The 144,179-nt window shown below is 39.4% G+C and overlaps 2 protein-coding genes across 3 annotated transcripts; one reads left to right on the top strand and one right to left on the bottom strand.

Moving 5' to 3' along the window:
- Positions 1–11,328: 11,328 nt before the first annotated feature.
- LOC106544881 (arylacetamide deacetylase-like 4) lies at positions 11,329–20,561 on the top strand. The gene is made up of 4 exons (XM_014061284.2): positions 11,329–11,487; positions 12,217–12,433; positions 16,111–16,174; positions 19,787–20,561. Exons 1-4 carry the CDS (start codon positions 11,329–11,331, stop codon positions 20,559–20,561), a joined length of 1,215 nt encoding a protein of 404 aa, XP_013916759.2.
- A 39,512-nt stretch (positions 20,562–60,073) lies between these two features.
- NEK7 (NIMA related kinase 7) lies at positions 60,074–115,352 on the bottom strand. 2 transcript variants are annotated; one of them, XM_087719188.1, is made up of 10 exons: positions 115,226–115,352; positions 108,314–108,399; positions 102,183–102,323; positions 89,368–89,430; positions 86,726–86,836; positions 76,985–77,093; positions 74,444–74,551; positions 70,385–70,479; positions 64,498–64,611; positions 60,074–60,451 (listed from the first exon to the last, which is right to left on the bottom strand). In XM_087719188.1, the coding sequence occupies exons 2-10, from the start codon at positions 108,368–108,370 to the stop codon at positions 60,341–60,343; spliced, it is 909 nt and encodes a 302-aa protein (XP_087575314.1). In that variant the 5' UTR covers positions 108,371–108,399; positions 115,226–115,352; the 3' UTR covers positions 60,074–60,340. The 2 variants fall into 2 exon arrangements, with proteins under 2 accessions (XP_087575314.1, XP_087575315.1); XM_087719189.1 differs by lacking the exons at positions 102,183–102,323; positions 108,314–108,399; positions 115,226–115,352 and adding an exon at positions 89,660–89,743.
- Positions 115,353–144,179: the final 28,827 nt, after the last annotated feature.

Raw genomic sequence — 144,179 nt, 5'->3', positions numbered from 1 at the left:
TCCACTGGTGGAACCTCTTCTAACCGGTTCGGTAGATTTGACGAACCGGTTCTACCGAATAGGTGAGAACTGGTAGGAACCCACCTCTGCTGCCCACCCACCCAGACACTTCTGTGCATGCGCAGAAGCATCGCGCGAGCATGCGCGCATGAGCAAACTGGTAGTAAAATAAATTGCAACACACCACTAAGACGAGCTCAGGATCCAACCAGATCTTGACAAACTTGAACAATGGGCCCCATCCAACTAAATGAATTTCATTGTGGAGAAAAGCAAAGTTTTACATTTAGACAGTTCCTGTTTTTGAGGCCTCAAAAACAGGAACTGTCAGAGAGACAATAGCAATAGCAATAGCAGTTAGACTTATATACCGCTTCATAGGGCTTTCAGCCCTCTCTAAGCGGTTTACAGAGTCAGCATATCGCCCCACACAGTCTGGGTCCTCATTTCACCCACCTCGGAAGGATGGAAGGCTGAGTCAACCCTGAGCCGGTGAGATTTGAACAGCCGAACTGCAGTTAGCAGTCAGCTGAAGTGGCCTGCAGTGCTGCACCCTAACCACTGAGCCACCTCGGCTCCTTACACCTCGGCTCCTACTTTGGAGTCCTAGTGGATAATCCCTTGAACACGAGGCAGCAGTGTCACTATAACCCTTAGTTGTATAAACAGAGGCATAGAATCAAGATCATGTGAAGTATTACTACCGCTTTATAAAACCCTTCCTGTTATAAAACACCTGGAATACTGCAACCAGTTTTGGTCACCATACTACAAAAAAAGACGTTGAGACCTTGGAAAAAGAAGAGCAATGAAGGCCTGGAGATGGAAACATATAGAGAACGGCTGCAGGATCTGGGTTCGGCTAGTCTAAAGAAAAGAAGAATTAGCGATGACAAGATAGCAGTAGTCCAAGTTTTGAGGGGCTGCCACAAAGAAGAGGGGGCCAAATTGTTCTCCAAGCACCAGAGGGCAGGACAAGAAACAATGGTTGGAAACTAATCAAAGAGAGAAGCAACATGGAATTAAGGAGAAACTTCCTAACAGGGAGGACAATTAACCAGTCGAATAGCTTGCCTGCAGAAATCACGGATGCTCCATCATTTTTAAGAAGAGTCTAGACCAGTGTTTCTCAACCTTGGTGACTTTAAGTCCTGTGGGATCCTGGGGGATTCTGGGAGTTGAAGTCCACAGGACTTAAAGTCACCAACGTTGAGAAACACTGGTCTAGACTCTTCTTAAAAATGATGGAGCATCCATGATTTCTGCAGGCAGAAGATGTTTCAAGATGTTTCAAGATGTTTCCCTTGTTCACCTCCTTCAGCAGAAGCTCTTTGGCTCTTTTTATTATTTTTGTTGTTGTTGTTCTTGTTATCTTCCTTACTACTTTACTGATATGATTATGATTATTATTACTCTGTTGCCTTGCATGGACACTGAGAGCTTCTGCAGCAGAAAAAAATTCCTTGTGGATCTAGTCACACTTGGCCAAATAATATAGACTGTTCTATTCCGTTCTATCCTATCCTATTCAAGTCTATTCTTATTCTTGTACAATTATGCCTGTTTTCATTCTCTGACATCCTTTGGCCAACACTATAATAGGAGCCCATAGCTATCTTGCATTAAGAAAGCTCTGGATCTTATCTTGAGGTCAGGCCTAAAGGATGGGTTCAAATCAACCATAAAATCCTTTTGGGCAGCACACTCAGTGGGATATTTCCTCCCCGTCAGATGTTAAGGACTAGTGCAAATGGATATCTGCCTAAGGCTTTGATATTTATTCACGTTGGAGTCAGACCATTGAGTAGAAGATAAAATGTTCCACGAGCAAAGTGGACGGCACACTCCTAAGTCTTTTTTACCAAACCAGGCCATCTGGGGTTTGACGTTGGCCACCGGGAGCAATCGTCCTACAAAGAAGAGCTGTAACAATATCTACTCTTCCTAAACTGAATGAAATAGTTCCACCAGAAGAACTACGTAGTCTTCTCTCTCTCTCAAAATGTTTTCATAACATTATGTTTTCTTTCGGTGGGAGAATGGTGAGGGGGAAACTGCTGAGTATTCACAAACCCTTTGGTAAGTTTTGAGCCTTAAAGCAGACTTTCTGCACCCCTTCAGAAGTAATACTGCCAAAAAAAAAATAGTTTGAAGCTTTGTATCTTAAACTATATCTCTGGATAATACAGCTGTACTAAAAAGATGTTTAAAAAGCATAAGCTGCCTGTATTCGCTGATATGGAGAAAGAAAAATACCATTTTAAAGAAGAGGAGCTTGCTTATCAGCAAGTCCTAACCAACTATTCTTCTCATTAAGCAGATTTTTTTCCCTGAATCAATAGCAAGGTACTGTTGAAACCAACGGGAAGTTGCTTAACCACCCCATCAAACCCCACTGTCATCACTCCCTTCACTTCAATGGGTAGCTTTCTCAAATCTGAGCGTGCAAACGCTTATCTTCAATCAGGGTGACAATTTCTCTTTGTGTGTCTTTCTTCTTGGCTGCCCCTTGGCTTCCCTCCTTTCAGACAACAAAACCGAAGTAAATGCATCGTGCACGGCTGTTGGGTGCTAAGGGAAGGCACGTTTCTTGCCTGCATGCCAAGCAACATGCAAGATGAGCCCGCCCACCTTCAGACTGTGCCGTTTTAAAAGATGTAAGCCTCGCACTTCTCCAGGCACACTTCAGTTGTGCAGCTTCCTTTTTGTCCATCTGTTCTTTGGGTAATTTTCCCATTATTTACTTTGCAGATTTTTCTCGACTCCTCAGCGTTTTTGTGTCACTTATCACAACACTGAAAGTTTAAAGTTGCTTGCATACCTTTGCATTTTTAGGATATTTGTGATGTCACGTAACTATAATTATGATCAGTGGTGAGATTCAAAAATTTTTGCTACTGATTCTGTAGCCGTGGCTTGGTGGGTGTGACAGGGGAAGGATACTGCAAAATCCCCATTTCCTCCCCATCAGCTGGAACTCAGGAAGCAGAAAATAGACGGGGGCGGGCCCAGTCAGGGGTGGTATTTACTGGTCAGTGGTGGGTTTCACAAATTTTTAGAACCTCTTCTGTAGGTGTGGCCTACTTTGTGGGAGTGGCTTGCCGGCCATGTGACTGGGTGGGAGTGTCCAAGATGATTGTCACTGAATTCTTTGCCCCAATGGACGATCTACAAAAAGAAGATATAAGAAAGGAAATTTATTATTTTGTGCACTTACTACTTAAATAAGATTAAAATAAGTAAACAAAACAATAAAAGAGATACTTACAGAAGGAAGATGACTGATCTTGCCAGTCTTCAGTATCACTGACTCCAATGAATGGCCTGCAAAAAGAAGAGGCACAGAAATGAACTCTTCCATTGCATGCACTGCATTAGGATGAAACCAGCACACAAAACAATAATGACAGCTACTTACAGAAGGAAGATCACTGTCCTTGCCAGTCTTCTACATCACTGATCACGCTTGCTCCAATGAATGGCCTGCACAATGAGACACAGAGAGGAAGACTTCAATTGCATGCACTGCATTAGGATGAAACAAACACACAAAATAATAGAAAAGGAAGATGACTGTCCTTTTGTGTGTTGAAGTCACCTGTCCTTTTGTGTGTTGAAGTTGGACCCTCTTGCTCCAACGAATGGCCTGCACAAAGATATTGTTGATATAATCATTACAATAATTATAATTATAATTATTGTTGATATATTTTTAAATAGTCTAAGACAATTTTAAAAAAAGATTCTATCAACAATAAATTAAAATAAACATTTAAAAAAAATCTATACTCAATACTTTTAAATAAAACGATTTTTAAAAATTCTATAAACAATAAATAAAATATTCTTTCAAAAACATTATAAGCATAAAACAAAACAAAAAAACAAGTCACTTACCATAACCCTATATTATATATGTTTTGTCAAAGCACCTGGTATGTTATTACACACACACACACACACACACACACACACATATAGTTGCATTTGTGCTGATAAATATAGATATATTCACCTTTTTGCTGATAAAGAAATGAAGGAAGACTGGTATAGATCTATTTCAAGCTATTTAGCTCTCATCAGCTAGCCATACCCTTACTGGGAATCGAACCTGGGCTGTATTACATCTTAGGCAGTTGTATTAACCTCTAAGCCACAAGTTCTCCTCCCTTTATCAGCTAAACCAGGGGAGAGATTAAGTGATTTTTCTTCTGCCAAACCACGTGGTCTGCCCAAATATAGGAGGGAGCATACTGCTTCCCTTCCACCTTTCAGACGCACTCCGGGAGCCTTCCAGGCAGTCGCTTACACAACATATAGGCTACAGCGCAGAGCTGCAAAAAATGCAACCTACTAGATGGCAACAAAAAGCTTTCTTTATTCCTCTGCTGTCAAATAGGAGCCCTAATCAAAATAGCAATCAAAGGCCAAGTCAGATAATATAGAGATTAATTTATATTAAAATATTTTTCTAAAAAAAACCTCTAAAGAAAAAAGTCCAAATAACTTAATACGGCTTGGGAATGAATAGTATACAGTGCATTTCAAAATTAATATTATCTTTTTCACTTGTTTCTGTGTTGATGTGATACTATTGTGATACTATTATTGGAGGTTTTCTTTTTAAAAGCATAATCTTGAAGGTTAATATTCCCCGTGTCCTAAAAATATATAAGCAGAAGTGATTGAAGCTTCTGGCTTTTTAGGATCTCTGCTCTCGTGCTGCCTAGCAACTAGTTGGTGTCAAGGAAAGGACTTGCAGGTTTTCTTATTGTGCACAATGAGCACCTGGACGGTTGATCCAAATGTGGGATTTACAGCCATGCAGCCCACAGGTGGATGTCAGATGTGGTCAAGGTGGCGAATCAAACCACCAAAATTATAGGTGGGTTTTTTTAAACATAATGCAACAATAAATATAACAGATTGCTAGTTAAAATATGCACATCCTTCTTGGACATGCATATTTTTCTCCTTCTTGGAGAGAAAACATAATGATGTTGTTTTGTAATCTTAAGAAGGACCAGTGAAACTTCAAGTATGAAAGTGTGAAAGGTTTAAATTATGACTACGTAGGTAGTCTTTTCAGCCCCAATTAATTTTTGCTGCAATTCCAGAGCCCTTTCTTTCGAAAAGGTTAACCGAGGTGGCGCAGTGGTTAAATGCAGCACTGCAGGCTACTTCAGCTGACTGCAGTTCAGCAGTTCGGCTGTTCAAATCTCACCGGCTCAGAGTTGACTCAGCCTTCCATCCTTCCGAGGTGGGTAAAATGAGGACCTGGATTGTTGTTGGGGGCAATATGCTGACTCTGTAAACCGCTTAGAGAGGGCTGAAGGCCCTATGAAGCGGTATATAAGTCTAACTGCTATTGCTAACTATTTTGTAGAATCATGGGATTCTACAATTCTACAATTTCATTAAAAGATACTTAGAATTTTCTTGGGGTGGTGGGAAATGTCTTAAAGTGTGCTTAATTATTGACTTAAAGCAAAGGCTACTTCCCAAATCTTTTAGCACTCTCTACTGATCTGTTATATTCAAAACTCCATGCCACGTTTAATATATGTCTGTTCAGTGGAGAAATAATTCACTTCTGGCTCTCAGAGTTTTCCCATCACTCCATCAAAATAGAGAGTGATCTGAATATTTATGTTTTTGTCAGTTTGGCTAGCTGAGTCCACTGCTTTTGTCGTACCTATGGGTATACCTAAAATTATCACAGCTGTTCTGGTGTCCTCAGAGTCAGTTTTGGTGGAACGGTTAAGGCATCAAGCTAAAAATGGTGAATTCTACTCCTGTCTTAGGCAGACAGCTAAGCTGTATGTGGCTTTAGGATTGTCATTCTTAGTCTTACAAAGAAGGCAGCAGTTATAAATCTTGTTGAAATTTTTGCCAAGAAAACTTGTCCAGGATTTTGTCCAGGTAATCATTAAAAATATACTGGCATTTTAAAGATGCAGGAAGGCAGGAAGAATGAGAAGATGGTTTCACGGATTAAGGCAAATGTACATGTCCCAGGATAATGCTGCAGGATCCAATCTGGGTCAATCTCCAGGACCAGAGGTTTTTCTCTTCCGAGCTTTCAGACTCATGCTGGAGCCCATCTTCAGGGATCTTCTCTCTGTTAAACTTCTCCAGCAGAGAGAATCCCCAGAAAATGGGCTCCAGCATGAGATGAGGGTCAATCCAGGGACATTTGCTCAATAGCAATAGCAGTTAGACTTATATACCGCTTCATAGGGCTTTCAGCCCTCTCTAAGTGGTTTACAGAGTCAGCATATAGCCCCCACAGTCTGGGTCCTCATTTCACCCACCTCGGAAGGATGGAAGGCTGAGTCAACCTTGAGCCAGTGAGATTTGAACTGCTGAACTGCAGATAACAGTCAGCTGTAGTGGCCTTCAGTACTGCACCCTAACCACTGCACCACCTCAGCTCAACATAGACCCAAATTGTTGGAAGGTACTGTACAATTCTTGGATCCAGAGGGTCCATCTGCTGCCATTCCTGGGTTTCCTAATGTGCTAAAGAGGCAGAAGGATTGATACATTTTTCTTCCCCTATTAACTCTTAATATTTACTCAATAACACCATTTTGACATTTCATTCTGGTTTGCGATGGTTGCTTCTGAATCCTAAAGAGTTTATTGCTTCCTGACTGGTTCCAGCAGGATTCCAACACAATAGAGCTCCGTGAAACCAGCTTTGCTTCTCTATTGTTTGAACTGTAAGCCAACCCTACAGGAAGCAACATGACATACTAACTTCTCATGGTGAATCTGTAGTGAAATCAGAAGTTTGGTTACACAATACGGATGAAATGGTTCTCAGACTCCACTGGGACAGTGTTTCCCAAACTTGGCTACTGGAAGATACCTGGATTTCAACTCTCAGAATTTGCAACCGGCATGGATCATCTTTTAATAATGCCTATTGCCTATATAAGGTTACATTAACAAATGTAATTAGTCTTTATTTAGTCTTGCAATACTCTTGAAATTACTCCCCTCCTCCTTTTGCTCCAGAACTTTAGGGAGGGTCCCTTCTAAACTGCTTCCCACATTTCCTCTACCAATTTCATACAGCAGATGGGCAAAAGACATATGTTTTTACTGGGCAGTTTTGGCTAAAGCTTAGCTTTTCATGTGAAAAGAACGTAAGATTTTTTTTTTCTTCATATATGTCAGGCTCCACCGGACTCAACTACTCCATAATTCTGTGATATGCTGCCATTTGATGCCCTAAGGAAACAAGTAAAATCTTACCAGGTGTGTTAAAGAAAGTGATGTCTATAACATGTCATCAGATTCTTGCAGTGAGATGATTTGGAACAAGAATAAATATACTGTATTTGTGCTTTTATTCAGGAAGAGGTCAGAGGCCAGGCATCCCTTATTAGGACTCTATTTTCACTTTTGGTAGAGTTCACAGAACAGGCTGGACTTCTCCTATTATGATACCATTTTTATGCCAACAGAGAAAAACCTTTTGGGTAAACTGCCCTCGATCTACTTTCCCCAGGAGAAGCAAGCTCATGGCGAATGAAGCAATTCTCACAAAGAATAAACTGTGAAATGCATTTTTAAAAAGTGTTTTATTGCTATTCTGATTTTAGGAAGACCAGGGGTGTTGGTGGTCATCACCCAGAGTCCCAATTGTTACCAACTGTGAGACACAGCAGGCAGTGAGGGGTCGGGAGGAAACTGAAAATTGGTTTTCAGGATTCTCTTAAGAGGGAGTTGATTAACTAAAAGCACTGCCATATATTGGGAGCGTGCGGAGGGGGAAACACTTAGCACTCTTTTCATTTAAAAAAACTAACTGAATAATTTTATTAGTGGCCAAGTTGTGTGAGGTTAGATAGCAACAGAGGTGGGTTGCTTCAAGTTCAGTCTGGATCGGGAAATCCCAATCTGAAGGGATAGTTGGAGCCACCTTTTTTTTAAAATAGTAATTATAGCATGCTGAATAAAAGCTTTAATGCACAGAGCTTTGAGATAAAAGGAAAATCCCCATTCTGCCCGAATGTCCTGCAAATTACACTGCATATATCTAGCATTGTTTTTCTTACTTATGAAATATATACCCAACCATAATATACATGCTGAACTCCAAATCGACTGGTTAACCTAGTCTCTTCCCTGATTACTGTACATCATAGGGCTCAAACGAACAGACTACATTGTAAAATCTTGTTTAACCACACCTAGAGTCCTGCATCCAGTTTTGGTCACCACACTATAAAAAAGATGTTGAAACTAGAAAAAGTGCAGAGGAGTAGGGCCTTCTCTGTTGCTGCTCCGGCCCTATGGAATGAGCTGCCCCCAGAGATCCGGGCCCTACCCACTCTCATGGCCTTCCGCAAAGCTATTAAAACCTGGCTTTTCCGGCAGGCCCCGGGCTGTTGACCTCTTGAGTGAGGTCCAGCCCCGCTTAGACTGGGTGTGTGATGTGTTTCTTTTAATCTGCTCTCTTCTGTTTGTCTTTTTAACCTTTACAGAAAATTTTATTTCTGTAAGCCACTTGGAGTCCTTCGGGATTGGGCGGCCTATAAATTTAATAAATAGAAATAGAAATAGAGGAGCACAACCATCACTGATTGGTCGATCTCCAGCTATTCCATTATTCTACTTCCACTCACCTGCAAATAGCAATAGCAATAGCAGTTAGACTTATATACCGCTTCATAGGGCTTTCTGCCCTCTCTAAGCGGTTTACAGAGTCAGCATATCGCCCTCAACAACAATCCGGGTCCTCATTTTACCCACCTCGGAAGGATGGAAGGCTGAGTCAACCCTGAGCCGGTGAGATTTGAACAGCCGAACTGCAGAACTGCAGTCAGCTGAAGTAGCCTGCAGTGCTGCACTCTAACCACTGCGCCACCTCGGCTCAAAGGGGACAGAATGTAGCCTTATTAATGTCAGCATAGAAATAAAAATATACCAACTAATCTGCTGGGGATCCCTTTGTTTCCATGGCCTGGATAAAGAGATGTAGCAATAATTGTAAGATTGTGTATGCCAGCACCCAAGATTACATTAGAAATAAGGCAGGGAGGAATGAATGGTAGTGTAAGTTTCATCAGCTGCTTTGCTGGCAAGTTGGAGTTGTTTGTTAAGATTTACATATTTTTAAGTGCCTGCAACCATCTATTTGCTAGCAGACGTGGTTACAACGAACAGCAGAAGGTGCTCTCTGACTGAGAGGTGTGGCAAAATGAGGTCCAAATCTCCACACAAGAAGAAAGAAGTGTGCCAAGGAAAAAGACCTCACAGAAGAAAGACATACATTATGCCAGAGATATGTTTCCATAACAACCACAGAACACTGATTGAGGGATTTTAAAAAAGGAGATCCATGAACACAATGGGCACTGAGTCCAGCTGAATCCTGGAAGGGGCGAATTATACTAGCTCTGATATTTTTAAAAAACTATCTATAATATTTATGGATTTATTGTGTATAATATATACTTAGTGCTATTTATGCAGAACACATGCCATTTTCTGAGCAGGTACGTACATATTGCAAGATGACATCAAGAAAGGCCACTAAACAATAATAATAAAAGTAGATGTTGACAAAATACAAAATAAAGTTATGTACCATCACAAAAATTAGCACCACTTGCAAGTAAATGAAGGCGATGTACTTTCCTTTCATATTTAATTCAATGACAGTGACAGATTTGCATTCAGAGGCAAAGGGGATAAGGTTATATATGCGCCTTTGTTTATTATGAATTTAACATACATACATTGAAAAAGTAAACAGTAGCAGCTGGGAAGAGAAGAGGTTGATAATTACCTGAACAGTAGGAAACAGAGAATATTAAATATTTTCTTCCCCGAAAGAGCTTCTTCTGGAAATGCTACATGCATTGGGGGGGGGGATCCTCATTAGTGCACCAATAGATGAACAGATTTTATCTATATTTACATTAAAAAATATTCATTCACTTTACATTATTTATTATATTTTTAATCATTCCCTCCAAAAATTCTCTATTATTGCACCTAGCAATAAAAATGCAAAATCTAGAACAGGTACAATAAAATTTAGAATAAATTGATAAGAAAATATGTGAATACTATCCATCACAAAATATTTCTTGTTTAACAATAACAATGGTGATTTTTTTTAAAAAAAGTAACTTTGTGACTTTGCATTTATTACTTTTTTCAGGTCTCCTTTGCTTAACAATCTAGTTGCTGATCCCAATTGTAGTTGCTAAACAAGGAATATCCATATATAAAAATACTTCCTATCACATATCCTTTAATGCAGTTGCATGCCTGCATATTTTCTTGGGAATGACTATTGCTGGCTATGACTATTGTGGGTCAGACTCCCCAAAAAGTGAACCCCAAGGAAGATACTATAATTAATAAAGATCTATTAAAATGGCTCAGTGGCTAAGTGGCTAAAATCAGAAGGTCAGCAGTTCAGGGGTTCAAATCCCTAACACCACATAACGGAGTGAGCTCCCAGTACTTGTCCCAGCTTCTGCCAACCTAGCAGCTCAAAAGCACGTAAAAATGCAAGTAGAAAAATAGGGACCATCTTTGATGGGAAAGTAACAGTGTTACGTGCGCCTTCGGCATTTAGTCATGCTGGCCACATGACCACAGAGACCAGGGCAGAGGTGGATTCCTACCAGTTTGCACCTATTCGGTAGAACCGGTTCGTCAAATCTACCGAACCGGTTAGAAGAGGTTCCACCAGTGGACCCGGAAAGCAGGCCACACCTACAGAAGAGCTTTCAAAATTTTTTGAAACCCACCACTGCCACACAAACACACACACACATACACAGAGAGAGAGACAGACAGACAGACAGACAGACAGACTGACACAGAGAGAGAGAGAGAAAGAGAAAGAAAGGAAGAAATAAATAAAGAAAAAAGAAAGAAAAAGAGTGTGAGAGAGAAATGAAAGAAAAAAAGAAAAAAGGGACAGAGAGACAAAAGGAAGGAGAGAGAGGGAGGGAGGGAGAACACATGGCCGGCAAGCCAGTCCCACAAAGGAAGCCACACCCACAGAGTAGGTGCCAAAAATTTTTAAAACCCAGGGATTCTTTTAGTTTGTTCTATTGCAATTCTGTCCTAGTTGTGATGATGCTCCTACTCATTAATAAAGGATGATCATCTGATGTATATATTCCACCTCCTGTCTCTATAAATGCTTCCATTCCAAAATCTTGCTCGTTCTTCATTGGCTTTAGGTGAAAGCTGGCTTAAGCAATGGTCATTGCTACAATCCTTCTCAAGTAGCTCTTGCCACAGGAGCAGTACCTGTAATTTAGTTCAGACCTCCATAAATCACTGAACATGCTGTTGTCTGCTGGTTTTTCACTTCTTCAGAGCTGGTTCCTGAAATATTTTTTGATTCCTTATTTTACAACCAGGAAAATAGATCTTCATCTGGGTGACAAAGAGCCTCTCAAAATCTGGCTGCTTCATCTGTTGGTGATCTGGACATTTAATTTGGTAAGAAGATCCTTCCTTCCTTTTTTCCTTCTATATGATCTGGGGTCATTATACATGATCAATAAATCTCTTTCTAGAGGAATACTTTCATCCTGTCTCTCTGAATCTGTTTTGGTTAGAAACTATCCATCTGTTAAGTTCAAAAGGCAAAGTTATTGGCGCTTTAAGATCTCTCATCAAGACAAGCACCAAAAATGAAGTTCCAGAAGAATAGAAAGCTCTCATGGAGAATAATTGGTTAATGTGTTTAATGTGAGTTGGGGAATGATATGAGAGGCTGCTCCAGGAAAGAAATGGAGTGAGCCAAACTCAGATGAAACTTGCCAAACCAGTTTAATGGCATTAAAAAAAAAATGGCTCATCCCCTGTGGCACATCCATGCAGAGCAAGGAGTCTGTTTTATCTCAGATTTGTTCACCCAACACCAGTCCGCCCAGAGTTTGGAAAATTCTGAAACTTATGAAGGTTTTTTTTTTAATGTTCTCTTATGTTCTGAAGCTGTTGATAGAAAAGGTTTAATTATTGTAAATATTGCTGCTGAGAAGGGGAAAAAAAAACCTTTCGTTGAATCAGTTTGAGTATAATTACCACTAGCACTTTACGCTCATCAAAGTTGTGCAACAAATCAATCATTTTCATTAATTAAGATTATCATTTATTTTAGAATTTGTTGTAATTATTTTTAATTCACAACTTCTAATCTACCAATCTTTTCTTAATGCAAAACAGGGGAACATTTGCGAGAAACTGGGCCTCTGTGGTCAAATGAAGTTTGTAAGATTTGTATCGAGTTTAACGCCAGCAGGAAAGGATCCAAACATCTACCTTAGAGATACAACATTTGAGAATGTACCAGTAACGATTTACCAGCCCAAAAAAACAAATCCTGGCCTACGAAAAGGGCTGATCTTCCTACATGGAGGATGTTACATGTTTGGAGACAAAAGTAAGATATTTCGTATAATATTAACTTTCCTTTTTAAAATCTTCATGGGTGAAACATATCTGCGATCAGTCAGTATTGTGGAAAGGGCGAGGGAGGAAGAAAGACAAATGATGGCTTTCCCAGAGTGCCTGGCTGTGCACTCAAACCATCACGCTGCCTCCATTTCTGCTGGGTGTCCGAATAAGACGAGTAGAAAAGCTTAACTGAAATTGGAATGCACACACAAAGTCTCAGCTGAGGAACAATTATAGAAACACACAGCCATGCCAATCTAAAGTTAATGCCCAGCAAAAGATCCTTTTCCATCTGTTTCGAAAGTGGTCTTTCACAAGCCAAAATCTCTTCCAGAAGATCTTCATTGCTTGGGATTGCTCAAGATCAGAACCTGCCTATTAGATTCTTAATCAGTCAGGTACCATCTCAGACAGGTAGATCCTAACCCAGGTAGGACTAGAACTAGCTTCTTTCTTTAGAGCTTAGAAATACGTGTGTCTTGTTGACTCATTGATGCTTCAAACACTATCATAGAAAGGAAGAAAATAATTTCCCTGGCTAATGGCTTCTTCCTAATGCAAAGGTTTAATGCACAATTTTGCACAGGTTTGCATCAACCTGCTTCCAAAAGGAACCGTTTTTAGAGTATAATTAAAGTATCCATTTGTATGTGTGTTTTTGATATGGCTTGCAATCAAAAATGTATTAAGTAGTTCTTGCATTGCCTTTTTTTAATTCAACACCCAAAATACTCTTGCCCAAGTATCCTTTCAGTGAAGCGCCCTGTTCAAAACAGAAAAGGCAATGCAGAGAAGAAATTGGGACATTAGAAAATGGGACAGCAACATTGTATCAATAAAAGAGATATTATCTAGCTTGGTAATGAAACATTTGCAAGAAAACCACTAAACTCAGAGAGCACCAAGTACCCCACAGTACAATCCTGAGATACAAATGCTCTCTTCTATCTATATGATGTTGCTGTCCCAATTTCCAATGGTACCTAATCTGATTGTTGTTGTTAGTTGCGAAGTCATGTCCAACCCATCGGACAACATTCCTCCAGGCCTTCCTGCTTTCCATCATCCTCTGGAGTCCATTTAAGCTCACACCTACGGCTTCAGTGACTCCATCCAACCACCTCATTCTCTGTCGTCCCTTTCTTCTTCAGGATCTGGCCTTCTAAAGAGCAGTCAGGGTTGATCTCCTCTAGGAGTGACCAGTTTGATAGTTTTGCAGTCCAAGGGACTCAATGCAGGAGTCTTCTTCTCCAGCACCAGAGTTCAAAGGCCTCGATTCTTTGGCCCTCAGCCTTCCTTATGGTCCAACCTTCACAGCCATCCATTGTAACTGGGAAATCCACAGCCTTCACTAGACACACTTTTGTTGGCAGGGTGATGTCTCTGCTTTTTAGGATGCTGTTTAGATTTGCCATAGCTTTCCTCCCCAGGAGCAAGTGTCTTTTAATTTCATGGCTGCAGTCTCCATCTGCCGCGGTCTTGGAGCCCAGGAAAATAAAATCTGTCACTACTTCCATTTCTTCCCCATCTACTTTCCAGGAATTGAGAGGGCCGGTTGCCACGATCTCAGTTTTCTTAATATTGAGCTTCAAGCCAACTTTTGGGCTCTCCTCCTTCACCCACATCAAGAGGCTCTTTGATGAGTGGAATCATCTGCATATCTGAGGTTGTTCATATCTGCCCTGGCGATCTTAATTCCAACGTTTGATTCATTTAGCCCTGCCTAGTTTGGTAATGATGCCAAATCTGGCTCTCAGTTCTACCTTGGCTTATCTTTTTCAATAAGCAACCAAGTTGAAAAGCAATCCATGAAAAAGGGGAATCTCGAGAAATCCATTACATTTACTTCTATGGCACAAGAAAAGAACTTGATTGGGTTAGAAATAGTCATCTGTCCAGTTACATCACAAGAATTAACACAACCAATAATATGTCAGTACAGCCATAGAAAAGAGCATTGTATTCTGAGTACAAGCAAAAGAAACATTTGCAAAGAAAAAAACATCAAAATGGATACAAGTAAGATATATTCTCAGTTATTCCCAAGGTTGAGGTTGACTATTTTTAAACCCTTTCATGCAATGTGGGCTATATGAAGGCCTTTCTTCAGTATCTTCTGAACTAGATCCCAAAAATAAGAAAAGGTCATGCATAAAAAAACCCTCGTGCTACATAATCAAGGCTGCCTGAATTCATAATAGTGGGCATTATTGCTCATTAATTTCAAACTGATTGTCCACCAAACTTTACCCACCATTAGGCTTTAAAAAGAAGAAAAAGGGAGAAAAGAACAGAGTAAAATGTTTGCTTTATGAAAACAAAACAATATCTAATTTCAACATTTTATTCATACAAAGATGCAAGGAAAAATGAAAATAAAGCTAAAATAGGGGAGAAAGGTGGAAATAGAGAAAAATGTAGGATAGAGGGCAGGAAAGTAGGGGAAAGCATTGACTCATTTTAGTGCAGTAGAATAATGAAATAACATGAAATCTCAACCTTTTACTTCTATATAATAATATATACTAGCTAGCAACTTCTATAACATCAAACCTATTAATCAACAAAACCCAAAATCAAAATATCGTTTTTCCACCTCAAGCACAAAGTCCAAAAGCAGTTTCCACGTAGAAACAAAATTGTGTTCTTTTCTTTAATCAAAGCTGTCCATTTAGCCACCTCTTCTAACTCTAACTTTTGCAGCCATTTCTCCATTGTGGAAATCACAGCTTCCTTCCATTTTTGTCCATAAAGTAATCTTTCTGCCATCGACATATACAACATCAAAGTTCAAAAAAAAATTAAAGTCGTAAAAGAAAAGTCTCTGGTTTTATCTTTATATTCATTTTAAGAATCTTCTATATTATGATGTGAATCTTACTGCAACATTTATTTGCTTTATCATGACCATAAATGATAAAAAGTTCCTTCTTTACATTTACATTTCCAACACTCTTTTGAAATTCCTTTATATATTCTTGACAACTTATCTGCTGTGAGATACCAACGACACTCCATCATATAAAATTTTTCTTTTACATTATATTTCAGCGTAAATTTTAGACTTTTGTCCACATATTCTCCCGTAGTTCAAGCACTATACTATATACCAAATTCTTTGCCCACTGAATCATACAATGCTTTACATCCTCCTTCTCCAAATTCAATAACAATTTATAAACTTTAGCAATAAGATCTTCATCAATGCCACAAGTATGATATCCAATTCATTTTTCACAAAACGAAACTCTTTTTATCTAGTTTAGATAATAAGCAGTGGCGCAGTGGTTAGAGTGCAGTATTGCAGGCTATTTCTGCTGATCACGGGCTGCAGGCTCAAAGTGGACTCAGCCTTCCATCCTTCCAAAGTGGGTAAAATGAGGGCTTAAATTATTGAGGGCAATAGGCTGGCTCTGTAAACCACTTAGAGAGGGCTGTGAAGTGGTATATAAGTCTCAGAGCTATTGCTATTAAATCTTTCTTGCAATTGCAAATATGTAAACCAATGGCAAATACCTCCTTCTGATTCTAACTCCTCTTTAGACCTGAGGATAGGGTCACTGTGATTGAAAGGAATTCTTTGGCTATAAGTCAAAACAATATCAATAACATCTTTGCAATGTGGAAGTGCCTGAACATTAATACTTATTTTTTTCCCCATAGATATTTATAATGGACTATGCTGCTATCTTTCTCGAGAAAGTGATTCAGTGGTAGTATTTGTAGAGTAAGTGATTTCATTTGTATACTTTGCCCACTTTATTTTTATGTATCTTTTAATATTTTTGCATGCTATTTTGTATTTACAGTTGTTAGGCTTGGCCACTGCTTGATGGGGCAAAAGGGGTAAAAATGATAAAGATAACAATTAATAAGTTTGGCTGCAATTCTGTCTCCCTGAAAGATTTTCCCAGGCACCCAGAAAATATATTTGCAGCCTCAAAGAGACATTCAGTCTCTCTCCCCACAGCTATCACACAACCATTAGTGACATTTTGCTCCCATCAAAGGTGTTTCAAAATCAGGAAAAGCAAAGTAATAAAATTGGAGCATATCAAAGGAACATTTGGATTGGCACAGGACACAGTTTTGTTATTCTCCAAAAATTCCCAGGGAAGACTTTCTGCCCTGGAGGCAACATTCCTTTCTTTCCCACTCCTCCAATCATAAAAGTAAAGAGGAAGAGGAGAGGGAAATGGCTAATTTCTCCTCTTTCCCGAGTCAGAAAAAGGAGGATCAGTTCCCTTCTTTGGACTTTCTCCGTCAAAAGAAAAGCAAAGTAAATTATGCAAAAGTACTTTAAGGATCTGCAGAGAAAATACTGCACATTGTGCAACTTTGCCAAAAACTGCCCTGTGATTTCATCCCTTTTGTCTTGCGTAAATGAGGTTCACAAATCCAAATTTATTTTATCTCAGAACTCCCAGATCTGTTTTGAAAGAACGGCCTAAATTAGTTTAGGAAATCGGGAATTTCCTTTCTTCTGCCTCCTGGTGGCAGAGATACATTACCCTTGAGAAGAAATTAAGGACGTATAGGGAGTCTCAACTTACGACCACAATTAAGCCCAACGTTCCTGTTGCTAAGTGAAACATTTGTTAAGTGAGTTTTGCAACATTTGATGACTTTTCTTGCCTTTTGGCAAGTTAGTGACGCGGCTGTTAAGGGAATCTGGTTTACCCATTGACTTTGCTGGTTAGAAGGTTGCAAAGGGGAATCACGTGACCTTAAGACACTGCAACCGCCATAAATAGGAGTCAGTTGGATTTTGATCACGTGACCATGGGGAGACTGCAGTGGTAGTCAGTGTGAAAACGCACTCTACATGGGGCTGCCCCTGAAGAGTGTCCGAAGACTACAGCTAGTCCAGAATGCAGCCGCGCGAGCGATAATGGGTGTACCTAGATACACCCATGTTACACCCATCTTCCGCGAGCTGCACTGGCTTCCTATCAGTCTCCGGATGTGCTTCAAGGTGCTAGTCATTACTTTTAAAGCCCTACATGGTTTAGGACCTGGCTACCTGAGAGACCGCCTCCTGCCACTTACCTCCCAACGACCAACAAGATCGCACAGGTTGGGCCTCCTCCGGGTGCCGTCAGCCGGACAATGCCGGCTGGTGGCCCCCCGAGGGGGGCCCTTGTCTGTAGCTGCACTGGCTCTGTGGAATGATCTACCCGTAGAGATCCGGACCCTTACCACTCTCCAGGCCTTCCCAGAGTCCCAATGGGAGTGGGCGGCATACAAATTTTATTAAACTAAACTAAACTAAACTAAAAGCAGTCATAAGTCACTTTTTTCAGGGCCAATAAATGAACTGTTGTAAGTCAAGGACTACCTGTATTTAGCAACAGAAACTGATTTCAAACAACTGTAAACTGTCATCGTGACAGTCTTTTCTCTTTGGTTTTCCTGCTTATTTTGACCTGATAATATCCTCATGCATTCAGGGAGTCCTCACTGACAGACAGAGGTGGGTTGATGCTGGTTCGGACCATAATGGGCAAACTGGTAGTGGTGGCAGTGGGAGGCTCTGCCCACGTGCGCAGAAGCATTTCGCGTGAGCAAACTGGTAGTAAAAATAATGGAAACCCACCGTTGCTTACAGAGCATTTGTTTCGCAAGCATTCAAAGTTATGACCAGGCTCCAAATTTCTCCAAACATTCAGGCAGTTACGTGATCCCCATTTGCTACTTTCACAGCCAGATTATGAGAAACAAAAGCAGTGAAGAAGCTCGCTCGACCGTGTGTGATTTACTTAGCAGCCTTGGCCTGGGTCCAGATCTCATAGCCCTGGGATTGGCCCCCATACCACTCATGCCAGCAGAGGAGTCGTTCTGTGGGTTTCGTCGGCCCAATTGTTCTGGCTGACGGGGCCCAGGAGGAGAGCTTTCTCTGCTGTTGCTTCTGCCCTCTGGAACATCTTGGCCCCTGAGGTGAGGTGGGCCCCCATCCACCTATTTTTTTTGTAAGGGCCTAAAGACGTGGCCGTGCCAGTCGGCTTGGGGCCCCAAGTGGGAGAAGAGTGCAATGGTTGATTGGGAATAACAGTCCCCACCTTGGCCCACAGTCCCCCTCTGCCCTCCCTCTGTGTCTTTGGTTTTAATGTTCGTTTTTATTTTATTTGTTAATTTTTTTTTATCAATTTCATATATGCATTCACAATTATATGATCTCATAACTGTTATTAATAATATGTATTTATAACAATTTTTCCCTACTGTTGACAATATACTTGAAGATTGCTTTCTTAACATCCCATAGATCCATCTTATCTTACAACGGTCCTACTTCTTCTTCCCTCCCTCCCTCTTTCCTTCCCTTGTTTCTTCTCTCCTACTCCCCTTCCTTCCCTCCCTCCTTCCCCTTCCCTCCTTCTCTCCTTCCCTCCTTCCTTCCCTCCTTTCTTTTTTCCTTCTCTCCTTCCTTCCCCCCTTCCTTCTCTTCTACATTCCCTCCTTCCTTCCCTCCTTTCTTCTTTCCTTCTCTCCTTCCTTCCCTCCTTCCTTCCCTCCTTTCTTCTCTAACGTTCGTTTTTAATGTTTTAATGTTTTAGCTTTTATGTCACTATAAGCTGCCCAGAGTTACACGATGATAAGATGGGAAACCAATAAACTTTATAAACAGATGAATAAACAAACCACAGCAGATCCCACTGTGGTAGGAGTTGGCACAGCTACATGACGTTTCATTTTGAAATGAAATTGCCATAATAAGGAGTGAGGACTTATTGTAGTCAATAAGGAGACTAATACTTCCTCCTTGTTTTCTGTGTGTGGCTCTGTAGCCCTTCTGGTCCTTCTTTTGTTCTGGAACAAAGAAGTGGAAGAGCAACTATGCACTGGGAGAAGTAGCAGAGAAATACATCCAAGGAGAAGGGAATTGCTGTTCCTATCATAAAAGCATAAAAGTGCAAGATATTCAACTGCCAACTCCTTGTGAGAATAGTAAAAATATACTAAAGTTAAATAGTTGATACAGTGCATCCTTTTATTGGAACCCAGCAATGTGTTGTCTTGCATGGAGCCGAGGTGGCACAGTGGTTAAATGCAGCACTGCAGGCTACTTCAGCTGACTGCAGTTCTGCAGTTCGGCTGTTCAAATCTCACCGGCTCAAGGTTGACTCAGCCTTCCATCCTTCCGAGGTGGGTAAAATGAGGACCCGGATTGTTGTTGGGGGCAATATGCTGACTCTGTAAACCGCTTAGAGAGGGCTGAAAGCCCTATGAAGCGGTATATAAGTCTAACTGCTATTGCTATTGCTATTGCTATTCAGGGACTCTCTCAGAAAAGCTAATTCCTTCCAAGAGAATTTCAACAGTCTTATTGTTCTTGCAGTTATCGTTTAGGTCCTGAGCACCAATATCCTGCCCAGTTAACAGATGCCAAAGCTACAATCCTGCATTTTATGAAACACGCCGAAGACTATGGAGTCAATCCAAATCACATTCTTCTTGCTGGAGACAGCAGTGGTGGAGCCCTGGCTGCTGCGCTTTGTCAAGAATTTGTACAAATAGGGAACCAGCCAAAGATCCGAGCACAGATCTTGATATATCCTTTCCTGCAGAGAATAGACTACATGCTACCATCCCATTTTCAAAACCAACATGGTCCTCTTCTTACCAGAAAGCGGTATTTAAGCACTCCTTTAAAACTTCTTAACCAGAAAGGTGTAGACAAAGAAAAAATGGGAAGGAATGGCCATGTTCCTGAAGACCTGAGGCAGAAATTCAAGAAATTGATTAATGCAGATCTTCTCCCCAGCGAGTTTAAAGCCCGAGGTTATAATCCCCCAATGCCATGCCCATTTTCAAAAGAACTGTATGAAGCAACTAATATGAAAGAGCTGACAATGCGGTCACTAATTATCGGAGAGGATGACATTATAAAGCAATTTCCCGAGACGTACATTTTGACCTGTGAATATGACCTACTTCGGGACGAAGGATTTCTCTACAAAAAGCGACTGGAGGACAATGGGGTCCCTGTGACTTGGAATCATCTGCAAGAGGGATTCCACGGATTTATAACATTTATCAACAGTAGAGTTTTTGAATTTACATTTACAAAACCAGCAGTTGAAAACATGGTTTCCTTTATTAAGGGGCTCTGAAAATGGGGGCAGGAAAGTCTCGCGAAGTCACCCATTTGTACTTACGTAAGGAATAATTAAAACATATTCCTTTATTCTTTCATTTCTATGACGACTTCACAATTCGCTGTAAAATCCTTTATAAAATACATTTCCTGTGCATTGAATCCAAAGAAGTGCCATTGCCTTATTTCAGGGGTTGAAATCTAGCACATATCCCTATACTAGGGTTAGGATGGTATCTATTCATTTGCAGTCAAAGCCAGCCTTAGATCAGTGTTTTTCAACCTTGGCAACTTGAAGATGTCCGGACTTCAACTCCCAGAATTCCCCAGCCAGCGAATGCTGGCTGGGGAATTCTGGGAGTTGAAGTCCGGACATCTTCAAGTTGCCAAGGTTGAAAAACACTGCCTTAGATAGAGTTAGTGATCTTACTAGAATTAGAGAGAGAGAAATTGAATATATAAAATTACTGCCCAGGACACACATTTGTAAAACATTGGTTTGTCAATTTCCTTCCTTCCTCCTCCAATCAAATATTTTTAACAGCAAAAAAATGAAACACAACATTGCAGTCTTTGAAACCAATACAGTCATTAGGTAGTTTCAGAATACTGAGACTTCCCTTTTCATCCATTAGAAGGACTCTAACGGTTCAGACATTAAAAGAAAAATGGAAATTAAATGCAGTTGTCAGCCTAAGGGTCTAAGGCAGTGGTTCCCAAACTTGGCAACTTTAAGATTTGTGGACTTCAACTTCCAGAATTCGTTCGCTGGCTGGGGAATTCTGGGAGTTGAAGTCCAGACATCTTCAAGATGCCAAGGTTGAGAAACACTGCACTAGATGAACCACTAGAAACTCTTCTACTTCTTGTCATGTACAGTAAATGTTGGTCCTTCGAAGTAAACCAGACATGAAACACCACTAGATGAACTGATTCTGCTTTATTATAAGGGCACATTAACAAAATCTCGCAAGTCTAAAAGTAGAAACTTCCCACCGTCACTTTTAACTGCTGGACTCATTAAGGCAGGTTCTTCCTAATTTTCTTCCTTTGATCATGATGCCGCTGGGGGCTCCTGCCTCTTTGGACTGATTGTTTCATAGGAAGCATCTTTTCCCTTTATTCCCCAAGGCCATTCACACATTCCATTACACCAAGTCAGTAATGAGTATTCTTTCATTATCACTGGATGAAAGAAATTAAATCCATTAAAGGTCTTCTTGATCAGCCAATGTTGGACCGTATTATTCCTAAAAAGACAGATTCTGCCTGGAAATGCCCCTTGATAGTCAGCGATTGCTGGATTGCCAAGTAATAGAAGCGCTAACAATCCCATTTAGACCATTGCAGCTGCAACTGTTCACAAACAGGTCACATCTGTATATAAATCTCTGAAGAGGGAATCAATGCAGCCTGGCTCCAGTTTGCAGATCCAGTACGTAAATGCACAGGTATCAAGAGTGAATTAGCACAGAAGAAACAATGTCTTGTCTGGATTCAATCACAGATACTGTCCACGGTGGCCCAGAGAACAGAGCAAGATAAGGAAAAAGTCATGGAATGTGATAACTTTGTTGATGCATATGACAACTGCAGCAAAATGTTTGTTATGACCAAGGATGGAGAAATTGAATACTGCCCAAACCAAGTAATAATTGGTGAAGATGGTGGAAATTGTTGAGATGGCTAAATTGACTTATTTGAGCATTTTCAAAAAAATTTTATGAAATCCCTTATGGACTTAATGTGAAAAACGAAAGAAAAAAATGAACTTACGATCCATGGTTTTGATGTTTAGGCAAGATAGACTGTAGGAAGGAAGAGGGTTATGTTGTAACCATAGTGTAAAAGGTCATTTATATTTGTACTTATAATTGTTCTATAGAACTTTAGAAACCACTTTTTTGTATCTTTATAAAATGTTTCTCCACCCCAGGTATGGACATCCCAAATTCCAGATGTTTGAGACCCAAATCCATTCATTATGAATCAAATCACAGTTTTTACCTCAAACCAGCTTTTTATGATGACTATTTTTTTTGGGGGGGGGGGAAGAAAACTGTGAAGATTTGCTTTCAAATGTTAACTTAAGACTAACTTCTCCAAAAAGGCTATCAGGAAGTTCTCCCACCTTTAATTTCCCTAAATGCTTTCATGACCAAGGAAACATCAGAACAAAGAGAAATTATACTTTACTCCATTTTCACTATAAATTAGCAGCTACAATGGTTAAGGTATGACAGTATAACTGTTACATAGAATTTAAAAAAAATATTTATATAAAAATAAGATGTTTAACAAATTGCAGATGCTTAATTGAATAATCAGTTCAATTAAGTGTCTTGTTGAATAACACAAAAATGCAAATCAGCACAGCAAGCCATCAAGCAGTTACCAGAGACCCTGTGAAAATCAGGTTCAAAACATCCAGATCTTTCACATCCTCAGTCCAGGCTGCTTTCCAACCAGAGGTGGGTTGCTAATTTTTTTACTACCAGTTCAGGCGCGCTCCCGTGTGCATGTGATGCGCAGAAGCATCCGGGCAGGTGGGCGGAGTCTCCCACCTCCACCACTACCTGATCCGGGTCGAACTGGTGGTAACCCAACTCTATTTCCAGCCAATATCCCTGATTCCTGATTGGTCCTTCTCAGTTTAGCTGGAACATTCTGAATCATGTGTTGCCACCTTTAGATGTCCAATATGTCTATATCAGTAGTTACTATGGTTTTGCTTTATATTATATACCTTTGTCAAACTTTACAGAGATCCACTCACTCTCAAATCCATCTAGATCAGTGTTTCTCAACCTTGGCAACTTGAAGATGTCTGGACTTCAACTTCCAGAATTCCCCAGCCAGCATTCGCTGGCTGGGGAATTCTGGGAGTTGAAGTCCAGACATCTTCAACTTGCCAAGGTTGAGAAACACTGATCTAGATTCTATAAAGAAACTTCCATTCTGCCTTCTCCATCCTCTTATTTTAACTTTAATTAAAGCAGACTTGCTTGTTAAGGCCCAGGCTTCCACATAGGGCCTAAATCAAAGTACCAACTCCATAGTATGCAAGCATTAGTGTGAGTAGCCTTCTCCTGCAGACATTCACACTTGAACTATTCAACCCCTCAGGACTCTGTGCTACTTCATTCCAAAAAGCTATGCTCCTTCACAAGTTTGGTTTACTTCATGAGCTTACTTCACAAGTTCTATTTCATTTCACACATTAGCTCACAAGTTTGGTTTATATCTCAAATTCATTTTCTTTAGACATCTAGGGAGAAACTGAATGTGATATTAAACACAGGATTAAATAGCATGCTTTCTGTTGATCAGGAGGAGATTGTTAGGGATGGGAAGGAGTAAGTATATTCTAGAAGATCTCCATTTGTGGATAAACGAAAAGAAGGATTTAATTTTCGTTATATTATCTCAGGTCTAACAGGGAGGGAAAGTACTTTTAAATGCAGCTGTTTAAAAAGATCTATTAAATGGAATAAAAGGTACATACCGTATGGAACAAATCTTTCTGAAATAGTAGAACTTCTGATGCCATGATGAAAGCATAGATTAATAATGCATATTATGATATGCCTTAATAATCATACTAAGTTTCTAAACAGAGTAAGAACTACAGCTTTGATTAAGTATTTGAGATTCTCCAAAGATGTAAATTTGGAGAAAAGTAGAATTATTGGCTCTTTTTTTGAAGTGTTATAACGCTGATCTCTCTTGGAGGTGTGTTGTAAATGTTTCTGAGAAAATGTTGCTCTTCAAATATTTTCAAAATACTTTTCTTCAATTGAAATTATTTGATTGCATTGGTTTATCAATTCATACAGAGTAGATTTTAGGACTGTGTTTCTCAACCTTGGCCCCTTGAAGATGTCCGGACTTCAACTCCCAGAATTCCCCAGCCAGCTGGCTGGGGAATTCTGGGAGTTGAAGTCCGGACATCTTCAAGCGGCCAAGGTTGAGAAACACTGTTTTAGGAGGAGCCCTCCTATTCCAACTCTTGTTAGACAGCACAGTAACAGCAACAGGTCCTTCAGGTTTTTGGGTTCTATAATCTCCCAGGATTTGAAACGGACTCATAACATTAGAACAATCATTAAAAAGGCACAACAAAGAATGCTTTTCCTGCATCAACTCAGAACGTTCAGATTGCCCCAGGAACTGTCGGTACAGTTCTACAGAGAAATTATTGAGTATGGCATTTGTAGTTTGATAACTATCTGCTTTTCTACAGCAACCAAACAGGTACAGAGTTCAACAGATACCGGTAATTAGGACTGCAGAAAAAAACGACTTCAAGAGTCTGCCTTCCATAGAGGACCTGTATGGTGCATGGGTGAGAAAGGGGGCTGAGGAAATATCTACAGACTCCTCACATCCTGATCATAAACTGTTTCCATTCCTCCTCTCAGGATGCTGCTACAGGACATTGCATGCCAAAAGAACTGGACATGAAGGCAGTTTTTTTCCTTCGTGCCATCCCTCTGCTGAAAATCTAATTCCCACATGTCTTATGTTTTAAGTATATTTACCCATTTGGTACGGCTGTATTATTATTATTTCTTTCATTCATTAAGCATGAAACTCAGTGAAGTGAGTTTTATTGTTATTTATATAATAACAACAATAACAATAATATCCTCATCTTGTCTACTATCCCCTCTTATTGGTATCATTATTATGATGAGTATTACTCTGTTGTTATGCATGTCCACTGAGAGCTTCTGCACACTTGACCAAATGAAATATTCTGTTCTGTTCTGTTATACTCCACTCTTCATATAACAGGCCAATTCTTAAAATTGAGGAAATTACAATCCCAAACATCTAAAGACAACCAGGTTATGAAAAATTGTTGCAATATACTATATGTATTAAATGTCTGAAACTGAATTTATTTAAACTTGAATTGTTTACATGTTAGGCTTCAGAAAAAAATATGGGGGGAAATCTCTTTTGATTCAGGCCATTTCAGAACCTGACAATGTGATTTGGAGTGTAATCTGAAGTAAGATTAAAAATGCAAAATTTACTTCCCATGCTATATTTGGGATCCACAAATGGTTATAAGGGTTTTTTTTAATTCCTATTGGATGAATTTCCAAAGCATATAAAACTCATCTGATGCGTTAATTTTCTCTTCTACCATAAATGAAATAAAACTATTGGTAACAATAGTTGAAATCAAATTGAAACCAACCTGACTCAATACAAGCCAAAAATGATCAGTTTAGGTTACACGTTTAGGTGATCGATTTTCAGTTCTCATTCTGGAGCTTATTCTGCAAAATCCAGAAAGGGAATGGGAGGTGTATAATGTGGCTGTCTACATAAAATAGTTTTCAGAGAAGATTATTTTGCTTTGTTAATAAGAATGGTCCAGAGGTGTTTAAGGGTTGGGCAGGACCTGAAACTAAATAAATAAATGAATTTTCTTTGCAGGCATATAGGAAAAGGGTAACTCAGGAGTCTGCCAACCTTAGCATGGAACAAGATGGCTATCCATCATATTCAGAGTTTACAAAGAGTGCAGAGCTTTGGCAGAGCAGAAGATATATTAACGGAGGACAAGAGATCTGTAATTGGCAAGGAAGCTGGAAGGAGCCCTCAAATAAAACCTGTAACTAAAGTTACGATAAAGCAAAGGAAAATAGTTCTTTCTATGTCTAAGAAAATATCAGCAACAGTAAGCGTTCAACAGGTGGAGAACAGTGGCATTCATTCATTAAAGACTATCCCAGAGGAATTTTGTGGCTGCTTGAAAAGTTTTGTTCTTTAAAAAAATGTAACAAGAATGCTGATTGCTTTAAATACTGGTCAGTATTTTCCTGAGTAAAATACTATTTAGCCTAGGTAAGTTAGCATCCACATGTGGCTATTGGCCAGTGTACAATTAAGTTTCCAATTGTGAGGAAAAGTTCGACCAAGTTTTCATTTAGAAAAATCTGCCCTTTTTTTTTGTTTTCATGATTTTAGCCTAAGTTTCCTCCTAGACACTGAAAGACAGCTCCGGTTTTTAGCAGATCTCATCTGGATCACAAAACATTTCTGTACTGTGAGATACACAAAACCACGCTTTGATTCTGTCCTGTCTTGTCCCTGTCGGGGTAAGTTTTCAGAAGCTGACAGCGCCTTTACAATTTAATTGGTGTTGACACCTTTTGAAGCGATGCCTTCGGGCGCTAGAAGTCATTGTCTTCTTCTTCTTGTTTGTCACAGGCTACTTTCAGTTGGCTACTTGGCAGCCTGTGATGCCGCATTGGCCCCTGCACTCCCCATTCATCTACGCACTTGTACCAGGCCCTTTTACAAGAGCCCTTGTTAAATGCCCAGCAGGCAGCATTGAATAGAGATTTTCATTATCTTGGGTTTCCCAAGGCCTCTGGCAAGAACAGAAAATACACAGCAAAACACAAAACATCCTAGTCGAAGTCTGGAGGTTGAGGTAGGAAAGAACTAAAGATGGAGTACATCGGATTAGCTCTGCTTAAATACTTGGAGCATCTGCATGGCATCCACTCGAATTCTAATTAGGCTGAAAGTAGTGTTCTTTCTTAGCCTCTTAGCAATTTGACATGCCACACTTTGGCCTTTGACTATCTAAATGTGATTTTTTTTTTTAGCTTCCTCTTTTCATTCCTCATTCCCTATATCTTGGTGAATTTGGGCAAGGCCTAATAATGTTCCCTTAAACACAGGTGAAACTCAAAAAATTAGAATATCGTGCTAAAGTTCATTTATTTCAGTAAAGCAATTTAAAAGGTGAAACTAATATATATGAGATAAGACTCATTACATGCAAAGCAAGATAGTTCAAGCCGTGATTTGTCATAATTGTGATGATTATGGTGTACAGCTCGTGAAAACCCCAAATCCACCATCTCAGAAAATTAGAATATTACATGCAATCAATAAAAGAAGGATTGTACATAGAACCATATCGGACCTCTGAAAAGTATAAGCATGCATATGTACTCAGTACTTGGTTTGGGCCCCTTTTGCAGCAATTACTGCCTCAATGCGGCGTGGCATGGAAGCTATCAGCCTGTGGCACTGCTGAGGTGTTATGGAAGACCAGGATGCTTCAATAGCGGCCTTCAGCTCTTCTGCATTGTTCGGTCTCATGTCTCTCATCTTTCTCTTGGCAATGCCCCATAGATTCTCTATGGGGTTCAGGTCAGGCGAGTTTGCTGGCCAATCAAGCACAGTAATCCCACGGTCATTGAACCAGGTTTTGGTGCTTTTGGCAGTGTGGGAAGCTGGAAAATGAAGTCAGCATCCCGGTAAAGCTTGTCTACGGAAGGAAGCATGAAGTGCTCCAAAACCTCCTGGTAGATGGATGCATTGACCCTGGTCTTAATGAAGCACAGTAGTCCAAAGTCCTGTTGCTCAGTGGTCCAAAGTCCTCTTCTCTGATGAGAGCAACTTTTGCCAAAAGCACTAAAACCTGGTTCAATGACCATGGGATTACTGTGCTTGATTAGCTTCTCCATTCTTCTCCATATTCTGGGTCCTTGGTCTCCAAATGAGATGCAAAAGTTGCTCTCATCAGAAAAGAGAACTTTGGACCACTGAGCAACAGGACTTTGGACCACTGTGCTTCATTAAGACCAGGGTCAACGCAGCCGTCTACCAGGAGATTTTGGAGCACTTCATGCTTCCTTCCGCAGACAAGCTTTATGGGGATGCTGACTTCATTTTCCAGCTCCCCACACTGCCCAAAGCACCAAAACCTGGTTCAATGACTGTGGGATTCAAAAATATAAGCCTTCAAGATCCCTAATGTGTATCTAATTACGTAATTTTTCCCTACTTTAGGCAAGGCTTAGCTCTATAGAGTCTTCATTTTGTTCTTCCAACAACTCGGCCACACCAGCACCCAGCCATTCTGCAAAGTACTTCAAGTGATCATCATTCCAGAGCTTGTTTTTCCCCAATGCTTCTGCGGCCTCAGAGTGGAAACATTTGAAGAGCGCCTTCTATTTCCCCCCCCCTCCTTTCTCAAGGGAGCAAAACTGCTCAATCCCTCATGCAGAGTCAAGGGAGGAGAGGCAGGAGAATAATGCAGCAGTAGAAAAGCTTAAGAGCTGATTAGCACAGCTGGTTGCAGGCAGGAAAAAACGGAGAAAGAGGATGGCCAAAATCTAGCAAGCTTTGGTTGTTGTTGTTTTTTAAGTTCTCCTAGAGAGTCTTCGTGGGTTCTGGCAAAAGGACCTACTGCTGAAGGAAGATGGCTATCTTTGTATAGATGTGTATGAATGAAAACAGAGAGAATGGGGATGAGGGCTTGGCTTCCTTATTAAAACTTAAATGTGCACTAAAATGCACAGATATGACAGGCAAAATGCTCACCAAGATGGAGTCTTTGCTTTTCAGCTGCACTGCCTCTGTACTGAATGGAGCATTTCCGTCTTGCTTTGCAGACAGCATGATACTGTAGCCAGAATACGAGTCCAGCGATGGTCATCGGGCACAGTTTCCAGCTGATGAATTCCTGTCTATTCACATTGTTCCCTCAATCTCTGGACTTTACAGTCCAAACGTGGTAGCTACAGCATGAAACTCCAACAGGTTGAGTGGATGAATAGTGTGGGAAGAAGGAGAAGGAGGAACAAGGAAAAAGCTGATGTTGTTTTGTTGTTAAATAGGCCAGGATATACACTGGCAGGAGCTGATTAATAAAGCTAACTTACTTCTTTTTTAAAAATTATGTACCATCACATCATTTTCATCTCATAGTGACTACACAGATTCTCTCCATGATAATTGAGCCTTAACCTGTTCTTTCAAGCCTCCCAAAGTTGCACTCATTGCCAGAGTAACTGAGTTCATTCACCTCTTCTTCTCTTTCCCTCCATGTTTCCCAATATCACAGCATTTTCTTGAGATATGAATCTTCACATAATCCTGCCCACAGCTGGATAACTTGAGCCTGGTGATCTGTGCCTCGAGTGAAAACTCCTGGTTGATTTGTTTGATGATCCATTAGCCTTTTGGTGGACGGCCATTTTTACATCTTCAGGAGTTTTTTCGAACAAGAAAAGACCAAATTTTACTTCCAGGGTATCACAGGGAATACCATTCTGGATACCATTCCATACCATACTTATGCCATTCTGATTTTAGTAGGAATAGACACATCACAGTATTTGAATATATTTTCCAATACCTTCATGGCTGCTCCGCGCACCTTAGTGTACCCAAACCTTAGCGTGTTCCAACAGTTGCCTGGAGACGTGGTTAACAAACAACATTTGCTTTAATTGAGTGTATAAGGAAGTGTATTTCAGGTGCATGGGAGTTGACAAACAAGAACATCCCAGGATTTTAAGATCTGTTGAGTCTTATTTATATGCTTATCCATGAAGCAGTGGTCCTGTAAAATTTCAACAGTAATTTCCCTTTTCCATATATTTTTTTTCCAGTTAAGCACTACATCAGGGGTGTTAAACTCGTGGCCCATGTGCTGGCCACGCTCACCCCCCAGTTTAGCCAAGGGGGGGGGTTGTGATACGTCACCTGATGATGTGACATCACGAGTTTGACACCCCTGCACTCCCAAATTTACAAGGCCTTAGAACAGTGTTTCTCCACCTTGGCAACTTGAAGATGCCTGGACTTCAACTCCCAGAATTCCCCAGCCAGCGAATGCTGGCTGGGGAATTCTGGGAGTTGAGGTCCAGACATCTTCAAGTTGCCAAGGTGGAGAAACACTGCCTTAGAATATGAGGCAAGAATCTCCTGAAACTTACCAAGCCTAACAATTTGCTCCCAATTTCTAATTTTTCATTTTCTCTACCTTCCAAGAAGAGACAACGGCTACAGCAAAAGCTGCTGGGACGTAAAGACCAAGGTTTCAGGCTCAAATGATTAACAGAAACCACAAGTTTTGTGATCCCTGCCACATGGCCACTGGTTAGATTTGCAGATCATTTTCAGTTCACTGCAACACAACCTTCTTTGTTGTCACCAATTGTGTATTGCAAATGACTTTGGGAGCTTGTTACCACTGGCTGAATAGCTATAAAAAGGGGGACAGGATGAGTGGTCCGTCTCTCCAAATTTTGAAAAAAGAAACAAAACATTGGGGAAATGTATTGAAATGTGTGTTCCAAATACAATGTGAGAGTTTATGGGCAGTGGGGGAGCTGGAATGTTTGCAATTGAAAGCAAAACACCCAGGAGCCGATGTTTTGGCTTGGGGAGAGGTTGTGAGAATCCTTGTGTGAATGTTTTGTCACCTAATTCTCCGGCACGCAACCCTGCCTTTCACCTGGACATGGTTCACCCAAGGTTAGCACTTCTCAGGTGTCAGATATGAAATAATCAGTCAGCCAACCCTCACAGGAACAAAATAAAACCAGAGGCCTAAGAATTGAAATCCTTTGAGATGGTACCTGGGCAACTGAAATTTTTACAAGTAATTGACATCCCACATTTGGATACTCAATCTTGAATGGAACATTTTATCTTGAAATTCAAGGAGCTTCCGATCCATTGTCCTTGCTTTTAGAGTTTGGCACTCGTCCAACATGAAAAGTTGTTAACTCTCTGTGTCAATTACTAATATGCTTATATTTTATATCACACATCAGTGATGTACTAATACTGTCAGGTGCCTGTTATCGAGCACTCAATCCTGTTGTGATGACAATTCAATAACGCATTTGTATTTTTCCCAACTAACTGAAAGTTTCATAATTGGCAAGTCATAGTCAATATTTGTGTCTAATTTTTATCATTGTCTACAGCGAATGTTATGTCGGATCAGATAGAAGCATCACATATATGGAAGTTCTAGAGAATGATCAGTGCTGGAGTGACCCAGAACAAGTAACAAAGAATTCTGTGGCTTCTTAACAAGCAAATATTTTTTTAATCATGTTACTACATTCAGCATCTTAAGTTTTTGCCCCAGCCGCCCAGAATCACCTTGTAGGGGAGATGAGTCACAATGAATGAATGAATGAATGAATGAATGAATGAATGAATGAATGAATGAATGATACTGCCTGTTCGCTCAGGGATGCACTTCGGGGTGGGGGAGCTTTGCTATGCGTGTATGCGCAGAAGTAAAAAAAATGATAGAAGAAGAAAAAAAGATGGTGGCGCCATAAAACCAGCTCGGCCACATGCCTGGCTGAGTTACTACCTACCTGTCTGAACCGGTAGAAACCCACCTCTGATACATACATACAGACATACAGACATACAGACATATCGTATTTTTCGGAGTATAAGATGCACCTTTTTTCCTCAGAAAAGAGGCTGAAAATCTGGGTGCGTCTTATACACCGAATCCAACATTTTTTGCCTCCCGAATCCTTGCCCCTCCACCCAAATTGCCGTGCATACTGTTATGAAGGCTTTCAGAGAGCTCCTGGTGGCTGGGAAGGGCAGAAATGAGCATAAAACGGGCTGCTTTTTGCCCCCCCCCAAGCCCCCAGCAGCCCTCTACAAGCCTCCATAAGGCTATGCATGCATATTTTTTTTGACAAAAAACGGGCCCGTTTTCACAGAAAACCGGCCGTTTTTTGCTCATTTTGCCCCACCCGCTAGGAGCATTCTGCAAGCTCCCCCAAGGCTATTCATACCTTTTTTGGAAAAAAAAGAGACAGGCCCGTTTTTGTGAAAAACAGGCCATTTTGGGGAGGTTTGCAGAATGCAAAAACTTTTTCCCCCTTTTGGAAAGCTCTTTAACTGACTGATGATTATATTGATCAAGTGCTGTGCCAGCAGAAACACCTACCTATCTACTGTATTTCTCTCTATCTCTATTTCTCTCTCCCTATCCCTCTAACTACCTACCTACACACTCACTCACTCTCCCTCCCTACCTACTGCATTTCTCTATCTCTCTATTTCTCCCTCCCTCTCTCTCTTTATCTACCTACCTACCTACCTACCTACCTCACTAACTAACTAACTAACTAACTAACTAACTACTCCCTCTACCTATTTACTGTATTTCTCTCTCTCTATCCCTTTATCTACCTACCTACCTAACTTCTCTCTCTCTATCTACTGTATTTCTCTCTCTCTCTCTCTCTCTCTCTCTCTCTCTCTCTCTCTCTATCCCTCTACCTACCAACCTACTTACTCTTTCTCTCTCCCTACCTATCTACTGTATTTCTCTCTCGAATGCTGGCTGGGGAATTCTGGGAGTTGAAGTCCAGACATCTTCAAGTTGCCAAGGGTTGAGAAACACTGCAAACAGCTTTGACCATTCAACAATATCTAAAATGGGAAAAGCTGAGCATTCTGTAAAGACATTCTCCTGTGTCCATCCCTTTTCATATACCTGGATATCAGGACACATCCTCCATCTCAAGGTGGCTGACCATTTTTTTAAGAGTTTGGCTCTGATGATTTATCACGACTGTTCCAAATGTTTAGTTTAGTTCAGTTTAGTTTACATTTATTTGTATGCCGCCCTTTTCCCTAAAGGGACTCAGGGCGACTCACAACTCAAAGGGAGGGGAAAAACAAACAGAATTACAAAAAACATAAAAAGCCACACATAGTTAAAAACACAACAATCATACCATTCGAAGTGGGGCAGCAGCCCCAGGCCTGTCGGAACAGCCAAGATTTAAGGGCTATGCGGAAGGCCTGGAGGGTGGTGAGGGTTCGAATCTCCACGGGGAGCTCGTTCCAGAGGGTCGGAGCAGCCACAGAGAAGGCTCTCCTCCGGGTAGTCACCAGTCGAAACTGGCCGGCTGATGGAATTCGGAGGAGGCCTAATCTGTGGGATCTAATTGGTCTAGTGGAGGTAATTGGCAGTAGGCGGTCTCTCAAGTACCCAGGTCCAATACCATGAAGGGCTTTGTAGGTGACAACTAGCACCTTGAAGCGCACCCGGAGATCAACAGGCAGCCAGTGCAGCTCGCGGAGGATAGGTGTTACGTGGGTGAACCGAGGCGCACCCACGATCGCTCGCGCGGCTGCATTCTGGACAAGCTGAAGTCGCCGAATACTCTTCAAGGGCAGCCCCATGTAGAGCACGTTGCAGTAATCCAGTCTAGAGGTCACAAGGGCACGAGTGACTGTTGTGAGAGCCTCCCGGTTCAGGCAGGGATGCAACTGGTGCACCAGGCGAACCTGGGCAAATGCCCCCCTGTGGCTGTTTGTTTGTTTTTCCCAGGAGGCAACTGGACTTTCTTGTTTCATTTCTTTTGAAGACATTTCACTTCTCATCCAAGAAGCTTCTTCAGCTCTGACAGGATAGTAGGGAATGGAAGGATTTATATTCCTTGCAGACAGCTGGGATGGACTTGGGATGAACACCCTCCGAATGGTATGGGAGTAGGTGCATTTCCAGGGGGGAAATAATTGCAGACTACAGGAACCAGGAACACTACTCAGGTGACCCTGAAGACACAGATAAACCTCCAAGTGCTTCAACGACCCTCTAAAAGGATGCAGATTAACAGCTGTCTGCAAGGAATATAAATCCTTCCCTTCCCCACTATCCTGTCCTTGCTGCTATTGGTGGTATGGAGCCGGCAAAATGACTGTAGTGAAGGGGATATTGCTACTACAACAACTGTGTCAGAAGTGCCGAAGTGCTTCTGGGTTGAACGGATTAGCCAGTGACACCACCATTGCTCTGGGAATGACCACTCTGGGAATGACCACTCTTTTCATGTCCTCATTAAGCTGCCCACCAAAGTGGTACTCATCTATGTACTCATGGTTGCCCATTTTCAAACTCCTGAATCAGCAGGAGCTGAAGCAAGTGATGGGTGCTCACCCCATCCTGGGGTAGCAAGCTGATCTTGAGCCTGCTGATTGACAGGCCAGCATCCTAGCCACATGAACCACTGTTCTCCTGATAAAATGGATTGTGATTCTCCCACACATTCTAGGATTTTAATGGTTTTAATAGTTTTTATTGTGTTAATGTTTTAACATCTTTTGTTAACATTTTGGCTGTGTGTGTGTGTGTGTGTGTGTTCTCTGAGCCACCCAGCATCACATATGTGAGATGAGTGACTATATAAATTGAGTAAATAAATTAAGTAAGTAGACTCCAACATCCCTCCAACAATTTAAAAACACCAACTTTCTTCTTTCAATGTTTTTTGTCTTTTTGTTTTCTCTAGGTTTCGGCTTATATATCTGTTGGAAACAAAATATATGGGACACACACACACACACAGACACACACTTTCTTTGTGGGAAACAAAGATCAAGGCGATTATGCAGAAAAACATGTCCTTTTGTTTATTTACCGTAGCATTTAAAAAGACATTCTAAATATGGTTCAGTTTCTGTAGACTTATTTTTATCAAGCCGTCAACGGGGCTTCTGGGGTCATAATTATGCACCGCTCTGGGTGATTAAAAAAAAGAAAGTTGATTTTTAGAGGTGAGCATCACATGTTTGTTTGCCATCAGGGTGGCCAGGATTTACAGATCCCTCTCCGCGCAGCCTTCTCTCCTCCCTTCCCTTCCCTGGGATTTTAATTATCCAGCCTGGAATTAACTCATTCGCTCCCTCTTGCAGAGAGAAGGTGCGTCGCCCATCAAACTCCCTCCCGGTTCCTTGCTGAGACCAGGCTGGGTGCTCGGCTGAGCGGAGTCGGTGTCAAGAAATCAGCAGCTGCTCATACATCACGTTGGTCATTAGTGGAGGATCATTCTGGACCTTTGCCCACAGCCCCTTGCTGTGGCAGGGAAAGGGCTATAAAACCCTCGGCCCTGTCAGCCGTTGTCATCTAGGTGAGAATTTATCTGGTCTCGGGGTGCCCTCTGACTGGATTATTATGAATAATGAATGAAGCTCAATGCCACATTGAAGCATTAATAAGACCGGGGGAAATTCTGCACGGGGAGGAAACGGCTCCTGGGCCGGTCAAGCCAAAGGCAGCCGCAATGTTTCCCAGGGTTCCAATTTGGGGAAGAAAGGGACCTCCTCTTTATCCCAAAATTTGGTGGTATTCGTGTACTTTGATTGGTAGTCACTATCAAATCATTTATATTGCATGGATTTTATCTTGTAAACAGGAATTCTACTTCACTCTGTTGGTTTCGAGACATTATTACTGTAGTTCATAGGGAGACATGATAGCAATGTTCCAATGTTTGAGGGGCTGCCACAGAGAGGAGGAAGGGGGTCAAGCTATTTTCCAAAGCACCTGAAGGCCAGACAAGGAAGAATGGATGGAAACTGAACAAGGAGAAATTTTCTGACAGTCAGAACAGTCATGCGGGCCCTGCGCTTGCCTGGCATTTAAAACGGGCCGCGTGGAGGCTCCTGGGAGCGGCGGGGCAGGGTGGGAGGGGTGCAATAGCAATAGCAATAGTTAGACTTATATACCGCTTCATAGGGCTTTCAGCCCTCTCTAAGCGGTTTACAGAGTCAGCATATCGCCCCCACAGTCTGGGTCCTCATTTTACCTACCTCGGAAGGATGGAAGGCTGAGTCAACCTTGAGCCTGGTGAGATTTGAACAGCCAAACTGCTGAACTGCAGTCAGCTGAAGTAGCCTGCAGTGCTGCATTTAACCACTGCACCACCTCGGCTCCTAGGGTGGGAGGGGCCAGCGAGGGGTGGGATTTGCGGGTTCACCAAACTGGATAGATCCCTAGCTAGAGGGTCACCCAAACCATGCGAACCTGCAGCAGCCCAGCCTCTGTCTTGGCTTCAAATCTCCAGGTTTTTAGACAGAAGTTTCTCTAGCGGGATAAACACCTACTAAATACCTTAAAACACCCACAGCTCAGTTCACCCTGCCCCAACTCAGTCTCAGTAACCCAATTTCAACACTGGTATGCCAGGAGGAGCATGGAATGCGGGGCCTGTTTTGCTTTTAAATTATTACCACTTGCAGATTTCTCCACTACTTACAACAGTACATTTAGGGAGCGTTCAAAGTTACAAGGGCAGCAGAAAAAGTGACTGATGACCATTTTTCACAATTTAAACCTTTGCAGCATCCCTGGTCATGTGACAAAAATCCAGATGTTTGGCAACTGGTTCGTATCTTGCCTTTGCTTTTGGTCCCAGGATCCCCTGATCCCTTTTTGCGATCCTCTGGCAAGCAAAATCAATGGGGAAGCCACTTTCACTTCACAAGCGGGATACTAATTTAACAACTGCAGTGACTCACGTAACGTCTGTCGCTTGAAAGGTTGTAAAATGGGGCAAAATTCACTGAACAAATGTTTCACTTAGCAACAGAAATTTTGGGGGCCAATTGTGGTGGTCATACGTGGAGAACTGCCTGTGTTATATTTGTGTTTCAAGAGTAGTAGTTTGTAGTTTGTAGTTTATTATGATTTATAGGCCGCCCTTTTCCCTGAGGGGACTCAGGGCGGCTTACAATACATGGGAAGGGGGGTGCAAAACAAAAACACAAGACAGTGCATAAATAAAATAAAACAATAAAAACACAACTTTCATTCAACATTCGGGTGGGGCAAATTAGAATCTTATCCCCAGGCCTGACGGGAAAGCCAGATCCTAAGGGCTGTGCGGAAGGTCTGGAGGGTGGTGAGGGTGCGAATCTCCACGGGAAGATCGTTCCAAAGGGTCGGAGCTGCCACCGAGAAGGCTCTCCTCCGCGTAGTCGCCAGTCGGCAGCAGACAAACAGCTCCTCTCCCATTTTTTTTGTCACAATCTTCACAATAATCCTGTCCTGAACAAAAATGTCACTCATGAATATTGGTGAATTGAGATTTGAAGCCAAAATCTCCTTGATTTGGCTTACGGTATAATCTAACCGTTGCCTTCCAGTCATTTTACATTGCAGTCCAATCAGCTTAAATACGAGTTAGTATTTCAAGCATTCCTGTTTCAACCATAGCATAAGACAACCTGTTTTAATCGGCTTTATCCTTAATATTCATTTTGGGATTATTATTTTTAAAGAAAAGGCATAATACTTCTTACCCAGTGAGGCAAAAAAAAATGTTTTCTGTGCAGAAACAATGGAGAACTTCGGATCTCCTGCGCATCATCTGTGAATCACATACTGTATATCGTTCCAACCAAGTTTGGTGGCAGTAAGGATGTCTACAGGTAAAATCCCACACCAAAATAGCTATTTGTCATGGCATAATCATTGCCCTCTTTCTGGCAAATTAAGCTGATAATGGATAAATCACCCCAAACCTCAACAAAGAAAAAAGAGACGAACATTTCCTCCTCCTCACCACTTCCACACCTCCCAAAGCTAAACCAGAAACCATTAAAATGAAGTGTCCTCTTCCATGAGGGAAAAATATGTTCTCTCTTCCCTCAGGTCCAGCCGCCTAAGGAGGATGAATAAGAATCCTAATGAAAGGGATTCTTTATTCTCTCATTACGGCTCAAACCCAACATTCCTCAGAATTTAGAATCATTAACAACATTAAAGCTTCTTTAATATTTGGATTTATGACTTCTAAGAAGGAGGGGGAAATGAGTATTTTGCATGTTTTAATTCACAGGTCTTTTTTAAACAATCCAACCCCTTTCCCCCCCCCCCAAAAAAAAATGGATTTATTTCCAGCTACTTTCCTTGAGGGACCTTTGAAATGCTATATTGCTACTTTTCATGTTTTTTATTTGCCCTTTGGAACAATAAAGGCTCAAAGGTTCATAAATATGCATTCTGTAAATGTATTATGCTGACAAAGTGTTGCTCAGATAGCTGTTCTCGCCTTCGGGGAATGAATAAGTTTACAGCATGCTTAAACAACAGAGGGAAGGAGGGAAGGAGGGAATGGGAGGAGAGCTGCGTCAGCGCAGGGGTAGAAAAATGGAACAAAAAGGCTTCTAGGATGCTCACAGAAGAACCAGAAATAACGCAGGGACGTTGGTGTCAGGGTGCAATAATGAGAAAGGGGAGCAAAAGGCATTAACTACTAATGGGTCGGGTGCTGTCATCGTTATTTTTACTTTGCTATCAATTATTCTTCTCCAAAAAATCCCTGCATAACTTAACATTAAAAAAAAACCTCTAATTTTTATTCAGCAAGCTTCCAAGGGAACTTTCGTTCTCTCACTTCAGCTTTTATTAGCACCAACCCCCTATGAACCCAAATAGAGTTTACTGCTCTCTTTTTTTTTTCTGATTTGGCCCTCAGGAATTCGGTCGACTGATTATCAATATAGGAGACATTTGAAGAGAAGGAAATATTTCCTCCCCACCCGCTTCTTCTCCCATTGTTTTATATCCACTCTTAAAAGACCCCACCGAGAAAATAATATAGAGCAAAGCCTCCAATATTCTTTGGTTGCAAATGTCTGAATAATAGAACGTTTTAATTGCCTAATTGCAAACAGCCAGAGTATTAAATATATCAACACACTCAAATTCATTGCAATCAGATAATTTGGATATGTTATGCCATGGACTAAATACTCTTTCCATCCTAACCAGAGCTTGTCGGAGCAGAGAACAAGCAGTACTAATGATTAGCATTATGATGGGAACTATGAGGACTGGCTATGCTGTTGTTGTCTGTCTTTTATATTAAAATAAGGCAATTAAATTGGTTGGGAAAAGAAAAGAGAATACGTATCTATTATTTGCACTTCTTCGTGATTGGTACTTTTTGATCTGCTGTCCCCTAATACTTTATTTATTTATCACTTATTTTATTTTTACGTTAGCCTTTTATAAGGGTAAATCCTGGACATGCTCCTGAACCTGTGGCACTGAATGCACCAAGGGCCCCATTTTCTGGCCATATTGCTAATGGATCAAATATCTTATGTATCTTGAATTGGATGCTTTAATATTTCCTACTGGTTCTATTGTTTTTATTGTTTTAAAATGTTTTTTAATTTATAAGTGTAATATGTACTCTGAATTGTAAACTGCCCAGTCATTTACTGAGATGGGCGGCTATAGAAATTGAAGGAAGGAAGGAAGGAAGGAAGGAAGGAAGGAAGGAAGGAAGGAAGGAAGGAAGGAAGGAAGGAAGGAAGGAAGGAAGGAAGGAAGGAAGCTTTTTTTACTTTCTTACAAATCTTCCTTCCTATTCAATTGAACAAACATTTGGCATATCATTACAGCACTATAATACCATTGGCAAAATCATGTAACTCACAACATCTGCTAGAATTCCAGAGTAGAGGGGGGGGAAAGAAAAGTTGTCCCCCAAAAGTTGCTCATCAAGAAAAAGAAAGTAAGTGAATGCATCTTTGCTAGCATGTCACTCAAAAAGATGCACATTTTAAAAGTCCTTCACACCACCCCGCAGTTCTGCAAGTTGCATGTGTCAAAGAACAATGTGCTTGGGGCAAACCCCAATCAGACCACACTTATGGAAACATTAGCCAGTCTTCCTCCTACTCACTCCCCAGAGCTTTATTCCACCTTAAAAGGAAATGCTGGGACATCCCCTACTTCCAATGAGAGTAGAAGAGTAGAAACAACTATTAAATCAAAATTAAATCATGGGCAATCTATTTAAGGCACCCAGGAAAAACAAGACGAGGGCCGAGTCTTGCCTTTGTGCAGTTGGTGTAAGATTGGAATATCTGGCATAAACGGGTGTAACAACCGCCAGAGAAAAACCTCTGGTGGCTTTCTGCAACCCTTCTATTCCTCTTCCTTCTTCCTGGAGAATAAGATGAAGAAGCCCTCTCTAGGCGTCATGAGCTCAGACTATGAGGGCTTTCAAATGGTTTTTCCATGTATGTACACATACATGCACATACTTGTGTATCACCACAGGAAAAGGTGAAAAGTATTATCCTGAGCTTTCACATGATATTATAGAAGGGACCTTGGAGGTCTTCTAATCCAACCCCCTGCCTAGGCAGGAAACCCTATACCATTTCAGACAAATGGCTATCCAACATCTCTTAAAAACTTCCAGTGTTGGAGCATTCACAACCTCTGGAGGCAAGTTGTTCCACTGATTAATTGTTCTAACTGTCAGGAAATTTCTCCTCGGATCTAAGTCGCTTCTCTCCTTGATTAGTTTCCACCCATTGCTTCTTGTTCTACCCTCAGGTGCCTTGGAGAATAGTTTGACTCCCTCTTCTTTGTGGCAACCCCTGAGAAATTGGAACATTGCTATCATGTCTCCCCTAGTCCTTCTTTTCATTAGACATACCCAGTTTCTGCAATCGTTCTTCATATGTTTTAGTCTCCAGTCCCCCAATCATCTTTGTTGCTCTTCTCTGCACTTTTTCTAGAGTCTCCACATCTTTTCTACATGGCAACCAAAACTGAATGCAGTATTCCAAGTGTGGCCTTATAAAGTGGTATTAAGACTTCAGGTGATCTTGATTCTATCCCTCTGTTGATGCAGCCTAGAACTGTGTTGGCTTTTTTTGGCAGCTGCGGCACACTTCTATTTAAACGGTTGTCCACTAGGACTCCAAAATCCCCCTCACAGTTACTCCTGTTGAGCAAGGTACCACCTATACTGTACCTGTGCAGTTTGTTTTTCTTGCCTAAATGTAGAACCTTACTTTTTTCAGCATTGAATTTCATTTTGTTAGATAGTGCCCAATGTTCAAGTTTGTCAAGGTCCTTCTGTATCTTAAGCCTTAAGTCTTCGGGAGAGTTGGCTGTTCCTGCCAGCTTGGTGTCATCTGCAAATTTGATGAGTTCCCCATTTATTCCCTCATCCAAATCATTGATGAAGATGTTGAAGAGTACTGGGCCTAAAACAGAGCCTTGGGGAACTCCACACCATACTTCCCTCCATGTAGATGCAGTTCCATTGAGGATTACACATTGAGTGTGGTTGGTCAGCCAGTTACGAATCCATCTGGTGGTGGTGCTGTCTAACCCACATTTTTCTACATTAACTAGTAATAGGTTATGGTCTACTATATCAAATGCCTTACTGAAGTCCAAGTAAATTATATTGACAATATTCCTCTGGACCACTAATTTTGTCACTTTGCCAAAGAATGCAATAAGATTAGTCTGGCATGATCTGTTTTTGACAAACCCATGTTGGCTTTTGGCTATTACTTTGTTTGCTTCTAGGTGTTGTATAATATTATATTACTATAGGAGTTATGGGAACAAATGAAAGGAGTATGGTCCACACACTTTTACTTCCTCAATCCCTCTTTGCTTTGAGTAATGTTCTTTTTTGTTCATTTTCCCCCTCCCCCCACAAAATTAATCTGGCAGTGGAAAAAAGGTTGGGATCTTGGTCCACATGGAAATCACCCTCTCCCCACCAAAGCCCTTGTTAGCTTCAACAGGAAAGAACTGCTAATAGATGTAGTTCAGATTGTAAAATTTTTGGCAATATTGCTTCCATTGGGAAGAATTATATAGCAGTAGACTTATATACCGCTTCATAGGCCTTTCAGCCCTCTCTAAGCGGTTTACAGAGAGTCAGCATATTGCCCCCAACAATCTGGGTCCTCATTTTACCCACCTCGGAAGGATGGAAGGCTGAGTCAACCCTGAGCCGGTGAGATTTGAACCGCTGACCTGCTGATCTAGCAGTAGCCTGCAGTGCTGCATTTAACCACTGCGCCACCTTGGCTTAAATACATCTTCTTCATCATCAACATCACTATCCTCATCAATATAATAGAAACAGGTCCAGAACATTGCCATGCAGAAGCCGATGGAGGCAACATAGACACAAGCATCTCTGGTCTCTCTTCTGCCAATCTTGTCAAGCAAAGCTCTGCTGACAATCATTTTCCTCTCTTGTTATCCATTGATAGGAGTTTTTTCATCTGTGTAAGTGTTTCTTAATCAAAAGAAAGATTTCCACACAGCTCCAGACATCAAAAGAGTACTTTTTCCCCTTTTACTATACTTTCCCCTTTTTTGAAAGCTATTACGGTATCAAAGACTTATTCTGTGTGGAATCTAAGGTGAATCTCTAAAATAATCCTTCTGGGATACAGATGAAAAATGGAGCATACGTGTTGGCCAGAAATATCTAATGCAATCAATTTCAAGAGGGGGAAGGGAGGGGAAAAGAGGAGTGGGGGAGCTCTAATACTTCCCTGATGCAGAAACTGGCCGCTATCACAGGCAGTTTTCTAAGCTGGTTGGCTTTCTGGATTGACAAATTTGCTTCTGCAGAAAAGTTTCTGATGAATGCAGCATAATAATATCTTCTAAAAATCTTGTCGCAGCTGATTAGCAAGACTTAGATGGAAGCGATCTCTCATTGCTCAAAAGATTTTAGAGCCAAACCATGGTAAGAGATAGAAAGAATGTCAGAAGAAAACAGCAGAACTATAATAACAATGATCAGGGCCAGTTTGTCTGATAATGTTTCTGTTGGACACAAATGTGTCCAAACTAATCACTTGAGCCTTCATTCCAAATTCTTGAAATCCATCACTAAATGTTGGACAAGAGAGTGGTTCTCCCCCCAGTGATATTTGGGATGTTTCCTTCATTAGCACATTTTGGATAATTGACGGATTCCCCGCCTAGCTGCCCAGAGTCATTGGGAATCAGGCAGCACACAAATTAAATAATAAATAAATAAATATAAAACAGAGTCCCCTTTGTACAAATTGAGAAAGAACAGAGGGGTGTATGTATGCTTCTATCAATATGGGACTGATAGCATTGATTTGGGAATAGAATGGGTTTGGGGAGAGATGTGCAGAAGAAGGAAAAGCAGCTATTCAAACAGGAAGGCTGCATCTATTCCAGATGTTGGAATAGTTACTTGAACCTGTTAACCTGTTCTATAGCTTTACCTTCTGCAAAATAAAGGTGGGAAATATTGATCAGGAATGCAGGAATTATTTCAGAATTCTCTACAGTATGGAGAAGAGCTGTGAGTCATACACAATGTTCTAATTTGCACATGGCACCTGAATTTATATTAGTACAAGGGCCAGGAGGGACATTTGGAATTTTAAGAATACATCTTGAAACTTTCACAAAGTGACTGCGATGGAGAATGTCGTAACCCATGAAATATCCTCTACAACAGTGGTTCTCAACCTTCCCAATGCCGCGACCCTTTAATACAGTTCCTCATGTTGTGGTGACCCCCCAACCATCAAATTGGTGTTTCGGTTCCTAAGACCATCGACAATATGTGTTTTCTGATGGTCTTAGGCGACCCCTGTGAAAGGGTCGTTTGACCCCCAAAGGGGTCCTGACCCACAGGTTGAGAAATACTGTTCTACAGAGTCTGAAGGTGGTGAGGAAGGATCCAATGGGCTCATGACAAAAAGAATTGTCATGTAAACATTGAGCAAGTCTTCACTATCCCCTATTCTTTATTGGTTATTGATGTTTTCTGCACATCCTGAGCAATTAAAGACCAGAGTCGTATTAGCTGTAAATGGGAAATCACAAAACAAAACCACCTTGCAGAATTAAAGGCATCTCTTACATCTCCTGTGATTTTTGGTCCAAGCTACAAGTGACATTTGTTTCTTTGGCCTCTTAGGCCAGTGTTTCTCAACCTTGGCCACTTGAAGATGCCTGGATTTCAACTCCCAGAATTCCCCAGCCAGCGAATGCTGGCTGGGGAATTCTGGGAGTTGAAGTCCAGACATCTTCAAGTGGCCAAGGTTGAGAAACACTGTCTTAGGCCACAGGTATCAAACTCACCGTGTCATGTTGCCGTCACATGACATTTCACAATGTCGCTGAACTGGGGTGGATTTGGCCTGCCCTTGATGCACCTGGCCCGCGAGCTGCCAGTTTGACACACCTGCCTTAGACTAAATTCAAAATGATGGATGTTGAAAAATAGGATAATCTTTTCAAGGTTTTCCATCATTTTCTTTGTTTTTCTTGGGGTTTTTTCCAGTCTTATGTTATTCTGTGATGGAAGCCTTAGACCATGGATGTCAAACTTGATTTCATTGAGGGCCGCATCATGGTTGTGTTCATCCTTGGGGGGGCAGGGATGGGCATGGCCAGCTTGATGTCATTCATTTTGGGGGTGCCTATGGCAGCCTGAGCACTCTACACGTGTCCTCAGGGCCACAAACCCAGAAGAGAAGCTGCCCAGGGGGCATGCACACGCTGGAAAATGAACTTCCGGTTTCCAGTGCATGCATGCACACCACCCAGTTAATCTTCCGGTTACTGGCACTCATGCGCACACAACGATTAGCTGACCGGCACGGATGCACGTGCTGGAAAACGGAAGACAAGTTCTTCCAGTTTCCAGCGCTGCCACATGCACGAAGCCCAGAAGAGGACTGGGCAATGCTGCATGTGCTGGGCAACATGGCTCCGTGTGCCACTTCGGGCATGCATGCCGTAGATTCTCCATCACGGATCTAGGCATTGCAGAGATTTTTGCAAACCAGAGATGATAGCTGTTACATTTCATGGTTTAAGGAAGCAGAGTCATTATATCAAAGTTGGGTTTTTGGTCACTCATAATGTACTTACGCAAATAATGTTCACGTCTTAAAACTGGATGTGGAACTCAGGACTACTAATGTCTAAATTAGCTCTGTAAACCATTTAGTTTTACTGCTACTGACAGTAAAGACAAACAAACCTGTAAAATAAAACTTCACTCCAATCTGGTCCAGCCACTTAAACAAACCCTTAGCTGACTGCTGCAAGAACTAAATGTTTACTAGGGGAATCTTTACTAGGATTGCCTGTACAAGGGATTTCTTAATCCTTTGCTTAAAGTTATAATTAGGAAAAGAACAATCTGAACAGATGGTGTTGCTCAATATACTCATTAATGATGTGGAAACAGAGGGCGAACAATTTGCAACTGACATAATTATTTAGGATAGATATAATTAGAGGCAAATGGGCCTTTAAGGCCAAATAAATGGTTGAATTTGTAACAGCCAATCGTAGGGGATGGAAGAATCTGTATGGATCGGTTCAAGGTGGTAAACATAATAATATGGAGTTGAATCAACTTTCATACAGGGAGTGATAGGCCCAAAGTGACTGTACTAATATCAAAGTAGAAATGTTAGCATGTGGCTCCTGATTCTGGAGAGAGTGTTTTGCTTTGAGTCATTTATTTTGTTTTTTGAAAGCAAGGTTTATGTCTTGGCATAATAACATTGTGTAACAACAACCAGTTTAAACATGAGATGAGCGTTTAAAAGATACAATGTCAAATTTTAACAGAGCAACTTCAGACCTCTAGGTACAATGTAGTGGAAATCAAAGAATAAATACATCTTGGAGATAGAGTACCGTATTTTCCGCTCAATAAGATGCACCTGATCATAAGACGCACCTAGGTTTCGAGGAGGAAAAGAAGGGAAAATAATATGTAAATAGAGGGCCATCTCACTGTGAATATGGGGCGCCAAATACGGAGCAGCACTATAGTGACGGCTGAGGCGGAGCCTGAGAGGATCACGGATAGGTGCCAGCTCTGCCTATTGGCTCCTGCACTGCGGGAAAGAGAAAGAGGAGGCGGGGTTCAGCACTGTAAAAGGACCCCATCACTGCAGGCCAACTGCTTTCACCATATTCGTCCCATAAGACGCACCGTCATTTCCACCCACTTTGGGAGGGGGGAAAGTGTGTCTTATGGAGTGAAAAAATATGATATTTAGAGATGAAAATCAAGGCAGGGAATTTTTTGTAGCTGTAGATTGTAAATGTGAATAAGGATCTGTCAGAAAGATTTACGATGAGATTAGCATTCTTGGAGTTCGTTAAGGAGATCTACACACTTATAATTGGAATAAAATCAATGTAAGTCAGTTGCAAGCAAATATATTCCTCAGAAGGACCTGTATGGCAGCTGATACTTGTGGCTGGACAAATACTATTTCATCAACTTGAGAACATGGATTGTTTGAATGATTTCAGAAGTTTACACCAGGAAAGGATAGCCTATTTACTGTTGAAGGCCTGGCCCCATCACAACTAATCAGAAGATGGTTAAGCCTTAAACAAGGAGTAGGTTGGGCAGAATCAGAAAAAGATGAAAACTGAGCCTCTTTTTAGAGGGGTAGCTGTCACCGTCCTCACATGTGGAGAGTCCAATGCAGAGGTGGGTTCCTACCAGTTCGCACCTATTCGGTAGAACCGGTTCGTCAAATCTACTGAACCGGTTAGAAGAGGTTCCACCAGTGGACCCGGAAAGCAGGCCACACCTACAGAAGAGGTTCCAAAATTTTTTGAAACCCACCACTGGTCCAGTGCCAAAATATGGTTCCACTTTTTATTACTGTAAATTTATTGACATCCTGAATTCAAAACACTAAACTGGGGGATTAAAATATAATCCTAAGAATTATTGTGATATTTTAAATTTCCATACATGCATCCATTTATTGGATGATTTTTTTAAATAATTAAGAAAGTATTATATTGACAAAGTAGATTCATTTCTCTAATACTAGCTTTACTTCCCTCCCTCCCTCCTTCTTTCTTTTCTTTTTTCTTTCTCCTGCCTTTCCTTCCGTCCTCTTTCTTATTGACATTTTCTTAGGACTACAAAAAAAAAAATCTGAATTGTCTGCATTGCTTTGCTGCCATTTGGTGGATGTACTGATTTTACAACCTAAGTACTATACGACGTATGCCTTCTCCCCCCACCCCCCCCGCACCCCTCTCTCCTTCAGACACACCCAAGTAAAGCTCCATGCTACAAGATGTCATGTTAACCAGTGATCTGAACTGATCTCTTGCGAAAGGCTTTTGAAATTAAAGGAAATTAAAAGGGAGAGTCACATAAGTCCCTAAAGCAGAATAGGCTATTTCCATCTGTAATAATAAGGCCAGTTGATCAGCTGACTGGAGAATTCTCAAGAAAACCATGGAGGCAGCTGTTACCGAAATAGCAAAAATCCACTTGGCAAGACTCTTGTGTCTGTAAGAATGATCTGAAAAAAATTCATTGGGTACAGACATTTGAAACTTTTTTTTTCCCTTCTGACATCCTATTTTTATGGGGAATAAAGAAGAAAATTATTGAAGATGGTTCTGCATTCACACATATGGTAGCTTTCATTCAGACATTCCTATATCTCAAGGGTGAAGAAGGAGGGCACCATTCCCAAAGAACACATCCAATAACGAGGGGGTGATATTGTCTTGCCCGTCAGTCATCTAGTCCAGTCCTTTAAAATATACATCAATAGCTAAGTCATTCCTATTAAATTGTTGTTTAGCTTGATTAATAAGTATATGAAGTAGGTAGAATAAATCATGATAAGAATTGAAGAACAATATTAGGCTCTACTTGAAGACCGTGAGCCCTGGGACTGAAGACAGAACTGGACGCTACCAAGTAGCTGCTTTCAGAATCAAAGAACCACATGAGATGTATGCCAAAAGTTATGATGTTGGATTGAAACTCACCACTATTGGGCATAACTTCAAACAATATGAAATATTTGAGCTGGCATATAAACTGGACACAATGTCCCAGGCACTTGGCAATTTAAATCCTACCTGTAGGATATATTTGTAGATGTATTGTGCCTCTCTATTTAACAGTTACTTGGGAATGTTTTAGAATAGGACACAATGAAGAGTTTTTTTTGTTTTTTTTAAATGTCCTGTTACGGAGTAAAAATAATGCCAAGATGTTTTCCAAAGGGGAAAATGTTAGGAATATAATCTAACAGTTGGGTTGGCAATATATAAATCATGTAACAATGTTGTATCTGTTTCTTTAAATCATACTGTAAAATGTGATTGGTTGCTGTTTTCCCTCAATCGGCCATAAGAGGGAGCCAGAATGACCGTTAGCTCTCTCTCTGTTTCATTAGATGCTGGGCTGATCTGATCTGAGTGCCGTGAGCTATTGTAAGTTTTGCAACTGCTAGCAAACTTTGAGTTCTGAACTGATTATATGATACTGGACTATGTTATTTGGATTATCCCTTAACTGAAAGACATTGATGACTGACTGCATTGTCCGTGTATGACTTGGACTGTTTGATGGACTCTGATACCTCTATTTCCACGAAAGTAAAAGCCTATTGAAACTGCAGTGTCTCTGTATGCTGGTTTGTGTGTTCTCCAACACAACTCTCACAATGCTTCGCTGAACGCACTCGCTCTCCCAACGGGGAGCTTACCTAACAATAGTCATCCTATCATAGACATAATTTTAAATGCGTCTCCAAGGACTCTTTAATAGATTAAATGTCGAGAACCAAAGACTGTATTTTGATTTTGCCAATGTATGAATTTATACTGAATATAAAAAGGGAATAATTGTGATCTCTGAAAAGTGCAATTGTACTGCCCCCTCAAAAAGTCTAATGTTCTACTGAAAGACAGTATTAAAAGTAAACATATGAGTATACACATTGCATACTCAGAAATATGCAGAAGTTCTGGAAATGAATTGTCTAATTTGATTTTAGGATGTGAGTTTGAAATAAATCTGTATGTAGAATTCTTGGATAATTGTAAGGAATCTTGCTGTCTTTCAGATCACCGAGACCAATCCCTCTTCACGCGTGCCACACAGTAACTGAATTTGAAAACTACACAATATGCATTAAACAGATGGCATTGGGGAATGCAATTCCATAAGCCAGATTCATTACATTGAGGAACCTTTCCCCATTAGTCTCCTGCCACAAGTCAAAGGTTATGGGCACGTATTATGATCATTATAGATACCGAAGCTGTTCTTGCTTCAAACATAATGTGGAAAAAGTGCTTCAGCACTTCTACTAATTAAAGCAGTTTCTCTCTTTATTTCTGCCTGAAAACATACTAAGCTGCTCATACAGAAATCTGATGCAGATATGTTTTAGTGAATAACACAGAGATGCTTATGATCTAAAACTCCTTTTCCAATCATTTTGAAGCTAGAAAACCTTATAAGCATGTCCAGTTCGTTTCCCACATTTTCAGTTCACCCACTGTTTTTTAATGTGTACCTAAAAGGGAGTTACGCTCATAAGAGATATTCCACATGCAACATTTTGCCTCCACCTATGTTAGAAGGGCTTCGGGGCATTTATAACGAAGAGGCCACGTAAGAAAATAGCTGAGTCCCTCTCAAAGCCATTAGCAGACCACTATATAGATCTCGAATGTGAAAAGCAGGTGGATATACAGTATATGGGGCTTTATTAGCCTCATCTCCACATGTCTTTTTGTCTGAATAGGCTTCAAGGAACTGAAAAGCAAAGCCTTGATGATGCAGCTTAAGTGTACTTTCCCATTCTTGGTGTCATGTTTTACTAGAATTACTAGAACAGACTTCTGTATAGAAATATATTTCATTTAGGTCCTTCCTGCTCTACGGAATCAGACATGCATCACAATAAATGCTTGTTTTGGAATATGTTATCTTTTTTTTTAATGATTTAATTTTGAGAAAAATTTAATTGAAAAACCATGTATTTTCCAAGGCACCTGAAGGCCAGACAAGGAATAATGTATGGGAACTGATCAAGGAGAGATTCAACCTAGAAATAAGGAGGGATTTCCTGACAGTGAGAACCATCAACCCATGGAACAGAAGTTGCCTTTGGAAGTTGATGGAGCTTCATCACTGGAGGCTTTCAAGAAGAGATTGAACTGCCATTTGTCAGAAATGATGTAGGGTCTCCTGCCTGGGCAGGGGGTAGGACTAGATGACCTATAAGGTCCCTCCCAACTCTGTTAATCTGTAATCTGTATTTTCCACGGTCATTCTAAATCACAATGTTTTGGAAATCACATGGAGCATTTCTTATCCCTACAGTAGACGGGGCAGAGACAGGATATTTGCAGATGAATGTTTGACATATTTAGGGTTAGCAATACTGCAGTTGCTAATTAGACCGCCTTTCCTATTAGTTACATGTAACAAAGAACTGCAGAAGTGGCAATCCTTGTAGAATTGAGATTTGATTTACAAGGCTAGCAATCAGACTGACAATTGAAATCAAACTGCACATTAGTTTCTCCGCATTCTGGGCAAGCAGGTCAATTCCTCCGATTGGTTACCCCGAGAGGAAAATAAAGCATAGCGGAAGAAGCACATATTATAGCATAGTACACCTGTGCTAGCTATGGGATCAATAGCCTCTATCAGCAGGACTCTACTTAATGAAGCTTAGACTGGGTCATAAGTCTGTTAACAGCTGTACGTTAACACCAATTCCGATAGAAGCAACCGTTGAATCCAAATAATTGCTTCATTTTTTCCCCCCCTAGCAAGGAGATTTATGAAAACATCGCATGATGTGCATAAGACAATCGGGCATCAAACCTGCAGCAGGGAGAAACTCTCAGGTCATCTGAAGGACAGCAAACTAAAATGCAAGACAAGAGTTGATATGGCTGCTTATTTTGCTTTCCATAGGCAGTAATTTTATAATCTGTTGATTTTATGACTCATATAATACAGCTCATTTGCACTCAGTTGAAGTCTTACATATGAAGTTGGAAGGTGGCAGACTGTGTGTGTGTGTGTGTGTGTTTATGAGTGACAGTTGTTTTCTAGAACTTTTGTTTATTCTGTAGAAATAGTGATAATTAAAAGACCCCAAGTTAATTAGCACTGCAAGGTATTTCAGGGGATGCTCTTGAGTTTTTCAGTGACATTCATTGAATGGTCACTCAGTGAACTGTTGTAAGTTGTCGACTACTTGTATTTTAATACTGATAGCAATAGCACTTAGACATATATACCACTTCATCATGCTTTACAGCCCACTCTAAGTGGTTTACAGAGTCAGCATATTGCCCCCAACAACAATCTGGGTCCTCATTTTACCAACCTCGGAAGGATAGAAGGCTGAGTCAACCTCAAGCCTGTCAAGATCGAACTCCACACTGTGGGCAGTTTGCCTGCAATACTGTGCTTTAACCACTGCTCATATTACATGTTAAAAATATAAAATATATATATTTTTATATCTCTATTGCTGCTTACTTTTTAAAAACTATTTGATGGAATTCTCACTGATTAAAGTAATATTATAGCCCTCCCAGAGTGCCTCTTTGAATACACACACACAAACACACATACACACACACACACACACACACAAGAAAGCCAAATGGTATGTTTATTTGCAAATGGTGAAGAGTTGGGAAATGAATGTAAATGAGCTATATATATTAGAAACTAGTATGATGTTTCTGTTTCTTAATAGATGTGATGAAACCTCTCCATAAGGCCTGACTGGGCTTTGGAAGGCCCATTAAAGAAGGTTTCCAAACTAAAACAAAGGAATTAATTATAAAATGTAAATCCAAAACATAATCTGGTAATAATATGTTCTGTGTAAAAATGTCCCTACTTAAAACTTTTAATTACTACCAGCCTTATATTTTTGCTCTGGACTTACTGGTTCGTGTTACATAACTCTAAACTTAACTTGACCTCATTTGAATGTCTTTTTTATAATTTACCTAATTAGCTTCCCAGCCGCTCATAAACTAGAAGATTCTAAATTATTTTGCCCTACATGCCTTTTCCAGTAAAAAAAAGTTGTAAGTGAATAATAAGCGGGATCAGGATAACCCAAAAGAGAGAAGCAAAGGACTCAACTCTTCCCTTTGACCCAACAGTAAATTAAAATTATTTGGGTTTAAAAAACATACCCTTAGCTAGCAAATATTTTATACAAAGTTATTGGGGAGAAATAATTAAACACCATCACATGCAAAGTTAAATAGGATTCTAGAAAAAAGTGCATGTAGAACTATACCCATTTTTAAAAAAATACTAGTGTGATACAGCAACCTTCACTTGAAAATAAAGATGAGAGTTCTTGTATTGGAGCAATATGTGGAGTTTGGCAAATTGTTAGGAAAGTCCTTTCTGGAGCCGCGCCCTTCTTCTGAAGTTTTGCTGATAAGGGCATGGGGAGTTAATTTTTTTAAATCAATACCTACATTTTTCTTAGCCAAATCCACTGAAATTTGCAACCAAGGACATATTCACTGAACGCCTTCTAGATCCTAGAATGTTGGAAGGAAGGGGCAGTTCTCTATTTCATCCTTTGAAACTAATTTTCCTGGAATCCTACACAACCACCAACTTAAAAATTGTATAGAGCTGTAAAGTTGCATAACAGAAGTATCTGAAAATCTACTTAAACAGGGAAACGATTGGAAGACTGTGTACAGGTTAACTCAGCAAATGAAACAAACACTATTTTCATTTATTACTTCCTTTGACACAGCTCCTCTAATAAGGGTTGAAGCTCCGCCAAGAGAGTTGAGCCTTACATTATAAGTTCTCCCTCACCTCGCCTCCAGTTTTTTAATAATAGCAATTAGACCTATATACCGCTTCTTAGGGCTTTCAGCCCTCTCTAAGCGGTTTACAGAGTCAGCATATCGCCCCCAACAACAATCCGGGTCCTCATTTTACCCACCTCGGAAGGATGGAAGGCCGAGTCAACCTTGAGCTGGTGAGATTTGAACAGCCGAACTGCAGAACTGCAGTCAGCTGAAGTAGCCTGCAGTGCTGCATTTAACCACTGCGCCACCTTGGCTCCAGTTCAGATGGAAGCCAATGAGTTCATTGTATCCTGTTGAAATCACTAGCATGGAATGCATAAAAGTAGTACTAGTAGTAATAGTAGTAGTAGTAGCAGCAGCGGCAGCAATGTTGACAAGAAAGTGTGTACTATGGAACTTTTTTAATGTAGCAAGAAACCAATAATCATTTATAAATAACATTATTGTATAAAGGTAAAGGTTTTCCATCTCCAGTCATGAGGTGGTGCTCATCTCCATTTCAGTGGTCATGTGGCCAGCATGACTCTACTCTGAGGAGCATGGAAAGCTGTTCCCACCAAAGTAGTACCTATTTATCTACTTACATTTGCATGTTTTCTAACTGCTAGGAGCTGGGCAGCCTGGAGAGGATTGTCAGGAAAAGGCCGTTCAAAAGTGTTGAGGTCTTTCACAAGGAGTGGCCTGAGGATGGAGTCAGTGCATCAAGAGCCGCCACACACAGACGGATCCTGGACATGGGCTTCAAATGTCGTATTCCTCTTGTCAAGCCACTCCTGAACAAGAAACGTCAGAAGCGTCTTACCTGGGCTAAAGAAAAACAGACTTGGTCTGTTGCTCAGTGGTCCAAAGTCCTCTTTTCTGATGAGAGCAACTTTTGCATCTCATTTGGAAACCAAGGACCCAGAGTATGGAGGAAGAATGAAGAGGCACACACTTCAAGATGCAAGTCCAGTGTGAAGTTTCCATAGTCTGTATTGATTTGGGAAGCCATGTCATCTGCTGGTGTTGGTCCACTGTGTTTCATTAAGTCCAGGGTCAATGCAGCTGTCTACCAGGAGATTTTGGAGCACTTCATGCTTCCTTCCGCAGACAAGCTTTATGGGGATGCTGACTTCATTTTCCAGCTGCCCACACTGCCAAAAGCACCAAAATCTGGTTTAATGACCGTGGAATTACTGTGCTTCATTGGCCAGCAAACTCGTCCGACCTGAACCCCAGAGAGAATCTATGGGGCATTGCCAAGAGAAAGATGAGACATGAGACCGAACAATGCAGAAGAGCTGAAGGCCGCTATTGAAGCATCCTGGTCTTCCATAACACCTCAGCAGTGCCACAGGCTGATAGCTTCCATGCCACACCGCATTGAGGCAGTAATTGCTGCAAAGGGGGCCCAAACCAAGTACTGAGTACATATGCATGCTTATACTTTTCAGAGGTCTGATATTGTTCTATGTACAATCCTTCTTTTATTGATTGCATGTAATATTCTAATTTTCTGAGATGGTGGATTTGGGGTTTTCCTGAGCTGTACACCATAATCATCACAATTATGACAAATCACGGCTTGAACTATCTTGCTTTGCATGTAATGAGTCTTATCTCATATGTTAGTTTCACCTTTTAAGTTGCATTACTGAAATAAATGAACTTTTGCATGATATTCTAATTTTTTGAGTTTCACCTGTATGATGAATGAGGCAGCCTTTGCTTTCCTGTTCTACTATATGTATTTTTCAGTGTACAGAACCACATGCAAAAAATATTTTCTTGTGCTAGAGAGATGTAGCATTAACGTTTAGTGACTCTTAAGATTATAGAAGTAGAAATTTAAACATGTAAGGGGTTGGTGTATTACATTCTGGTTAAGGGTGAACCTTTGGAGAACACAACCTATTATCTAAAAACTGCAAATAAAAATGCTTAATTTTCACATCTTCATCATATCAACATCAGCATTCTAATAAATAGGCAGATTCAACAGAAAATAAATTTAGGTGAGTTTATTTTACCATCTATTTTATGTATGTATTCTTTATATAAGATATTGTACAACATAAAACTCTGAACACTGAGTACGATCATTGTGCAAGAGTATATTTAGAAATCAAACACAACACAAATATTCATAAAGCCAGAAATATTACAATATTACTGAATGTAAAACTATGCATATTACGTTCAGTTTTGTTTAGTATATAGAACAGTTTTATTTCAAAGAAGCAAACAGCTTGGTTAAAATAAATACAGCAAACGTATTAACAGTACCCATACATGGAATCTAAAAATATATGTATTTTCTTATAGTGCAGAAGAAAAATTAAGGCATTTGTTACCTAGCAATTGCTAAGTATGTAAAACAGTTTAGTGTGGACAGAGTTGGATTACCTGATTTCCGCTGTAAAAATCCACAGACAATAGCTGAACAATGCAGAAACACACTCTTCGCTGCCACCTGGTAATTTCCAGATATATGCAATCCAGATGCAGTAACGCCATGATGAACAGAACTTGAGTCAGTTGTTTTCCTGGGTCTTGATAGAGAGCCCTGTTAGCCTTGAACTAGGACTCGATCTGCCTAAAATGAATGTTCAGAGGCAGAAATGGCTCAGCTGCCATCCTCCTACCTTATACTGTCAGGAACCTGAGGGGTTTTTTTTGGACTCTTATGCACATTACCCCTTTCCATTATCTGGGTGAGATCAAACAGGTGGTTGGCATACATACACACCCAACACACACCCAACACACACCCTGCTAGTCAAATCAAGATATTAAGAAATGTATTTTATATTCCATGTGCTGGAGAAGGAAATCGCTGACAACCTGCAGCTCCTAAGACTTTGTTTCTGCTGGCACTCGATCAATGTCATTCTCATCAATCACTCTAACTAAAGAGCTTTCCGAAAGCGGGGGGGGAGTTTTTTCACTCTGCAAACCTCCCCAAATAAAAGGCATGAATAGCCTTTGGGGGGGGTTGTAGATGCTCCGGGGGGGGGGGGCAAAAAAGTGCAAAAACGGCCCATTTTTCACAAATACGGGCCTGTTTTTTGTCAAACAAATTGCATGCATAGCCTTATGGAGACTTATAGAGTGCTCCTTGCGGGCTGGGGGGCAAAAAACGCCCCATTTTTGTTCATTTCTGTCCTTCCCAGCCCCCGGGAGCTCTCTGAAAGCCTCCAGAAGGCTATGATGAAGGGGCGGGACTTCAGGAGGCAAAAAATGCTGTATTTGATGTATAAGATGCAACCAGATTTTCAGCCTTTTTTGAGGGAAAAAGGTGCATCTTATACTCTGAAAAATACGGTAAGTATGCTAACTATGGACAATGGGAGTTGTAGTCCCACCTTTGGGGAACTCAGTTCTCAGTATCAATGTTCTGGAAGGAACTTCACTATTTATTGCAATGCGTGAATGAGATTTCTGTGTCAACACACAGTGACCTGATTCTTGAGAAAGGGATAGTACTAGGGAGGGGAAAGAATTATCCTGATCATGATGTAAGGATAATGTAAGGATTATCCTGATCTTGGTTTTGCTGGTATGTAGTGGGATTTGAGCAAGCTTGTTCTTTTTAACAAAGCTTAAAATCCACTATGTCTGATGCTAACAGCAGATACAGTATATGAGTATATGTAACTTTTTCATACTTATGTGTTCTGTCCCCCCTTCTCCGCTCAATAACAGACGACTGGCAAGCAACTTAAAAGGAACTCTCTTTATCAGTTCTCGGCTCCGACTGGCTGCGAGCCCAAAAAATAACATAAATAAAGTCTCTGACTAGGTAACAAAATACCAAACAAAAACTCTTACAAGCAATGCACTTCTCCAAGTGTAGCCTTGAATCAGGGTAACAGGAAATAAAGCACTTCTCCAAGTGTATCTTACATAAACCACAACCGATGATCAATCAATGTTGAAAGAACCAAGGAACGTTGACTCCTGCCACCAGGGCGTGGCACCATCCGTCCTTTTATCCCCAGAATATACCCCTAACGAGCCCCAGCTGCATAGTTAATCTTGCATCCTGAAAAGACTCACAGAAGACTGCTGCTGAGTCACAACACTTATGAAATTAATTTACATACTTATTCCACATATTTTTATCAATATCAGATAGTTTTACAAATATGTCTTTGGTTTACATTGGAATTAATGTCATCATTATTCCCAACATTTATTGATAGAAACAACTGTCCAAAGTATTTTGTGTAAGATAGTCATGCACACATACATATGCACATAGTGATACATACTTGGAGTGAATTCAGTAAATCTCTTTTTCAAATATGCATGCCAGAAGGCCACATGAAGATTATGGTATTTTAAATGCTACAGTTTCTTCTCTTCAGTGGAGAAAAAAAAAATACAGAACTCGGAAGTATTATTGCATAGGAAAGCATGAATGTTGTGGTGGGAACAAGGGACTGGGATATTATTTTATTCAATGTCTTAACAAATATTATCTTAGTTTTATCCCTAGCAAAAAAAAGAGGAAAGAATTTTACAGGCATTAGCATTTTTCATTTTCTATGAATTTTCCTACGAAGTCAAACATGTGCTAAGGGAAAAGGCAAAAATTTCAAGTTTCTCCCTCATGGGTTCTATGAATAGATGTTGTACTAGAGTTTTAAATATACGCCAAATATTACTGGCCATAGAATTTAAAATCACATTAACATAAGCTGATGCAACAAAAAGCATGTGTTTCATACCTGTCCAATTAGTGGCCATTGGACCTCATTATTCCCACTAATCTTGTACAAAAAATCCTGTTTCTTAAAAATCCGTTATCTAGCTGGAACAGAACAACAGGAAATGGACAGTGCTGCTACACATTTAAGAGGCAGCTGGGCATGTGTTTTATGTTATGAGCCGAGGTGGCGCAGTGGTTAGGGTGCAGTACTGCAGCCACTTCAGCTGACTGTTATCTGCAGTTCAGCGGTTCTAATCTCACTGGCTCAAGGTTGACTCAGCCTTCCATCCTTCCGAGGTGGGTGAAATGAGGACCCGGATTGTTGTTGGGGGCAATATGCTGACTCTGTAAACCTCTTAGAGAGGGCTGAAAGCCCTATGAAGCGGTATATAAGTCTAACTGCTATTGCTATTGCTATTGCTATGTTTTACCTAGTTCATTGCAAAGAGGGACAGACCAGGGCTGGCTGTAATCATGAAATGACACATAATTTTATAGTCATGTATGCGACTGAAATAAATGATAAATTGGTACTAATATGTTAAGATTAATATTCACAAAGAAAGATTGAAAAGTTTCCTTTTTTTTCATTAACTTTCTTAGGATATTATGGATTTCAACTTTATATATTCCTTTAATTTCAAAATGTCTGCAATGTGTTAGCTGCAGATTTTGAGATCTGCAGTATAACAACTGGGGGAGACTGTCTTAGGGAAGCCTTGTTTACGAACTTCAACATGTTAAACAATCAGACCTTTATCTACATAATTTCTTGCAGTTATAAATTAATATTCTTTCATGATAGCATAATATTTATTGCTTTATTGATCTATTTCATTTCAGGTCATTCTAAAGGCTAACAAAAACTTCACCAATTTAAAACATTTTTTTTTAAATTCCAGCCATTATTGTCTTTGAAATAAAGGATTTTCAAAGCAGATACCTTCACTGTAATAGATAATTCATATCAAACCCTGCCCAGCAGTGGTTACCTCTTGCCATGAGTCTTAACTACAGTCATAATTTAACCATAATTTATCATTAGTAGGCTCTACTGTTAATTACATAAACAAACATACGCAATGGCCTCCATTCAGCATTACGCTGTTTCCCCAAACTAAGACCTCTCTGGATAATAAGCCCAATTGGACTTTTGAGCACATGCACTAAAATACCCTCCCCTGAAAATAAGCCCTTCCCGAAAATATTGCAACACAGCAGCCGCCATGAGGTGATCATGCTCACCACCTCCTGCACTTCAAAAATAATAAGACCTCCCCAAGTGCTTATTTCGGGGCTCAAAAGAAAATAAGACCCCGTCTTATTTTCGGGGGAAACATATTATGAATCGCAGCATATGGAGACATTACTCTATGTAAACAATTCGAAGGAATTTCCAAATGACAGTCATTTATTTTAAGTGTCCCTCATATTTCAAATATCTTGGGACTATTTTCCTACACGTAGCTACTTCTGCAACTTCTGCAATATTTTCTATTGTCACCCAAGCATCAGAGTGCCAAAGTCATAGTAATGAGGGCAGCTTTATATTATTTCAGCGGTGGCTGGATGTTGCTATGAAGAAACTACATTGCACAGCTCCGGACATGTCCTTGGTTCATCCAAGATCCAATGGGAACATGTTGTAGAAAATACTGTTCTTCAAAGCAATTTTCTTTTAAACCCCAATCTCTTAGGTTCTTGGAGTCATCTCTGCCAATGCAATAGTAATAGCAATAGCAGTTAGACTTATATACCGCTTCATAGGGCTTTTAGCCCACTCTAAGCGGTTTACAGAGTCAGCATATCGCCCCCAACAAGAATCCGGGTCCTCAATGCAATTAAACACACATAACCATCCAGCCCAAAGTTAATTACTCTACTAGTCCACTAATTTTTATGTGTTTAGCAATATAATACTGACATGAAAACTAATTTATAACTGGAGCTTACCCTTAGTAGCCACAGAGTTGGAGAATGATTACACTATAGCTACAAGCTTGAACCTTAACGCAATGGAACAAGCTGATTTTGGAGTGGTTAAATGTTCCTTTCTATTTAAGCTACGGGTGTCAAACTCAATCGTGTTATGTGACACGATTTTTTGCCTTTGAGGAGCCAGGGTGGGTGTGGCCTGTGCATGACACATCCAGCCTCTGGGCTGCCAGTTTGACACCCCTGATTTAAGCCCTTAAGTGAGATAGCAGAGACAACCTGTGGTACAAATGAAGCAGGGAACTGGAGCAGATAACCCTCAACATCCCTTCTAACCTGATAATCCCTTCTAACTACTTCTAACTCCTAGACATTGTACAAATTCTCTCAGTTCTTGAAATCAAAATTAGGGATTGGGGTTATAATATAGTATAAGGCTTGATAACAAACAATTTGACCAGATTTCTTCTTCTTTGTTTCCCAGTATGGAAAAATATGACACCCCCCCCCCAAAAAAAAAAACCCAACCCAGTTGAAAAAGCCACATTTTCACATTCAAAAACTGCCTTAAAGCTCAATGTCAAATAAATAGACATTTTTTGACAGGCAAAACTATACATTATTTTTTAAAAAAATATTTTTTTAAAAATCCTGGGAGAGGGGTAGAAAAAAAACCAGCAATAAATTTACTAATGGATAATAAATTCAGTAGTTATGCTTTCATCATATTCATATCCACTTTGCTTATAGGAATTAAACGGTTATCTTCCTAAGAAAACTTGCAACTCAGACATGATAGACAAAAGTTAAAACTATATAAAAATGTTTCCCCTTTATTCAATAATTGTATATTATATGATTGAAGTGCAATTACTCTAAGTTGTAACAACAATTTACCTATGTTTAAAATCTTATACTTAAAAATTTAAAAAATACAAGGTAGCCTTTACTTATAAATTATGTAACAAAGGTGTTAATATAACTTTGACACGTGAGTAAATTTAAAGCAATAGACAATTTTAAAAAAAATTGGGCAGAAAGCATATCAGTGCTAAAATGTTCACAACTTGTTTCTGTTCCTCCTGTGGGGGCAAATCTCTTAGCTGGTAGCTGTGCGGGCGTGCATGCGCTTTGCTACGTCATAAACATAGGTTACATCTGGTCGTTTCTCTGGATCTGGGTTGATGCAGATGTTAACTAATTGCCGGAGCTAGAAAAAAAGAAAAGAAAAAAAGAGCATATAAAGAACAAAGAATTAAAAAGAAAAGAAAAAAATACTCCTGCAGGCAAAATTATGAGAATCCCTTTCTACTACAAGTTCAATGCAAGTTATAAATTCTGGAAAAGAAAAAGAAAAAAGAAAAAAAAGCAAGGGAGCAATTTTTAAAAATATGCTTCCTTATAAAAACAGTATTGTTTTAATCACTGCATTTTCTTTTATAGAATTCTCTACATAGTCACAGTAGCATCAACAATAGTTCTGCAGGACTCCAGCCTGTATTTAACAGTATTAAATATCTGAGTACAAGATTCGTACAAGGGCCGTAATGAATAGCAGGTGCTTAGGTGCTTAGAGCCGAGGTGGCGCAGTGGTTAGAGTGCAGTACTGCAGCCACTTCAGCTGACTGCTAGCTGCAGTTCGGCGGTTCAAATCTCACCGGCTCAGGGTTGACTCAGCCTTCCATCCTTCCGAGGTGGGTAAAATGAGGACCCGGATTGTAGTTGGGGGCGATATGCTGACTCTGTAAACCGCTTAGAGAGGGCTGAAAGCCCTATGAAGCGCTATATAAGTCTAACTGTCTTAAAGTCCACAAGTCTTAAAGTTGCCATGTTTGGGAACCACTGGTCTAAGGAAGCGATGGAACTATTCACAGAATGGATTTCGGATAAGGAAAGAAGTAACATTATCACATCATATTGTGTTGGCATGTGAAATGAGGAGTGTTACATGAGACTAAGAAACAAAAATGGAGTTTTATCCAGTAGATCCTCAATTAGGAAGTTTAAATTGATTTAAATGCTGGGAACGAACTTATACAGTGGTTCAAATGCTGAAAACTGTCAAACGGAATAAATCTGCACTGTAACTACCCATCAAAAATGGAGGTACACTAAAATAAATTTTGATTTAAAAATTATTGTCTTTATCTAAAAGCCTTGTGTCAAAAAATAGGCAGAGGTTAATGCAAAAACACATCTTTGTATATAGTTCTTTGTTCCGTGATCCCTTAATTCTTCTGTTCAACTGGGTTCAACCTTTCAATCTAAAGTTTAGCCTACATTTTTTAGAAGTCTTTTGGAGGCTGTGCTTCATACATTACAGCTTTTGTCTTCTTCTGTAGCACAGAGTCTGTGCAAAACACAGGACATTAAAATGTACAGTTAACTGGGATCATAACCATACTCTTAAAAAAAAACCACCCAGTTTTGTTCTAAGTACAATTTTGGAAGAATGAACTTATTCACAGTAACAGTACATCTTCTATTACTGAATCTTCCACTTTGTCAGGAAATTATTTCCATATCTGTAATAGATCGGGCTTTCCTTCTTTCAAATGTTATTGTATAGGAAAAGGTTTTTAAAACAAAGGCTGCGAAAATAAAGTCCTTGTTTTTGAATGAGGGGGGAAGTATAGCATGTTATTTTTAACCCCCCCCCTCTCCTATCTACATAATAATAATTATTGTTGTTATTATTATTTCCATCTCTGAATACCAAGGCTCCCATCAGGCCTGGGCTTTGATATCTGCCCCTTGGCTGGGAATCTATATATCCAACTTCACACTTAGCCGCGGTGAAGTAGCCCTCCAGGCAGGCCGACTTCAACGAACCGCTAGTGGTATCATCATTAAAATCCTGCCGAAGGTCACCATGGCAACCGCCTGCTGAGGCTTCACTGCTGCACGCGGCATCTCCTAATCAGCTACCATGTGAAATGCAAATTCAGACAGTCTGAAAATTAGTCAAGAAGAATAGAGGATGAGGGTGCAGCTACGTGAAATATTCATGCGCTTCATGGAAAAGGGAAGACAGCATGAATGACACAACAAAGGACGGGCCCTGACATTCTCGCTATCATTCTGCATTATTGTTCACACCCTACTGTATTTCTAGGCCTCCGGTTCTGAAATTGCCTAGGTGAAATTGCCATATTTATAGTCTGCACAATTGTCATAATTAAAAATGGCCACTGGGAGAAAAAAAAACAGTTAATTGGAAAAGCTACATTGAGTCAATGCCGCAGACGCCAGCAAAGACCATCCGATCCACTTCACCATCTTCCTAGTCATCTTTAAAAGGAGACGCAGAAAATTTCATAGTCAAATTCTCCATGTCATGAAAGTGCAAAATATTATACAATGGTTTTTTTAACGAGACCCATACTACATGAACCACAGTTTTAATTAGTAAATAAAATCTTTAAAAGTATTAAGATTTGGGAGTTTGGGGGTTTCCATAAAGACAGTGAATTTTTACTGTTTACAAAATATGAGGATCTTATATGCTTTTCTACACAGTGTAATTTATTTTTCCTGCTACTTTAGGTTTCAAAAAAATATGTCCATACATGGTAAAGGAGTCACACAAAGACAAGTCATCTTGGTATTAGTTACAAGAGACATTAACTCAGTGTTTTTCAACCTTTTTTGTGCAAAGACACACTTTTTTCATGAAAAAAATCACGAGGCACACCACCATTAGAAAATGTTTAAAAAAAATAACTCTGTGCCTATATTGACTATATAGCGGGTGTTTTTCCCACGGCACACCTTACACTATGTCACGGCACAGTGGTTGAAAAACACTGCATTAACATATCCATCCTTAGCAGAAATATTAAGTTTTCTTTGCTGTGTGTAAAGTATCTTAAGTTTTTATCCTATGCCTTTGGGGGCATAACTGTTCCTAGCCAGGGCACTGCATGCTGATGGATAAGCATATTACAGTATCTGTAAATAATGTAAGCATATTTTCCTCTCCTCTGCAGTTACGTATGGATATACAAATATGTATTGCATTAATTATCACAGAAACTGAAAGCATTTCCATTCAGTGCCACCTTTGTCCAAACAACCAAAATTGCTTGAGAAAGAATGGAAAGTATACATTGGTGCCCATTTTATTGCAGCATGTTGTGATACTTCTATGTACATCTCTGAATGCACACTCAACCCCCCCCCAAAAAAAAACAGAATAGTAAACGGGTTTATGGTGGTTCCTCTATACATAAGTCCATGAAGAAGTATATCATATTGGAAATACACCTTGCATTTGGAATACATTTTGTGATATAAAAATGTTTCCAAGATTTTTTTTCGTCTGTGTGCTTTTCGTGGGTTACAAAAACCGCACACACAGTATAGAACACACATATTGCAAAATTGTTATTAGGGTTACACAAGGCATTTCAAAAGGTTGGTTTGCAGAGCCTTTAAACAGCCAGGGTATTTCAAAACAGTATCTTCAATTGTCTTCCCATGCCTCTGCGTGCACAGCCATATTGCTTTGTTCATTGTCCCACTGAGGCAGCCAAGGTAAGTTTCTGAAACAGCCATGCTGAGCTTTTCAGGTGACACAGTTGCTTTAATGCTTCAAGGCATTTTTGCTTGCAACAATGCGCTTAATGGTGCTCATAAAGCACCCCTCTCAAACACTATGCACAGTTCTAGTCATTACTCCTGAGCATAACTACTTTTTCATCACCTCCATGTAGGCACTTAGATCACAGTAAACGGAGGGAAGAGTTTCATTCTTTCACAATGTTTTCAAAAGGGTAAATAAGAACACCGCGGGATATAGCATTCAGATGATATTCTATATCGCTGAAAATCAGAAATTCATGTTGTTCACTGTGGTATAACCAATCTAAGCAAAGAGGATTTCAGGGTTAACTGCGCTCAGTTTAAGCGATTTTCCCCTTATAGCTTGAATTTTAATGCCTTGCAAAGAGTTGCAACTATAAAGAAAGCACAAGTAGAAGATGTAAAAAGGACTATGTAGAACATTACAAGGGTCTTTCAAAGCATGGCCCGTTTAAGGTTCACATTTGCAGCCATATTTAAGCAGCAGACAATGTTTTTTTAAAAGAAAGTTCGGCTTCCAGGAAGAAACCAAGTCCTCTCACACTAAAATTAATGAGAGCCGTGCAAGAACAACTGAGCTGTGGAAAACCACATACCAGATCCCAGGAGAAATAGGATGCTTTTAAAAAGTAAAGCAAGTTCTAACAGCCCACCAAAAAGGAAGTTACTTACTTCTTCTGAGTAGTGGTCTGATGGAAGGGGTGGATAATCACATTGTTCTATCTTTTTACATAAAGAGTACAGGTTCATTTTATCACCATAGAAGGGGCTTTGCAATGCAGCCATCTGTGTGGAGTAATAAAAAAAAGATATACTTTTAACTCAGCGGTTCTCAGCCTTCCTAATGCCGCGAGCCTTTAATACGGTTCCTCAAGTTGTGATGACCCCCCCCAACCACAAAATTATTTTCGCTGCTACTCGATAATGTAATTTTGCTACTGTTATGAATCGTAATGTAAATATCTGATATGCAGGATGTGTTTTTATTGTTATAAATTGAACATAATTAAAGCATAGTGATTAAATCACAAAAACAGTATGTAATTATAACCCACTAAAAAGTGAAAATGCCCACGTCGCCAAGCAAAACCGGTAATAATAATTAAAAATATATCTTCGTCCAAAGAACTCGTAATTAGAGGGATCAAGAGTTTTTTCTATGATTGTTCAGCAGCTGCCAGGGAGTTAGCTGGGAGTAAAAAGCGCCACTTGTGCAACTGAGTAGCATTAATAACGTGGTGTCTTCCCAATAGGAGAAACAGTGGCTGGTGCAGTAAATGTATAGTGTCCCATCTTGCTTGCCTGTGGATGCACAGCCCCCCAAAAAGGAAAGAGACATGTACACACCGGGACTTCAGACTTGGCCTCTTCCCCCACCCCACTACACAGACTTTCTCTTGCTGTAGCTTAGAGCAGCGCTCAATTCCACCTCGCGCGGCTTTATCCTTCCTCAGCTCTTTTCTACGCCAATCATAGGCTGTATCCAATGCTGTGTCATGCCAAAACCACGCCCCTCGGCTCTGATTGGCTTGGAACCCAATAACCGTGTGCAATGAGAAGCTCCAAATCTGACCTCATACCAATTTACACAAATTTTTTAAAAGGGCCAGAAGTGCAACTGAGATTTCTCCCCCCCCACCACCACCACATATAGACTCCCTATTTTTTTTACATTTGCGTTTCTCCTCCTACTTCCCTCCGTGTGTATTTGTGGGTGTGTGCATGCACGTGTGTGCGCGCGCACGGGAGAGTGTGTGACACAGCATGCTTTAGTGTCTAAAGATTTAAGAGTTCCGATGGTCTTAGGCGACCCCTGTGAAAAGGTTGTTCGACCCCCAAACGGGTCGCGACCCACAGGTTGAGAACCAGTGTTTTAACTGATGTGGCAGAGAAGACTCAAAAACAGAGACTTGGGGGTTATTTTTAAAAAAATCCTAGTTTTAATTGGAGGCAAATACTTATTTTCTCTCTACACTATTGGTTTGAGTCCCTTACTTCTCACATCTGACCTTCAGCATATTGGATTAGATCGTTTCTATATCATTATAGAACATTCCTCAGCTAACATTCCTGTTGCATAAATTAAATAAAATGTATTATGTATCCAGAACACTATTCATAAATTTTGATTTAATATAATATTTTCTCTATATAAAAACTAAAATCCATTTACAAACACCTATACCATGAAGTTTTAATTGGGAATCAGAGGAGCTTTGGTAGAATTCGCCCAGCTCCCAAAGGCTCCGATTTTGTTTTTCTCTGATAAATTTTATGCTCCCTGTGACACTCCTTGTAGCCAGAAAACTATGATTATTCTACATTACAAATTTTCAATCGGGAAATAGAATTATGTTCAAAACCAAAAGATGTTTTCTGCATTGTGTTTGTATTTGTTCTAAATTTCATTTAAACGTCCCTCTTTAAAAGTTATGGGAACTATGAATAAATATAATCCAAGATATAACCAATAATAAGCAATAAAATGAATGAAAAATGATATTATTTAAAATGAGAGTGGGGATCAATATAAATATTTCTACATGCTCAACTTGCTTCTGTTTGACTATTTTTTACCTATAGTCTTGGTCACCTTTTAACTGGTAAGGCAGTAAAAGCCATAAACTAATATGTACTCAGATATATTAAAAATGTATGTAGTCATTCATTAATTTAAGACTTAATTTTCTGCAAGTAGCAAGAAGAAGCTGAAAGTACCTTGAATCTGATAAATAAATTATCTATTAAGTCCTCTTTTTGGACGCCTTACCATGTTTTTTTTTTTATGTTATTGGGAAAAGATAACATCTAACTTTAAGGCAGAAGGAAATTTTCTATTTATAAAGCACTTTGCTGCCCACAGAATACAAGGAATGCTCCTGCAAAGAGTTTGTTTTACATCCCTCCGAAATTAAACATATGCACTGTAAGGTCTGTTTAAATTATATTTCTAGTATTTTTCTTACAAACTATTTAATCCATTGGAGCAGCTCATTTTACCCCCAAACTCCTTGTATTTTGGTATAATTATTTTTAAAACGTTGGAACTATCATCATTAGTGTCTCCACTGCTTATTTTAAATGTTATTGCTTGTCTTTTCAAAAGCAAACAAAAAGTGCAGCATATTGTTAAGCTTCAAGAGGCTTGTACAGAAATGTTCACATTGCCTCTGAAAGCCTCTAAATCTCTGAACCAGAGCAGCATGAGCATTGCTCGGAGTGCAGGGCTGCCCCAAAGTCAGTCACCCTTTTCTATATGTGCTAATAAGTTTGATTTTGGAAGGACAATGTGTACATTCCCCAGACAGGCAGAGCGTGTGTGAAACACGCCAGTCCATGCTGAGCTACTCAGTGAGCTTCAGCAGGGACAGGAGAAGCTGAAAATGGCTCTCATCTGTCTTGTGGTCTTTGAGACGGAGCGTTAACTCCTTCACGGCCAAAAAAGGGGGTTCTCATTTTGATAGTGGCGCATGCAGGAATAAAGAAAAAAAAACAAAGAAAAAAGAACTAATTGAATTATTAACAAGAAGATCAAAATTGCATGCATTAACTGGACATCATTAACTGCTGAAAACTAAAGGTTTGAGGCTACCAAGGAAAACATTTTTTTTCCAATTGTATTACTACCACAATATTAAATCTTGAAACCACCTAATTCCTGCAGTGTATTTTCATTTCAGTGCAATTTAAATACAAAACCACAAAGATTCACCACCCAATCAGCATGCATGCACAATTGCAAAATAAACACAGAGATACTCAGCATGGTACAAAACACATTCATTAAAAAGTAGCTCTGTTTCAATGCGTTAAAAGAGAGAGAGAGAGAGAGAGAGAATGAAGGGAGGGGGGGGGGAGAGAGGGAAAGCTGAATGTCCCCTAAGGAGTTAAAACAGGACTACTATATTTTCATGCATCTCCTGCTTTGACAGATGAAAAATGTCAACTGTCCTGTTTTTATTTTCAAGCTTTTGCACTATTCATCTGGTTCATTAGTGCATCTTGCTTCTGCCCCTGACAGCTGCTCGCCCTCTCCTCCCAGCAGCTGAATTTTTCAGGCTAATTTGATCCTCCACACTGAGACGATCGCCAGAATGATTGACTTGCTCCCTGACCTCCAGGGTCTGACTTCCCTGATTAGTATTCTGGGGGTGTCTGTGGGACGAAAGCCCCCCTGTCTGTCTTCAGGGCTGGTGGCAATGCTCTCCCCCACCACCTCGCTCGCTCATTCTCTTCTTCTGAGGGGGGGGGATCTGTAAGCCACCACCCTACGACCCTGTAAGGATGCAATTACTGTGCTGAACAATAAAGGAAATGTGTAATATCTACTTTTTCATGTAAAGGTCCATGTAGTGGAAGCATGGCATGTTGATTTTAATTAGTAAAGTCTACCTTGTTGCATATCAATTAACACAGGGTGATTAGAGTATTTTAAATTGTTTTTATTTAAGCATTCCCAGAATATTTAAAAGTCTAATTTTCTGACTGTAAAATTAACCTTCAACAACAACAACAACAAAGGTAAACAGTTAAGGAAAGAGGGCAATTTTTAACAAACTGTAAAACCAGCCTTCTCCAGCCTGGCGACTTCCAGATATGTTGTAGCTTCAACTTCTAGAATTCCCAAGCAGCAACTCTGGACATTGCATACTGAGCACATCTGGAAGGCAGCAGGTTGAGGAAATGATATCCCACAGAACAGCAGTGAATAGAAAGCACACTTAATTTCAGATTCAGCTAAAGCCCAACCAAACTGTCAGCTATTAATATTAGCATTCACATAAAATATTAGCTGAAGAATCATTTACTGGGAAGCTATATAATCTAGGAAAATCTCATGCACATTCAAACATTTTTCTTATTGCTGATTTGAAAAATAATATAAACCAATGGAACTAATATAAGAAATCCTTAAATGCATTTTATGTTGAATATATTGAGCAAGTCAAGAATAAATTTAAATATTAAATTTGTACCATAATTAAGTTACAAAATTCATGCATTTCAATCCTATTATTGGAACTATATTGAATAAAATCCTCTGTTCTGTAAACTGCCCTACAATAATTTTTATTACAAAACTAATGGTCCACAAATTCCTGTTTTTTACAGAAACAATTGCTGAATGGATTTTGAGTGAGTGAAAACTGAGGGAGTGAAATAAAATTATGGCCACTTATAGTGTAACATAACATTTCTTTATTATTTTGCTGTACAATATGCCATTAATGTGTCCCAATCCTTAATTTGTTTGCTAAATTTTAAGGAAGATAGAAAAATTTAATTCTTTAAAACATAATCTTACTATATAATGACAATTATCTGTCAAAAAATTAGGTAACATGGCAATTGTGAAAAAGAAAGGAATAATGTAAATACAAATCCTAGTTATTAATTTCACAAATAGCACAATTATACAAATAGCAGCATCAGAAAAAAGTTTTTTAAAAAAATCCCAGTTTAAGATATAATTACTAATAAATCTCCAAAAGAATGCTCTCATTAAATGTTTATTTCTTTTATAATTTAGTCATCAAGTGGTAGTTGAAGTAAGCAATTATATATAGCACTAATCTAGATTAAATAGTGCTGTCTGTATACATGAGTCTGGGAGAAAATAATTATTTTAGCACTGAATTGTTTTGTTTAAAGAAAACCTTGTTATAGTACTCAGAAAATCCTAATATTGTAGGGTTTTTTCCCCCTTGATAGAGAGCCTTGGTGAATTCTGCTGAACTTCAATGAAAGTGGTTTGCCATTTCCACCTTGCATCAGTATGACAGAAAGTTTTGTAGAGAGCATTCTAGAGAGTGAAAGACTGCAAGCCCAATGGGTAAATTTTTTAGAGCTTGTTAATAAACATCCAGAAGGTTTTGGTCGAATTTGGTTATCTTGCTGATCTCATTATAATTAACATTTTACAAGCTAGAATTACGACTAGTATAAACAAACCAAATGAAGGAATATATTTTCCTGATATTATTTTTCCATAGATCCTTTACCTCCGTATTAAAGTATTAATGGTCTTGTGTTTAATCAGTTATATTCAAATAGACAGCCTCTGATATACCATATAAAAAGGACAGAATATTAGTTTCCTAAGTGATAATCTGATTTAGCAAAGTTTAAAGATAATGTTTAAGATTCAGAAAACAAAAGTTTAATAATTAAAGAAATAATAGCTGATACTACAAGCGTTGACTGGCATATGCCCTTAATAGGTCCATTTCATGTGAAGATAATGTTTTCAATTTCAAATTGCCACCTTGATACTGTTGTTAATCTTGATACTGAAAGATGAAGACCTTGAAAGAGATTATTTTGAGAAGTATATGCCCCAAATTTTACAAACATTTGTATTACATTCTCTTTATATTTTGAGCTAAAGCAAATGTGCAAATTTCACCACATATTATCTGTAAAATGCCAGAATTCTTTGCTTTCAGCTAGTACTAATTTATGGAATTAATATACAACAGAATCATAACACAAGTAGAAAAACACTTTGATCAACAAAACATATCAACAAACTATGCTCATTAAAATTTGTCAGTATTACCTCATATAACAGACATCCTAGAGACCAGATATCTGATTTGAAGTTATATCCATTTTCATGGATTCTTTCTGGAGACATATAATAAGGTGTTCCCACTACAAAAAATATAAATACATAATAAACAAAAATAAATAAATCAACTTCAAGCAATGTATATTCCAACGTTTGTCTTGAAGAATTACTATTCAATATTTAAATACAAAAAAGTAAACTTCAGTAAGTGAAAAATTATTTCAAATAATTTAAGCTTTGCTTTATGAAATTAATTTCATGATAACCTATTTAAAAAGTAGCAGTCCCCCATAATTATCAATAAACCAAAATTTTAGCAATTCAATAATTTAATATTATATTAACATTACTAAAGTTGTCAATCATAAATTGATAGAATTCTATATGAATTTAGGCAGCATTTATGAAATATATGTATGTATGTATGTATGTATGTATGTATGTATGTATGTATATATGTTTTATAACTAAAAGATTTCCCATTTATTTTTATTTCCTTCACTGAATGAAACCCGTTAGATATGATTTTGGTATGTCTATATCCTGTCTTAAAAGTATAGCCAACATCCAATCCAACAATGTTGTTTAAAGATAGTCAATACATCTTTTAAAAGGAAATAGCATCCTCATGTTATTAAGGCAAAAAAATTGTAAAGACTTTTTCCTAATAGTGAGGGTTTGTGTATACGTGTATATCATAAAATTTAACTAGAACAATAATTAACTGTAGTTAATAGAAACAGAAATGGGAAAAACATAAAAAAGATCAGAAAAATTTAGTAAGGCATATGTTATCCTGTTCTAAGAGATATTTCATATGGGATAGCAACCTGAATAAGGTCTCTTATTTTATAATACATCTTGGCATATTCATTCATTATCCCAGTTTCAAAAATAATGTTGTATATATCTGTATAGTAATAGCACTTATATACCACTTCACAGTCTTTACAGCACTCTCCAAGCGGTTTACAGAGTCAACATACTGCCCTCAATAATCTGGGTCCTCATTTTACTGACCTAAGAATGATGGAAGGCTAAGTCAGCCTTGAGCCTGTTGAGATCAGGAGTGGGTTCGAGCTGGCATTACTACCAGTTCGCTTGTGGGTGCGCTTCGGATGCACACTGCATGCAAATGAACAATTCAATGGAAATTGTTCTGCGTATGCGCAGAACTCCAAAAGAAGATGTTGATGGTGGTGACCGGGGAACCAGTTCAAGGGCATGGCCAGCCTGGGTCGCTGCCGGTTCTGCGATCCAGGCCAGGACACCACTACCGATTCGACCAAACTGGGCTGAACCAGTAAGAACCCACTTCTGCTTGGAATGTACAGTAACTTGAAATATGTTGAATATTGTAGTTGTAAAAAACAATGGTGACTTTAGAATAAACCTTTTTACCTTGCTTTTCATGTCACAACCTTATAGCAAATCCTCATAGCAAACAATACAAATTGCAGTTTTAGGACCTTTTTGAAAAGCAACAACCTCACACAAAGTAGAAACACAAATTAAGAAAAAAAAACTTGCCGCACCAAAACCAAACAAATGAAGTCAACAGTTTTGCCTCTGCATTCTTAAATACCCTCTTAATTATACAATACCTCATCATATACAGTTGAAGGATCAATAAGCCAACCACACCAACATAGAATGTGGATTTCAGGTAGGCAAGAAGTTGCAACTAAAATAATTCCCTTACGTCTGGACAGGAAGCTGCTATCCAGAAAAAATTCCAAGTTAATATTATCTGTGTAGTAAGACTAGTTTCAGAGCAGTCTCAGGTCCAATACGCTCTGCTTGATCCAGGTGAATCAATGGCTGCTGGTAGTTAATGAAGGGACATGCATTTGTAGAAGAAGGGACCACAGAGAGATGGATAAGGCACATAGAGAGCAGCTCCTGAAATGTTTTGTGACTGAAAACCTAGCCTGATTCCTTGACTGAGACTCCTAGTGTCCCGGTGGATATCACTCAAATGTTGTGAAGTAGAAATTATGCCTGAATCACTCAGGAAGGGGAAGGATTGTTTATGATTTATCCACGTTTGCTAGTATTTGCAACTCTAGATGGAGGGGAGGTGGCTGCCAAAGATTTGGAGGACAAGGTAAGAGTGTGGCCCTCAACTGGTTTTCAATGGTCAGGCTCAGGTAGTGCAGGCAGAACAGATTCATCTAAGGAAGATGAATTAACCATCAAGCCAACTTCAAGCTGTGGGCAGAGTGACAACATATCAGGTGCTCAGAAAGGAGAACCCTCTCTTCGCGGGAATACTGATTGGTGGGCAAGATACGTATACTTATCCCTAACACTGTTTGTGTAAATCAGGTCTGTCTGCATGTCTTTTCTGGTTCACCAACATAGTACAAAATTCTTCTCTGAGCTACCTAACTAAGCAGACAATATCCTTTTTCTCCTGAGCAAGGCCTGATACATAGAGGTACTCAAACAGGGGTCATCATGCTTATGTTCATCAATGCTAAAATCAGGGCTCTGACTTAAAACTGATTCACTAAAGAACCTGCCACATTCAGCAGATCAAAGAGGTATTGGCCTCCTGGCTATTTCAAATCCTTTCATATTTTTGATGCTGCGGCAAAAATTCTCCAAGAAAGGAGCTCCGAAATTTAAACAATCTGCTGGAATTTAGGATTCAGCATTTTGAAACCTAACACATCTCTACTGATGAATTGTCCAACTACGCTGTTGTGTTCTGATTATACTCTAAATCATGCATATTTCATAAGGAAAAATAAGTAATTCTGATTTCAGTTTAAGAGCAGGGCTGAGAAAAAAACTCAGCCTAATAATGAGGTTTAAAGGGTCGTATTTTATCAAATACCTTTTAGCCAATCATTCTCCATTAAAGGTGTGAAGATATTGATAATACACAAAGAAGATTTTACAGAATTTAACTCAAAGTGCTCCATCTGCGCTCACTTTTTGCCCGAAGACTGGAAGCTTCATTTGCATGCCGATGGGGCGCTTTGAGGAGGCGAAATGGAGCCGCCTCAAAAGTATCGTACCAGCGCTCAAACACTTTTCGCTTGGAAGCTTCTAGGACGCCATGATCTTATGCGACTTCAGGCACCCATCCGCTTTTGCCGAGAATGGGTGCCTGAAGTCCTGTGAGATCAGGACATCCAGAAGCTTCCAGTCTCTGTGTGAAAAGTGTTTGCATGCCAACGGGAGGCTTGAAGCAACCCAATTTCACTGCCCCAAAGCCTTCCATCAGCACCCAAAGACTTTTTTGCTCTGAGACTCGAAGCCTTTGGAGGAGACTCACCGAAGCTGCCTAGTGCTCCAGCGAGTCAGAGAAGCTTCTCCTGCTCTCCCTCTGCTCTCAATGCTCCACTTTTGGAGCACCAGAAACAGGCAGAGAAACCCCGGCAGAGAGCCTGGAGGGGAGACAGCTCGCAGGTTAAGTGAGTCGGTTCCCCACCTGGTGGGGGAGAATAGGCAGGGTGAATTTTGCCTCTGGCTGCTTGTAAGGATGACTGCTGTGGTGTTGTAACATTTGTAACTCGGGACTGTGTTGTAAGTACTTGGGGGGGATTATGTCGCAACTTCAAACAGTTGTTAAGTGAACTGTCATAACTCAGGGATTGCCTGTATATAGGGTAATTGCAGGAAATCTTGACAAAAGAAGGGATTCTCTTGCTCTGAAACTCACTGCACCAATAAATACATTTCTTGTAGAAATAATAAGTTTCTACCATAGGCTGCATTAATCAAGCATTCAAACCAAAAACAAAGACTGACACACTTCAAAAACTATATTTTTTCGTAAAGTAATCTATTAAAATCCCATTCAACGAGTGTCATCAAAATCAGACATAACAAAAGCAGCTTAATTTTGAATGAGCATTTTTCAATCCATAGAAATGAAATTTATTTAACAATTAAACATATTTTAATCTATATCAACAGACAGCTGAAATTCTTTTAATTTAAAATACATCAAATTAAAAGTTTGCTGCCTATACAGTACTCTAGATGTATAATATTAACTTCCACTTTTAATTACACAAATATTTTTTTTCTCACCTAGAGAATGTGCAGCTGTGGTTTTAGAGCTGAAAAATCTTCCCAATCCAAGATCTCCAAGTTTTACTACTCCTGTAGCAGTAATGAATACGTTTGCTGGCTTGATGTCTATAAGAAAAAAGCAAAGTACTGTATCATACTATACCTTTAATAGAAAAGAAGCCCATTATTAAATATTATATGAAGTATTATTGTTTGATCAATGCTTGTTTCCTTTAAAAAAAATACAACAAAAATATTTTAAATTATTTGTTTCATCTGGTGGTTAAGACACCAAGCTAGAAACCAGGAGTGTAAATTCTAGTCCCACCTTAGGCATAAAAAGTCAGGTGGGTAAATTGGAGCCAGTCACTCTCTCTCAACCCAGACCATTACACAGGACTGTTGTTGTGGAGAAAATAGGAGGAGGAAGGACTATTAGACGATATGTTATTTATAAAAACCATAAAGATGAGATAAAAGCATCTAAAAAATATGAGCATTTATATATCTAAATTATATCTGTGACAAGTAATATTTAAACTTTAAGTACAGTTGAATTTAACGTGCAAGTTACTAATTAAAATAAATGTGTTTATCCCTGCACTAATTTTAGGCTGAAATTCTTTATCCGCTTTTTAGGGAATAAATGCTATGAATTCAAGACGACTTGCTTCTGTAAAGAAATAGTTGAATTCCATAGTTCTGTTTAGTTTTATAGTGAAAAAAATGATGCTCTATGGGTGGCAACAATGACTTTACTAACCACGTATCTAATTATTATAAGAATAGTCATGATAATACACCTAGTAACATAATTCATTTCCTGAATGTTTTGGGACATTTCCAAATTTATTTGGAAATAGAGAGCCGAGGTGGCGCAGTGGTTAGGGTGCAGTACTGCAGTCCACTTCAGCTGAGTGTTATCTGCAGTTCAGCGGTTCTAATCTCACCGGCTCAAGGTTGACTCAGCCTTCCATCCTTCCAAGGTGGGTGAAATGAGGACCCAGATTGTTGGGGGCAATATGCTGACTCTCTGTAAACCGCTTAGAGAGGGCTGAAAGCCCTATGAAGCGGTATATAAGTCTAACTGCTATTGCTACTGCTATTTGGACAAATATTTAATTATTAATGAAAGCTATGCTTCTAAATGTTCAAATAAAAAGTTTATGCAAGGGCTGATATAACATCTTAACTCATTTTGAGACCGGATTATGCAACTGCATGGTCTTCTCTATTATTTAACTGTCCACTCAAATTACCTTTGACCTTTCTGTCATGTTCTGAACAGTAGTTTATGTCCAAATATGGAATTCTTCTCGAGTCACCTGTCTGAAAGCTACCTTAGTTATAAAACAGGATTTAGACTAAGTTGGTTTAATTTAGTTTCTATACAATCTTAAATCATAATGAGGTCGTCTTATGAATGTCAGAGGCAAATGCATTTAACTAACCTACTCTGGATCCACCTCACAGTGCTGTCAGAAATTATTTTCTGTTATGTGTATACAATTTTAAAAATAAACCTTAATGGCAAAGGGTGAAATATGCGTATTTAATACATATTCATTACAAGACACTCTTATTTCATTGCTGGACTTCATATCCTTCTAGTTATCCAAGAAACAGAAAGAACTTAAAATTTAAAAATGGTGAGAAATTTCAAACAAATTCTACAAAATAAACTAGAGTCCATTTGAAGCCCTATTCTAGGATGAAGAGGAAATCTTACTTATTCAATCATCTGATTATATCACACTTTCCAGATATGTTAATAAGTTATTATGGCTTGACTCTCTTGACTACCAACGGATAAAACTGCTCACAGCCATGCTGATTTAGATGAATTTTTATACAATAGCAATCCATATGAAATAATAAGATAAATAATAATAATAATGAATTTTCTGCCGCCATCCAGGCCACCAATGAGAAGGAAAAGGCAATCTTTGCTGCACCTATGACCAGTGATGGAGCAATTACAGGAAGTATGCTTCCCTTCTTCCTGCAAAAAAGAAACGTTTGATCTAAATGCCGGCTGTTGGTTTAAGAGATATAATCTGGCCTCCATCCACTAGCCACAGATACCATCAAAAGGGCTTTTGGAATTTGTAGGCATTTGCACAGAAATGACCGAAATGTTTCAGTTTTGGAAGTATTACCTGTTTTGTATAGGCCGCCCCATGTAATCAAGAGGCAGGGTACAAATCTTCAAGATACATAAAAATAAGAATCTACCATTCATAAAACAGCATGCATATGAATGTAGATTACTTATTTTAAATTAAATGATACTATATACACATAGACATACATGTTTGTAACTGATTGGGGCAGCCGATAAATCTCATTAAAAAATAAAGAAAATATAAGTAGAGAATAGAAAATATGTTAATGGTTTTTTAAACAATTGCATACATAAAAATGACTTTTAGTTGTCTATTTTAACAAATAAGGACAACTGGAAGGGGCCCTCACTTGTCTTTGTAGCTCATGTAATATATACTGCAGCCTCTACATTTGCGCAACATACCGTAGTTGGGATGAAATGCAATTTATTACCTCGATGCATGACACGCCGGGAATGCATATGTTCCAAGGCACTGCACAGCTGAACAAAGTATTTCCAAACTGTCCTTTCCGGGATGAGTCTCTTCTGCTTCTTGAAATGCTTTGAAATAATAAAATAATACTGCAATCTAGATTTGATATTCAGTAATGATGCAGAGGATTATTAAAATGAACAAGCCTTCAGCTTTTCAATCGAGAAAGCATTAAACACAACTGGGGAAGGAGGACCATGTTTATACAAAGATAGAGATGGTTCCTCAGGGATGAAAAGAACAAATATTCAAGAAAACAGCTTGGACAAAAGGAAGACTCTGATAGGTCAAGATGAGACTGGGAACTTATGTGTAACTTAAACTGAACCCTGACTTTCACAGGTGATAAGCCCTAATTCGGTTATGGCTATCTTATCCCCAATTCTAATGAATATAATTAGATATCAGATCATGGCTTAGAATAATATGAATCACGGAGGCTCACATAGTCTTCTCCTGCAGAACAACATCATGTAAAAAAATAAGTTGCAGTGTCAATTGTTTAACTAGTCATAATTTAACATTGTTTTCTGAAACTTAAATTGCAGTTCATCTTAATAATCATTGGTTGAAAATACATAGCATCATAAATCATGATTTAATCTACACTGTGATTTAAGTCTAGACGGTATTGTCCCAATTCTTTTTTGTTTTATATATATTTAAAATATATATTGCCCTTCCTCCAAGAAATATACATGGGTTTGCTCCGGTATTTTCCTGTCAACATCCCTGGAGAAACCGCTTAGACTGAAAGAAGAATGCAGTTGAGTCTGTCCATATACAAATACCAAAATGATTCTTATTAGATAATATTGAAAGTGTCACCTACTTTGGCCACATGTATGTCCATTTACATATGTACAGGATATGTATACATATGTACAAATATATTAAGGAAGTGAATGAGAGACACTAAATGGTGAAACATCAACTTAACTCAAAAAAGTTAAACTGGAGTTGGACTATTTGGGAAGACCATCTGAAACTGAAACTGAAACTAAAGAGGTTTTGCAATTCAGAATTCAGAAGGACACAGAACAGTATCTGAAAAGTATTTTCCTCAAATTTTACATTACGAAAGTGCCAACAAGAGAAAAATCTGAAAGTGGAAGGATGGGAGTTGAGACTGTCTGATCATAACTTAGCTTTACTAAGGATCTTCAGTAACAGCATTTTAGCAAAGATTATTCCAGTATTGAGTGATTTATTCCAAAAACCTTTGTAGGAATCTATAACAGTGGTTCCCAAACTTGGCAACTTTAAGACTTGTGGACTTCAACTCCCAGAATTCTCCAGCCAGCAGCGCTGGAGAATTCTGGGAGTTGAAGTCCACAAGTCTTAAAGTTGCCAAGTTTGGGAACCACTAATCTATAAGAATCATTAGGATACTGGATGGCTTGGAACTACTGGATGAAAAGGCATGGGCCTTTCCATTGCTCTCAATCCATCATTTAAACCAGGGGTGTCAATCTTGCGCCATCATAGCATCATCACGTGACATATTGGAATTTTCCCCCCTTCACTAAACTGGGCGGGGCGGAGCCAGCATGTGAGTTGCCATGGGCCGAAAGTTCGACACCCCCGATTTAAGTCATTTTACTCTGCTTTCTATGACGTCAATATTTACTATGAGAGCAATAAACAACCTTGAATTGTTTTGATTCATTGTAGTTTCCTTTTCCCTGCACTTGGTACAGACCAGAGCATGATAAATAAGCCATCTAAGGGTTGCATTTTGCCCTCGCTTGCTTCAATTCTCAGTTTGGTTTAGCGGTTGAGGCACCAGGCTAGAAACCAGGACCCTGTGACTTCAGATCCCGCCTTAGGTAGGAAAGCCAGCTGGGTGAGTTTGAGCCAGTCATTCTCTCTCAGCTCAAATCACCTCATAGGGTTGTTGATGTAAGGAAAGTAGGAGAAAGGAGTATTGTGTATGTTTGCCACTTTATTTATAAAAATAACAAAGCAAAAAATAAAATAAAATCTTAAAAAATACACCCCCAAGGAATTTTCATTCAGGCCCATCAATTTTTTTTCTTAACCAATTAAATACACCAGGCTTTGATCATAATCCAGATCTAAATACAGGTATCACTGATGGTTTGATTAAAATTAGCTATTGAAGGGAATCTCGTTAGCCTGGCTTGTGGCAGATGCAGCATTAGTGGGAGAAAGAGAGAATAGTAGGGAGAAAGTTTCGTGCAATAGAAAACAGGAAGGCGGAAGGTTTAATCCTGTAACTTGTTTTTTACCCTCAATTGCCATTTGAGAAAGCGATATTATGGCTGCACTTTCCTTAAGACAAGCAGCAGCATAAATATTTAAAAGCATTTTATATTTATTTTAATATCATTTCCTTTCACAATTTTAAAAGCTCAAATGAGGCAATTAAATGCCAGTTCCCTGAATGGAGCCATTGCCGAGACCTGGATTGAATCCAAACAAATCCTGTGAACTGTTGTCCCTGTAGCTGAAATTTGCATATCAGAGAATTGTTTGATGTTGACAAGAAGACAGAGACCAGAATTCTTTTTATATACAAGTGAATACACAGCTTCCAGAATACGAATATAAAGCATACTTCTTTGTTTTCAAAATTATCCCTGAAGATTTTAGCATGTACATCTAAACAAACATCCCTAAAAATAACAACCCTTTACAAAATGCTTACCTATCTGGATACCCCATCCCTTGCTTACACCTTGAATAGTATAATATGCACTTCTGCATTTGTGTATGTATTCTGCTTCGTGTTTGTGTTGAGATACATGGAACACAATCACTATCACAACCACTCAAAATTGCCTATGGGAAATCCCCATTGTGGTAAGTTTAGTCACCTAGAAACACAACATCAAATATAAATTTGTTAACCAAACTTCTAAATCTTTATACAGGACTACCTGTATAGGAATTGAAAGGAATGTAGTTTCCTTCTGTAACCCTAGTAGACAACATTGAGGCAGGGATTGAGAGTTGGAAGAGCAGGAATCAGGGTAGGCAGAGGAAGATATGGTGGCACATGGTGCCACAAATGGGGAAGGAGTTACTTATTTGAGACAAATTCCCACTTTCAGCCCCTCTGTCTTCCTCCTATTTTGCCAGATTCCCAGAAGATCTAGTGGTGCGTTTTGCGCTATTGTGATATCTGTCATAACTTACCACCAAACTGAAACATTTTTCTCTACATTGTCTTTAAGGCATTAAAACCAGATGATGATGCAATTTCTTCTTAGTGCATCAGAAATTGGTATGAAAGGTATGAAAGGTACAAAATACAACAGGTACAACCTGTCCAGAAACTCCCTTTCCCTACCTGTCAACCTTCACCTGTCCAGAAACTCCCTTTATAAATTTCCCGTGTACTGGAAGAATCTCCAATGAAATATCAAGCAGGTCAGGTGTGGAGGCTGCCTTTAGAAATTCTCCTCCAGGTGTTTCCAAACTCTAAGATTTATGGCAATCACTTCAAAGTGAAACATGCCTTACTTTAGTTTGGTGCCAGATAAAGCTGCTTTCCAAGTTGAATTGTTTAAATAGTTTGAAGAGGGAGTCTAGCTATTCTCCAAGGCACCTGAGGGCAGGACAAGAAGCAAAGGGTGGAAGCTAATCAAGGAGAGAAGCAACGTAGAACTGAGGAGGAAATTTCCTGACAGTGAGAACAATTAATCCGTGGAACAATTTGCCTCCAGAAGTTGTGAATGCCCCAACACTGGAAGTCTTTAAGAAGACGTTGGATAGCCATTTGTCTGATATAGTATAGGGTTTCCTACCTAGGCAAGGGGTTGGATTAGAAGAACTCCAAGGTCCCTTCCAACTCTGCTATTGTATTGTATTAAATAATTTATTTTATTTGTCCAGTAAGGTTACAGATTCTAATAAGGTTTTTTTTTCTTCTTCTTCTTTTTGTATACAATTATCTGGAAATGCTGTCAAAGAGCAATATGTATTAGAGGAGGAAGGAAAGGGAGCTGGGTTTAGTTTGACAGTGGAGCCACAATATAGCTATAGAAGCAGCACTTTTCAAACTCCAACATCAGTAAGATCGTTCAGGTATCAAGATGGATTTACGCAAAACGGTAATTCAAATATATGCCTACTCTTTCTGGTTTCTCTTACAGCAGTGTTCCTCAACCTTGGCAACTTGAAGATGTCCGGACTTCAACTCCCAGAATTCCGCTGGCTGGGGAATTCTGGGAGTTGAAGTCCGGACATCTTCAAGTTGCCAAGGTTGAGAAACACTGTCTTACAGCCTCAAATCTACTCAGGCTTTTCAAGGATTAAAGTTTACCTAGACTTCACTGTAAAGAAAGAAAAGAATTACCCTTTTTTATCCTATTCTTGTGATGGGTATGAGTAATTCTACTCTTGAATGTGCTTTGCAAATATTCACCGTGGGCATTTGAGGTTCTCTAAAATAACCCGTGGGATCAAATTAAAGGAACCCCTTAAGCACTCAAGACAGTTTACTGGACTGCGATGTGCCAATGCAATAGGACTGGAAAAATATTTCTTCTTTGTATTGGCACAGAAATGAGCTAAGCTCTTAAGCTATGTTTCCCCACACTTGGCTGGAGTTTTCACACATCTGTATTCTGAGTATTATCTTACTAAAGGTATTCCTCGGCTTATGACCACAACTGGGGACAGAATTTCTGTTGTTCGATAGGTCAAGTCCGATGTTACCACCTTTTTGCCATGGTAGTTAAGCAAATCACTATAATTGTTAAGTAAAACATGTGGTCATTAAGCAAATTCAGTTTCCCCCATTAACTTTGCTTATCAAAAACTGGATGGAAGACTGCAAATAGTGATCACATGGCCCCAGGATACTGCGACAGTTGTAAATGCATGGCAGTTGCCAAGCACCCAAATTTTGATCACGTAACTGGGAGGAATGTTGCAATGGTCATAAGGCAAGGACTGGTCATAAGTCACTTTTTCCAGTGTCATTGTAAAGGCAAATGTTGCTGAACAAATGGTAGTACTTTATATTACATCACCACACACCCAAACCTCTTGCTACATAAAAAAGCCAAATGAATTCCATTTAGTGACAGTAATTGCATCAAACTGATCCTATATATTACTCTGTCATTTCTGAATTCCATAATGAAATCAAAACTCTGTTGGGAAAGTCAAGTTTTCTCATACTCAGGATCCATCAGGGATTCATCGAGTGGTGGGATTCAAATAATTTAACAACCGTTTCTCTGTCCTAATGACCAGCTGGGTAGGCATGGCTAGGTGGTCATGTGACTGGGTGGGCGTGGCCAATCCAACATCACTCATGTCGATAGGCGCTTTGACTTAGCTATTACAATGCAATGAGGGTTGAGTGGTAGAGGGGGAGGGGAAGTAGGGTAGAGGGGAATGATGGAGGGAAGATGGAAAGTTGGAGGGGGGCGGAAGAAAGGGTGTATGGAGGGTCGAAGAGGTACATTGGGTTTCTATTTTGGGGGGTTTTGTTGACAAGAGGAATGGCTGTGTTTATTGTTTAATGTTATATGACCCCGGTTATGCACAGTATATATGTGACTGTATGAAAATGAAAATGGAAAATAAAAAACACATTTACAATAACAATGCAATGAGGGTTAACCGGAGAGGCAGTTTCTGTAAGCAGGGCAATATAGATTAGGCTAGAAACAACACCAGAATGTTTCCTTCCTGCCTTCCTTACAGGATTAGCCCTGTAAAGTGGGAAAAAACAAAATGAGATTTCTTCCAACAACCTGTTCTCTGAACTGCTTAGAAAGCTAACAACCTTTTCTCCCAAATAGGTGCGAATTGGCTGAATCCCCCCACTGGATCCATCTTTTTAGGCCATTATGCTCTTAAGAAGGAGAGCAGCCATAGTAAGTCCACATTTCATTAATATTTTATAACTAGAACATGAGACTAGATACAAATCCTTTGCACCATTGATACCCTGTGGTACTATATTGTACTGGTTAACTAAGTGACAAACATAAAAGTCCAGAGATGCACCAGAAAAAAAAATATATCTTAAGTTATTACTCTATCCCTTTCACAAAAGCTTTTGTCTGAATGCTGTATTTGTATACTGGTGTGTACCACCAACATTTTTCCTGGTATTATGCATGCGCGCGCACATACAAAGAAAGCCAGGGTACAACAGCCAAAGCAGCCATATGCTTTGTTTTAATACTTCAAAAAAAATGTTTCATTCATATAATGCACCTTGCAAGGCATCTCTTTTGTACATTTTTCATATCCCTATTCAACAGCATAATAATAGCACACAGTCACAAGCATATTCTGTTTTGCTCATTAAGATAAGATGCTTGGTGTATGAGGGCTGTGAATATTTAAAAACCAATAGGAAGACATACCTGAATATCCTGATTTCTACACTTTTTCTCCTTTTCCTCTAATATAGACTGTTTCTTAGTTTTGTTTGCTTAATGGATTCCTCCCCCCCCCCAAAAAAAAATATATTTTGTTTCCTTATTCTGCCCTAGGTAGCCAAGTGCAAAGTTTCATTTTTTTAAAGCCATACAGTTATAAATTAGAAGACTTTCTTGGAAACTATAGTGCAAATTATATAAGCTTATTGATGCTAGTAAAATAGACATAATGCATTACATAATAAATATTTATTACCATGTTTTTAAAGCACTTTGTTCCTATGTCTATTTTTAAAGGGACTTTCTGATCCTAAGGAAGCAGAGCACTTTCCAGCTGATCATTTTTAAAAAAATGAAAAAAGGATGCCACTGATTTAAGAAATCCACTCATTACGGTTCAGGCAAGTCTTAAAACAGTACCTTTTTTTTTTTTTAGATCTTCCCAGCAGCCTAACAGAGATTGGACTCTTTAATGAATAGCCAAGAGGTGTGATGCCTGCAGTCAGCAGGGCCTCCAACTGTTTTCAAAGAATGCGCAGTGCTATGGATAGCAACAATTCCATGCTAAATATACACCAAAAGAATCTAATGAAAGTAGGGACAGAAGCCCATTAATACCTTGAGTTTAATTACTGCATCTTGAGTTTAATTATTGATTCTCTCTATTCACATAATAAGCAGCGTACATTTAGAGGCATTCTTGTTTTCCCATTGTGTTATATATCCTTTCTCCTCAAATTGTCAACTAAAAATAGCTGGAAATGCATTTACTGCACTTCCCTCCCTCCCTCCCTCCCTCCTATATTTCTAACATAAATTCATAGCACAAGAACTAGGAAAATGTTACTATACCATGACACCTTATGCATATTTAAACATAGCCAGATAAGCTGTCATTAACTTCAAATGGAAATCTGAATTCACTACATAAAACATGATGTGTATGTTACGAGGCAACTGAAAATACCATGGAACAGAATTGGGGGGAGGTGATGGAGTCAAATCTGACCATGAATAAAACCTGAATTAAAATAGCACGGGGGGGAGGGGGATTAATAGAATTGAGTACTGTAACATTAACTAGTAAATTTACTAACCATAGATTCAAACTTGTGATTTACCCAAGGACATGATTACATTCAAAACTGTCTTCACTGAAGAACTATCTAAGAGGTAACCGTACTAAAAGTAAATCAGCATTCCAATTCTGATTCTGTCTAAAAATTGGAAAGGAAGTCTAACATCTCTATTATGGAAAATTCCTGTAATATGTAATTCTGTAAATCTGTAAAACTATATAAAATTATTTTTAGTTTATCATTTTACAAAGGAAACTATTAACTATATGACCGGAATCCAAATAAAAGAACATATATTAAAGCAAAGTAATTAAAAGCAAGGCAACTATTTAATATCTTGTTTCTGCCAAATAAAAAGGCCAAAATTAAAAACAAGTAGACAGATTATATTAATATGCATAACACATTTAAAGGAGGAAAACATACAGTATAACTTAAGCAAATGCATTCAGTTTGGTTAATTTACCAAAGCATTATCCATCTATGCATCCTATTATTAATTAGCTTAACTTAAAACTATCATTTTGGCAAGAAACATTATTCAGAGTAAAAATAAATAAATGTATTGTATTCTCTTCCAAGAACATACAAAATAAATTTCTATTTCCAAAGTATAGTAGCGAAATAAAATTGGACTTCAAGAAACATGAGACACTGTATTTAATTGTTAACTAACGTACTCTGAAGATCAATACTATTGTGGGAGAAGAAACATTAGGATGAAATGAAATAAATTGTATAGCTGTGAAATATATAATATATACACTCTTAAATATACAAATTGGAAAAATGAATTTTAGACTTTATTTTTTTTAAAAGCAAGAGGCAATCTTGGCTTTCTGGTTTTTCTTTGATGCCGTTTCACTTCTCATCCAAAAGCTTCTTCAGTTCTGATTTCTTTGAAGACTCGTCCATTCTTCTTGGATGAGAAGCGAAACGTCCAGTTGCCTCTTTGGTCCAAACATGGCCTGGATGACTAAGAGTCTCCACGGACATTGAGGGGATAAGAAAGGTGGAGAAAGAAGAGGTCATGATGGGCTGCTTGCCTAAGCGTTGATTCCAGTTCTGCTTTAGAGAATCCAAAAATAGCTTTAAAAACCTTTTATCAATTCATTTCATTTATACTTTATTTGTATGCTGCCCTTTTCCCTGAGGGGACTCAGGGCGGCTCACAATTGAAGCGGGGGGGGGGGAGACAGACAAGTTACAAAACATAGAGTCATACACCGTTAAAAACACAACAGTCACACCATTCGAGTGGGGTTACAAGTCGTTAGCCCCAGGCCTGTTGGAACAGCCAGCTTTTAAGGGCATTGCGGAAGGTCTGGAGGGTGGTGAGGGTACGAATCTCCACGGGGAGTTCGTTCCACAGGGTCAGAGCAGCCACCGAGAAGGCCCTCCTCCGGGTAGTTGCCAGTCGACATTGGTTGGCTGATGGAATTCGGAGGAGGCCTAATCTATGCGATCTTATTGGTCTAGTGGAGGTAATTGGCAGTAGGTGGTCTCTCAAGTACCCAGATCCAATACCATGAAGGGCTTTGTAGGTGACAACTAGCACCTTGAAGCGTACCCGGAGATCAACAGGCAGCCAGTGCAGCTCGCGGAGGATAGGTGTTACGTGGGTGAATCGAGGGGCACCCACGATCGCTCACGCGGCCGCATTCTGGACCAGTTGAAGTCGCCGAATACTCTTCAAGGGCAGCCCCATGTAGAGCATACAGTTGCCATACTGATTCCCAATTCATCTTTTCCCCACTTCCAAACAATAGAAAGAGAATCTTATAGAATTTTTGTAAGCAACACCTTTCAAATAATAAACTGGAGATTGACTGCTGGAAAGTATCTACATGTCTTTTGGGAGGCAACATGTGTTATTCCTAGGACACAACTGTTCCCAAATACAAATATGTCTGGTGGACACATTCTTATTTATCACATGTTCATGTTCTTTTATAATTGAATTCTGGGTAAAAACTGAAAGGAACAGGAATCCAATTATACTATTCATGTGTCCGATTTGGGGAATAATTTATGTTTTTCTTTTATTTATATTTTCTTGCGTAATTTATTTGACATTAAGATATAATGTTTGGCAACTGGTTATATTCTAAAAGTCTAAATTGACTAGATAAGATGTACATATACCTGTTATATGGAATACAACATTAGCTATTATTTTTATTTTTTAGACTGAATGAAATTTACTCCTTATCACTAGGTATAACTCCTCCTAACAAGAAAAACTCATACCTTGATCATCCTCGAAAGGTCTCCAGCGTCGGCTAATTCCAGCACAATGTTTAGTTCATTATCTTCAATAAATGATGCATAATATTTGATTACATTGGGGTGATTCAGTTGCTAAGAAGACAAATAGATTTCAGTCTACAGACTACTATTCACAAATACAATAAGCCAGTAGTAAAAATGATAACATATATGCTCTGCCATTTAAATCTCCCCAAGTCGGAAAAGAACTTTTCCTATTTTATAATTAAAACATTACTCTCATATTCATTCTTTCCATACTCACCAGATTTAAAAAGAACAAAACACTTGAAGAACCCCAACTTACAAGTCAGTGCAATCCTTGTTAAGGGAGCCAAAGTAAACCAAACTCAAGTTTTCAGGATCTTCTCCTCTTTTATTATAAAATTAAACATATTTTCTGTTTAAATTTTAATTAAGAGAGCCGAGGTGGCGCAGTGGTTAAATGCAGCACTGCAGGCTACTTCAGCTGACTGCAGTTCTGCAGTTCGGCTGTTCAAATCTCACCGGCTCAAAGGTTGACTCAGCCTTCCATCCTTCTGAGGTGGGTGAAATGAGGACCTGGATTGTTGTTGGGGGCAATAAGCTGACTCTGTAAACCGCTTAGAGAGGGCTGAAAGCCCTATGAAGCGGTATATAAGTCTAACTGCTATTGCTAACTGCTAATTATATGTATAGTGTTTATTATAATATATAAACTGCATTTTGTTTTTAAAAAAATAATACAATTATAATTAAATGTTGGGTTTTATTTATAGAGCCAGCTTAGCATAGTGGTTAAAGGTACTGGGCTGGAAACCAGGAATTTTAGTCTTGCTTTAGGCACGAAGCCCCTTCATGAGTTTGGCCCATTCATTTTCTCTCAGATCTAGGAAGAAGGCAAATGGCAAAGCACTTTTGAAAGCCTTTAAGAAACCCACAGGGACTGTATTCATGTAGTCACAATAGAATACAAATAACTTTTTAGCGACAATTAGGAAATAGGTTTCTCTATGCTGAAACCTGTTCTGTGCAAGGATCTACCCTTTGCCAATGCCGAATGTTAGCATTTTTTTAAAACAAATGGCCAATTCCAATACGAATTCTAGCAAATGCTGTTGTTTTCAATGTTAGCATTGTAAGTAAAACAATACATAAAATAATTTAAAACCTAAAGATGTTAGCTTTTCCAATGCAAAGGTTTGATGTATCATCTCAAGCACGCTGCAGAATAAACTTTTGAAAAGGTAAAATTATGAACAGGTTAATATACGCTTGTACAGACTTATGTCTATAATTGATCCCAGAATTATGGATATAAGTCATGCTGATTGTTAAGTGAGTTACCACAGGACTATACCCAATTTTACAACCTTTTTTGTGGTGGGTTGTTAAACACATCCATTGTCTGAAAATTGGTATTTTTTTGTTAAAAATTAAAGTAAATGCCAGTTTTTGGCCAAAAAAAGGGGGGGATTGTGAATTATGAACACGTGACCCTCAAACGCTGCAAATAGTCATGAATGTGGTCAATTGCTGAGCATCCAAAATGTGGTCATGTGACCATGGGGAAGTGACCAAAATTTCAATGAGCCATGTGTAGCCCGGGAGAAGTGGGCCCTAACTTGCATGGTCTGTAAATAAATATCTGCGTGAATAAAAGTTGCAAATATAATAACTAAAACATAGGTTACATACCTAATATTTAAAATCGTATGTTATAATAAAGATTTTTAAAACAAGCGAAATATATTTGCCTCTGGCAAACACTATCTGCTATTAGGCAGATTTTAGAAACATTTTAAAAATAAAGCAAAATTGGAACCTATCACTTTGCAAGGTTTGACAACAAAAAATAGAGTAATTGATTCAAGAGTAATACAATATATACAAATATTCTCTGCTATGTATTTTCCTTTTTGTGAATATGTTTATATTCCTTGGAAAATGACTTTGTGCCTGTATCACTATCCATATAACAAATACATTTCAAAGTAAAGGAAGGCGGTAGAGAAAGGTAGCATGTTAAAAAAAAAGAACTCTATAACCCATGGGTGAACAACTGCTCCTATTTAAAATTATAGGTAACTTAAAATAAAACTTAAGTGATATTTTAACTTAAAATATAGCTTATAATCTATGTGGAGTTGAGACCCCCTTAATTTATCAAATGTACATATTTAAATTAATTTCTAGATGGAAAGCCAAATTAGTCTATAGAGGAAAAACAACAAAAATTCATATAAGATCTTTGAATTAAAGGTTGGATCAATTATTATTGAAGTCTTTAAACTATGACTCACTTCATCAAGTACATCAGGTGTACTGTAAGATGGGTAGGAAAGACATGTTTAGTCACAGTTTTAAGTAGCTGGAAGCCCTTTGGTGCTTTTCCATGATTCATTCTCCTTTCCCCAGAAAAGGAGAATGAAAAGGCCAGATTTAGTCTGCGCCAAATTCCACAGATGAATGTGAATCTGACATTAAATTGTAATTCAAACTGACCTATTGACTATTCAGTGAAGCTCTAAGCTAAGATAGCTTGCTACTCATATGTGATAACATGCACAAAATTATCTACATCCTTATTATCAAAATTGTAATGCCGGAATATATTCATTCCAGAAAAGAAAAGAAAAAATTACCTTAAGAAGGTCAATTTCCTTAATACAGTCCGCACGTGCCTTTGCATCCATTAAATCAAATATCTTTTAAAGAAAAGAAAGGGAAAAAATTACTAAGTGATAATACATTTACAAGAAATAATGTGCTCAGTGCTTTCTCTTAAACTGAAAACATGCAAGATAAGAGCAACCCCTTCCAATAAGAACAAATTCTCCAGTAGTGAGCCATGAGATATACATTACATAAATTAAATGAAAGCCCCATGAAAGCCCAAGATACAAATTCGTGAGACAGCAGAAATCTCTGCAGCACCTCAGCATGAATTGCTCTTCCAGCTCTGCCTCCTTCCCAGCAGGAGGGGTGAATTATTCTGCCCAGCATTTCTGAATGAATGGATCATTCAACCACAGTGATGCAGCAAAAAACACACGTTCTTAGAAGGAAAATCCTGGAGTCAGGGCTCTATCATCTCTTCCCATTCATGAGAGATGTTCAGAAGCTCACATTGAGTTCTGTCACAAGAAGTTCTATATACCGTCAGTGTAAACTTTCCAAAATCATTAAGGGAAGTGCCTTGAATTTTAATTGGGAAAATGAGCGTATCTCAGTTGCCTGACATTTCAGAAACACTGTCAGGCAACAAAGTATGAAATGTGACATTCGTGTTGTAAAAGCATTTGGGGTTATAAAATAGTGACATCATTCTGCAGCTGGTTTTCAATGATTTTATTTCATGTAAGGAATTCTTTTAAGATTGACTCCAAGGTTCCTGTAAATAAGGGTCAAAGGCAGCGGTGGCATCTACCGACTTTGGGCAAAACAAGAGAGCCAAGGTGGCGCAGTGGTTAAATGCAGCACTGCAGGCTACTGCTAGATCAGCAGGTCAGCGGTTCAAATCTCACCGGCTCAGGGTTGACTCAGCCTTCCATCCTTCCGAGGTGGGTAAAATGAGGACCCAGATTGTTGGGGGCAATATGCTGACTCTCTGTAAACCGCTTAGAGAGGCCTGAAAGGCCTATGAAGCGGTATATAAGTCTACTGCTATAAACACTTGGAAAAATTCAATCCTCGTACATCTGTATGGAGTCATAATTTTTCTACTTCTTGGGTTCGTTTTTAAACTACATTAAGAGCACCCAGTGCTTATACTGCTTTTTTATGTGTTTTTATCCAAAATCACAGAAATTATGCTGCCAATTATGATATTATGCAGCTCTGAGGGTAATTTATCCATTCCTGGTCTAAAACTAACTTTCATGGTAATGATTAGAAATGTATTTTTTTAATATAAATGTAAAAAACCTAGAAATGTGGGAGGAAATGCAAAATTTGCAACTCGTTTTCAGCATTATTGTAACTTCATTTATTAACTACATTGGTTTGTTCATAAAAGCATGTTCACTTTAAACATTAAAAATCACTCTTTCCTAAGATAATAATTATAAACCTGTCTGAGTTTACTTTGAGTATTTTTAATTTTTTGTTATAAATGAATTTATTTAAAAATGATATTGTTTCATTTTTCCTACTTTAGGAAAAGCAAGCAGACAAAAATTGTAACGTTAAACCATCAGTAAACAACACCACATTAAAACAAACATGTTTTTAAGAAATATAGGGAGCACTAATTGACAGAGGTGGGTTAAACCAAAGCTTAAAATACTCATTTTACCACATGAAGCACTTCGTAATCAATTTTCATTTCTGATTCTACTATTTTTTACTTCTTTCGTGAAATATAACTGTACAATATTAAGAAGAACCTTTCTAACCTTTCACTTGTTAATTTGATTTAGTGTGAAAATTCCAAATATAGACCAACTTCCTTCTCATCTTAATCACCTGATATAGTACTTTTAAAAATGAGGAAATATTCATATATTTTTTTAATTTGATAGAACAAACAAAAAAGACCCTGTAGCTTTTCTTTAAAAAATCCAAATATTTCCTTTCCTCTCCCTATTGCTTTAATGAAGAGCCTAGAAATCCAAGCGTCTTCATAATTAGTTCCTGCACAGGACCATCTAATTCATTTTACTATTTTAGTGTATGAATAAATTATAAAAATGCGCAGAACATTTAAGGATCCTTAAGTTCTTTTTAAAAATAGCACATTTAGTGTTCTCCTTAACATCGTAATTTTTCATTGCCAAAGATTCTTGTCAGGTTCCATCAACAATCAAGAAAGGCCCATAGAAACACTTCCAAGAAGATTTGTTTATTGTTCCACACCTACAAATAGATTCTTGCCAAAGGAAAGCAGACTATTATCTCCAGGAAGCAAATTCTTGGAACTGGTTATCTTCACCCTCTTTCTGTCACACAAACCTATCTAAAGAATTCCCTCTTCTTCCTCTGGAGTAGACCCTCCTCTCCCTTCTAGGGATCCAGATAATATTCAATCACACATTCCTCCCTAGTGGTGACTTCCAGTTTGCCCATAGGCCCATTTTTTTGCGCTCCAGAGGGCCTCCAGGGGGACGTTGGAGTCTGTTTTCGCCCTCCTTGGGCTCCTAGAAAGCCTTTGGAGTCTGGGGAGGGCGAAAATTGGGTCCATCGTGTGCCAAAAACCGGGGTGGGGGTCATGTGCACATGCGCTCAGGGGCTGCGCTCATAGCATTATGGGTGTGGGACACTCGCATAACTCCTCTGCGCTCCCCCCACTTTTGGGACACAATGGGAAAAAGGTTAGCCATCACTTCAATATTCAACTGTCCTACTTATTTTTCCCTTGAATAACCTGGTGCATCTAACAGAAAGTATTATAAATATATATAAGCCATTCTAATTGTTAAAAAAATATTTAAAAAATGAATTTTATTTATCACCTTCATACATTACGAAGTCTATTATGGTAGAAACCTCTAATTTGGAAGTTATGACTCAGAAAGGAGACTGAGTAATATTGCAGTACAATAGTAGGATATGTCAGCCAAATGGAATGTGAAGATGAAAACTTGACAAATGGAAAGGGGGTGTATATTCAGGGTGTGTGGTTTTTTTAATGCATAATGTAAAGGAGGTTAATGTAGATGAAAAGCATAGAAGTATAGGTGTAAATTCCAGGTTTACAAGGGAGCACATACAGGACCTGTAAGTTACTGTAGGCTTTAGACTACCAAAGAATGCAAAATATTTTGCCTTACAACACTTTGGCACCAAAATTCCAAGATTTGGCACATATGGCCAGATTTCAAAGTTCTGACTGCTTCTGAGAAGACCTAATGGGCACACATCGCTATCGTTTGCCAAGAAGAAACCTCTACTGAGCATTTCGCATCTGATCCTCGCTTTTTCAAATTTTCTCTCTGGCTTCTTGATCCAACTCTTTAAAAAACATGGGAAGTTAGATTTGTTCAAATAAAGTCAATGAATACTGAATGGGTGGAAGCATCTAAGAGAAGCTTCCTACAGCTTTCTGAAGTTGAAATTTTATTTTCTCTGTTAGGCAACTTCTGAACAACCCCAACTAAGTAATAAAAGGTCTGAAGTTCCTGAGAATTCTCAGTAGTTTCTGGTAGGAAAATGCCACTGATGAGATATAAAATTACTCTCTTCTACCCCATATTCTTGAACAGTCACTCTCATTCTTGGTTAGGAAAACAGAAGTGGCAAATCCTAATTCATTTTGAACTAATATCCGTAACATAATGGATCACATAATCGCTTTACCTAAAATTAAAAAATCAATTAGGCACAGGACATCCTTTTAAAGAAAGGACACCCAAGTACTCAATTCATAATCATAATGTCCAAAGAGTGAAAAAAAGTTAGAAAGAAACAGTAATCTGCTTTGCAATATTAAATAATGTTTAACGGGTTAGTGCTTAATTATATCAAGCATTAAAGTAAAACAGGAGATCAATGAATATTTGATTATCATCTATTAATACATATATGATTTCCAAGAGGTCTTGCATTTACTCCAGTAGAAGCTTTCTCCCTTTCAAAACCGTGATGCAATATAAACTGAACAAATTATTTTATTTGGTTTAACATCTAAATCTTATGTTGTATAAATTATACAACATGGATTTTACAAATAGAGTATTGGGGGGGGGACCCTGAAAAAGGAACTTTTCTTTTGCAAAGTACAACAATCTTAATTTCGTCTTCCCAACTTGAAAGCGATAGTTATAGCACCATCAGTTCATAAAAGGTAAATTACTAAAAAGGCAAAAAGCATCTTGCAGAATGCCCACAATAAATCCCCATATGATGCTACGAAAACTGCAGGCATCTGTGCTACCCATCCCTCTTATCTGAACCTTCTCCTCGGCATGTCAGAATTGCTTATAAAAGCTACAGCCTTGAAGCAGATGTTGGAGGAGATGTTGCACCGACACTCAGAGAAAGCAGGTAAAAGGAGTTTATTTTATTTATTTCTTAAATCTATATGGCCGCCCAACTCACATACAGGCGACTGAAAGGTTTAGATCAGTGTTTCTCAACCTTGGCAACTTGAAGATGTCTGGACTTCAACTCCCAGAATTCCCCAGCCAGCATTCGCTGGATGGGGAATTCTGGGAGTTAAAGTCCGGACATCTTCAAGTTGCCAAGGTTGAGAAACACTGAGCTACTGATTATTATATACCTTCTGCGGAGTGTAGAGAGGCAAAAGACAGGTGGATGCAGAAAGGACGAGGCTCTTACAGGAAACGCAGCTTCCCAGGTCACCATAGATCAGTGTTTCTCAACCTTGGCAACTTGAAGATGTCTGGACTTCCACTCCCAGAATTCCCCAGCCAGCATTCGCTGGCTGGGGAATTCTGGGAGTTGAAGTCCAGACATCTTCAAGTTGCCAAGGTTGAGAAACACTGGTTTAGAGAGGTGCAGCCAAGCCAAACCCAACATTGGGAAGGAGCCACTGCTTCACCTACTGCCCATTAGTAAAAAAGAAAAACAGAAGACATTAGGGAAATTAAGACAAACCAGGGTTTGCAAAAGTTAAAACACTGTTATATACTGGTTAATAGTAACAGTATAATAGAAATTGTATATATAGCACAGAATTATAGAGTATAATAATAAAATAAAGAATGGAGAACAATGTATATTTGAAATAAGAGTATAGAAAACAATGGACATAGAAAGATTTTGAAAAGTATGTTTGTGTGTTTCGATTCGGTACCTTGGATATTTTTCCAAAATAAGACATCATCCCATTCCTTCTAGGGAGACATAAAAACAAAGCTGTCCAGGGTTTAGTACTTTTGATAGATCTTTTGAGCTTGAATTAATCAAATTTGGGTTTAGTTTAAAAAGAGTGAATTTTTTTCAGTGATTTCCCCCCATTTAGATAGCCTGAATATTAGATCCTATCGGTATCTGAATTATCATTACTAAATGATGCTTCCATCCAGACTGAAAGGAAATTGGGTTCTTATTAGCCCATTACAATTCTTTTGTTCTAATGATTGTACATAAATGTTAGACAGAAAAAATGGGCCCCTTTTAATGTTTATCTTACGATAATTCTTTGATTATCCGAGTTTTCCATAGTGGTGGGAAAGGGAGGTGCTAAGGACCCTCTAACAGGAAAAGCCTGTGAATTGCTTCCATGCATGCAACTCTCTTTCCACAGCAAGACATGTGCTCTGCTGCATACAAATTTGCTATTTATGTACTAGGCGTACTAAGGTCCCTATCAACTGGAATAGTTCCTGCATAAACACATTGGCTTTTAGTGCCTATAATCTATTGGGATAAGCAACAGAGGCAGTGATACTAAATGAAGAGGGAAGCCAAAAAGAGCAGAGACAGCCTTGCTTCCTCTTGGGATGAGAGTCAGCAAATTGGAGGGTAAGAATAGACAGGGGGGCCCTCACACCCCACCCACCTAAATGGCTGAGAGTCAGCTCAATGAGGGAAGAGGTAAAGGATGGATTTGGGAAGATTATTGTATTGGTAGCAGGTGAGGTAGTCAGATTTGGGTTTTTAGTTGCAGCTGAACCTTAGTTGGGTGTTGTATCTGGCACTGTTGGATTATGAAGGAGGCTAGGGAGACTGGGAGTCAGGATAATGGAAACAATGGGAAAGGAAGAGTATAGTAGAAGATAGGGATGAGCCAGTCCAAGGTAGGAGAGGTTAGAAAGTTGGCATCGTTCTATACCTCAGGTCACCTACACTGTCTTGTTTTTTTTTTAATCAGATATCCAAAATACTGAGTGCGTTAGGCTTATATCGATGCTTTTGATCGCCCAGCCTCTTTGTAGTAAGTCTAGTTTCATCTGCAATGAAGTTGAACACAAGAGGGCAGCCTCGGTGTGTTCACCAAAATCTGGCAAGCTAATGAGGAAGCAGTATTCACTGAGCTCTGCTGGGCAAGGTTTTAAGTGGTACTTTCAAAAGTCATGACCTTGGGGGTTGGTTGCTTAAAAATCACGACCCTAAGACAGGAGTAGAAATTGCAAGCTGTGAGTCCAAGAGTTGGGAGAGGGGACTACTATTCTGCAAGTTGTTGAACGTTGAGGCCATACTTCCGAGATTGAATCGGGGACTGATTAGGGTTAGGGTTGATGCTATTGTGTATCCCCCATATGTACAACACCTTCTCCTTCCAACTGCTTGATCTCATTAGAGGGGTGGTTATAGAATCACATAAGCCATCTATCCATCCTGGCTGAGTTTAATCTCTTCTTTGTGAAATTATTCATCAATCCATTCTTGTTAAACCCTTAAGGAAATGTTGGGTGGAAAGACCTGATTTGTGTAACTTGACTACTTCATGGGGAAAAATAGTAAAAAGCCAGGTAGATAGAACTTGATAAGGTGACAGAGGCATCTTCCAGTGTTTGTGGGGGAGGGGGAGACTTTGAATTTGAGGAGACGGACAGGCCTCTTTGTGAGTGGGCTTTGTCACAGGTAGATTAAACTCCTGTTAAGATGATAAATATAGACACAGGTAGCTGAAGCCAGGTGATAGGCAACATGACTTTGAGGGAGGAGACAGTTTCAGCAGCTTTGAAGGAGGGATTTGCTAGTCCAACTGCTGTTCAAGAGACCTGCCTAAATCCATTTTGACTTGTGAGCTACCATCCTATCTTCAACCCTCCCTTTGTGGGAAGGTTTTTGAGGATAAAAGTTATACAATTGCAAGGGGACACTAGGATTCAGGCATGGGTTTAGGGTGATAGCAATGGCACTGGTTGCATAGCTGGCTGGGGAATTCTGGGAGTTGAAGTCCACAGGACTTAAAGTCGCCAAGGTTGAGAAACAATGCTTTAAATCTTGTCTACTCAGCACTTTCATCTGCCTTGTAACAGCAGAATTGTCAGAAAATAATGGGGTTGACCTGACTTTGCTACACGCAGGGGAGTTTTATTCCTCAGCTGAGCAGCCTGGGGTGCAGGAGAGGTTTGAAACTTCTCCTGGGGATCTGTTTCCCAGAGCCTCCTCTGGAGGTTGCAGAATGACTCTATTCAGCCTGTCACTTCAATTATGACTTTAGGCTCTCTCTCTGGCCTCTGGACTTGCCCTCTCCATCGCTTCCAGGTCACTTCCGACTTTTCCAGCAGCTTCAACATCTTCCCAGATTCCAGCTTTGTGAACCTGAGAGATCTTACTTCTGCGGCTGAGCTTGTTCACACAAAGTTGGAGAAACTTCCCTATCCGTTAGGATCCCTAATACGAATCAGCCGCAAACCGAGCATGGGTAGAAGCTATTTAAAAGCAATTAAAAGCACAAATGAATGCTTATACTGTTATACTACAAGCAGCTGGGGGAGAGAGAGGTATTGTTTTTGGCAAAACCACAAATCATTTTTAATTATAATTAATCTCCAAGCCACCGTGGCTTTATTTGTGATGGTGAAAAACAGATAAATTACCTTCATGCTCTTAAATGCAATTTGTTTAGCCTCACAGAGAGTACACTCCTATTTCTGACGAAGAACTTATGATTTGTTCAGTTGCTGGGATATTAGGATTTTGATCAACGTGAACAGACTGTTTGAAGAATGTAAGCCAGTGATGACTAATGCCAATAAACTGTGTCTTATGCATTAAGAGATGCTCATAAAAACTGAGAAGCAGAAGAATATCACTTTTCAAAAACCAAGCATAATTTTTTTTAAATGTTATTTTTCAAAAACTGAAGCCATATTCAATTGTTGCCTCTCTCATTCTATTTTCAGTATTTTTGACTGATCAGGTTTAAAGGAGGGAGCTATTTGATAGAAGTAAGAAATAGGTACGTGTTAGCAGTAATAAATACTGAATAATAAAACTAAAATGATCATAGCAATAGCAATAGCAATAGCAGTAGACTTATATACCGCTTCATAGGGCTTTCAGGCCTCTCTAAGCGGTTTACAGAGTCAGCATATTGCCCCCAACAATCTGGGTCCTCATTTTACCCACCTCAGAAGGATGGAAGGCTGAGTCAACCCTGAGCCGGTGAGATTTGAACCGCTGAACTGCTGATCTAGCAGTTCTGATCTATCATATTGGACATGTGAAAATTAAAAGAATTTTAAGCAGAATTTTTTTTTCAGGTTTGTCCAAGCAACACACAGCATCTTGGACCGATTAAATTGATTGCCTTGGGATAATTGCAAAGGTCAGATTACTATTTTACGTGAAGTTGATTGATTTACTGTAGAAGATCCCGTTAAACATTATTAGTAAGACTACAGTCCTAGTTTCACCAGAGATTCTAATTATCCCAACCTATTGACCAGCCAAATGCATCCACTTTTCTTGCCTCTTCATCAGCTAAAAAGGAGCTTCAAATACCTTGAAGTTAATCTTGACAACTTTAAAATAAGTATCATCCTTTGCTATAATTTTCTGCATCGGTTTAAAAGCCAAACTTAAAACTATCTAAAAATCATAAAGGGGCAAAAGACGGAGAGCTTGTAAAAACCAACACAATTTCATGGAAGAATATAATCTGATGATTGAATATTTGTTTCATTATCTCTCCAGTGTGGAATAACATTTCCTAGGCCCATAAAACATTAATGATAAGAATCTTGAGTAATGTGACTATGGGAATTTGTGGAAAAACAGAAAGTTAATTCTTATTACATTCCTGAAGTGATTCAGAGAGGGAAACTATTTTAGTATAGGTTTGTATGGAAAAAAAATAGCTAATGAACCAGAGGAAACAAAGAAAAAAAGGGGAAATTTATCATGAGGAATGGCTTAGTCATGTACTCTAAGTGTCTCTAAGGAGTTTACAGTGCCAGAATATTTCCCCCAACAACCTGGTTCCTCATTTTACCGACCTCAGAAGGATAGAAGGCTGAGTCAATTGCATTGGTGAGAATCACTGTTGGCAGTCAACAGAATTAGCCTGCAATACTGCATTCTATGCAGGGGTGGGTTTCTCGCCCTGTTCCAACCGGTTTGGTTGGAACGGGGCCGGCGGCGTCCTCGTGCACACGCGCAGTGCACGCATGTGTACTAGCACCTGTGCGATGTTCCAGCTGCTCCTGGAGGATCGCGCAGGCGCTGTATGCGTTCTGCGCATGCGTGGAAGCGCAGAACTCGTCAAAACCGGGTAAGAAACGCGGGCGGGTGGGTGGATCCTTCGGCGTTCCCGGAAGTTACTTACTTCCGGGTTCGCCGACCAACCGGTTCGCGGGGACCGCCGCGAACCGCCTGAAACCCACCCCTGATTCTATGTAATAATAAAACTATACAGATATTTTCCTGTTTGAGGTAATTTTTGTGTATATTTTACCATGCAAAGCTCTTAAAAGCCAAACTCCAGAGAAAATGCTGCTAGACGCAGTGTTTCTCAACCTTGGCAACTTGAAGATGTCTGGACTTCAACTCCCAGAATTCCCCAGCCAGGGAATTCTGGGAGTTGAAGTCCGGACATCTTCAAGTTGCCAAGGTTGAGGAACACTGAGCTACTGATTATTCTATACCTTCATATTTTTTAAAATGAAAACAATTAAATCAACCAAGTTAGAAGCAAATGAGCCATTTCACCAACACATGTTCATAACAGCATTAGGTAGATATTTCCAGATTTTAGCATCTGCATAAACCTCTGTATAGACCTCCAAACAGTCTTAATGCACTGAGGGAAGAGCATAAGAGAAGTTAAATGGCAACCTCTCTATGAAAAGAAAAGTGAGAGTGAGCATATGAGGACAAGAGCCAAAGAAGATATCTAGAAGCTTCATATTGCAAAGTAACATGGCAGTATTTCAGGGAATGAAAAGGTAACTCCTTGCTATTTTCATAGTAGGTATACAGTAAATTAGTTAGACAAAGAAGCAACACGTTGTGCTGTAGTTAGACGTAGTTCTAAAGAGGCTAAAATGCACAGTCAACTTGACTTTCAAATCCAGAATTTATTTCTCTTAATCCAATGAGCTCATTTAAATCTCAAACTATTGAAGACATAGAATGTACACCAATTAATCTATAGATACATGGTTTGGAAACACCTTACATAGAAGCAATTATAACTTTACACTCCTGTAAAGTTACAGGTATTTAATTTCAAAGAGCAATGGCCTTTTTGTTAGAATGTACAGGTTACAATCCAATCTTTAACAATGTAAGTATTAGAATCTTAAAATTAAACAATATTAATTAGGTTTTTTTTAAGGAAGGTGGCACAAGCTAATAGGAATGTAAAATGGAACTGCTAGAAATGCATAAACCATAACATAGTTGCCATACATTAAAATGAAACGGTGGGGCATTAACTTTATGAAATTGTGATTACCTTTCTTAAGATCAATGCAATCCTCAAAAGGCAATTCTCTGACAACATAAAATAAATAATTAATCTTGCTCCAGGATAAAAGCAGCCCTTAGTTTGCACCTTCTGAGAAAAACGTGGAATTAAATGGAAGAAAACACTAAATTCCCTAGGATATAAACTACGAGGCAGTTTCTGGCAAAAGTTCCTGGGTAGAACCAAGCATACTAAAAATTGCCGCAGTAGACAGAGAGCAACACATCTTTTTTTTAAAAAAAATTCTTTTGCTGCTGCTGTTATTACTGGGCAATTTACAATCCTGCTAAGCTCCTAAATTTAAAAATAGTTTAGTAAACATACAACACTGAGTTGATTTGGCAGTTCTGTTTTTGACTCATTTATGGGATGATTTAACACTATTGTACCCCTGCTTTCTCCTCTTCGCCATTTTCTGTTACAACTCAGTAAAAGGGTTTATTTAACTTGGTCAGAGAACTTTAAAAAAGGAAGGGAGGGCAGAAAGAGACTTTGAAATATGACCTACCCCAAAATGATTAAGAATTAAGCTTTAAGAACACTACTGATCTTCAGACTTCCTGATGAGCATTGGGCTAACAATTCCATTTAAGAAGTGAATAGCTTTCGTGAAATAAACTGGCCTAGAAAAACAGTATTAAGCTATATAACCATCCTGTCCACATTCTATCTTGATCTGTCATAGCAATAGCAGTTAGACTTATATACCGCTTCATAGGGCTTTCAGCCCTCTCTAAGCGGTTTACAGAGTCAGCATATTGCCCCCAACAACAATCCGGGTCCTCATTTTACCCACCTCGGAAGGATGGAAGGCTGAGTCAACCCTGAGCCGGTGAGATTTGAACAGCCGAACTGCTGAACTGCAGTCAGCTGAAGTAGCCTGCAGTGCTGCACTCTAACCACTGAGCCACCTCATGTGATATACCACATGACAGCACAGGGGGCTTAGAAAAAAATTAGTACAAAGAGAGGAAACACTGACAATACTTTGTAAATATTAAGTAGAAAGGGTGGAAAAAGCAACCTAAAAGTTGGGAAAGGGACTGGGAATCATTGTGCTTTTGTTCTCCCTCTTAACCTACATTCCCAAGTATTCTTATCTAGGAGAAAAAGTTTAATTCCGGACACCTTTATCTACCTATTTGGTAGTGCAAGAACCTGTTCTAACAATCTTAGACTTGATTCTCTACAAATCTTGCCTCATTCACTTTAACCTGCAACTGCAAATATGTTGGAAAAAGTTTTATTGACGCCAATGCCTTAGCACCACAAAACACCATGGTTATCAACAGAAACAACAGTGTGGAAGAGTCAATTTCTTGTATCTTCTCTTAAATTTTTTAAATGCTTTTTATCTTGCTTGTGAGCCGCCCAGAGTCCCAATGGGAGTGGGCGGCATACAAATTTTTATTAAACTGAAACTGAAACTTATTTGAGTCCATAGCCTGGCTTTATGGTAAGAAGATTCTAGATCTTATGCCTTTTCTCTATTCATTTCACAGCAATAGCTAGTAATACTATTCATTGCCAGTCATTATCAGCTACCAGCATTAATTAGATCTCATTTTCTAAGCAATGTTAGTGAGAATTAAAGCAAGTTTACTAGACAGCTCGAGCCCCACAATGAACAGAGGAGTAATAAAATGTTCTCATTGTAGGTAGAACTTCTCACAACGGTTGTACATAATGTTGAGTTGAGATATAATTTCTAGGCATCTCTAACGCTTCAGATTCTTGCTTTGAACAAGCAGGAGCCCAGACATGGCTTTTAAAGCAGCTGTATCTATTTATTTTGTGGCAGGATGAGCCTGGAAAAGTTCCATAGTACAGTGCGATTTTAGTTACTTCCATTATGAAATGTGATGAGTGTTAGATGGGGACATATTTAATGCTGAGAACCTAAGTGCTTCTTAAAAATGGAAGGCCTTTGCTGGTATCATTTTATGATTCTATCACAACACGGTTTCAGCAACCTAAAATGTATTTATTTATTTTACTGTTATGAAGCATTTGAAGCTCCTCAGTCAGAACGGGGTCTAAGTGATAACGTTTGGAAAGAATAATTAAATTTATACATGAAAGCAACTATATCAGAATTGACACAGGTGTTTTTCACTTCCTAAAGATGCTTACCTGCACTTTTTTTAAAGCTACTGGCACACCATCCAACAAGCATGTAGCCCTGTAGACTTCACTGAACTGCCCACGGCCAATCTTCTTTTCTATCCGAAAATTGGCTAAAGTATTGTAGCCCATGTCAGGTCGTAAGGCTTTCTGCAGTCCAAGAAACAAAAACAAACGATTAAGTAAACTTTCTTTTCTCTCCAGTGGAGCCAGGTGTTCTGAATATTAACTCCAGAAAAATAAATGTGAAAGGAGATATTCATGAAAAAAATAAAGTTGCACGCAGTGGCAGGAACAAGGAAATACTCTTTATTGGCAGCTATACTGAAGTGGGTGCTTGAAAAACACCAAGCAGTGTTTGTTTGAAATGCTCTCTTGAGAAATGGGAATATTATACAAACTTGAGATAATATATCTGATTTTAAAAATGAATTCTAAGTGTCAGTAATTTTCCACTTAAAGATCTACAATTCCTGCTATATTTTTAAAACTGACAAAGACGTTCTGTGTTAACAAGGGGAGGTTTGATAGTTACAACAGATTTCCCGGTTCAATTTAAGAAACTAGCTTTTGTCTTCGAAGTCCAGGATTATGGTTCTGAACAGGGAATCGGGGAAAGGGAGCCCAAGTTCCAAATCAATCATGGAGTTCACTGGATAACCTCAAGTCAGTCTTTTTCAATAGCAGTAGACTTATATACCGCTTCATAGGCCTTTCAGGCCTCTCTAAGCGGTTTACAGAGAGTCAGCATATTGCCCCCAACAATCTGGGTCCTCATTTTACCCACCTCGGAAGGATGGAAGGCTGAGTCAACCCTGAGCCGGTGAGATTTGAACCGCTGAACTGCTGATCTAGCAGTAGCCTGCAGTGCTGCATTTAACCACTGCGCCACCTTGGCTCTTTGGGTAAAAATGTTAGCCAATACAATAAGGTGCCATATGAAGTAGTAAGTTCTCATTAATTGGGGGGTCTTTAAATGAAAGCTACGCCATTATGTTTTGAAAACTATTCTAGTGGTTCCTGCAGTAAGCAAGGGGTTTCATTAGATGCCTCTGAAGTCCTTTCCAACTATATGATTTGATGAAAATATATCTTGCTACACATTAAGGACAACATGGAAGGTAAAGGGGCTTCTTTTATCTTTTCAATTACCATTCTTTGCTATTTACCATGTTAGTGAAAACTGAACTCCTAAATATCTGAGGATATTTACACATACATACATATACGAACACACATGTGCAAATTGAGAGCAACACATATATGTCTTTTATGGTCGACTATTGGTCAGTTTAATATTCATATAGGTGTTGCATTCAGAGGACAAGTTTCCTTTGGGCTACAGCCGATGAATAAGAAAATACGAAGAAGACATAAAACTCAGCATAGTGTTTCATTACTCGAGAGAAAAAGTAAAAATGTAACTCATTACTGATATAAATATATGGAAGAATTATATACTGAACCAAAATCAAAACCTGTGTGAAAACATTACAAAAGAGATCAATTTAGTAGTCCTTACTGCTTCAAACAAAATCAAGAACATAAGCACAATATTAGAATCTACAGTTTTCCTCCATTTCCATTCTTGATGTTATTTTGCAATTTACTAATTAAACAGATACACACTTGATTAATACACAGCTGACCTTTTATATCTACAAGGCAGGACAATCAGTAAGGTAATAGTCCAGACTGTACTCTGTCCTGTTATACTGTATAATGTTTGCACATTTAAGTTTTACAGATTTCTCCATTAAATACAGTAGGCCAAATTGAAACAACAACAACAAAGATCTGGAGGAGGAGAACAACAACTTTCTCATTTCTAGAGTTCATTTTTTTTTATAGCAATAGCAGTAGACTTATATACCGCTTCATGGGGCTTTCAGCCCTCTCTAAGCGGTTTACAGAGTCAGCATATGGCCCCCAACCACAATCCGGGTCCTCATTTCACCCACCTCGGAAGGATGGAAGGCTGAGTCAACCCTGAGCCGGTGAGATTTGAACCGCTGAACTGCTGATCTAGCAGTAGCTTGCAGTGCTGCATTTAACCACTGCGCCACCTTGGCTCTTATTGATATTGATTCCTTCCCCCCACACACACACAAAAAATGTACCAATTCAAAATGATTTGGGAACAAAAATACTCACTTTAAAATTTCAATGGCTACTAAAAATCAACTTAGACTTTTTTTTTTCGTTTGAAAATACGTTTATTTCCATTTCCATTTCATTCCATACAATCACATGTATACTGTGCATAACCGGGGCATATAACATTGAATAATAAACACAGCCCTCGCTTTTATAGACCATACCCCCCAAAATACAAATCCATTTGTATACCACCTTGACCCACCATACACCCTCTTTCAACTTAGACTTTTGACTCATCGGTTACTCAGCCCCACAAGCAAAAACATTCAGATGAGGCAGAGGCCAAACATGGAGCTGCTTTGATAGGGATAGCAGTGTCCTAATTCAGGAATATATATATATGTTTCAAGTGCTTCTGCAGGTTTAATGAGTTGAGCCTCAGCAGTTAAGAGAAAGCCATTCAAAGTTGGGAAGCTCTCTCTCTTATTACTCAGATGCTCAGGCGACAGAGAAACAGGACGTAGCTTCATTAAGAGGTTGGAGCGTTTCTGTGGCTGTTTAACCAGCGTATATTTCAAAATTGGAATAGCGAATTGCGTCCTCCGCCTGCACAGCAACTTGACAAACATTAGCATGAACTGCTAAGGCAGTGTGACAGCCGCATGCTGAGAGCAAAGTCTCCCTAATGTGTTTTGGCATGCAGGTTTGTAATCACACATTTACATATGCAATGACCTACATTTGCATGTCAGATCACACACTGTCTGGCTTTATTAAGAGCGGGCACCTCTCTGTGTTTGGCGGCCAGAGTGGCGCGAGAGGGCCAGAGGGTGGTAGGTTTTTTTGGCAGTTGAGAGATGAACTGCCACTGAGCATTAGGCTGAGATAGCCTGAGCATTAGACACTTCATTAGAGGTAATCTGTTTAACAGTGGGCACTGTATGTAAACTTCACAGCCCATTTGCAGCATCTTCTCTGCCCACCCAACCCCAGTGGTCTTCCTTCAAAGGGCAGCGGGGCTGACTGACAGCTTGTCTCATCTGCTCCCTTGTCCTGTCATACAATTCAGACACAGAGACCTGACATGAGAGGCAACATAGCTGCACATCTCCCAACTATACAGCGGGACTCCCTCCCAGACATAAAGGAATTTGGAAAAGGAAAAAACTCATGGATAATAATAGGGCCATCAGATGGTCAGAGAACATATTATCTAGCAATCATTAGACTGCATTGCAACCAGGAGTATTTCTTTCCTAAATGGCAGTATATAATATCTAATAAGGGGATTTTGATATATTTGTTTTCCAAATAAAACATACATTTATATACTGAACTAAAATGACCTATTTTAACTCATTCCTGTGTTCAGAATAAATCCATAGTTTGTGAGATGAGAGTTACAAGAACAGACTCTCATTCTCCGTGCCTCTTTTGACGTCAATTCTTCCCTCCTTTCCTTTGTCAGAATCAAGTATGATTTGCCTGGCACTGCATACCAAGTCAGAAAAGAGACGAACATTTGCAAAATGCCATCCGAAGTGTAATCAAACAAGCACCCACCGCATAACAAGCAGCACATATTTTCACACTATGCTTATAGGGAGGGAAACATAACCACTGTGTAAAATGTATTTTCAGTCCAAATTCTACTACTTTGTTGAATTTGGTGCCTGTCAACAGCCTCCTTACTAAAACACTGCAGCTACAGACCAGGTTTCAACATTTTAATTAAATGGTTGCACTCCACTACAATGGAGGTCCATTCTTCCAATAATAGCAGGGCCAAACACTTTTATGAATCCTTGAAAATGATGCTTGCAAAAAAGCAGCACATTCTTGCTAATGATTTCCAAAATCCAAGAGGCCACTTTGCTTTGTTAACTATTACTTTCAAGTATTTATAGCCGCACTATTTTGTACTGACTGAAAATTCTGTGGACCTAACACAGTACAATATTCTCTTCCAGGACAATAGAGAAGAGTTTCCCTTGGGACTATGAAAAAACGCTGAAGGGATACCAGCTATATTGGCACATTATCTAAAAATCACCTTGCACGCTGCCTTTCTCCTCATTACACTATTTTTGCTGCTCTGATTCTTTATATTACAGAGTCTTTATTTTTTTTATCTCTGGCATTATTCAACCACGATACAGGTCTTTTTTTCAGTCAGCTAAGGTACCAACATCAGTCTGACGCAAAACCTGTCAGAAATCAGAGAGCAAGGACAGTCTTCAAATTTATGATTTAACGTTCTGCTCTGCAGCAAAAGCCACAAGGCCACATCATCCCTTGCAGATGTTTAATCACACTCTCCCCCTCCAGAGATTATGATTGCAACCGGATATTAAGCTAGTTTTTTTCTACCATTGCATTTATCTTCACCAGTCATGAAGCACTTTAAAAAATTGTCCTGTTCAAAACAGAAGATATACTCTTGAAGCTTAGACTGTTGAAAAACAAAATTTCTATGTCACTTTCAATATGAGAGCTAGAGAGGATGGGGTGCGTGCAGAAATACTCACTTGCAAGCAGAACCTGAAGGTAAAAATATTTTTTTTTTACATTATGTTGAGTAACTTCAACCCATTTGCACATTTCTATTCTTCTCAAAACAGAACAATAATCTCGAAGATTTGAAGCAATTCTAGGGCCTGGCTGAATACTAACATGGGAACATATCACTAGAAACCAAAATATTTTTGGAAAAAATACACATCACAAAATCTATTCCTGTCCACTTTTAGTAGATAGGCAATAGACAATAGGTTCAGCTATGGGAATATGTTGAAGGATTTTTTCCTTTAAAAAAAATCTGAAGTAGAGAGGATAGACAAATAATAAAATTGGGTTATATAAATTGTGATGTAAGGTTTTTTTAAGGTTTTTCCTTGGAAACACCATTGTGGCAAAGATCCCTTTTCTCCATAACCTGGTTCTTCCAGGGCTAAACAGTTAGCTTTACAGATTGATCTGACAATCATCAATCTCCAGCTGTGTAATCTTACCACAATTTCTCAGTTTAATTTGGTAGAACACTCACAATGCTCAGCTAGATGAGAATCTTCACTGCAGAGAAGAATGAATTCTCACCAACACATAGAAAGCCCATTGTAATGTAAAGGTATCAGGGACTTGTGTATTTTCTCAACTGACTTTTTCCTACTGCCCTTCCAAATAAACTTAACGTTAATTTAAAAGATTTTTGTGGCCACCCATCTTAGAAATCTGCGCAGCCCACAACAACAATGTGTTTGTCACCTCCATTAATGGCCTTGGACAACTGTGATATATTTACAGAATGCTCCTCTCTTCCCTGAGAACCATCAATTCCCACCTCATGAGCCTCAGATCTCACATTATGTATATTTTTGCTGGAGTTGCAGTATAGACTAAAGTCACTACATCCAAAGAAATCAATTGCAATTACACACTTAAGTTTTCATCCAAAACAAAAAATTAAGAATATAGCATCAGAGATTTATTTTTAAGGCAAGAGAAATATTTCTTGAAAATGTAAAATTTGTGTAATTTCTGTTAAGGTGATTTCAGGAGATTTATGTATATCGAAAGTTATATTTTTACTGTGATCAGTTTTAGAGATCTTTGTATTGGATGAATTACAATTTTGATATAAAGCTTCAATTTTGCAGTTCTCTTTTCTTTCCTTTTATTATTATTAATTGTTTTTGTTCTCCATTACCCCATTTCAACCCTGTGCATGTTCCCCCATTCATGTTTCCACTGATTCCAGAAAGGGGAATCAGAATCCGATTCTGTAATACAGTGTTTCTCAACCTTGGTGACTTTAAGTCCTGTGGACTTCAACTCCCAGAATCCCCCAGCCAGCATAGCTGGCTGGGGAATTCTGGGAGTTGAAGTCCACAAGACTTAAAGTCACCAAGGTTGAGAAACACTGCTGTAATAGATAATAGCATTGGTATTCAAAACACCTTTTAGTGTATACAATAGCTGTTCTTTTAATATTAACGCACTCCTAACTATCTGCTTGTACTAGATTTTCTAGATTATCTTACCTGTGGTTGAAACTGAGACCCAGGGGGACATGGCAGACCCTGTGATTGTTCATCCATTATTTCAAATCGCAATCCTTTTGAATAACCTGTATCAAAACAGAATGCAATGAAAACAGATGTTTACTTGCATTTTTATGAGACACTTTACAGGGTTAACATGAGCAAAGGATTACAATCTTAGTACTGATAAAAGAAGAAACCACAGAAAAAAATAGTGACGTCGATGTGTTTACATACAGGAAGAGCAAGTTCAGTCAGCCGAAGAAACACCAAGTGATATTTTGCATGTAGCCTTTAGCCCAAACTTCTATTTAAATATCTGTGCCCTTTTCTTTTCATTTCATGTTCTACAGATGAAAGTTGGTGGCTTACAGTGTCATCCATCTAATCTTTTTGGAACTACAGAGACATCTGCAGGATCCAAGGCATTCATTACAATGCTTAAACCAACACTGTGCTATATATACATTATTTTAACATAAATACAGTGCATTCAGAATGCATTCGGACCCCCCTCACTTTTGTCAACTTTGTTATGCAATACTTGGCATAAGTATTCAGACTCTTCCTTCAGTACTTTGTTGAAGCAACAATTATAGCCTTGAGGCTTTTGGGGTATGATGCAACAAGCTTTACCCATCAGGATTGGGAGATTTTCTGCCATTCTTCTCTGGTTGAGCCACTCTAGGACATTCACAGAGTTGTTCCTAAGCCACTCCTGTGTTAAGAGCCGAGGTGGTGCAGTGGTTAGGGTGCCGTACTGCAGGCCACTTCAGCTGACTGTTATCTGCAGTTCAGCGGTTCTAATCTCACCGGCTCAAGGTTGACTCAGCCTTCCATCCTTGGGTGAAATGAGGACCCAGACTGTGGGGGTGATATGCTGACTCTGTAAACCGCTTAGAGAGGGCTGAAAGCCCTAGGAAGCGGTATATAAGTCTAACTGCTATTGCTATTGTCTTGGTTGAGTGCTTAGGATCTTTGTAATGTTGGAAAGTGGATCTTCGGCCCAGTCTGAGGTTCTGAGCGCTATAGAACAGGTTTCCAATGAGGATAGGCACTTTGCTCCATTCAGCTTTCCCTCAACCCTGACCAGTCTCCCAGTCTCTGTTGCTGAAAAATACCTCCACAGCATGATGCTGCCACCACGCATCCTTGTTAGGATGATATTGGGCAGGTGAGGAGCAGTGCCTGGTTTCCTCCAGACATAATGTTTAAAATTGAGGCCAAGGAGTGCAATCTTGATTTCATCAGGCCAGAGAATCTTGTTCCTCACAGTCTGAGAGTCCTTCAGGTGCTTTTTTTGCAAACTCCAAGCAGGCTTTCATGTGTTTTGCACCGAGGAAAGGCTTCTGTGTAGCCCAGTGTTTCTCAACCTTGGCACCTTGAAGATGTCTGGACTTCAACTCCCAGAATTCCCCAGCCAGCATTCGCTGGCTGGGGAATTCTGGGAGTTGGAGTCCAGACATCTTCAAGTTGCCAAGGTTGAGAAACACTGGCCTAGCCACTCTGTCATGAAGCCCAGATCAATGGAGGGCTACAATGATGGTTGTCCTTCTGGAATTCTGTCCCACCTCCACACAGGAAGTCTGGAACTCAGTCAGAGCGACTATCAGGTTCTTGCTCACCTCCTTACTAAAGCCCTTCTTCCCCTATTGCTCAGTTTGAGTGGGTAACCACTTGTGGAAGAGTCCTGGTTGTGCCCAATTTCTTCCATTTGAGAATTATGGAGGGCACTGTGCTCTCAGGGCAGCAGAAATTTTATTGTAGCCTTCCCCATATCTGTGCCTTGGAATAATCCTGCTCTGAGCTCTGCAGGCATTTCCTTTAACCTCGTGGCTTTTGCTCTGCTACAGTATGCAATGCATTGTCAGCTGTAATAGCAATAGCACTTAGACTTATATACCGCTTCATGGGTCTTTCAGCCCTCTCTAAGCAGTTTACAGAGTCAGCATTTTGCCCCCATAGTCTGGGTCCTCATTTCACCCACCTCAGAAGGATGGAAGGCTGAGTCAACCTTGAGCCGGTGAGATTAGAACCACCGAACTGCAGATAACAGTCAGCTGAAGTGGCCTGCAGTACTGCACCCTAACCACTGCACCACCTCGGCTCTTAGGCCTTGTAAGGCCTTCTTCTATGGAGAGGTGTGTCTCTTTCCAAATCATGTTCAATCAATTTAATGTACCACAGGTTGACTCAAGGTGTAGGAATCTGTCAGCAACTATCAAGAGACGTTTCCAAAATTCTGTTTTTACTCTGTCATTATGGGATACTGAATGTAGATTAATGACAGAAAAAGTTCCAGAGAACATTTTTATTGTTAGAGAAGCCCTGTAAACATACTAGAAGTAAGAGTTCAAGTCTATTCATTCTCATTCATAAATAAATGAGATCCTCTCAAAAGTAAACAGAGATGTAATTCTGCTTAACAAACTTTCTAAGGTAAATCCAGTATAATCTGTAAATCCCAGAAGGCTGAGTTAGTACTGCCAATGATGTACTTCTAAGTAAGTGTACGTGGGCTTGTAGATTTGGATGCAATTTTTTTCCTGAGACATGTGACTCTAAAATAATAAAAGGTTAAGTATTTATACAGATTTGCCCAGATTTAAATCGTGTGGACGTGTTCCCAGAGGAGCAGGATTTCTTCAGTTTCTCCTACTTCCAGAACCCCCAAAGGCATTAAACATTTAGATCAGCTTGACAGTTGGTCCAAATATATTTCTTCCCACTGGAAGCAGTCATAGGAAATATTTTTCCCAAATAAGAAAAAAGGCAGTGACAATGTTTTTAATCCTGCCAGTCTTGTTACCAAATGGGCATCTGAAGCTTTTGGAGAAGGATTGAAGAGTTCTGTTCAAACAATAAGAACGTTCTGCCAGTAGCAGCATGGAATGACAATTTTTAAAAGGCACATTTTAAAAACCATAAAGATAATTCCTTATTATCCATTTGTTCAAGAAGAACCTAAGATTGAATGTCAGCATTGAGCAAAATGGAAAAAAAATGAGTACATTTTACTAGCTATGATTTTTTTTTCTCAATATTACCTCAGATCATGAAGATCTGAAGTAACTTTAAAGGTAAAACACTATGGAGGATATAAGATATAAAAACATGTTGCAAAGAATGGTAACAACAGAAACACATTTCTACAATTCCTTGTTAAAGCCAAGCCAGAAATCCAAATATATTGAATGCAGAAACACTGAACAAGTCTATCCAACAGAACAATGTCACATAGCAGAACCACTGACATAATAGCTGCACTTTTAAGACTGAAAGCTTCTATTTAAGGTGTTATAAATAATGTAAGTTAAACTACAGTACAATAATCTTTCCTAGACGTGTTTTCACCAACATCTCTATTTTCATCTTTTAAATCTTAAAACTAGCTGGTTCTCAACACAATGGTCCCTAAGCCTTTGCACTGTGCTTGCAACGTTACCAGAAAACCGTTCCACAGTAGTTATTTCCGTCTGCTTTTAATCTCAAAAATAATCGTAACTGATACTAGCTGTGCACATCTTAAAAACAACCTCCACACTTAAGGTGTGTGTGGTGTGTGTGTGTGTGTGTGTGTGTGAGAGAGTGTGTGTGTGTGTGTGAGAGAGAGAGAGAGAGAGAGAGAGAGAGGGAGAGAGAGAGATGGAGAGAAGATGGAAATATGAAATCTTTATGAGCCATAACATTTTCCTTGAAGACCCCCTATCCATCTTCCTTGCACTATGTTCAATAGAGGTGCTTTTAAAAAAAAAACATTCATTCTCACTGATTTAGACCAATGTGTGTTCTGGAGAGAGGGTGGGGGGTGTCTTGTTTGAACTTGATGTGCTAAAAGCAACTATTAGAACACATTTCAGAATGTTCTACAATCTAACAGCCACTGTCAACACCCTGGTGAGCCGCAATGAGCCATGGTGGCGCAGTGGTTAAGAGTGCAGTACTGTAGACTATTTCTGCTGACTGCCTGCAATTTGGCAGTTCAAATCCCACCAGGCTCAAGGTTGACTCAGCCTTCCATCCTTCCGAGGTGGGTAAAATGAGGACCCAGACTGTTGGGGGCGATATGCTGACTCTGTAAACCGCTTAGAGAGGGCTGAAAGCCCTATGAAGCGGTATATAAGTCTAACTGCTATTGCTACTGCTATGTATTTTCCCTCTGAAAGATACAGGGTGGGTACCAGAAGCGGATGGCTTCCTAGCTCTGAAATCAGCCTAAAATTCAGCCTAATATCAATAGAAGACAATAAAATTGTCTTCTATTGATATTCAATAATATTATTAAATGCTCCTGGGCTTTTTGGTAATTTATTGATGTTGCTGAATAGATTGTTTTATTATTAGATTAAAATATGAATATAGGCCGACTCTGTAAACCGCTTAAGAGAGGGCTGTAAAGCATTGTGAAGCGGTATATAAGTCTAAGTGCTATTGCTAAAAGAATTCCATTATTAATATGAACTTTTAGAGGCAGAGAAACTTTTATTAAAATATGTGATTATACACCAAACAGAAGTTAAAAATACATTATATTTCATCCAACTTCAAAAAGGAAAAACTATTCATGCCTGCATAAGCGATACCAATCAGGTCCAGAAATTTCTAATGGACATAATGATCAGCATTCATTCTAGAGATTTCCCAGTTCTACTAAGTACAACTGTCACAAGGAGAGCAGCCTGGATAGTTGTAATTAGAAGGGAGATTAACTCTGCCCTCCAAAAATGATAGATATGGTATTTCAGAAGCAGGTGTACTACTGTCTCAGTTGCAAAGTCTGAGCAGAGATACCAATGCTCTTCATAGGGAATACACTATTGTATCTTTCTATCAGCCCCACCCAGTTAAGAGCATCCGGATGTGACAATATAGGTGAGACAAAAACCAATAAATGATACAGATACTGGGGGGGTGTTGTAAAATGGGACTCTGTTAACATTGTAACAGAGGTGAAAACTGATTTATTTTTTTTGTAAAACAACATCTAAAATTCTCTGACTTCTTTCCAGGTTTCAACCAAGCATAGCATGGCCTGGGGGTGGGAGGGGAGGGAGTCTACTACAGTGAACCATGTCATCCATTATTTGTTTCTTCCAACAAGACTTGTGTCTGTCATGACTTGTTGGGATAGTAATTCATCTCCCAAACATTTGTTTAAGCTAATAATTCAATTAGCTCAGACAAGAGAAAGGCAGAGATTGGATAAACTCTACAGGGTTAATGAGCCAGAAGTCAGCAAAATAACTGGCTTTGGCAAACAAGTCTCTTCGCTTACTTGCTCCAAACAGAAGCAGTTTCAAGCAATGCTGGTGTACTTTCCTCCTGCCATTTACGAAGAGATAATATCTCAATCCAAAGTGAATAAAGCAGTGTTTCTCAACCTTGGCGACTTTAAGTCCTGTGGACTTCAACTCCCAGAATCCCCCAGCCAGCATAGCTGGCTGGGGAATTCTGGGAGTTGAAGTCCACAGGACTTAAAGTCACCAAGGTTGAGAAACACTGGAATAAAGTATATGTATTTGTAAGGGCGGTGTGGGGGGGGGTTGAGTAGCAGCTTCTACTAAGTGGCCTGGAAACTTAACTCTCCCTTGAAAATTCCCTTAGAAGTCAAGGTTTCCCCAAACACAATTCAGCCGGGTTTACACCTACACATCAATTTAATACTCTGGAAAATCTGATCACGAGTATCGTCTCCTTTTAACTCCTTTAGTGAAGGGACTGAGAATTTTGTAAGAAGTCTAAGAAACCAAGGGAAGTTTTCTCCTCTTCCTTTATCTCCCCCACACCCTATTTTTGACAAAACACAAACTATTTTGGATTTGTTAGCAATTCTCCACAAGATACAAAGTGCCTTTCTGATCAGTGCAACGCTTCCAAAGCTGCATGGAGCTAAGGAATGAAATCCCCATACCCTTCGTTCCTGGGTAAACGAATCGAGGCTTGCAAAATCTGGCATCCTACCCATCCGGGGGGGGGGGAACCCCATCTCTCTGCTAGCCTCAGCCTCACAAGGCTGCGTTCAATAACGAAACCGGTCTGCATAAGACAAAGGCCTACGCTGTGCCTTAAAAGCAGGATGGCGAGCAAGAACCAAGTTCGGGCTGGGACGGGTTCCCACGAAGAGACTCCGCTTCCAGCAAGACAGGCAACCCGGGGAGGATCCCCCTTCGCCTGCTGTCCTCACCACTTTAGTTACCAGCTGCTTCCTACTTAAGAGCAATCCCTATTAACCGGCTGCGTTCAATAACGAAACCGGTCTGCATAAGACGAAGGCCTACGCTGTGCCTTAAAAGCAGGATGGCGAGCAAGAACCAAGTTCGGGCTGGGACGCGTCCCCACGAAGAGACTCCGCTTCCAGCAAGACAGGCAACCTGGGGAGGATCCCCCTTCGCCTGCTGTCCTCACCACTGCTGTCCTCACCACTTTCGTTACCAGCTGCTTCCTACTTAAGAGCAATCACTATTAACCGGCTGCCCCTCCTCGTTCTCTTGCCAACCCCAACCCCAGCGCGGCGGCATCTCCCTCGCTGCTCAAACTCCCGTCCCACCAACCCGGGGAGGATCCCCCTTCGCCTGCTGTCCTCACCACTTTCGTTACCAGCTGCTTCCTACTTAAGAACAATCCCTATTAACCGGCTGCCCCTCCTGGTTCTCTTCCCAACCCCAACCCCAACCCCAACCCCAGCGCGGCGGCATCTTCCTCGCTGCTCAAACTCCCGTCCCAGCGGCTGCGCTCGGAAGGCAGGAAGTCCTTTCCGAGTGCAAGAAGGAAGGGAGCGCGGAGGGAGCCCAGGAGAGCCGCTTGCCTTCCCCCCCCCCTTGCCAGCCCGAAGGGGAAGGAGCCCGCGGAGCCTTCCCGCCGCCCCCCACGGGAGCCCGGAGAGCGGGGCAAGCGGGGAGAACGACCACCTACCGCCCGGGGAGCGGCCAAGGGCGCCAGCGGGGCCGAGTGGCGGAGGGAGGAGTCGCGGAGGCTCGGCCAGAGCGCAGGCGTCGCGGGGTGCCCGGCACTCGCGGCTGGGCCGGCCGGAGGGGCGTTTGGGGAGGGGCAACGGGGGAGGGGAGGGGAGGGGAGGGGGGTGCTGAAAGTTCTCCGCCTTGGCAGCTGCGGCACCAGAAGCGCTTCGGAGCCCGGGAAGTTCTTGGTGCGAAGAGCCGGGCTTTGGGTTTGGCTCTGCAAGGGATCGCAGCCGCCCGGCCGGGCGCTCTCCTTCCCCTCTTCCGGAGATCCCCTCTGAAGGGGCGGCGTCGGTTCCTTTTTCGGAGCCTGGGATGGGTCGGAGGCGTTACGCAACTCGGAGTTTGTGGCCAAGGCTTCTCCTCCGGGGAGGCGGCGGAGTTCCGCTTGCGGAGCTTTCCCTGAGGCTGATTTGGAAGCTCCCCCCGAGCGGGGACTTGGCCTGGATGACCCAACGTGACCCCTTCCAGGGTTTGATTGCATGCAGAGGAAAATGGGGAAGGTCTCCAGTAAAGCCTGGACCCTCCGCCGTTGAGTCTCACCTTCAGAACCGATGGATAGCAAGGGAGGCTAAGCCCGCAGCCCTTTGCAAACATAGCCTTTGTTTACACTTCATTTTGCTCGTTGACGCCCCTGTTATGTTATCAAATATCCTTACATAAGTTACGTTCTAACAAAAATCCTTATCTACAGCCTGGTAAAATGGTTTAAAGGGTTTCTAAGCATGGTGACAACTACTTCCTTATGACTGGTTTTCTGTAAATTTTGCATCTTGATTTGTTTTGCTTCAGAAATGTTATCCGCTTTCTTAATATAATGTGTAAGGATTTTTTTTTTTAGGATTTTATTGAAAATTTATATGCCGCCCTTTTCCCTGAGGGGACTCAGGGCGGCTTACAACAGTGAAGGGAAGGGAGTGCAAGACAGGACTTAAAAAGAAAAAAGAAAAAAAATCGTGATTAAAAGAAAATTGATCATAAAAACACAACATTCACTCAACATTCGGGCGGGGTGAGAGTAATCCTATCCCCAGGCCTGACGGGATAGCCAGTCCTTAAGGGCTGTGCGGAAGGCCTGGACTGTGGTGAGGGTACGGGGTAAGGCAGTGTTTCTCAACCTTGGCAACTTGAAGATGTCCGGACTTCAACTCCCAGAGTTCCCCAGCAGTGGTTAGGACAGTGTTTCTCAACCTTGGCAACTTGAAGATGTCCGGGACTTCAACTCCCAGAATTCCCCAGCCAGCGAATGCTGGCTGGGGAATTCTGGGAGTTGAAGTCCGGACATCTTCAAGTTGCCAAGGTTGAGAAACACTGGTGTAAGGGACAGGAAGATGCCACAACTGTCCTTACTTGTACATAGTGATTGCTTAAAGTGTAACTGGATTACTAAGAAAGCCAGTTCTTAACTGAAGAGCCATCTCAGGATAGAGGAGTTGTCCTTCCTGTCTTACTTCCTTGAATACTTTCTTGAAGCATCATCTTTACTGCAGTGGGATCAGTGGCGGGTTTCAAAAAAAATTTGAACCTACTCTGTGGGTGTGGCCTCCTTTGTGGGAGTGGCTTGCCAGCCATGTGACCTGATGGGAGTGGCTTGCCGGCCATGTGTTTTCTTTCTTTCTCTCTTTCTCTCTCTCTTTCCTTCCTTTTGTCGCTCTGTCCCTTTTCTCTTTTTTTCTTTCATCTCTCTCTCACTTTTTCTTTTTTTCTTTTTTCTTTATTTATTTCTTCCTTCCTTTCTCTTTCTCCCTCTGTGTGAGTCTGTGTGTGTGTGTACGTGTGTGGTGGGTTTCAAAAAAATTTGGAACCTCTTCTGCGGTTCTGTGGCCTGTTTTCCGGGTCCACTGATGGAACCTCTTCTAACTGGTTCGGTAGATTTGACGAACCGGTTCTACCGAATAGGTGCGCACTGGTAGGAACCCTCCTCTGAGTGGGATTTACCAAAGGATGTTGTCATTTCTGCAGCCATTGATACCCATATCCTTCCAACTACCATATTTGTCAAATTAATATGCTTTCTCTTATTTGTGTAGCATGTGTTGGAAGAAATGCCCTTCTGGGTTCAGTTCCAAGTGGGGGAAAAGACACTGGATTCATGGAAGTTGCTTGGAAAGAAGGTTTTAATGGACCAGGCCACATGATTCAGGTCCTGGGGAAAAGGGGGAGCTGTCACAGAGGATCCAAAGAAGTTCCTGCCTGATGTGCACATTTTATGGCCTGTTGAATTTTACTTCTATAAGCCAATAAAAATCCCAGATCCATTTTTCCCTCCCCTCTCAAATGAGAGATCTGAGGCTCTCTAGGTCCTGAATTCCATTTTCCATTAGATGTCACAACCCATTATAAGAGTTTCTGAGACGTTTCTCAATGAAATCTGCAGAGTTCCCCAAACCCCTTACTAAAATTTTATAGATAGTCCTTGACTTAAACCACAACTGAGTCCAAAATTTCTGTTGCTAAGTGAGTGATTTGTTAAGTGAATTTTGCCCCCGTTTTATGACTTTTCCTGCCACAGTTGTTAAGTGAATCACTGCAGTTAAATTAGTAGCAGGGTCACTAAGTGAATCTGGCTTCCCCATTGACTTTGCTTGTGAGAACAAATTGCCAAGGGGGGTCACATGACTGGGGCACTGCAACGGTCATAAATAGAGTCAGTTGCCAAGGGTCTGGATTTTGATCACACGTGGGGTTTGTTGAAACAACCACTATGGGAATGCGACAACAGTCATAACTGTAAAAAACAGTCATGTCACCTTTTTCAGTGTCATAACTTTGAATAGTCACTAAATGAACTGTTGTAAGTCGAGAACCACCCAGAAAGATGGCTGCTTCCTTGCTGAAAATCTCATTGTTGGAACAAAGAGAGTGGAAAGGACAGCTGAGAAGATTATTTATTTATTTATTAGACTTATATACCGTTTCATAGGGCTTTCAGCCCTCTCTAAGCGGTTTACAGAGTCAGCATATCGCCCCCAACAACAATCCGGGTCCTCATTTCACCCACCGCGGAAGGATAGAAGGCTGAGTCAACCCTGCTCTGTCTCCACTGCTTTGGTATTCTGCCCCTCCCTTGCCTGCCTCTCCCATAGAGGCTGCTGGTCTTAAGGTGATTAGTCATTGCAAGGAACAAAATGCTGAACTAAGATGACCCTTGGCTTCATCCAGCAAGGCTATTATTATGTACTTATTTCTGGACTCATCCCTGTTGTCTCAGTGACTGTGAGTGTTTACGTACCAGCCAGAGCTCCACCTGGAGAGACGCCTCCTTGCAAAAACGCTTCAATGACTTCTAACTGGATTATTAGAATATGCTGAACTGGGGTTGTGACTGCAAATGGTTTCAAAAAACCCAATTGCTTCAAAACAGAGCAGATGAGCTACTAGCTGAGTTGGCCAGTGCAATCAAATGCCACTGCATTGCAGCCCACCAGTTTCCACTACATTTCCAGGGCCTGTCCAAAGAACTTGGGCTAGACTGAAGTGGCTTAGGATCAGGTTAACTACAAGGGCATTTCCCCTCACCTGTTTCTACAGGTGAAGGGAGAAGTGAGATTTTTGTCACTTCTCCAGGTTCCCTACACAGGAGTCCTAAATCTTTTTGTGTTGTGACTGTCTTTGAGAATCTGGTGGAATCTACAAGCCCCTTCTTATAAATACATATTTAAATGTATAAAATACATGGATATATTTATTACAAAGGAAACCAATAATGTTCAAGGGCAGTTATCAAAACATTAAAAATAACCAATGTGCAATATAGTAATATATATATACTTTATTCATGCATTAAATCAATAGCAAGGCAAGCTAAATTTCTGCTAGAGCTTAGTGAAAATAAAGTTATAATTCCCCCCCCCCTCCCATCCAAATGCACGGACCCCTTGAAATCTATCTAGTGTGAGGATCTCTGCCCTAGAGAATGTGGTAAAGCAGGACACACGGAAGAACATCTTTAATAGTGATGCCCTATTTCAAAAGTTCACCTGCTGACGGCATTATGAACTTTTTTGACAGCAGGCAAATACCTTTCTCTTTCTGTAATTCGTTTTACAGTCGTGATTGCTAGTTTAAGGGAGTTCCATCTCCTGCTATGCGACTGTTGTTATTATTAAGGACCTTATTGCTTTGCCTAAGGCTCCTGGTTTGTTGTTTATAACATTTTAATATTGCAATTCTGATTATGTGAACCAAACGTCTTTTAAACTATAACAGAAAAAACAGTCAATAAATGCACACATTCTATAGGCTATTTTATTATATTTTAATATGTATGTGCTTCGCTCAAATGGTTATTGGTAATAGCTAGTTTATATAATATACTATAATATGATATGATACGATACGATACAATACAATACAATACATAATATAACATAACAACATAACATAACATAACAACATAACATAACAATAGAATGGAATAGAATAGAATAATTAATATATTATTATATTATATTATTATATTATATTATAATTAATAGAATAGAATAATATAAATGATATTATATGATATGTAATATATGGTTTAATATGATGTAATATAAGGATAAGATAGAATAGAACAGAACAGAACAGACATTCCAAGTGGATACAGAACATGAAAGTAGAGGACAGCCCCTTTTGAACTTTCCAGTTACAGTCATTTATGCAAAATCACAGCAAGGGTCAATGGAGGAGTTTTATCTAACTTTTACTCTAAAATACTTGTGAGTAATTTATAGCAGTTAAATATATTTTTTTTCTCTACAGTAGTTTTACATAGTGAGAAATCACAGTGTCTGCCTTTTGTGGTTTAGAACTGAATCAGGAACTTAGCTCTAAGACATAATTTGTTTAACCATGGTTAACAAAACCATAATTGGCTGAGCTTATAAACATGCAATTTCTGAACATAGAGTTTGCAAATCACAATGGGTGAATTGATTAAGATGTTAAGCCAAGACAAAATGAGAACTATTATGCTTTAATGCGAGATATGAATGCAGTCACGAGTCCCTTTGTGGAAATTAAGCTATGAATACAGCTTTCTGGGGTAGAAATATCTTGGCCACAAATATCCCAGCTATCTGTCTTAATTGTTATCCAAAGATGTATGAAAGTTGCACATTATTCACAGACCAAAAGCAATAGGTAAAGTTAGGTAGCTTTTTCAATATTCTCCAACATCTTTTTTTTCAATGAACAAGATATTGCTCTGTTTCTACTGAGATGTTTATAGCATTATAAACTGTTTAGTTGCCAGATAATTTCATTTCTCTATCTATTAAGTAACTATACATTTATTTGACCTTGACGTGACTCAGAACCAAGATGATTAATCAGCAGAAGATAGTATGATGCCTGTATGAAGATCATTGACTATTGTTTTTGTATTTTGTTGGATCTGCTGCTTCCGGTTCAATCTAGAAATTCAATACTCGCCATTTGTGCAGTTTTATTAGCACCAATAAATAGAGTATAGTACTGGATTTTAAAGGATGCCGTCCAGTGGTGGGATTCAAATAATTTAACAACCGGTTCTCTGCCCTAATGACCAGGTGAATAGGCAGGGCTCAGTGGTCATGTGACTGTGTGGGCGTGGTCAACTCAAGGTCTAGATTAAACTAATTTGGTTTAATTTCAAAAACAAACATTTATTCGAGATGCATGTCTTGTTCTACCCTTTTCTGACAAATACGTCCCAAAGGAAGGGGGAAAACATTGTGCACAAGGCAAAACACAAGTAAACAATGGTTTTATGTCATTCAGAGATGTCAAAGCTACAGCCTCCATGCTTTCTGAAGTTTGGACACTTTTAGAAGAGAAAAGAGCCAGACGGATTACTTTTAGAAGGGCTCTGTGAAAATGATAGTTTTATTCTATGCTTACATAAGACTCCTAGTTAATCACATCAACTTCATTATTTAAAAGATTTATATATGGCTGCTCATCAATGGTGGGATTCAGCCAGTTCGCACCTATTCGGGAGAACCGGTTGGTAACTTTCTAAGCAGTTGGGAGAACCGGTTGTTGGAAGAAATCTCCTTTTGGTTTTTTTTCCCCACTTTACAGGGCTAATCCTGTAAGGAAGGCAGGAAGGAAACATTCTGGTGTTGTTTCTAGCCTCATCTTTATTGCCCTGCTTACAGAAACTGCCTCGCCGGTTAACCCTTATTACATTGTAACAGCTAAGGCGAAGCGCCCATCGACCTGAGTGACATTGAGTAGGCCACGCCCACCCAGTCACATGACCACCAAGCCCCACCTACCATGCTGGTCATTAGGGCAGAGAACCGGTTGTTAAATTATTTGGATCCCACCACTGCTGCTCATTTTAGAAAGCACAACATTGGGCAGATCACAACAGCAATAAAAACCAAGAAACAATCAAACCGAAACAACGAAAGGCGGCATCCTCCTCTGATGCCTCCAACTCAGCCATTCTGAAGCTGCATCGAATCAAGGTTATAATCACCTTTTTTGTTGTTTATTTTTTTTTTTAAAGTCCTTAACTTTGTATATAAAATTTCATTCACTAAGGACTGAAAGAAGCTCACCCAGTGTTTTCAGACTTGTCAACCCAAAGGTTCTTAACAGTCAAAAGGCATTTAATGATCAATTTCCAAAATCCATTAGAAAAGGCAGGATGTGAACCCGGTGTCCTTTTGAAGGCAGTTGCTGTGGTTTGAACAAGATGGCTATTCCCTGATCTTCTAGAGCAGTGTTTCTCAACCTTGGCCACTTGAAGATGTCTGGACTTCAACTTCCAGAATTCCCCAGCCAGCGAACGCTGGCTGGGGAATTCTGGGAGTTGAAGTCCGGACATCTTCAAGTGGCCAAGGTTGAGAAACACTGTTCTAGAGTTCCAAACCAACCAGAGACCATCGCCTTTGTAGTCTTCTCATGAGAAATAACTATCTGAAGCACTTGTGCATGAGCTCAAGTCCTCTCCTTGTCTGGAGAGGAATTATGAAGTACTTGTCCGCTTATCAACTCTTCATTCTGCCACCATCACTGGATTTGCTTTTAGCAGAGCCATCTTCAGTTCACCATTTCTTCCATGGAAGTCACCACTTCCAAGTTCCTTATTTCTCCCTTTTTTCCCCCTCATCTCCCATCTGCCTTTTCATTATTTCATGAAAACACACATACACACACTTGAACTGTACTGCAGTCAGTGCCTTGGTTTGCATGAATGTTGTAGTCTTTAACATCCTATTCTTCATTTCCTAAAATATTAATTAATCCCAATAGTTCCTTATTGGGATGATAGAGAACTTCATTTTGTGACAGCACTTTAGGGGCTGGGGGGTAGAATAAATGACAGGAAGGTCTGATAATGGTGAAAATTTGAATTTTCAGATTCTAGAAGAACTTTTTATTATGCCTTACCCTGTTTACCCCATTCGCTGTGTTTTTAAAAAAAGATTTAGAACTAAATATTCTTCATTTGCAGGCTTCCTTTGTTGTGTTATCTTTTTCCTTCCACAAAAAGTTATTTTAAGAAGGCAAAAACGATAATTGCACAACGCATGTTTTGACAGTAGCACTTTGGGCCAGGCTTCCGTTCAATATCAGATCATCTTACACAGAAGTACAGATGTAATGAAAGAAGGTTAAAAAATCTTAAAAGATTTCTGGTGGAAAGGATTTTAATTAGAATCCTTTCTCATTACTAGGAGAAAACGTTAGAACAAAAGAGACAAGATTATTCTGGATATGCATTTTTAAATACATTCAGAACATTTATTCAGGAAGAAGTCTTTGCTAATAACATAAGGGGAAAAAGAGATATCTTGGCTTCCACAAATACTTGTAATAGTTTAAAAAGGCTTCATGGCTATTTACTTTTAATTAAAGTAATTATGATTTCCTCAACCTTCTAGTCCACTCTTTAGCAGGTTTAATACCATTGATCATTTCAAAACATGCTTCCTATCAAAAGCAAATAATGACTGATCAGAATATTTTTTAGCAACATGAAAACATAGAAAGTAATTTATAAAACCATTCCTCTAATGTCAATTTAGTCTTTTGGAAGTGAAACTGCTGACTGTAGATTTAAATTTAATTTGTACATTGTAACATACATTTATTCATGCATATACGTACCTTAATAGACGTATCACACAGCACTATCTTCCTCTCCCTCCCTCTGTCTCTGTCTCTCTTTCTGTATTATGCCAAGCTTTCTCTGTAATAGGAATCTCTGCAAATTATATCAATATCAGGACATGCTTGCTTCGAATAACTACAGATAACTACTTTAAATACCAACTCTGGTGCTTCATTTTTTAAATCAAAGGCATGCAGGTAAATTCACAGGATTAGAGGTATTCTAGGTAACATCATTCTAGCTTAATTTTTATCCCCAACCTTGCTGGATTCAGGGTAGTCATCATATACTGTAAAGGAGATATTGTTGTTCTGCTTTTCTCCAGAGCAAGGTTTTTAAAACTTATCCTCCCTCTAACATCGCTCCATTCTGGATTTTTAAAGTGTTTCTAAGATGCCCTTAAAATGCTTTGTTTTCAAAGTTTTCTGTTTGCCACTCCTGATAAGCTTTCCTTATGATCACTGCTTAGAATCTCCTCCCCATCATGTCATTGTGAGGTTCATTGTGTAAACACAGCCTGGTGAAAGTTCCCTGTTGTTACCTATATCCTAATACCTTCCAGGTTAGCTGAGATTCAGCAACATGAGTCAGATGAAAAATTTGAAAAACAGTATTTTCATATCCCTTCCATACAGTATTATACAGTACAGGAATATAATCAGAGACAGGTGGTTTGCCTTTTGAAATGTCAGATTATAATCTCCACTGTCCCCACCAACATAGTCATAGTTCATGTGGCTTGGGGGTGATAAATATTATAATCCAACATAGGACAACTGGATGAGAAAAGTTGCTGCAGAGTATACTCATTACTTACAAATCACAGAAGTTAAGGAAATCAACCTACACAAGGACTGTGCTTTGGGATGCTTCCCTGAAGTGGAAAGCTCCTTATATAATATATTCCAGCAATGTCTTCCAGACTGTCAACTTCAATTTCTGTGAGGTTTGATTCTGTCAAGTAACACGCTTATGCTAAAATATTCTTGATGCTGGCATTAATCAATAACTATCACTGAAGTACATCAACCATGACAGTGAAAGAATAAAAATATTGTACACCTCTTGGAAATGTGGCTTCATATTTGGGGGGAGAGGGAGTTCTAACAGCTAATGGAAGTTGCAGATGGCCTGATGCAACCTCAGAGGAATATTCTCCCTTCCACCATTGAACCAGGGAGAAAAGAAGGAATGAAATTAAACAGCTAAAAAAATGCTGGAATATTTTATAGCTACCTCCTATTGTTTATTATTTGTAAGATGTATAAGACATTGCAGTTTAGAGGCTTCAGGTACTGTACAAAATCAAAGCACAATGTAATAAAACACCAATAACATTCTAAGTAATGGTGCAGATCTTTTTCTAGCTGTATAACCTGGAAAAGTGTCTTTTAACTATATTTTGGAAGGTTACAAGAGGAGAAGCTATTCTTGCCTTGAGGGGAGGCCATCTCCAAAGAGGGGAGCAGCCACTGAGAACACTTGCTTTCCAAAATGTTAAGGTTTTTCCTTAACATAACATTTTAATATATTGGCTTCTATTTGATTTGATAGAGCCGAGGTGGCACAGTGGTTAAATGCAGCACTGCAGGCTACTTCAGCTGACTGCAGTTCTGCAGTTCGGCTGTTCAAATCTCACCGGCTCAAGGTTGACTCAGCCTTCCATCCTTCCGAGGTGGGTAAAATGAGGACCCGGATTGTTGTTGGGGGCGATATGCTGACTCTGTAAACCGCTTAGAGAGGGCTGAAAGCCTTATGAAGCGGTATATAAGTCTAACTGCTATTGCTATTGCTATTGATTTGTTAAACTAGGGTAGAAATTTTGCATTAGACAGAAACTTTTTACTTATGTTCATAGTCGCTAAAGAATTCTAGGAGATATTAAAGTTGCCAGACTTGAGAAACACTGCCTTAGGGAGTTGACCATGTTAGTAAGTGGCGTATAGTGCACAGATCCCTCATAGTTGCAAACTCCTAACAGTTGCTTTTCACAGTTATCTCTGCATGTATAATAAACTGTGAAGAATTTACTTTTATGTAAAGTCCCATTAAACATATTAGGACAGTGTTGCTCAACCTTGGCCACTTGAAGATGTCTGGACTTCAACTCCCAGAATTCCCCAGCCAGCGAGTGCTGGCTGGGGAATTCTGGGAGTTGAAGTCCAGACATCTTCAACTAGCCAAGGTTGAGAAACATTGTATTAGGATGTGAGTTGATATATAAGAGGACAGCAGAGAGACGTAGAGAGTCCAACACAAAGTATGGGATATTTTTCCCAGCCTTTCCCTTCTGCCCAGGGGTGAAATTCTTTTTTTTTTTTACTACTGTTTCTGTGAGCGTGGCAGGGGAAGGTTACTGCAAAATCTCCATCCCCACCCCACTCGGGGCCCAACCAGAGGTGGCATTTGACGGTTCTCCAAACTACTCTAAATTTCTGCTACCGGTTCTCCAGAACCTGTCAGAACCTGCTAAATTTCACCCCTGCCCCCGCTCACAGCTATGATCTAATGTAGGTGGGATTATCAATGAAGGAGAATATAATTACGCCTATAATTATGCCAGTAATAATTGGTGTGGGATTAGTTTGAAATTTAAGACTTTGAATTTAGAGATTGGTATGTAGTCTCAAAGCTTGCCATGTTATTTATATGTTATTTATATTCAATTTCGATGTTCATATCTTGATGCATTATGATCTTCTCCAATTCTTGTCTTCTATTATCCCTTGGTATTACCAAATCAACTATCCACACTTCCTTCCTTTCAGCCACAGTTAAGTGTGCTGTGTTAGGGGCCAAGACTTTATCAGTTTGTATTGAGAAATCCCCAAGATTTTAGCCTGTTCATTCTCTACTCTGCTTTCTGCTATATTGTGCCATAGCTCCTGCCCTTAATCAACAACTTCTGCCATCGCTACTGCCCTTTGAAATACTGTGCCCCCCCCCCCAAGGTGAGATCTGCACTCATTCTTTGGCCTTCTGAAAGGACCTGAAGAAATGGCTTTGCCAACTGGTGTGGGGCCCCAGGTAGTTAACAGACTAGTTAAGACTCCATCTCCCCAGCCCTCTCCATGTGCACCTTGCTCCCTTCCTACCCATCTTTTTTCATTTTAAACTAATTTAATGTTATTATTTATAAGTTTGGGCAAGCTGGACGGCATATAAATTGAATAAATAAATAACAATATATTTTCCAACCAATTCTTCATTACCAGGACATGATAATTTATTACAGATGTTCCAGTGAATCATTTTGGTGACTGTGTTATTATTATCATCAATTTTTTCCTAAATAAGTAGTAATATTTTTCCTTTTTTTATGACTTTTGACTCATAGCTTTTTCTCTTTGGGTATTATTAACTATCCCATACATTGAAGCACATACAAAAGAAAGCCCATCAGTTTGCAAAGTTAGTTTCTACCCTGAAGCACATTGTCTACTGTGTAATTTACTCACAGAATATCCTGATCCTCAGTAATCATTTCAAATGGAGACCGAAGAGAGGTATATAGTTCCCTTGTCTCTGATAATAGCACTGAAGGATATTACAAATTACATGGACTTTATTTAATCATTTAATATTTAATAAGGACAGTTCTTCATTTGTTCTTCAACTAACTTCCCCAGAAAATGATATTTTCTAACTGCTCCATATATTGTTGATAATAATAATTTTTATAAGTTCTCATTCAAGTTACAGGTACAGTGGAAATATTCCTGCAATGGAACAAAAAGGATACAAATAGTAAGTAGAAATATCATTAGCTACATTTTTTTAAAAGTAAGAAAAGCCCTGGAATAAAATTGGAAAAATAATTTAAATTTTTAAATGACAACCATTCTGAAATACTTTAGCGGAGTAGTAAGAACCCATTAATAACTATCTTGTAAGCAAGCTACCTTTATTAATGAATTATTATCAGTTCTAGAAATAAGTTTCAGAGACATTACAGCATGCCGAGAATGTATCAATTATCTTGTTAATTTAAACAAATAGTGTTTACCTTCTACATCCACAATTCTAAGTAAGCAGACATAAGCTATATTTATTTCTGACATTCCATTGTTAGCTTTTTTAAAGATGTCTGGAACCTCTATATAATAAAACCACCATAGGAAGAAAAATATTTTCAGTTCTCAAAAGGCAATTATTGATGGGCTGATTAAAGATGATTAATGACCTTGTGCTCCAATGTTTTCCTTTTGTTTCCTTGTTAAAAAAAGCACACACAGAATGAAATGTATTTATCTTGTCAAAAGAATTAGTTTTATGGCGTACAAATTTTATAATTGGGTGAAAAATAACACTATCGCCACCCAAAGAAAGTTGTTTGCACATAAATCATCATAAGGAATCCAGCATTTAAACACATTAGAAGATCTCCATGACTGCAGCATAGCGATTTTGGTTTCTGGCTCTGACGTGTTTGGTCCTTTCAGTCAGACATTCAGATGAATCAAGAAGTGGTTTGAAAGTAACATTAATAAAATTACATTTAGTATTCCTGGCCATTTCAGCTGCAACCACAAACCACAAAGGGTAGATGAAGGTTGTACTGGTTACCAGTTTAATTGGGGGCAGGGAGCAGTCAAGAGCCAGCATAAATAAGGAAGCTGGTATGCAAAGGTATAGATGAAATTACATTTGGGGGCTTGGAGAGAAAGGTGTCTTTCTTTGGTGGTTTAAGCTTAAAATAAGGCATATACGGTACAACTTGTTAATCATTTTCCATGTTCCCAAGGCAAAAAAGAAAAATTCCTCCATTGCTCAAGGTTTTTCACCCAAGGACATTACTTTAATTTCTTAATACTTAGGGAAAGTCACACACAAACAAATTCAGTTGTCATATTCAACGTCAGGGTCATTGACTGCCCTTCTCTACTTTTAAATTCTTTTATTTCAAGTACACATTTATGCTGAAAGTTCAGGGATCTAATGTTGAAAAGGATACGATCCTAAAAAAGAGCAATTAGTAATTACTTTCACATACTCAAATATGGTCCACAAATAATGCAGGGCTGTGTCTCTTCACCCCAAAGGCCTGAAGGACTCAGGCTGAAGCCCCACGTATAGATACGAGAGAATAAACTCTATTACGATTTCTGGAATGTTGTTAAAATATTTTAAGACCTTCCCATACCTACATCAGAACCCTCGGATATTTCTAGTTTTCCCCTCTGCTTTCTTCAGTTGGAAGAGGAACTTTTGGAAAGCTCATCTTTCAAGCTAGAAGTGAGAGCCGTATGTCACTGGAGTATCAGGTCACCAGGGAATTTTATTTTTTTTTAAAAAAAAATGGAGTAAACAAGAGCCAAATACTGTTAATAAGAAGGTGAAAATAATAAAGGAAAGAAGGGAAACTGCAGAGAAGGAAAGTGTAGGAATCTCACTTCCCCCCCCCCTAAGGTTAGTGAAGTTGACAGGCATGATGCATCCTAAAATGTCATCAAAGCCCAAAGTGACCTGCTCAGTGTATAAATGAAATACCTTGCTTTATAAAATTTAATGGTGTTAATTGTATTAGGATTTTATGTTATATAAAACTTGTGGAGCAGGGGTGTCCCATAGGAAGCATGTCCACCATTGCCTACACCAGTGGCTCCCAAACTTGGCAACTTTAAGACTTGTGGACTTCAACTCCCAGAATTCTCCAGCCAGCTCTGCTGGCTGGAGAATTCTGGGAGTTGAAGTCCACAAGTCTTAAAGTTGCCAAGTTTGGGAACCACTGGCCTACAACAAGGGGGTTTGGACCAGTTGTAGCTTCCAAGCAACCTTCAAGGACAGTTTCCTTTATGCTGCACCGCAATAATCTAATCATAAGAGGACTGAGGCATGAGTGACTGTCTAAAGTTCCAACAGCATTAATCGAAAACTATTATTTCAAATGCAATCACATTTTTTCATTAAGAGTTAGCACCCAGACAGCAAACTAACTGATGGAGGGTGTGTTTGTGTGTGTGTGTGTGTGTGTGTGTGTACGTACATATGGACGTATTTGTATGTGTATGTATAATTTAAATACTAATTGCTGATTTTATGCAAATTGTGATCTCTCTTTTTTTGCAAAGCGTTTCTTAGTTTTGAAGATCGCCTAAATGATCCATTTATCAATACGTTAATTCACTCTAGCAAACCAAAAAGCAGGAAATTAATTCGGTATCAAAGTATGAAGGTAATGGACAGGATGTTTAGTTTATGCAGCACCATGTTGCTACCAGGCGATTGTACAAAATTCTTTGAATTATTTGTGGCTCTTGGCATTGTGGCTACTCTTACTTAAATAAGTATTCACTGCAGCCTAGAAAGCATACATCTCTAATCTTAAATTTCACAGGTTTCTATCATTTTTGGAATGCCATGAAAATAGTTTCTAACTATTTCAGAATGTTTAAACCCATATACAGGCGAGAAAGTTGTTCTATGATGCAAAGTGTTAGAAGTGAAAAATATGCATGGAATAGAGGTATGAACTTACTGAATGCTAACAAATTTAAAAGTGATAGAATACACAAAGAAATATACAATATCTCAGAGAGAAGTAAATATGTGCATGCACAGCCATGGGCTATGTAAAAATAGTGACATTTTCCTGCACTTAAGATTATCTAGCATAGGAATAATTTCCGCCACAATATGATTACACATATTGTTAGAGATTTATATTACTATGGTTTTAGATTAGCACAACCTTTTTCTCAATAGGCTTGTGGCATTGAAACCTAAGAACAAGTTATCCTTTCAAATCTAACTTGGGCCTTGGATGGGAAATAAAATATTGGGACATGTTATACGTGGAATAATGGCATGTTTCATTGCTACAGACATGACTACGGAGAAGAAGAAATGGAGGTGAGTTGGATCTCAGGAAGAAAAGGCATCTAGACCATGTTTGACAAACCATTATAATCATCCATAGTATTAAAAGTTTTGGAATTTAGCCTTTGCCATCATTTTTCTCATACATAGTTACGTGTGTGTGTGTGTGTGTGTGTGTGTGTGTGTGTGTGTGTTGTCATTAGCAAAGCTAAAATGAAAGGTATGGGTGTGAGAGAGGAGAAATAAAGTCAAGAACAAAACTGATGATGGACTTAATATAAAAGAAGAGAAAAGTAAGAAGTTTAAATAAAAGGCAAGGGATGACATGGTACATAGATGTGGAAGAGCAAAGATGGTTTGTAAGGGTAGAGAAAGGTATGAAAAGATACATCAAGTGAGCTATGTGTAAACAAGGTTAAGCTATATTTCCTCTTTATTACCTCATGCCTTTAATTTCTTTTGCTTATTGTTTTTACTCCTTTTCTGTGCTATGCCTAATGTTGCTTACCCCAAATATATATATGCAAATATATCATTATCCAAATATCTGCTAATAATGAAACAAGTGAATAAAAGCAATTAAAGTCTGAAAAGGGGAGCTCAATTTTCATTTTAACCACATATTCACAATAAAGACCAGGGTGGTGGTGAGGAGTATATTTCTCTTGCATATGAAAATAGCATCGCATTTTTTACCACCGGAAAGAATCTCTGAAATGTTATCAAGCAAGCTAGTAGTAGTGAGATGAATGAATTGGTGTCCCTGTGTATTTAAATGAGATTTATCTCCTTCACTTATTCTCATGAAAATATCCCCACAGCAACCTCTCTTAGCTTTTAGATCAGCTATTTATGCAGTATAGGCAATGATATCTCTAACAAAGGCCCAGAGGAAATTAGTAAGTCAGTCAGCCTCCCTTCTCTGGAGTCGCAGAATCATCAATAATTCAGCAAACGTTGTGTTTAATATCACATTTAGGTAATTGGGCACATTCAGCTGAAAGGAAGAGCCTTGATGTTGGAAAGGATCGCAGTTCTGGTAGTGGAAGTGCCGGTTTTGCAGCGGTGTTTTTAAAGTGGTGCTGCTGCCTCAGCTAGTTTACTTATTTCTGGAAGGGCGTCATTTTAAAATCGGTCATTGTGGCGGGGAAAGCATGACCTGCGTCCAGGATTAGATGACGTTTTCGCTAATAGGGTGGACACAGCTCAAGGGAGAGCAGCCGTCCCTTGGCTAGTTAGCGTATTTAGCAAGGAAGAGCCAATTCCTGGCTAACAAGATCACCATTTATTCATTACATTTGGACTCCAATCTCAAACACACATAAGAGATGCAGTGGAAATGAATTGAGATTTGTTTTCAGATGAACAAGCAAATTTTTGGCATTTTAGTTTCCTGTAGAAGAAACGCAGTATTTCCAGGCAGACGGACAATAACAAGTTTAAAGACATTCCATAGAGTTCCCCTTCAAATCTTTGCATATATTTCATTATCATAGTGGTATTTTATTCTGATTTGTTTTTTTTTTTGTTTTTACAGATGCAAACACATCTAAACCCCTGAGGGAACTGAAGAAGTTGCTTTATCTATCAACCTTCAACGCTGGAATCCAAAACAAAGGTCTCTTATTGTATCATATGGTTCTCAGCAGCCTCCTATTTAATTAAATTAATGGCTATTCCGGAGGAAATTGTCTGACAATTTTCTTTTACTGTTTCAATTTATATATCTTTTTTTTCCATGAAAACACACCCGTGACAACTAAAAACCCTAAACTAAGTGGAAAAAAGAATATTGTGTAAGTGCAGATAAAACAACGTAGTATAGCCAATTAAAACCAAAAACCTCATAAAAGGCAGCGAAAAAGTATTAGTAATAATGATAAAAGAATTTGTTTTTCAACGGTTGCTTTCTAACAAGGGAACTAGCATGGGACACGGATGCTAGTATTTGTTGCTTTCATATTTTATATATTATACTGTATTTATACTTCAGAGATGGACAAACTTTTCCAAGCTCAGAAATGATCAGGGTCCTAAAAGTAATGGGAAGAAGGTTTTGTTTTTGGTTTTTTCAAAAAAGAGCAAAAGACAATGCACACTCTCTGGAAATCCTGTTAGCATTTAGTCATAGAATAGCCGTACTGTATGCAATATTTGGGATGCGGTGAGTCAGTGGCTAAGATGCTGAGCTTGTTGATCAGAAAGGTCAGCAGTTCAGCGGTTTGAATCCCTAGCGCCACGTAACGGAGTGAGCTCCCATTACTTGTCCCAGCTTCTGCCAACCTAGCAGTTTCAAAGCACATAAAAAATGCAAGTAGAAAAATAGGGATTCACCTTGGTGGGAAGGTGTTCCATGTCCCTTCAGTGTTTAATCATGCCAGCCACATGACCAGAGACATCTTCGGACAACGCTGGCTCTTCGGCTTGGAAACGAAGATGAGCCTCACCCCCTCGAGTTGGGAATGACTAGCACATATGTGTGAAGGGAACCTTTACCTTACGTAATATTTATGTGCAATGCATATTGTAGTTTTTATATGCATTTCACATTAGAAGACTACGCAGAATCTTCCCATCCTGGACTTTTGAGCCAATCCTGGGCCCAAGAAATATGACCTTCCCTAATTTTGTGTGTGCGCACGGACACGTAAAAGCTGCTTTCAGAGATTATACTGGAATCAAGGGGAGAAAAAAAAACTGTAGTAGAGTTTGGAGGAAGGAATTTTTCTCAATTCCCCTACAGAAATATCAAAACAATAACCTTTTATAGCAAGTGTCCTAAGACGAGTTGCTATTATGCTCTGGGCAAAAGGCCACAGTGGGAGAGTACGCGCTTTGCATGCAAACAATCCCAAATTTGATTCCTCCATCATTAAGTGAGGCTGAGAAAGGTTCCTGTATGAAATCCAGGAGAACCAGCTCCAATCAATGGACAAAAACAGATCAATCCATGAGTCTGATTCGGGATAAGAAAGCTGCTGCTTATGTCCCAAGAATCCTACAGTCACGATTGGCTGCTAAAGGCCACAGAGTTCCTAGCAATAAACCTTTTGCTGAGATAGTAAAGTTCTCTCTCCTTGTGAGTCAACACTTTTCTCAGCCAAGGTATTATTTCTAGTGAATTCATAAAACATTTAAAGCACCTTTGTGTTTTAATAGCAATAGCAATAGTAGCAATAGCAGTTAGACTTATATACCGCTTCATAGGGCTTTCAGCCCTCTCTAAGCGGTTTACAGAGTCAGCATATTGTCCCCACAGTCTGGGTCCTCATTTTACCCACCTCGGAAGGATGGAAGGCTGAGTCAACCTTGAGCCAGTGAGATTTGAACAGCCGAACTGCAGAACTGCAGTCAGCTGAAGTAGCCTGCAGTGCTGCATTTAACCGCTGCGCCACCTCAGCTCTAAGTAGAAAAATATTTAAGTAGAAAAATATATCAAATAAATGATAATAGGAATTAAAGTACAACAACCAAATGCAGAATGCATGCAGAATGCTGTATAGAATGCACTTAAAAAGACAGTGCCAGGGAAGAATATCTCCATTTGAAACCAGTTAAACCCTAAACTGGCCTGAAGGAAAGATTTCATCACTTGGGTCTCTTAACTTTGGGGGGGAAAATATGGTCAATGGGAGTGTTTCTCCTTCCCAGAGGTCCAGACCTTCCGGTCATCCACAAAGTCAAAGGGGGGCAGGTTCAAATCCAGCAGAAGAAAATAATTTTCAACCAGTGGGTAGTCTGCAGAATTTACTGCCCCAACTTGAAATAATGGCATGAAATTTGATCTGATTTAAGGGAGAACTTAAGGGAGGTTCATGAAAGATCAGGCTATCAAGAGCTAATAATATTGGAGTTTCTTCACTGCTTTTATAGGCAAAGACTTTAAAATACTTGTTGCCTGCTAGCAGTAACAGAAGCTGTGGTGGAGTCCTGAACTCCTACATCAGAGGTCTTCAAACTTGGCAACTTTAAGACTTTAAGCTAGGCTTACTGGAGAATTCTGGGAGTTGAAGTCCACAAGTCTTAAAGTTGCCAGGTTTGGGGACCCCTGCCCTACGTATCCGATGAGCTTTTTGAATGGTATTGGTAACTCTGTGGTAAGGATTCTGGAACTATGGCCTGATCCTGCCAGATTTTTCTTCATTATGTTAAACACTTTTAAATGCGAATTAAAAATCCACAGGACCACACCTTCCTTTAAAATAGACTGTTATAATGCCCCCATCGTAAAAATAAAAATGCTCCTCAAACAACTGTTATCAGGTCCAGGAACTTCCCCATCCATATTACCCAGCAGTTTCACCTAAGACCCTTTTCAAGAGTTAACTGGAGTTCCTGGTTTTTCTATAGAAGACATTTTGCTTCTCATCCAAGAAGCTTCTTCAGCTCTGGATGGATAGAGGGGATGGAAGGATTTATACTCCTTGCAGACAGCTATATAAATCCTTCCATTCCCCACCTTCCAGCCAGAGCTGAAGAAGCTTCTTGAATGAGAAGGAAAACATCTTCAAAGAAAACCCAAGGAAATCCAGTTGCCTCTTGAAAAAGCACCTTTGGGACAACCATGATCTGGATGACTGAGAATCTCCATAGGCAACACCATCAAGTACGAGAGAGGGGAAATCCACAGAAATGGGGGGAGGGGTCTTTGAATCCACAGCTATGCAGTCTTGCAAGAATTGAGACTAAGCCTTTGCTACTCCATCAACCCACAATAACCTCCAGATATCAGTGCATCACCCAATTGCCTCAGGACTGAGATTTACAAGTGGGTATTATCGGTGCATTGATTTATGCGTGGCCATGTGCCATTGGATAAGAGGCCTCGTGTGCAAGTTAAGGAAGAGTTAAATAGGAGTGAAGTTCAGACTCTGATGAACTTCAGAAGGATTACGTGCAGGACTTATTTGGATGAGTCATAGTTGACTCTAAAGAAACAGTAAATATTTAGCATTTGGAAGACAAGTTAAAATTATACTACCGTAAAAATCATATTTAAGAGAGTTGGATTTTTCCAATCAGGAACATGAAACCTCCATATAACATCAAAGTGAATCTATTCTATATAATTATGCCATCAGTTATAACGAATTGCATTTTAAAATAATGTAAAACTTGGTGTATCATAAAAGCTAAACAACTACTGGTTGTGAATAACTACTTTGATAAAATTCTCCTTCTATGAAGGGTTTGGGAGATGCTGGATCTTTTCCTTATATGTTCCAATGCTTCTATTTTGCTTTCCCAGCCTCTGCAGAACTTATGATGACATTGCATTCCAAGCCTTATGTATAAACAGTTTAATCCCCAAGGAACTAAGACTGGCTTTGCTCTAGGGGTTAACTGGCAAGCATGCTGCGGTTTGCACAGATACCCTCCACAGTGCTAAGCGTATAACTTCCAGGATACAATAAGAAAAGGGAAAACTTGAGGTGTTCTTAAAAGTTGCATTCTGTTTAGAGGAAAAATGCATGGAGTAAATAAGACCAAATTGCATTTTATGTTTGAAAAGGTTATGCATTTTATGGAATAGCTCCAAACATCTTTAAAGCAGGGTTAGGCAGAATACATTCTGTTGTTGCTGTTGTTGCTGCTGTTGTAGCTTCCAAACATGATTGCTAAAAACCACATTTCCCATCATTTGGAAGAAGGGAATAGGCCTTTGGCAAGGGAGAGCAAGATCCTTCCTTTCATTCTATCTCGGGGGGTGGGGTGGCTGCCAGCTTTACTGCCAGTTTGCTTTGCGTGCTGGTTTGCGTACATGCCAGATGTGCATGTAGCGTGCCTTTACAGTTGCCCAAAAATTAAAAACGGAGTAAAAACCGGCATGGGCAGCCGGGGAACCAGTTCAGGGGCATGGCCAGCCTGTCACCCTACCAGTTTGGCAACCCAGTCACAGTAGAATGCATTATTGCAAGCTAATTCTGTTGACTGCCAGTAGTTCAATCCTGACCAGCTCAAAGTTGACTAATCCTTCCAAGTTCATTAAAATGAGGACCCTAAATGCTGACTCTGTAAATTGCTTAGAGGGGGCTATAAAGCACTAAGAAGCAATATGCAAGTTTAAGTGATATTGCTAAGATCCATTAGGCTTCTCCCTCTCCCACCCCAATTTGACTGGTGTGCTCAAATGTTATTTAAAATCACTAATATAAAAATGAATTCTAATAATATATTTTGCTCACCCTTAAAAAAAAATTCCTTAAAAAAATTTCCACTGTCTTAAAAAAAAAGACAAAACAAGTTAACCATGTCATGATTGACAGCCAAATCTGCAAAATGAAAACAATTACTTGTTTGAAAGAAATCTGAGCCGAAACCATTTGCAATGACATTTAACTCATTTCTATGGTTACTTGTTGTTGTTTTTTTAAGTTCCATCAACTCCTTTAATCTGACAATGGCCATTTTTACATACAAGCTTTTCCTTATAATATCAGAAACAGTTGTTTTTCATATCAAAATGTTTCTAACAAAGAGGGAATGGAAGTTTTAAATGTCATGGCTCACTGTGTAATAGTTGGCATATTTTGCTATGGGATTTTCATTTCATTAGTCGATACCTCAGTGGAAAGTACAGCCACTAGCTGCCCATGAGTTTAAATAAAATGATCCCTTTAACTATGATGTTACTGAACCAAATATAATGTTGTGTTGCTTAATTCACAGGTGGGTTTCTTATTAATTTATGAAGAACCATATTCTCAGCCACAGAGATGGCTCAGTGGTTAGGGTGCAGTACTGCAGGCCACTTCAGCTGACTGTTATCTGTAGTTCAGCGGTTCTAATCTCACCAGTTCTAATCTCACCGGCTCAGGGTTGACTCAGCCTTCCATCCTTCCGAGGTGGGTGAAATGAGGACCCAGATTGTTGTTGGGGGCAAATATGCTGACTCTGTAAACCGCTTAGAGAGGGCTGAAAGCCCTATGAAGCGGTATATAAGTCTAACTGCTATTGCTATTGCTAAAGTACAGTATAGTATATGAGTAAAATGATTGTTCCATTTGAAACAACATTATAGAATGTGGATTAAAGAAGGTTATTCGAAAACTAAGTTATTGAGTCAAATCTGGTGCCAACCAAATTTAAGCTTTCTGACCAACTATAGTTCAGCAAAAGTAACATTTTCATGAGAGGATAGAAATTGATTAAAAAGTTGCTCTTGGTTAGTAAAGAGTTCATTTATATGATGATGTTGTTCATCAAGCGTGTTCGAAAAGGACCTTGACATCTAACAGGTTGTAGGCTGTCCACAGTGTGTCTTCGGGTGGCTGGTAAGGCCTGTACGGGCATGAAATGTTCTGCTCCATGTAGGGCAGACACCTGTGGGCACCAGTGTTGGAGCATTTGCAGCTCTGGCTATGCGGAGCGCTTGCTTCTCTTGTGCTGTGGTGGTTCTTCTGTCGTCAAATGTCTGGCGGCCTTGGTGGATCCATGTGGGTCATGTTGATCGATCTCGTGCCAGGGTTTCCCAGGAGGTGGTGCCAATATCCAGGGACTTGAAAGAGGCTTTCATTTATATAGCCTATTAATGAAGTCCTTTTTTTCTATCTTTTTAGTTAATTTTCAGTTACCATATTTTTAGGAGTATAAGACGCACCGGAGTATAAGACGCACCGGAGTATAAGACGCACCAAGGTTTTGAAGAGGCAAATTAAAAAAAAAGTTTTTGTACTCTGCAAACTTCCCATAAATGGCCCATTTTTCATGAAATTTGGGGGGAGGGTTCAAAAAAAGGGGGCATGAATAGCCTTTTGGAGGCTTGTAGGGTGCTCCTGGAGGGTGGGAGGGCCAAAAATGAACAAAAAATGGTGCATTTTTCATGCAACCTGGCCCATTTTTTGTCAAAAAAAGGGGCATGGATAGCCTTTTGGAGGCTTATAGAGTGCTCTTGGGGGCTGGAGGGCAACATTGGGCAACAAATGGCCTGTTTTTCACTTATTTCTTCCCTCCCCAGCCCCCAGGAGCACTCTGAAAGCCTCATAAAAGCTATTCACGGTATAGCTGACAAATTGGACTTGGCTTCCTGAACTTCAAAGGGGAATTTGACTTCTCTTCTGCTCCTGTTAAAAGAAAACCAAGTTTTGTTTCCTAGGCACTTAGTTTATTTACGTCCCTTCCCTCATGTGCTGCTATCTGTCCACCTTAGATATATTGCTAGCAATGATCACTAACAGTGTATGATCATGATGAGGCTATTGATGATCTCCTTATTTCCACTCAACTGGACTGGCCTTTCTTCGCCACCTGATAACCTGCCAATTAAACCTCTTTTTTCCCCTGCTGCCACTAGCTCCTATTATCACTATTGCCAAGTTCTATTCCAGGGGTGTCAAAGTCGTGTTGCCACGCCAGCATCCCGTGACGTATCACGACTTTTTCCCCTTTGCTAAATCGGGCATGGGCGTGGCCAGCATGTGACGCATCCAGCCCACAGACCAGGAGTTTGGTCTTCGGGCTGGATGCGTGACATGCTGGCCATACTTCTCCTAAGTATGTGAATCCTGAACTGTAATCCAGAGCAGCAGTCAAATGCTCACTTAAGCCAACAATTCATTGAAGCTTTTCCTTTTTCTTAGTGGCTTTCTGAAATCTAAAGCAGTTCTGGACAAGTTGATTTGAGGGAGTTTATCTTGCCATCTGTTTGTGCAGCTGTCCCTCAAATGCCTGCCTCTCTCATCGCTCCTTTCACACTCATTCATATGTGCATCTGATTTCACCACCACCTCCTCCTCCTCCTCCTCTTCCTTCCCGACTTCCACTGCAGTTTACAGAGTGTTATACGATACGGGTTTTGGAAAAACTTTAGGAATATAAATAGCAGGCAGACAATCCAATCAATGGCAGAGCATCATGGGAAGGTTTGATAAGACAAAATAGAAGAGAACAAAGATATCATCAGAGAATGTGCTCACTGTGGTTAGGCACAAGTGGTTGGGGGGGGCTCAACCCTTAAACTGAGTAATACCTCATTCTTGCTTTCTGTCCTCTTACTAGTAATTATCTGCTTTCTTTCTGTCATGGGCCGCTTGAGATGTAACAGGTGGAATGGCTGAAGCCCCAGATAAACTAAAATCATGCTCTGACCTTTGCTTTACAAAGACTGCAGCCTTCTTGTCTTCTCTCCTAAGGACAAAATGTTTTCTGCTTGTTAGTATTTGACCTTTACTTAACCCCTGACAATATCCTGCAGCAGGTTGTTCCACTGTGTCAATCTCTTAAGGAAGGTCCTACAAATAGGTGGAAATTAACATAAGATTATGGCTACTTAAAAATGTCTTACATTGAGTCAAAAGTATAAGAAGTTTGCCTTTCCTGGGGAATTTTCTGCTAGATGTTCTGCAGGGGGAAAACTTTGTGTAATGTTCATAGCTGCATGTATGTGCATACAAAATATTCTCTCATGATAAACTTTAGTGTAATACATCACTTAATTAACCCTCTTTGTTGTGTTCTCGTTATGTTCAAGGGCCTTCTCTTCCAGCAGGTTGATGGAAATGAATCCCCACCAGATTCATTGAACCATGATTAATTATGAGACAAAATGATGTAAGGCCCTCAACTCTTCCATATTCTGTGCCATTGACCAAGCCGGCTTTGTTCATCTGCTTTAAGAGGTATTTTCTCTCACACACACACACCCAGAACAAGGGAACCATACAGGCTCATCTTTACAAGTTGCTGCTGAGTACATTTTTTGTTGCTTATTCTACCAATTTGTTCATTAATTCTCATAGAGATCAATTAGTATTATGACTTAAAGATCAATGCCAATTCAGTGATTCCATTGGCTTCCTCTATCTCTGTTCTCACAACATTCTAAAGAAGGGGTGTCAAACTTGTGGTATCACATTGTTGTCAAGTGTTATCACAACTTTCCCCCTTTGCTATATTGGGGGTGGGGGTGGCCAGCCCATGATGCATCCGGCCCGTGGGCCGTGAGTTTGACACCCCTCTTCTAAAGCATAAATCAATTACACAAGGAGAGTTTTTATCACATACTAGGTTAAAGTAGAAGGAAACTTTTGGATGGTAATGCTGAAGTTTTTGAGTTGTACACATGCAGCGACCCACATCCCATGGACATCCTCCCAAATGCTTTCCTAGACCCATTCTTTACTAATTCCAATCGTAATCTCCTGATGTTTTGTTCCAATCTCAGTACAATGAACAATAAAAGATATAGCAGAAGTTTAATATAATAACTATTGGAGATTATAGTTCCCCAATTATAAGCTCTATAAAATTATAAGACGTTTGGTAGCATCTTTTTGGACTAACAAATTTTATTAACAGGCATAAACTTTAGGGAACTACATCTCATTTCCTCAGATGGTCATGAATGCTTATGTCTTTTAATGAAATGTGTTATTCTGAACATATACTGCTAAACTTCCTCATTTATCTTTTTTTTTTAAATCATTTTATTAGGATTTATAGGCCGCCCTTTTCCCTGAGGGGACTCAGGGCGGCTTACAATCGTAGGGAAGGGGGTGCAATACAAAAACAAACAATATGTGAACAAAATAAAATGATAAGACACAACTTGCATTCAACAGTCAACACTCGGGCGGGTAAATTGGGAACCTATCCCCAGGCCTGATGGGATAGCCAGGTCTTAAGGGCTATGCGGAAGGTCTGGACAGTGGTGAGGGTGCGAATCTCGACGGGGAGGTCGTTCCACAGGGTCGGAGCTGCAACAGAAAAGGCTCTCCTCCATGTAGTCGCCAGTCGGCATTGACTGGCAGATGGGATTCGGAGGAGGCCCAGTCTGTGCGATCTAATCGGTCGGAGGGAGGTAATTCCTCTGATTTTTGGCTATCATAGACTAAAACAGTTCTGTAGATGTTGGCATTGCATGTGAAGTAGAATAGAGAAACTTAAAATCTTCACATGCAGCATCATGATTTCCACCATCACAGCATCTTACAGGCGGATGCCCCTAAAAAGAATCTCCTACCCCTTGAGTTTAGGACCTCAGAAATAAATTTATTTTCTAATCAAGCAAAAAAAAAGAGAGCATGAAATGTAACCAGATAGGGTTACAACTGTGCCAGGATTCTGAGGCTTATCAAGAAAATCGGGTTTTATAGACACATTAATTTTATTTTATGGCTTTCTGCGCATAAGACCTCTCTGGATTTTTTTGTTGACCTCTTTTAAAATTTTCAATGGGAATATTTCGATCCCAGGTTTCCCTCTTGCATGAGTGCTTCTTTTAAAAAACCACTGAAGGTTTCTAATGATGGAGCAAGATTATAAGAAATACCATAATTATTCTCACAGTCCTTTTTTCTTCAATTAGTATTTCTAATCACATTAGACATGTTTTTAGAATCCAGAGAGGATGCCTGATCCCTACAGCTATCGCGAACCATTAACTTTAATTAAAATTTACAAGTCTAATGTTGTTACATCTGCTAAAAGCATTAACTGCCATGTTAATTACCAAAAATGTTAATGTTGCGTTAAAATATGAATGTGTTCCCTTTTGACAAACCATCTCTGCTTCCTCTACCGCCCCCACCCCGCCCCCACCTTACCGGAATGTGTCCTAAAAACGGTAAAGTCTGAAGAAGAGCAGGGACCTAAACTATGAACAAAATAAGTAAAACCTTTGTTTGGATGTTGAGTTCACTGGGCCTGATTGCTCGATTAGAAGGTTTGAGTAAGGGTCGTATCTAAAGTAAATATACATTTTTTCACAACTCTGTTACACTCCAAACACAAACTGCATAGCTGTACTTCCTATGTCAGGGGTGTCAAATTCAAGGCCCACGGGCTGGATGTGGCCCATCGGATGCTTAGATGTGGCCAGCAGGACCACCCTGGAAACAGCGGAGGATGGCCCACCGTGCCTCTGCCAGTGAAAACAGGCTCCCAATCGTAAAGAAGATGTACAAGCAAAATTAAGGTTCAGAGCCCATAAATAAAATAATGTGTGGCAGGAAATAGAATAATGTTTATTTGCAACTAACTGAAAAAAAATGGGTGGCATACTAAATTCAATCTAGAAAAGATTTAACAGATTTACATTTAAAGGTAGTGTTTTCCATGATTTTTAAAGATGGGATACTAGTTAAACACTTACATTTCCAAAGTGCGTGAAATAGAAGGTACATTTTCATAAACCATTTTTTCTATATGTTGCATGATTCAGATTTTTTTAAAAAAATAATTCTCTAGTTTTGTTTATTTATAGATTTATTTATTTATTTCAATTTTTATGCCATCCATGTCCCATGTAAGATGATTCTGGGTGGCATATATTTATCAGAATATACCATATGAAATTAATGGTGGGTATACCCAAAAAGTGTCCTGTGACTGTAGTTTCAAAGGAAGAAAAATGAAGTAATATTCCAGGAAGAGAATGATAACCATCCTATACTCCCAGAATTACATTGTTCCACCTCTTGGGTTGGGTTTTTCATGAATGTTTTTTTAGGAAAAGGGTGACCTACAACCCACAAATTGAGTTTTAACAAAAATAGACTAATTTTAGTCTCGTGTAATTTTCAAATAGACAAATAGATAGATGATAGATAGATAGATAGATAGATAGATAGATAGATAGATAGATAGATAGATAGATAGATAGACAGACAGACAGACAGACAGACAGACAGATGATAGATGGATGGATGGATGGATGGATGGATGGATGGATGGATGGATGATGGATGATGGATGATGGATGATGGATGATGGATGATGGATGATGGATACATAGATACATAGATACATAGATAGAGACAGACAGACAGACTAGAGAGAGAGATGCAAATTTAAAATTGAGAATATATTTCAATAATATTTAAATTAAATGAAAATATAGTGATCAAGACTGAGATCAGAATGCTCAGCCATCTAGACACCAACGCAGCTGAGAAGCACTGATATCTTGTATAATAATTGCAGAACTGAACATAAAAATCTGAAATGTGATAAGTATGTTCCAAGAGACATCATGTCCTTAGAAAACCTAGAAATGGGATATTTAAATACTTCCTTCTCAAAACTGAAACTACTCCAGCTGTTACAATATTTTAGAGAAACTGTTGAAGAATAATAAGCAGTTTACCAGAGATTTGCTGCTGAGAATAAAATCAGCCAAAATATACAGCGATGAAACACAAACCGAAGAGAATCCCATTGCTTCTTCATCTACTTCTAGCTTTGAATTCATGGAAGAAAGATAAATGGAAAGTGGCAAAAAGCCACAGGCTTTGGACTCCCCCTTTTGCCTAATTGGGGAATAGAAGATTTAAAGGACCAAAGAAGAGTTTTGCTACTGGAGTTATTTCATAGTAAATGAATAAAAATGTTCACCGAGAAGCCTATTGTTCATATTTGCTGCTATAAGTCACAGTTAGCGTTTACAACTTCGGCCTCTGTTGTTTCCAAGATAAAACTGGTCCTTTGAAAGTACTTCTTATCCATCCAGCCTGACTAACATCCACTGGATGATTCACCACGGTGAACTTACTTTGCATTCAACCAGCCCAAAGGCAATTCTTGTAGGGGCTTAATACAGCACATTTCCAACTGAAAATTGTATCAACAACAGTCATTATTATTTTAAAAAATGGAATATGGGTCTGAAAAATAGTTTATAATTGCATGCCAGGAGGCAACTAACCCCCTGGGCTTTGGTAAGCTTGTGTACAGTTCATTGCCTATAGCAATTTGTATAAAATTAAGTTTGAGGGGAAGAAAATGGTCTTTCTCACTACCACTAGAGAATGATGACTCACTGCTTGGTATCAGGATGCAAACTGGATATATATTTTTTAAAAAGAACAGCACACTCAAAGCCTTAGCTAAATTATCATAGAATGATAATTCCTTTCATTGAAATCATTGGGTATAAGCATTTATTTACAAAGATCATTCATACAGCCCTACAACTACAATGGATGAGGTCAACCATAACGCCAAGCTAAAGTCAAACAAGGCACTTTTTGCTGTAGTGGGATGCGAAGAGAGGAAAGAGGAT

This window comes from Thamnophis sirtalis, unplaced genomic scaffold (assembly GCF_051295495.1).
Source record: "Thamnophis sirtalis isolate CommonGarterSnake01/CBP01778 unplaced genomic scaffold, rThaSir2_p1.2 scaffold_7, whole genome shotgun sequence".
Classification (NCBI taxonomy): Eukaryota; Metazoa; Chordata; class Lepidosauria; order Squamata; family Natricidae; genus Thamnophis; species Thamnophis sirtalis.
This window is presented reverse-complemented; position numbering and strand designations above follow the sequence as displayed.

Coding starts and splice junctions, on each gene's coding strand:
- LOC106544881 (XM_014061284.2), top strand. CDS start 11,329: ATGCTGTTGTCTGCTGGTTTTTCACTTCTTCAGAGCTGGTTCCTGAAA. Junction 12,434..16,110: donor TTACATGTTTGGAGACAAAA/GTAAGATATTTC, acceptor TTTTCCCCATAG/ATATTTATAATGGACTATGC. Junction 16,175..19,786: donor TCAGTGGTAGTATTTGTAGA/GTAAGTGATTTC, acceptor TTGTTCTTGCAG/TTATCGTTTAGGTCCTGAGC.
- NEK7 (XM_087719188.1), bottom strand. CDS start 108,370: ATGGATGAACAATCACAGGGTCTGCCATGTCCCCCTGGGTCTCAGTTT. Junction 70,480..74,443: donor CACAGCTGCACATTCTCTAG/GTGAGAAAAAAA, acceptor TATTTTTTGTAG/TGGGAACACCTTATTATATG. Junction 64,612..70,384: donor TAGGATGTCTGTTATATGAG/GTAATACTGACA, acceptor TACTCCACACAG/ATGGCTGCATTGCAAAGCCC.